The sequence below is a fragment of the Rosa chinensis genome, chromosome 6 (assembly GCF_002994745.2).
Source record: "Rosa chinensis cultivar Old Blush chromosome 6, RchiOBHm-V2, whole genome shotgun sequence".
NCBI classification, from domain to species: domain Eukaryota; kingdom Viridiplantae; phylum Streptophyta; class Magnoliopsida; order Rosales; family Rosaceae; genus Rosa; species Rosa chinensis.
Genome location: NC_037093.1, coordinates 23,167,984 through 23,312,162, shown reverse-complemented (window position 1 = coordinate 23,312,162; position 144,179 = coordinate 23,167,984). Strand labels below are relative to the sequence as shown.

At 37.3% G+C, this 144,179-nt stretch overlaps 5 protein-coding genes, 4 long non-coding RNA genes, 1 other non-coding gene and 2 pseudogenes across 51 annotated transcripts; 6 read left to right on the top strand and 6 right to left on the bottom strand.

Moving 5' to 3' along the window:
• Window positions 1–6,110: 6,110 nt before the first annotated feature.
• Window positions 6,111–13,047, top strand: LOC112171080. The gene is made up of 5 exons (XM_024308316.1): window positions 6,111–6,151; window positions 6,854–7,013; window positions 7,162–7,405; window positions 11,316–11,756; window positions 11,987–13,047. The coding sequence occupies exons 1-5, from the start codon at window positions 6,111–6,113 to the stop codon at window positions 13,045–13,047; spliced, it is 1,947 nt and encodes a 648-aa protein (XP_024164084.1).
• Window positions 13,048–15,004: 1,957 nt separating this feature from the next.
• Window positions 15,005–23,834, top strand: LOC112173854. Of its 5 annotated transcripts, none has more exons than XR_005801210.1 (12): window positions 15,005–15,498; window positions 15,642–15,689; window positions 15,770–15,861; window positions 16,720–16,769; window positions 17,986–18,234; window positions 18,362–18,486; window positions 19,078–19,119; window positions 19,229–19,302; window positions 20,631–20,684; window positions 20,894–20,948; window positions 22,718–22,777; window positions 23,553–23,834. It is a non-coding gene; the product is annotated as an uncharacterized LOC112173854 (long non-coding RNA). The 5 variants fall into 5 exon arrangements; XR_002925741.2 differs by having other exon boundaries at window positions 17,986–18,271; XR_002925742.2 differs by having other exon boundaries at window positions 15,637–15,689; window positions 17,986–18,271.
• A 9,306-nt stretch (window positions 23,835–33,140) lies between these two features.
• Window positions 33,141–38,558, bottom strand: LOC112171079 (annotated as a pseudogene).
• A 429-nt stretch (window positions 38,559–38,987) lies between these two features.
• LOC112170010 lies at window positions 38,988–39,736 on the top strand. The gene is made up of 2 exons (XR_002924972.2): window positions 38,988–39,303; window positions 39,701–39,736. It is a non-coding gene; the product is annotated as an uncharacterized LOC112170010 (long non-coding RNA).
• Window positions 39,737–40,506: 770 nt separating this feature from the next.
• Window positions 40,507–40,579, bottom strand: TRNAE-CUC. The gene has a single exon. It is a non-coding gene; the product is annotated as a tRNA-Glu (tRNA).
• Window positions 40,580–57,167: 16,588 nt separating this feature from the next.
• Window positions 57,168–57,999, top strand: LOC121049753. Its single transcript, XR_005801231.1, has 2 exons — window positions 57,168–57,284; window positions 57,469–57,999. It is a non-coding gene; the product is annotated as an uncharacterized LOC121049753 (long non-coding RNA).
• An 8,340-nt stretch (window positions 58,000–66,339) lies between these two features.
• Window positions 66,340–71,457, top strand: LOC112170011 (annotated as a pseudogene).
• A 694-nt stretch (window positions 71,458–72,151) lies between these two features.
• On the bottom strand, window positions 72,152–77,761 carry LOC112171077 (disease resistance protein RPS6). 22 transcript variants are annotated; one of them, XM_040508878.1, is made up of 10 exons: window positions 76,813–77,761; window positions 75,374–76,719; window positions 74,562–74,639; window positions 74,446–74,479; window positions 74,266–74,363; window positions 73,813–73,917; window positions 73,639–73,717; window positions 73,363–73,552; window positions 73,075–73,275; window positions 72,152–72,921 (listed from the first exon to the last, which is right to left on the bottom strand). In XM_040508878.1, exons 1-3 carry the CDS (start codon window positions 77,089–77,091, stop codon window positions 74,636–74,638), a joined length of 1,629 nt encoding a protein of 542 aa, XP_040364812.1. In that variant the 5' UTR covers window positions 77,092–77,761; the 3' UTR covers window positions 72,152–72,921; window positions 73,075–73,275; window positions 73,363–73,552; window positions 73,639–73,717; window positions 73,813–73,917; window positions 74,266–74,363; window positions 74,446–74,479; window positions 74,562–74,635. The 22 variants fall into 22 exon arrangements, 21 of the variants coding, with proteins under 21 accessions (XP_040364812.1, XP_040364798.1, XP_040364802.1 ...); XM_040508864.1 differs by having other exon boundaries at window positions 73,813–74,183; window positions 74,266–74,479; XM_040508868.1 differs by having other exon boundaries at window positions 73,813–73,933; window positions 74,266–74,479.
• A 6,450-nt stretch (window positions 77,762–84,211) lies between these two features.
• Window positions 84,212–104,339, bottom strand: LOC112170009 (disease resistance protein RUN1-like). 2 transcript variants are annotated; one of them, XM_024307155.2, is made up of 5 exons: window positions 103,631–104,339; window positions 97,104–98,202; window positions 96,685–96,957; window positions 92,541–92,640; window positions 85,712–85,938 (listed from the first exon to the last, which is right to left on the bottom strand). In XM_024307155.2, the coding sequence occupies exons 1-5, from the start codon at window positions 104,131–104,133 to the stop codon at window positions 85,844–85,846; spliced, it is 2,070 nt and encodes a 689-aa protein (XP_024162923.1). In that variant the 5' UTR covers window positions 104,134–104,339; the 3' UTR covers window positions 85,712–85,843. The 2 variants fall into 2 exon arrangements, with proteins under 2 accessions (XP_024162922.1, XP_024162923.1); XM_024307154.2 differs by lacking the exon at window positions 92,541–92,640 and having other exon boundaries at window positions 84,212–85,938.
• Window positions 104,340–111,364: 7,025 nt separating this feature from the next.
• Window positions 111,365–118,645, top strand: LOC121050175. 15 transcript variants are annotated; one of them, XR_005802256.1, is made up of 7 exons: window positions 111,365–111,645; window positions 111,810–111,905; window positions 112,009–112,101; window positions 113,293–113,346; window positions 117,035–117,371; window positions 117,735–117,878; window positions 118,405–118,645. XR_005802256.1 is itself a non-coding variant. In XM_040509505.1 (6 exons), exons 1-5 carry the CDS (start codon window positions 111,521–111,523, stop codon window positions 117,776–117,778), a joined length of 315 nt encoding a protein of 104 aa, XP_040365439.1. In that variant the 5' UTR covers window positions 111,365–111,520; the 3' UTR covers window positions 117,779–117,878; window positions 118,405–118,645. The 15 variants fall into 15 exon arrangements, 4 of the variants coding, with proteins under 4 accessions (XP_040365439.1, XP_040365438.1, XP_040365436.1 ...); XR_005802253.1 differs by lacking the exon at window positions 112,009–112,101; XR_005802254.1 differs by lacking the exon at window positions 117,035–117,371.
• LOC121049860 lies at window positions 113,907–115,841 on the bottom strand. Of its 2 annotated transcripts, none has more exons than XR_005801460.1 (4): window positions 115,352–115,841; window positions 115,050–115,195; window positions 114,171–114,925; window positions 113,907–114,040 (listed from the first exon to the last, which is right to left on the bottom strand). It is a non-coding gene; the product is annotated as an uncharacterized LOC121049860 (long non-coding RNA). The 2 variants fall into 2 exon arrangements; XR_005801461.1 differs by having other exon boundaries at window positions 115,399–115,841.
• Window positions 118,646–128,162: 9,517 nt separating the features above from the next.
• On the bottom strand, window positions 128,163–130,602 carry LOC112171688 (cysteine protease RD19A). The gene is made up of 4 exons (XM_024308833.2): window positions 130,088–130,602; window positions 129,874–129,993; window positions 128,819–129,065; window positions 128,163–128,679 (listed from the first exon to the last, which is right to left on the bottom strand). Exons 1-4 carry the CDS (start codon window positions 130,574–130,576, stop codon window positions 128,411–128,413), a joined length of 1,125 nt encoding a protein of 374 aa, XP_024164601.1. The 5' UTR covers window positions 130,577–130,602; the 3' UTR covers window positions 128,163–128,410.
• Between the last annotated feature and the right edge of the window lie 13,577 nt (window positions 130,603–144,179).

Genomic DNA, 144,179 nt, shown 5'->3' with positions numbered 1-144,179 from the left:
AAAAATTGCTCCTTTTTTAGCTGGTTGCTTATCTATGCATAGTGGTTCCTTCGTGGTCATTTTTTATAATAGCTACGGTTATCAATGTGTAACTGTTATGCTTTTGAGGTCATCTAGCTGGATCAGGTATGGTTTTAAATATCTCAGTTTTTTTTATTAGGAATGAGTTTCAATATTTGAATTCCAGAAAATTTGGACTTGATGAGGTAGAGTATTGCACACATCACGGAAAAAACAAGCGTTCACTTAAACAACCTGATGATTTATTTGAAGGAGAAACTATTTGAGAATTGGGCGCGCGACCTTTGGAGATTCATGGACGTTAGACTCGGACATCAATGGAGATGCATTTGACTATTTGGACACCAATGAATGACCATGACAATGAGCTAGAAGGTGGCTTTCCGATCAAAATATATCAGTCTCAATGCTTATGGAGATATACATGCATATTCGCCATAATAACACAATTCTATATCCAAGCTTCCATTTATAGGTACAATATTGCAAATTAAAAGGAGGCCGGGATTTTTTATTAATTTTATTGCTTGTTGTTGTACGTCAAATTACTCCGCGTTGTTGGTTTCTATTTTGATGCATGTGATGTTACATATTGTTGGCTTTACCCTGTAGGATTAGCAGTGGATGGCGTGGTCATAAGTATAGTATGCCTAATTTTCATGAACATATATAGCAAGAGCAACATGTTGTCAACCACTTCTTTAATTTGCCTTGCGTACTCAATTGCCAAGTTTTTCTCTCTTTTAATTCAAATATTGAATGAGTCTATATCGTTTATGGTTCACAAGACCTACTTACAATATCTGATAGTTAAGTAACCTCGTCTGAAGGATGCCAGTTTATCATTAAAAATCTATGACAAGGTCGTAGGGAGGTGTTCGCAAATCCTTGATGACAATATTGCAATGTGATAAAAGATTTTTGTTTCTCAATCATTTGATGTGGACAACCACGAGCCAATTAAAGAAATGCATGTATCCATCTTTCTTTAAATCGAATCTTGCAAAAATAACTGGCCTGGCTATAGTTTGTTTTCATTGTACTTCAAATAAACATATATTGCATTCGGTTCATGATGAGCTTATCAAGCATATATGGTGCAGCAGTTATGTCAACTTTGGAGCTCCCAGCTCTTATAGTTAATCCAACGTAGGTCTTCCTGATGAAGTGTTGACCGGACGGTTATGTGGATGTGATTAAATACACATTTTTCGGCCTTGAAATATATGGACTTGGCTAATATGTCTGCGCACATGAATAACTTCAGTACCTAGAATCTCTATGGAGTGGTTTTAACTTCAAATGCAACAAAATGTTGTCGCTGGGAGGAGATACATGTGCAGAGAATGGAATTGTGGACTCTCTATATGTAGTCCTCTTAGCTTTATGCAAGTTTATGTGATACCCTCTTTGAAAACATTGTGCTGGCTAGTTGGGAATTAAAAACTAAATGGGTGTGGCTATTTCCACCCTACTATTTTCTTTGTTCATCCTACATTTTAATTTCAAATATTAAATTTACTTATGTAACCCATTTCTATTTCCTAGAATATCCTTATATGACATATCTAATTAAAAAATAAAATTTTTTTTTTTTATGAAAATCTCACATTTACCATTTTCTTTGTTCACCCTACTTATTCATTACACCCTACATTTTAATTTCAATTATTAAATTTACTTATGTAACCCATTTCTATTTACTAGAATATCCTTACATGACATATCCAATTAAAAGAGATTTTTTTTAATGAAAATCTCACATTTAATTTATACCAATAAAAAAATATAATATATTAAAGTTTCCTAACAAAATCATAATCTAATTTACTTCCATTTTTTTTAATTTTTTCTTTATGCTTCAATGTTCATCTATTTCAATCTATGTCAAAATATTAGTTAGTTAACAACTATGAGCAATGAAGAAGATATTGAGATTTTTCTTGCGTGTTTTAAATTTTTACTTTCAATGTTCACAAAAGGTATATTGCAAAGATTTTGATGTAGTTAACACTAATGATTTTGTGAATTAAATAACGAATTCATGATGAAGAGGTAATAAAAAGACAAAAAAAAAAAAGTAATAAATGCAAATTTGGGTGGAGAAGATGAAGATTAATGTTATCTAATGAGAAATTAAGTAATCTTTCTATTTAATTCATTGGTTATTTATTTATTTTTCCTTACAAATTTGAATTTTAGAAAATTAATGTACTTAGTAGTCATTTTACACTTGAGTAATGCCCTCTCTCTCTCTCTCTCTCTCTCTCTCTCTCTCTCTCTCCGGTGAGGTTGGACGGGCGAGGCGTCATTGCCGAGAGCGACCGTCTGGACGCATTAGACTTCCTCACCTTGACGTGGAGCTTGCCGTCGTCGCCGATCTCGGCATCGGTTTTGAGGAAGTCGCGGCCGTTGAGGGACATGACGTCGGAGTCGACCTTGAAGGAGACGATGGAGGCGGCGGTCTCTGGGAACTGCTCCATTACCGGCCAGCAGCTTGGCGCCGCGGTACTCGAAGAGGAAGAGTAACAGAGTGTACCAAATGATGCACTGGAGCACGACAACCTCGACCATCAGGCTGCCGGACTTCAGGATTCGGTGGCCGTACATGGCGATCAGCAGCAGGATTCCCATGACCAGAGTATTGAGAAAATCGTGATCATCCACTCGAGGAGTTGTCAAGGGTGGCCGTGTCGATTCTCGGGTTGTTTCAGATCTAGTGGCGGAGTGGGGATGGCATTAGGGTGAGAATTAGAGGAGAGGGGAAGGGCAAAAGTGGTAGAGGAGGGAAAAACCGTTAGATAACGAATTGGGAGAGAAGATGCAGATATGTATATATACGTACTCTCTCTCCTAGAGTTGCTAGCTGCTCTGTTTCTGAGTGTCTCTACTGGCTGTGATATGGGTGATGTGAGAGAGAGAAAAGCAAAACACAGAGAGAGTTTGAGTTTGAGTCCAAGTCCGGGTCCTTTTTTATTTATTTTTGGTAAATTTGGCAGAAGGCTTTGTAAGGAAAGAAGAAAGAAGAATAAAAAAAACAAGTTTTTGAGTGGTTATACATGTCTATTGCGGGCAATAATATAATTATTAGGAGGTAATAATATTATGAGTATTGGGGGGCAATAATATGCATATAAATTGATCAATTGTGCCTGTAGTGTATTCATTTTTGTTTTGAGTGTTTATGCAATTAACTAAGAGGGCAATAATATGATTATTGAGGTGCAATAATATGGTTACTGGGTATTATTAGGGGGCAATAAATTCAGACGCCGGAATCCGGTCACCAGTTCGGTAGCCGGATTCCTGTGACCGGTCGCCGGATTCTGGTAATCGATTGCCGGATTCTGGTCACCGGTCGCCGGAGTCGGGTCACCAGACGCCGGAGTTCGCCAACGAAGTAAAGCAAGGTCTCCAATGACTTCTTTCTCTAAGTGACAAAGAAGAAAAGGGTAAAATTGTCCCAAAAATAAATAAATACTTAATTGGGTATTAGGGAAATAATCTCTTAAAGTGTTTGGGCAAGTGGGCAATCTCTTAGAGTGTTTGGATAAGTGGGCAATTTTTAAGCTAAAATTGGGTAAATGATCATTTCCCCTTTTTTTTTTTGAGTAAAAAGAAATAAGTGAACTAAATGTCAAAAGCTTTAACTTGTTCACCTCTTTTACTTGTTTGTTTTCTGATTTTCTCTTACATATATTTTCTATGGTTTTTTGATTAAAAAGAAATAAAAGAACTAAATGTGAAAGCTTTAACCATTTTATGTACCTACGGTTGCTTCTCAAAAAAAAAAAAGGGTACCTACGGTTGCTTTTTTTTAGAATTCTTTTATTTAAAATATTTGATTCTTATGTTATAGCTAGCTGCGTGATGTTTCTATTTAAGGAAAATATCAAGTGGCTGTAGAGGCGTACTATCAGACCAAAAAAAAAAAAAGAGGGAAAATATCACAAATGGTCACTGAGTTATGACCCATTCGATACTTAACTCACTATATTTTCAACAATATCACTTAACTCACTCACTTTTACATCTGTCTTTCACTTAACTCACTGCCGTTTATTCTACTATTAGAAGCCATTAAAATTGAGGGTATATTTGTCAAAACACTTAAAAAATGCATTTCTAACTTTAAAAATTGAGGGTATATATTTTTTTTTCAAATTATATTTAAATTAAAATAAAATCTTTTTTTATTAGAAATTCCAAAAATTTAAAAAAATCTGATAAATTTAGATTTTTTTAAAGTTAAAAATGTATTTTTAAATGTTTTGACAAATATACCCTCAATTTTAACGGCTTCTAACAGTAGAATTAACAGCAGTGAGTTAAGTGAAAGACAGATGTAAAAGTGAGTGAGTTAGTTAAGTGATATTATTGAAAATACAGTGAGTTAAATGTCGAATAAGTCATAACTCAATGACTATTTGTGATTTTTTACCAAAAAAAAAAAAAAGTAGAGGCCGTAGTACTTTAGGTGGCACACTATGTCAGGACAGGAGTACGGGAATAGATGCATTATTTGAAATATTGTCTTTTGATCATAAGAAAAAAAAAAAGGAAAAAGGATTATTATGACCAGTTCTGCTTGCTGTCCCTGTCCTATAATCTCATTTCATGTCATGTAACCTCATCTCTCTCTTAACACTCACTGTAGGTGTCATGGCAAACGGCGAGATCGAAAGCATTATACCTTACCATTATTATTATATGCACATGTATTGGAGCGTATGTGATTTGGGAGAAAATTAAATTTTATGTGATGGTACTGATCAGTGGCGGAGCTAGAAATTAAACTCAAGTGGGGCACCCAGAAATCTTTAAAAAAAAAATTTGCATATATCAAGTAATCAAACTCTAATAAAAATTAATAAATTATAATAAAGTTACAAAAATATCAATATTTTTTAATCAAATTTATAGTTTTCTTTATGATGGTTATATATTTTATCTTTGATTTTTAAAATGATAAGAAATAATAGTGTTAAGTTTAAAAAAAAAAAAAAAAAAAACTAGTCTAATGCTGCAAAAGGACTCAAACCTTGGTCCTGCAACTATATTAGTAGCTAGAAAGTTGGAGCTACCACTAAACCAACTTAACATTTAGTTACCACGGGAAACTCTATACTACTTATTCTCGAAAAATCTCAGTGGGGCACGGGACCCACTAGACCCCAAGGTGGCTCCGCCCCTGGTACTAATCAATCTCGTAATCATAGCTGTCCTTTTTATAGTTTTGCTGGTCATTAGGCAGCTAAGTTTTTCCGCCAAGTGTTGATCCGGTTAGGTTGAATAATGTCTAGTAAGAATTTCCCTATTTACATTAAAACTCTCATTGAGCTAGGTTCTCAAGAGAGCTCCTGTGGGTCTCTGCGTATGTCTATTTGTAACTGAGCCCCAGGGTTTTAATTACTAGGACTTTCCTAGTTTGCAACTGATTAATTGTTGGATCCATCTTAGATATGATCAGTGCAAACATGTACAAATCTATCTAAAGAAGGCAACCTTACTAGTGCTTGTTCTTGTTGTTGTTTAATTTCTTTTCCACTTCTTATTCTTCGTCCATTAATTTAGTTAGGGTGCGTCTATTGCCACTCTATCATTTTCTTAGTTCACTCTACAAATATTTAAAGGGAAAATGATCATTTACCCAATTTTGGGGTTAATTAACCCCACTTACCCAAACACTCTAAGAGATTGCCCACTTAAATAATAATTTTCATTTTTAAACCCCAATTACCCAACAGTTTCAAAACGGGCTTGTTTTATCCAAATTTTTTGACTGTTTTGCCCTTCTATAACTGAAACGCTTTCAAATTGTAATAGAAACAGGATTTAGGGAGAGAATCTCTCTGATTTTAGAGAGAGAGAGGATCGGCTGGATTTGTAGAGAGAGAAACTCCCTGATTTTTTAGAGTGGAGCTCTGCTATTTTAGAGAGAGAGAGAGGAGCTGTGCGATTTCTAGAGATAGTAGAGAGGAGCCGTGCTATTTCAGTGTGTGAAGCTCTGTGATTTGTAGTTAGAGCTAGTGATAGAAGACCTGCGATTCCTAGAATCCTAGAGAGAGAAGATCTGCTGCGATTTTCACATGGAGCGAGATGGAGATACTCTTTGTGTTCCTCCATTGCGGTTTGCTTATTTTCTTAATCGATTTGTTACTGTTTGACTTTAGCTCGATTTAATTTGTTTGATTTTAGGTCTTTTTGTGTACGAATTGTTGTGTTAACTTCGAACTGATTTTTCTAAATCAGAGCTTTGGGTTATGTTTGATATGGTTTTGAATTGTTTTTGCAGTTCTATTTTGAATTTCCAGGTCTTTTTGAGTGTATTGTGTTATTTTTGAATTTATGTGTTAACTTCGTGCTGTTTTTGGTGAATTCATGCTTCGTGTTAGTCTTGAGCTGGTTCTGAAGTGTTTTGGTAGTTCTGATTATATTATTAGGAGGCAATAATGTTTCTACTAGGGACCAATAATGTGTTTTAATTGTTATTTAGACTCTATAATTGTTGTTTAATGATCTTTTTATTTGTTTGAATAGCAATTTATTACATTTTTTCGAAGTGTTTTTGTAGTTTTGACTATATTATTGGGGACCAATAATCTGTGTATTGGCGGGCAGTAATGTTTATTAGGTGTTATTAAGTCGTTGTAATTGTTGTCCAGTTATCCTTTTCGTTATTTTAAAAATAATTTGGTACTACTTCTGATGTGTTTTGGTAGTTTTGATTAAATCATTGGGGGTCAATAATCTGTTTATTGGGGATCAATAATATGACTATTTGGGGTCAATAATAGATTTGTTCTCTTGTTTTTTTTGTTTTTTTTTCCAGGATTATGGCTGATCCTTTGGTTGCTAGGTGCATTTACTCTGGCAAAGGTTATATGATTCCTTTGAATCAATGTATGGACTATTCTGACTTGTATGAAAACATTTTCCGTACATTCCAGTTTTTACCAAGTGATGTTATTGAGCTTCAGTATTCAGTTATCGTGATTTCCAGATGATGTTCTGCACTACTAGAATACATAAGTTAGATTGTGTTGAGATTTCTATTTTAAAGATTGGTGGAAGTTGCAGCAGAACTTGTTCAATGGATAGTTGTTCGGTAGTTATTGATGAAGACGATTATTTTGGGAGGCATTTAAGACTGAAGTTCACAAGACGTATTTGTCTGATAAGTGGAGTTCTTATATTCATCATGTCGGGGAGAAGTTTCATGGTGCAGCTGAGCTCCGTGAGAAGCTCAGGAAGTATGCAATTGCAGTGGGTTTTGAGTTTGTATTTTTGAGAAATGATTTGGACCGTATTCATGCAGTCTGTACAAATGTTGGAACCGAAGGTTATGATTGGCATCTTCGCGCTCTTTCATCATCTGCCAATGGTTGCCTTTATATAACAGAGTTGAATAATATTCACACTTGCAAGGGTGTACACTACAACAAATTTTGGCATATGCAACGGGTTGTAATACAAGGAGTCAAAATTCCTTGCATTTGATGGCATTATCCAAAGAATACTGCAGGTCCTTGCTTTTGCCTCTTAGCATTTACAAAGAATGTAACAAGTCCTTGTATTTAATATTTTGAAATCCAAAAACTGGTAAGGTCGTTGTATATTCCTTTATAATCGTTGCATTGGAAATCTAAATGCAAAGACTTCCGAGTTAATTCCTTGCTCGACCCTTCACTATTCACACATCGGGTCTATCACTCTGCTATTGGAGAAAACTAACAAAAATCTCTCTCTTACTCCAGGTTGAAGAAGATCCCTATATCCCTGAATACCTCAACCACACATATCTACCTTCTTTATGAGGATCTGGTACTACACATGAATACCCATTCCCAAATTGAAGTTAAGCTAGTTTCTCAATTTCAAGCGTCGCTGTCATCATCGCCACCTTCACTTGGTCTCTTGCTGCCGAACTTTTAAGGTCTCTCTTCTCATGGATTTAAATTTTCTTCCAAGAGTTTTTTGTCGGTTTAATTTCTGAGATTGACCTTTCAATTTCACTTCTGGGTTTAATTTCTGAATAGCTAATGGTAAAACTCTTTCATTTTCTTTTATAGCTTTATCTGGAAAAATCTAGTGACTGAGTAAAATCCACATCATATCTCTAGTCATTTTTGAGTTCTTCTCTGATTACTTTAACATATTCAAAGTCTTTGTGCAATGGTAATAGGTCCAAAACTCATTCTGACTTGGTGGCCATTCAATTAATATATCTTTAATTTGATTCACTAAAATTCTTTTTGTTTTGCAGAGACGATGAAGAAGAACACAATACACAAGATGACTTTACTTTTTCACTCCCATTTCTTTGTTTTTTGGGTTTCAAAGTTCAATTCTTTACATTACTTTACTTGGGGTTGAAAATTTCTTTGATTTCACATGTTTGTTGGACTAAGCACTTGCCGGGAAACTAAGATTTTGAGGAATTTCACCTTTGTTACTGGTACGTGCTTCTAGTCTTAGTTTTTTACAATCTGAAAGTTCAAATCATTGTGGGTCTTCCTAAAACAAAAACTTCAATCCATACCTGGTGTTGGGTATACTTTGTTTTTCCCATTTCTTCTATCCAAATTGTAATCAATTTGCTGTTTGTCCCTCCACAGTTTCAATGTCTATGGATATATGCATAGTTATTTATTTTAGTTTGATTTCCTATAGACATGAAGTGGGTCTGGTTTGTTCTTCAACAATGGTTCTTTTACTTGTTTAATTTGTTTGCACTTCAACCACTTCATGAAACTTTGCTCTCTAAGGAAATAATACTTAGCCTAGCTAGTTTCTTTGGATTTAAATGTTTCCGAGCATGCACAATCAGATGCTTTTTTGGGTAGGCATTTGAACCTTATGTCCCTTCAATATGGGTTGTGAAATTGAAAAATAGCAAAGCAATGAAGTTGTAAACTTTTGACATATTTGAACTGAGTTTCATTTGATCGCTTGGCAAAGCCACAGTAATGCTGTATATCATAATTCATCATGTATTATTTTCTTGTTCTTAAGTGCTGTCTATTTTGTTGCTTTCTGTTTTTAATTTTCATGAGGTTGAATCTAATTGTGATTGTCATATCAGGTTCATCATGTATATATCATGCTATTTGCGTTTGGTGGATCTTGCTTGTATGGGAGTAAAAATTTGACGATCTTGATTCACTATAGTGGAGATGATAGCAAACAGGTAGCTATATTCATGAAGTTGGAAATACCAAGAATAATACCTGCCTTTTGAATCTTATAGTAATTGTGTATAATTGATTTATTCCAACTTAAGTGGCTTGTTTAGGAGAAGTTCCCCAATGATATTTCAGAGCGTCTTGTCCTGCTTCTATTCCCTGTACTTACTACTGCTTTCATTTCCTATATTGTTGGTTGCCCATATTTGTAGTTGCACAAATATTTGAGTGGTAGGACGGTAACCTAATATGTTTATGTTTCTTATGCAGTTCCATTCTTGGAGAATGTCCTAAGACATAGGAAGTTGGCATCCTATACTAGTAGATTCATTGTCAAGTTGTTTATATTTAAGTCATATGTCAAGTTTAGAATGGTATATAGAATTTGCATGGTTAACTAAAACATTCAATAGAAAATAATTTAAATTGAATTCATGTCATTTACATAAGCATTTTGCTACTAACTTTTAATTGAATTCATGGCTGCCAAGCCATTGCTTTCAAAGAATGAGCACATACTAGTCAAGCAAATACATAGTGTGTAAAGTGTTGGATTAATTAATTTATGTCAACTATAGGACTAACTATAAAATGGACAACATTTTGGAAGTAATCAGCACACTTTCAGCAAAATGTCTACAAAGTAACTTGCTGGATTTTGATTTTGGAGCAATGATTGAAGATTGAGTTTATTTTATTGGGTTTGAGTTAGTTTTTGTTCATGACAGATACCAAACATATGTGGTAGAAATATTGGGTTGCAAATCCCAATTTGAGATTGACCTTTAAACATCTCATTCTTGCCATCCTGCTTTGCCTTGTATTGGAAATGTATCTTTTTTTCTTTTTTTTTATGATTCAGTTTCTTTGTGACACTAAATATGTGCGTGCTGGACTATATTGTCTGATGTAGTTAGGTGAGAAATCAAACTTTAGTTTTACACACACACACACAAGCCTTAATTGAAATTTAGAAAATTGATAGAACTTATTATTGGATAATATATAGATTAACTTGGTTCTCTACTTCACATCAGTTTGTAGTTGTTATTGCTGCACTTTTACATTCATTGTTATGAAATTAGTTGTTCTATTGTAATTGACTGAGTTTGTTATGGTATGGGTTGGTTCCTTAAGTTGTATGCCAAGGTACTCTGGCTGCGCCTAAATGAAACATTATAATTGTACTTCATATTTTGGCTTAAATATATATGTAAAGTACCGAAATAGGTGTTCCTTCATGAAGCCACTTAATTTTATTTACATGATTGGATTTTAGTGTGATGATTTGTTAGTTGATATGCAATTGACTCTTTTCACGTGACTAAGCATCTTTCTTAATTAGATTATATGATCATCAAGTTGGAGTTTTCTTTATGGCTTGAATTGTTTAATACAGTTAACAATTCTAAGTTACATAAGCGCTGAACTCTAATGACTGGCTTTCTTCCAATATTCTCATAATGGAGCAAGAAAATGGCCACTTGAAGGCTCAAACAGAAAGTTTTTGAGGGGATCTCGGGAGTACATGAGTATGGACAACTCTCTCCACACCAAAATACACTCACCCGAAGCTTCAGTGATTTGCATTTTTGCTAATTTTTGCTCTGGTGTCTCTACTTGTGTACATGTATCTTGATTTTGCTAATCTTGTTATAGCTTAGTAGCATCAATTTTTTTTTTTTTTTTTGAAAGGGTAGCATCAGTTTGTTATGCACACTTCTTTTTTTTGTTTGTATGTACACTTGAACTAATTGTATTTAATTGAAGGAATAAAAAAAATTCAGAATGACATTTGTGGTAATTTCTTTTATTCATTTTTATTTTTTTTATAATTTTTTTAATACCAAATGCAAGGAATGATATGCAAGGAATTGTCCTTGTATATCAGTTAACCATAGTTAACCTCAGGCGCTAAATTTCTTGCATTTGAGGAGATGACAATTCCTTGCATTTGTGAACTCAAATGCAAGGAATTTTCAAGTCGTTGTATTTGCTCTTTTGCAAGGGCCTCTTTGCAAGGAATATTTCTTGCATTTGGGTTAATGCAAGGAATTTCCAGTTTTTTACAAGGAAAAAATTCCTTGTAAAAGGCCATTTTTCTTGTAGTGGTAGTTGGGACTCAAAAGCACAAGCTTTTGGGATCTAAGGTTGACAAAACTTGCATTGCTGCCGATGTTAGCTATAATCTTTCATTGAAGCCAAGGGAGATTATGAGTAAGTTCAAATCAACATATGGGTTTGATATTTCCTACAAGGTTGCCTTGAAAGCAAAGCATAGGGCTAAGGAAGTGATTTATGGTTTCAATGCAGATTCGTTCAAGAAGTTATCTTGGTATAAGGAAACTGTTTTGCAGAGTAACCCGGGCTCTTCTTTTGTGTTGGAAGTTGACACATCTACTAATTGTTTTCAGAGGCTTTTCGTAGCTTACGGAGGTTGTGTTGAAGGCTTCCAATTGTGTTTGCCTGTGTTGTATGTTGATGGAACATTCGGTAAAAGCATTTACAAGGGTCAGATTCTTTCTGCTACTGGACGGAATGGAAATCAAGGTAGCTGTATACTTTATTGTCCCCCCCATAATTTTATTATTGGCCCCCAGTAATATTTGTTTTTGTTTTAGTTTCTTCAATTATGTCTTTAATATTTCTTGTTTTAGTTCTTTTATTGTTATTGATATCATTTTTGCGGTGCAGCGCCACACTGCAATAGTTTACTGCCATGCAATAAAAACATTATTGGCCCCCAGTAGATTGATTTTTTTGTGTTCTGGTTTATGCAGGTTTCTACCCTCTAGTCATATGTTTTTGTGATTTTGAGACAGATGCAAATTTGACATTCTTTTTTAAGCATTTGAAGAGTTTGCTTGAACCTCAAGGAAGAGCCATCACATTTATTAGTGATCGGGGTACTAGACTGTTGAGTGCTTTCGATAAGGTATTTGTTGGTCATCCTCACCTATTTTGTTACAAGCATTTGGTGGCAAATCTTGCTGGTAAATATAGGGGTAAAGGTGATTCTGTCTTGATAAAAGATGTTAAGAAGAAGTTTGCTAAGGTTGCATATTCCTCTACTAAGAAGGAATACCGTTTTAATTTGTGGTTGCTTAGAGAAGTTGGTGGTGCCGAGATTATTGACCCTTTTCTTGCTGAAATCCCTGTGGAAAATTGGTGCCGCACATTTTATACTAGCTGCCGATATGGAATTATGGCTAATGGGATTGCTAAATCATTTAACTCTTGGATTGCAATTGAGCGTTTGATGCCGGTCTATTGTATGTTGGATCATACTAGAATAAAACAAATGGAGCAGATGGGTGAGAGGAGGGATGAGGCACACCGTTGGACCACAGAACTAACTCCCAAAATGGAGGAAAGGTTGAAGGTGCAGATAAAGAAATCTCGTCGTTTTAGTGTCCATTATTCTAGCCTTGGAGTTTACGAGGTTCGATCTGACTTTTCTTATGTAGTTAACATTTTTGATCATTCATGTTCATGTGTGAAATGGCAGATCAATTGTTTTCCTTGTCCTCACGGCCTTGCTGCAATACAAGCTGCCTTTGAAAATGTCTATGATTATATTGATAAGTACTTTCATGTTGATATGTTCAAGAAGAGCTACAGTTTTCCTATCCGGTTGATAACCAATGTCAATATGTCTTCTTCTGAATCTGCTACTGACTATATATTACCTCCCCTTGCGAAGAGGCCACCTGGGAGGCCTAGGGTGAAGCGGTTCAAGTCTGTTGGAGAGGTTGAAAAGAAGCTGATTCATTGTGGCCGTTGCGGCAAAATGGGCACTCATAACAAGTTGAGCTGCACAGAACCTCTTGTCCAGCAGTAGTGTATGTGTCTGTAAAGGATTGATAGGTTTTCCATTTTTCTATTGGGGGGTAGTAATAGGTTTATTGGGGGGCCATAATTGTTTATATTTAGGCTCAAACAACCATTATTCTTTTCAGGTTGACAGATTTTTACTTTTGGTTTGATTTTAATTGCTTTTAGATAAATGAAGTTAAATTTTCAACAGATTTGAGTTCCAATGATTGCTTACAGGTGGTTTCTTGGGGGGCAATAAAAACATTATTGCGTTTCTATTGCCCCCCAATAATGTCTGACTATTCAAGGACATTAGATCTTCATGTGATTTGAAACTCAACTGAACTATTGCCAACAAATTTAAATACCTACTGAGATATTTCTGCCCATCTTCAGGGAAAATTTTAGGAACAGTGCACGAAGTTTGGCCCACTATTAATTTTCGTACACGAAGTTACAAATTATGAACTTTGGTACATGAACTTATAAACCCGACCAACTTTTTATACACGACGTCAATAACCCCGTCAGTGGGTATGTCATTATCCATATAATGAAGGGTAGAATAGGGTTTTCACTGCAAACCCATCTCTCTTCTCCTTCGCACAACCCTTCTCTATAATCTCTCCTCTTTCTTCTTCTTCCTACACCCTCCTCCTCTCTCAGCCCTCCGATCATCCCTCTCTCCCCACCACCGTCCCTAATGACGTTATCAACGTCAAGGCATCGATGCTGATTTGAATCGCAGTTGGAATCGTCGCCATGGATGGGGAAATTTACGGTGGTATGATATCGGATTAGGAGGCGATGGCGGTGAGAGAGAGAGAGAGAGAGAGAGAGAGAGAGAGAGAGAGAGAGAGAGAGAGAGAGAGAGAGAGAGAGAGAGAGAGAGAGAGAGAGAGAGAGATGGCATACGCCGGAAAGAAGAGATGGAAAGGTTTGGTGGTAGGAGTCTTAGATCTGGTTCTGCTTTCTATGCTCGTGCCTCTTCTCTTCCTTCTCGGTATTCACAATGGCTTTCAAGGTGAGTGAAGCCTCTACTCCGTTCACACTCACTTAGATTTGTTTCTTCTGTTTGTATTAGATCTGATTTGAAATCGATTTCGTGACTCTAGTTCTGGATCTCTCTCTCTCTCTCTCTCTCTCTCTCTCTCTCTCTCTCTCATCTGTGTTACCTCTTGTTTTTTGTGTTTGCAATGTGCAGGATATGGTTCGGAGCAGCCGAATTCGCCTACAGTAAGGTCTTAGTTTCTAGTTTGTTTTGGTTAGGTGGAGATTTTGTGCAAGAATTTCCTAGAAAACGTTTTATAAGAGTTTTGAGAGAGATGAATCTGTGGAAATTGATACTGTGGAAATGGGAGGTGCTGATTTTGGTTTCGATTTGTGGGAGGCTGGTTTCAGGTTGGATTAGGATTATGGTGTTCTTTGTGGAGAGGAACTCATCCTGAGGAAGGGACTGTTATATTTTGTTTATGGGATCAGGAAGGCTATTTAGAACCATATTTGGCTTGGCCTTATTTGATGGGTTGGCATTTCGGGTTGATCAAGAAGGGTGAGAAGGAAACAAATGGTAGAATCCAAATGAAGAAGAAGAACAATTTGTATTGAGGTATGAAGAAGAAGAAAAAAAAATCTGATATTGCAGAGAGAGGGGAGAGAGGTTTGGAGAGGATGAACAGTGAAAGGACATATTTACTCCTCAAAAATTGCCACATTGCGCACCTTCTAATGGCGTCATTAACGTCGTGTACAAGTTTTTAGTCGGGAACAAATGTTCGTGTATCAAAATTCATAATTTGTAACTTCGTGTACGAAAATTAATAGTGGGCCAAACTTCGTGCACTGTTCTTAAAATTTTCCCTAAATATTATTGGGCCACAATACTCTTCTGTCCAATATTACTGCCATCATTTGAATTTTTTTTACGGCTTTGCCATTGCCTATTGAACGTTGAAAGACTGTTCATAAGCACTGTTTATTGTGCTGGAATTGAATGATGGTTTTGCCGTTCATTGTTTTGTCTCAATTAAAGTTTGCCATTCTTCTATAATGTTCTTATCCCCTGCCACCTGTACGTTTGCTGAGCCTTCACCTATGCTCTATCGACACAGACAGAGAGAGAGAGAGCGGGGAGGGCCTCGATCATCGTTTTTGTTTTGGTGATTGCTGATTGCTACTTCTGAGAGCTTCTATTTGCTTTGGTGGAGAGAGAGAGAGAGAGAGAGAGAGGTAGAGGCTGTGAAAGGAAAAAAAGGAGTGATCGATCTGGATTTGTTTGAGAAGAGGTATAGAGATAGAGAGACACTGTGAAAGGAGAGATATTGTCGGAGAAGAGGTTCCGAACGTAGAGGACAGGACATCGGTTGATAGCCTGTAATTTTGAAAGAAGAAGAAGAAGAAGAGTCTGGGTTGCTCCGGGGAATTTGAAGTTCAGTGATCGTGTTGGAAGGGAGTGTGAATTGTGAAGGGAGAAGAGGTAATCGTTTATAGTGATTGACTGGGATGCATAAAATTCTTCTTCCTTCTTAATCTGCTGTTCGAATAATGATTCTGTGTTTTGTTGTCTTATCTTTGCTGCTCTGTGTTTTTTTTCTTTATTTTATTGAATTGCAAGTTTAGTGATCGTGTTGGAACTTGGAAGAAGAACCGGATAATAACTGTTGAAAGGTTGACTTTTTAAGCTGCGTCTCATTTATCATTGGTGTCAGTTATTAATGTCTGTCTAATCCAATTATTTGTATTTGTAGGTGGTTGTTTTGAGCAAGAAGCTTGGTTTTCTGTTGTGACTAAACGTTGAGAACTGCTTTGCTTATTTTCATCCTGCAGCACTCAGAGCTTTGTGAGTTAATTTCTCCTACCCTTCATACAATTGTGATTTGATTTCAATGTTTTCATAGTGTGATCATGTGACATTTAGGCCATTCTTTTATTCAGAGTGTATAATGTGCAGTGTGAATTTAGCTTGGGCTTGGCAGATTCAGAGTTTTTTTTTCTTCACATTATTTGATTGAAGATGTATACTGTATGCATTAGATTCATAGTAAATCCATGGATATATAGGTTAGACATTCACAAAAATTATTAGAAAAAAGAGCCTGTTATAAATATCATGGATTGGTGAAATGTATTACATCATGTATTCTAGCCAGACTCAAATGGGTGTACTGATTTATATTTTTTCATTGCTGAGACTCAAATTTGCATTTCTTCCAATTGGATTTAGAACATTCAGTTCTTCCTCTACATTGTATTTTAAATAGAGTTTAAATTGTATTTCTTCAAATTGGATTTAAAACATTCAGTTCCTTCTGTACATGTATTTTCAAGTTTTTACCGTCAATAGACATACCAATGTTAGCGAGAAAAGTTATAGCATCAAAATAGGCTAAAGAAGAAAAATGAAAAAAAAAAAGAGCTATTAAAAAAAAGAGGTATTTCATTTATCTTCTATTAATTATTTTGTCTATGATTTTGGTTTACTTCTTAATGTCATACTCAAGGGTCAATTATAGTACTAAGCTATTAAAATCTAATTTGAATATATCCTAGGCTACAGTACATAGTAGAAAAGGAAAACAAAAGGAGCTAATATATAACTTGCATTAAGATTTCACTCTAGGGATTTTGAATGTTGTTGACTTTCTTGCTCATGTGATTGAATGCATTGTCATACTTTTCAATTATTATTTGATTTCAGGCAGAATAAACTTGACCAAGAGTGCCACAAGATCGAACGCCAAATTTGAGGTAATCTCTTTTTCTGCATTACCCAATTCGTAATTCCATCTAAAGTTTTACTCTTTTTCATGAAAAATAGAAGCTTTGCATCATTTCTAAGATGGTTCTGATTTATGGGTGCTGGAATTAATGTTAGTTGGTTGTTACCCTTTTTTTTTTTGAATCATTAAAGAAGCTCCAGTTGGAAATGAAAGGAAGTGAAAATATTTAATAGTTTTCTGTTGTATTATTTTTGCATTTGGGAGCCAAGTCTCTATGTGAAAGTTACAGAGGTGAACTTGAACATCTGCTATATAATTTAAGACCTAAAATGGAAATCACACTCTAGAGTTTATGCAGGATATGATCCATGGTTTGGACCTAATAAATGAAATCTGCAGTAAGTGTCTGCATATTTGGAGACTGAGTTTGATTATTTGCATTTTCAGTGATTTTCTGTTTTATCTTCTTCTTCATGACCAAAGTTTCAATGCTCGACAACATATAACTGATGCCAAGATTGATTGTGGTTATTTGCTTGAATAATCCATTGTGTACTACTTATCATTTTTCATTTTAAAATATGATTGACTACATTTGATGTAGCAAGATCAATGATATTTGAAAAAAGGTTACAAAGAAATCAAACTGTAGAAAATGATTCTTCATTTCTAAAACTTTTTTTTTTCCACCGTACTCATAATACCTGAATTAAAATCAAATAAACTGATCAAATTGTATTTAATAAATCTATTATAAAATGTTGAATACAACAAATCATAACATCAATATGATCGACATCTAGCATTATTAGGAGCTGAAGTCATATATGTAAATTTAGCTTCATTTAGTACTTTTTGTACCTTGCACATAGTACCATTCAGTAAATTGATGAATTTTCTTGAAGCACATTATGTGTCGAGTAAACTCTTTTAATGTCATCGGTGAACTAAGTTACCTTCCAGCAATTCACCATTGTCGTGTTTGAAATCTGTTTCACAGTGTATGCGTACTTTACTGAATCATTGATCTAATCTTTAATGCTCTTTTTGTGGGTCAGCTGAAAACTTATTACATACATTCCGATGTTAGCCTTAAACTATGACAATCTATTTTTGAACGCTACCACAACATCTATATTGGTGGTAATGCATATTGTACTTTGTGCAGTGATCATATCAACTACATTCTCTATTCCTCTTAACTTTAGTTCTTAACTACATTCTCTATCCTTATAAACTTTCAGATTCCGTTTCAAAATCTGCAGCAACGTGCGGCACAAATTCTAGTTTATAATCTTCTAATTCTCAGTTAACTGTTCATCGGCTTATGAACAGTACGGCTCGATCCGCTCTGACATAGTAAAATGATGATTTTACCCTTTGTCTGTTGGCTTAATTGCGGTTTGCTGTTTGACTTTGGTATAAAACTTGCTGAGCTGACGAACGCGATCCTGTTTCTCTCTCTTCGTTTGAGCTCTGTGTCTCTGTTGTTGGTAGGGTGAAAGAGAGCGAGAGAATTGTAGAGAATAGGTTCTGCATGTCCTGATCCTGTTTGTTTTCCTTCGATTTGGGTTTTGTTTGCTGCTTGCATATAACTGATTTGAGGTTTCGGTGATGCAGGAGTTTACGGTTGTGAAATTGCGTTTGTCAGAGGCTTGGGTGTATGTGATTAGTGAAACTGTTGCTTAGTGGTACTTCACCAAAGGAGACTCGACTCCAAAGCGGGTTATCAGAAGTTCTTTAAGGTGAGTTATCTATTGCTGTATTCTTCCTTTTTTATTTATTTATTTATTTATTTTTGATTTTGGAGATGGTTTCTGTGGTGTTATGAATTGGGTTTGCGGGCTTTTAGTTTCATAATCGCAATTCTCCCATTTTCCTTTTGAGTATTTGGGTTTCCTATGTTTGCATGTCTTTTGGCATCATTGAGTTTTTTGAGTTTTTGGGTTTTCTGTGTTTGCATGTTTCTGGGATCATTCATTGTAGATGATAGCAAGGCTTTTTCTGCACCTGATCGATATTTGCTAATTTGAATCTTGATTTGAATGTTGGTTTCTGTTTTGGGATGAATGGTGTTGATGGTGTCATGGGTATGTGTGGAAAACACGTTAGAGGGTATAGAGAAGCATTATACTATTTTTAACTAATCGAAGAAAATAATTGCAATTGTTTTCTGAAATATACATTTGGTAAGAATAATTTGAGAACTTTGGCTTTCAGGTTTTTGGAAATTTTTTTTTTTGGGTGTTTTTATTTGCATGTACCAATTTTTTTTTTTCCCGGCATTGCTTTATGTTTGATTCCAAAAGCAACATTTTGTTGTTTCTTCCCTGCAGTGATATATATTTTCACACAACAGCTGGCCTTTAAAAGATTAGGTAATCAAGATACTCTTTTTCGTTTTTATGAACTAAAGTTTAGCTTCCTATATATGATGTAATAAACTCAAAGTTGTTTTTGGCATTTCAATTTTGCGATTTCTGTCAGGTACTTCCAGTAAGATAACACCATTGCAGCTGGAAGGCTCGCTGACCGAAGGGAGCACATTAAGACTTTGGTTGGTAAGTGTCTCCCTTGATATATTTAATGAATGACATGATCAGGTTGAATTTTGTGCTGCATATTCACCTTCTTGCTTTTGGAATAGTTTACATTATTCTTTGGCTATATAAAATACCGTACTTGATGTACAGTAATAATCCCCAGAATCTCCTGCACTGCTTTAATTTTTCAGGGAAAATGTTGCATTTGGAATCAATCATACAACAATGCCAAAAAAAAATTAAAAAAATTGATACCTGCAAAAAAAAAAAAACACCCTTATATTGAGTGCATGGTACCTGCAGTGGTCATAGCTGTTTTGTTTTGATTCTGTAGGTTTAAAGGTTTAAACACACACACACACACACACACACAGAGGTTGAGGCAAGTGGAGTGTTACTATGTTCTTCATTGACGAACAGATTTTCATTGCGTGTGTCTAACTCTAGAGGAAGCTAGACAAAAGAAAAAATTGGGTGTTGTTGGGTTACATTGAAAATGTGTTATTTTTGCAAGTGGAGTATTACTATGTTCTTCACTGACGAACAAATTTTCATTGTGTTTGTCTAACTCTAGAGGAAGCTAGACAAAAGAAAAAATTGGGTATTGTTGGGTTGCATTGAAAATGTGTTCTTTTTGCTTTTGGAGAGTTATAGAAATTCTTTGAATTAAGAACAGTCAATTGTAGTGCGCATGGGATAGAGGAGTTTGTATGTTTAGTAAACCACTAGAATTTCTATGTGAGTTGGTGATTTTTTGAGTGACTGAAAAATTATGCAAAGCTTTAGTCTATCGGTTGCACCTATGATGTCAAAATGTTGTAGCTAGCTATTCACCAATTTAAGCTATTTGGTGCACTGATTTGTTGATTATCAAGCCTTAACATGATTTGTCATTGATTTCATCTTCATTGTTATTTGAAATCGAAAACTGATCTGCGGCCATATGAAATTGACATAGGAAAGGCTTGGTGAGGTTTCGATTTCATATGATGATTACATTCATCTTTATACATAGATTAACCAATTTTTCAATGTTTATGATTCACATGACTGAAAGTTTTCTTATTTGTCTGTTTTCTTAACCAAAACAAATTCAATTCAATTGTTTTTGTCCAGAATGTTATTCTCTATCATAATCTTTGTTTTTTACTTTTGAACTGCTCCGAAACTCGGATTGTATTACTAATCTCAGAATACAAAGTTGTACTGAAAACAAATAGAACAGGTTTGATTTCTAAAGAAAACCTGTTTTTACTATTGTTCTCCCAATTTTTATGTGTTGCAATTTTTATTGAATTATTTATTGTTCTTAGGTTTCAACTAATATTAATTTTTATCTTCTGCAGATTTTGTGGGTTCTACAGTTTGAGATCTGGGTAACTCACTGCAAGAGCTTCAAGGTATGGTTTTTATATTTCATAATTCGAAATCATTCATTAATTTGTATATGAATCTAATTGTAAATGATACGAATACAAGTTTAATTTTTTTCACATACTATGATATGACAAATTCTATTTGAAACTATATATAACAAAACTGTTGACATTGTTTCAAAACTCATAAAAGTATTAACTTTGTTTCTGAGCATTTGTTTTTGTGCAAACAGATATTCATCAGGGAATTGCAACTTTAATCACTCTGTTGGAAGAAAAAACAACCAGGTAATCACTCTTTACATACATCTATTTCATTATATACACTGACACACAAGAACCCCTCTACCTGCTATGTGTACGTTTACGTTAATGTAAATATGCTTGCTTATTTTTTATACTTAATTTGATTTGTTATTGATTTCATCTTCATTGTTAAACCATTCCGTCTAATATGTATCCACTTTTCTGGATAACAATCTTAGTGTATATATTTATCTGTATGTGTACATATATAAAAACTATGGAGTAATTGATAACTTATGTACAAATGATCAATGTTGTGTGATTGAGTGATCAAAATTGGGAATTCATTTGGACAAATTGGTTTTCTGTCAGAGTTTCATTGAAGTTACAATTTCTAGCAATTGCAGGAAGTGAAATTGAGAAAAATCGCAAGACTTGGAAACAAAGTGGCTCATCGTTTAGCCAAAGAAGGCATACACATTAGGGACTCAGCCTTTTAGAAGGAAAGTAACCTTCCATTGGTTGAAAATCTTATCAGAGAAGATATATCCAGTTGATGTAGAGAAGGAATAACCTATTTAAGCATTTTGTTTTGACCAAGAGTTGTCAGTTGTGCTTCAGTTTTCATTCTAATGAAAGCAATTCCATTTTAATCAAAAACAAAAAAACAAACAAAAAGTGCCTTTTTTTTCAAAACAACAAAAGAATGTGTTAAGAGTAACATGGTTATGAGTTTTGTATATTTCATTTGTTTTGTTTAGAATTGTTGTTTCTGTTTCTTTTAACTTTATTTTTCTTTAGCTATCGAAAATTTCATTTGTTGTTTTTTCTGTAGTTGGAGCTCAAAAGTTACATATATTCAAGAAATTGTGAAGACCAGCTTTTTTAAACTCACAGACATTTATCACTATAATCTATATGTTACTGCACTATCATATTGAATCTGGACATTAATAGTCTATAGTGATCAACATGACCATTGAATCTGGGTTTTCTTTCTTCTTAGATCCTTCTTAGGTGTGTGATGTACAGTTTCTTTTTCATTTTGGGGATTCATTTGACTGTACTGTCTACAATTGGAACAAAATTTTCTTTTCAATTTCAATTCAATTCTCTTTTCCTGACTTCATTTCTTGGAAATTTCAATTCTATTTTATATACTTCTTCTGCTTAATGAGCAGCAACATGGTTGGCGAACAATACAAATCATTAAGTGAAACGCTTAGAAGTAATATGTCCTTTCAAATTAAAGCTTTTTAGTGCTTTAAACCTTTTGAGTTCTCTTAAGTCAGAAGTTACTTAAAATGTTATAAGTAAGCATTTGAATTATTAGTTGAAATTGTGCAGCAAGTTTTCTGTCCTAAACTTTCAGATAAAAGTAAAAGAATACTAGAGTTGTGTATAGTAGGTTGTGAAACTTTGTATTTGTCATTTAGTGGAGGAATTTTTGTACCTGTTTGGTTTCTCTTTGATTTGTGCAGTTTGGCTTGCTTGGTTGGATTAATATTTGATTGTATCTTTATCTGTGTAGTATAAGTTAATTAGTGGCTTGATGTTTCAATTAATTGAGAGTTACTCAATTTTATGTACAACCGACTTGATTACTGAATATATAAAAAGTCATTGTTCATTCTTCATATTCTCTTGAAGAGTACTATAATTAAAAGAAGACTGCAATAAAATCATAGACAGGTCTGTTCTGTTTTCCCATTAATAAGAAATAGCTAGGTCTGAATCTGTATAACCGTATGATTTCTTCTTTGACTATACATGTTTTCAGTGAAGATTGTATGGTGTTTTCGGTGGTGCAGGAGTTTACGATTTTCAAGGCAAGTTTTGGAATTGTGTTGAGGAAAGTAGGAGAGCTGCAGGTTAGATATTCTTTCCTAGATTATCTTTTCCCTATTTTGATTTCTGAAATTGGTTCAATTTGCATATGAGTTAGAACTTGCTTAGAGTCTTTAAGAAATACTGCAAACAGAAGTGGCAAATGGTTTAGAATGTTTTCATTTTGCATGGAACACAGTAAGCAAATGTACTCATGAATTGGAATACATTTACTATATTTTCAATGAACAATGATAGATGAGTGCTGTGACAGAGCTGTGAAGAAAATATATAGAGGCATTTTTTTTTTGAACTAGGATACTCTGTTCTGTAATGTTGTTCTAGATGTACTCAATGTGTGCATTGCTTGGTCTAGGATATTCTATTCTGTAATGTTGTTCAAACATGTTTGCATGTTGCTCTTTGTTCTTTTCTGTTTGAAATATAATACAGTTATTGGTATCATTCCAAAAAATCAGTCTTGCATTGGTTGGTCTTCTACACTGACTAAAAGAGAATCAGCAGCTTTCATTTAATAATACTATTCCGGTAGCCGAGTGTTTTTAGATACTACAGAACAATGTGGGAATCTCATCCACTAGAAACTCAGTTCAGTTTCTGGATTAAGAACATTTTGCACTGACCAAGGTGATTGTAGACCTTTAATTAAGTGAGGTCAATATAGAAAAATTTGTGTTCTGCCTCTCATCTTCAATCTAAAAATCTTTCAGTTTCCAAAATATCAGTATTAATAAGCTATTTCTGCATAACATCTGATCACTAAATACACTTCGTGATCTCTCACTTCTTCAATGACAGGGAAGGCAGCATTGAATCAGCAGGATCATCCATGAAGTCCTTCAACAACAAGGAGAAAACAGACTGGAGTATGATGACACTTTTTGTGTAAAAAGAACTGGAGGAAGCAACTTTTTGGACAACCTCCATAACACTCCCTCACTAGGCTAATAGACATCACCACCTACTTTTGGCAAGCAGATCCGTTAGCTTGTAACTAGAATAACCTATTTTTTGGAAGCTGCCCCAGCAGCAACTGTAACTATGTTAACTTTAAACTATGAAAGCCAATTTTTTTGAACACAACATCTACATTAGTGGTAATGTTATTAGGACATTATATACATCTTTTGTTATAAAATTTACTTCTCAACTACATTCTTGATCCTATTAAACTTTCAGATTTTATTCTAAAACCCGCGGCAACGCGCGGGACCGAATTTTAGCCAACTCCAGAAGATATAATGAAATTTCAATGGACGGTTGTTTTAGGGAATTGAAAAAAAAAAAATTGCTGCCGAAACAAGAATACCTATGGTATTGCACTATTTGCTTACTGCAAACTTTTGTTAGGTTGAAATTTCACATCAGGTGGCTCCTTTATTGTTTGCTCTCCAATGCAGGTAGTGAATGATGGTTACACACAACTCAGCACCTGAGTGAAATAAATGTATATATTATGGTAACCAGCATATTCTTTCATCATCTAGATTCTATATATACACGCGATCTCAAGTGTTCCTCCCCAAGCATCAACACTTTCTTCGTTACCTAGTACTATTCGAATGTTATAAAAGACAAGGGTTTTCCGGTTGCCTGGAATTGTCGAGTCTTACCAGATTCCTATCTACTTCAAAGAGCTTAGATATCACAGAAGGCTTCTTCTTTAATTGCAGTCTGTTACAAATGGTAACTTTTGAGACCATCCAAGCAGAAATTTAGATTCCATTTTAAATTCAAAGACGGTGAAGCGCTGTCTTTTATCTCTATGTAGACTTTTTTTCTTTTTTCTTTATCTTGAAATAACAAAACATGTTACAATTAAATCTCCAACCGTAGAGACTTCGAGCGAAAGAGACCTTTATTCAAATTAAAGCTCATCTTGCAGCTAATAAACAGAACTTAGAATCCATTCAGAGGCGGATCTAGGATTCTAAAATAGGAAGGGCTACATATTTATGTGTCCCTTTGGGCGAAGCCCAAAATTTTTTTTTTAGTACAATTATGCACAGTGTGCCAATGCAAGAGTGGGGAGATGAAAACCTGAGAGTTCAAGTGTTCAAAGATTGAATTTAGTCTGTAATTTAGGCCTTTTTGTGAAGAAGAAGAACAAGAAGAATGAGAATTTATGATGGACAAAGAGAATGGGAGAGCCAGAGAGGAGTTTGACTTCGATAATTTGAGAATTCGAGTGAGCTTCATGAAACAAACATACATATAAACAAAAAATATACATCATATATATAGTTTTTTTTTTTCAACCCAAAAGTTTGTTATGAATATAAAGCCCTGGATATGACGAAATAGCTAGCAAATAAACCCAAGCCCAATCTGCAAAGTTAACTCTATAAACTTGAACTGACTACTTTGCATTCGAATGAGGCTAAGCTCCTGGCCGAGATACTGAGATAGCACAACAATTGATAAAATGATAAGTATTGAAATCAATTAGACCCACAACAATTGCACAGCAGAAAGAAGACCCATTGATCTACCTTGATAAGTTTTGAAATCAATTAAACCCACTTACCCACATCAATTAAACATCAATTAAAGTATGCATCTAATTTTTTTTTTACGCCTAAAAATCTCGGACGGGCTCCAGCCCGCCCAAGCCGCTACTTAGATCCGCCCATGAATCCATTCAATTATCCAATATTTCAGTAAAATTAGAATTATAGAAAAGCAATTTGCTGCTCAGATTTCGAAATTAAAAGAAATGACATGTACGTTTACCCTGCAACCCTATGTTCTTTTCTTTTTTGGTCTGGCTCTGCAACCCTATACTCAATATAAGGCTTTTCAAAACAAGTCAGTTATCACAAGAAAAAGAAGAAAATGAAATACAACTTGAAGGGTAAGAAATTGAGATTTAATTGATATAACAACAAAAGTCCTTTGAATTTTCATTGAATTAACATAAAATTTACAAACAACCCTGCACACAGCAGTACATTTACAAATTAAACTCTCATGAATCTCTCATTCTCTGATTTAGCCTATATGACACCTATGATCAGTAGTCTGTTGGAGAGGAAAGATCCCACATTGGAAAAGTGACAAATAAAACCTAACTTATAAGTGGGTGGATCTCACCCAATTGTACCGAGGCCTTTTATGTTTAAAACCCAACACCTATCGGGTGGTTAAGTTGGGACAATATCAGTACAATGGTGGGCCACGGGCCACGCTTGTCGCTGTTTAACATGGTATCAGAGCGGGTCTCTCTCCAATTCGTCGTCATCATGGACCCGGATATGGGTTCATTCATTAATTGATTCACTAATCTCCTCTCCAATCATGGACCTAGTTTGGGTTCATTAAATTGGCCATCGGAAGTTTCCGATTGGATTATTGCCAAGTGTCTGATGTGGGCCTTGGATTGTTATGTGATTGGTCAAGTCTCTAATGTGGGACTTGTGACCTGATTTTCAATGTGGATTCGGGTTTGTCAATTAATTCCACGTGCATACCTAGAGCTAGGTTGCACGTGAGGGGGCGTGTTAGAGAGGAAAGATCCCACATTGGAAGGGTCACTGGCTACGCTTGTCGCTGTTTAACATAGTCTACCATGTTAAGTCATTGCAGTCCAAGTATTGATCACTGGATACAAAGCTGCAGTTGTTGTCTGCGCCTAACTGTTGTTGAAATTCAGCGGATAGGAAACTCATGAAGCTATTGTCTTCATATGAATGATCCTGAAATTGATCATTAGTGCTGACATATGATTGATCCTGAGACTGAGACTCATTCGACTCCAAGTGTGGAAGAGGATCCGGAACATTTAGAGGACTTGGTGCAAGAAGTTCCTCCATAGAAAACAGAGGCCCATTATCAGGATATAACTCAGGATAGAGATAATCTTCATCAATAACTTGCAACAACTGATGATCTCGACTCTCGGAATTTTCTCGGTTGATTATCAACAATCCTCTTCCTCTTCTTACCATTGGTCTGAGCACTACTAGCTTTTCTTGGGTTCTTCTTCAAGGTGCACAACACCAAGACATCAGTGGCACACAGCTCGTACTCATGCATCAACCAAGAGTTGTTTTGTTTAGGATCACAGCTACCCTCGTACCTAAATTTCCTCCTCATCCCGGTAATACGACATCTGGTGTCTCTATCCTCGGCCACAACCTTTCTCGAAAACTGCCTGCTCTACTTTCCCGAGCCTACTTTGCGATCAAACCGCTGCACGTTATCACCCAGCTAGAGGTCTTCTAGTTCAAGTTTCGCAGACCACGGTCCAGCTTTTATTAGATCCTGTTACATTTAATAAGTCAGTTCGATGAAATAATGAGATATGTAACAGGATAAAATGTTATCGTGTTTTTCTTACCACGGCCAAGTTCTCATTCCTATATAGCTGCTCCAGGTTAAATATTTCCTTTATTGACGATCGGATGAATCTTGGAGTTTCCTGCCGCTTTCCAGGTATACAGGTCTTCGCCTGGTCTTCTCAAGGAACCAGTAATAGATGAGAAGAAGGCATCCATTCATTATCGATGGACTGTTTCTCCTATACTTTTGTAGCCTTGCCATCAAGAAGTCCAGAATCAGCTTTGGCCAGTTGTACATGTTTATGGTCCCAATGCGTTCACATACAGCGACCATATCCCATGTAATCTAAGTTTCGGTTCTGCTGAAGAAGAATGTGCTGAATAGATACGTGATCATCAGCACGGCTATCTTTCGAGCGTCTTTCTGTTTTGCCGGCTTTGTCAACTCAGTTACCAGCTTCAATCGCACCTTTGTTCTGAGGACAGCCTGCTTCTTCAAAGGGCTGCCAAATATTGGGGAGTCTTCCATCTCTTCCCTCACCACCCTCTTGTTCACGTTGAATACCTCTCCCTCAGCTGGAAGTGAAACAAGGCCTTGATGTCCTCCTCCGTTATTTCCATAGCAACATCACCAAATTTCCACTTGTTGTCTATACGGTCAAAGTGCCTCATGATTATCTCCAGGTCCGCTTCATGCTTGTGGATTTGGATCTCGGTTATCTTTTCCTGCCAGAATGATTTGATCATTTCACCAAAATCCGTGCTCCTCAATATTTCCTTTGATTCTTCCGGTATTCTATCCTTGTGTGCATCTACCACTCTCCAGAAGGAACTGAGTGTGCACTTCTGCTGCTTCCACTCAATCTTTGCTTTTTGGACCCCTTTCTTTTGCACTTCCTTCTTATTTGTCCCTTTTCTTGGCTTCTTTGCTTTACTCATCTTCAATTTAACATTTCTCCTCTTTTTTGTTTCTTGTTCTTCTGAATCCTCTTCTTCTTGAACTGTTTTCCTTTCCGGCTGTTGTCTGGTTTTGATTACAAATCTCTTCGTTGTCTGTTCGCCTTCTGATTTTGAATCTTCTTCAATCGATTCTTCTGAATCTTCATTGACGTCTTCTTCTGCAGATTCTTCAAATGAAATCTCATCTCCCTATCGCCGCTTCCTCTTTCTGATTTCATCTAATTTTTTTTGCAGCGGTTGGTCGAATGTGGTCTCAGTTCCTTGATTGGAACTCTTTGAACTACGAACAACATCTTTAGAGTCACTCATCAGGGTGAATTTCGGTCTAGCCATTCTGTGTAGTAAAAACCAAAATGATCATTTTCAAATCAACAAGAGAAGTTTTTTGACCCTTACTGAAGACATTATTGGGAGGCAATAATGTGTCTACCACCCCCCAATATACCATCAAAAATTGCACCACTTTCTAGGATTCACAGAGTATTGCACTTTATCAGAAACAAAACCAAAATGATCATTTTATAATCAACAAGAAAAGATTACTGACCCCTAATAAAGACATTATTGGGTGGCAATAATGTGTCTACTGCCCCCTAATAGACCATAAAAAATTGCACCACTTCCTAGGATTCACAGAGTATTGCACTTCTCAATATTACACACAAAACAACATATATCTTCTCATATTCCTACATTGTTGGGGGGCAATAATGTGTCTATTGATCCCCCCCCCCCCCGCCAGACCAACAAAAACCACACGTGTGATGCCCCGGAAATTCATAATTATTTTCCAGAATCTAAATTATGGTTATTGGACGGTTTCGTGGCTCGTGGATAGAGCGGATGTGTTTCGGACAAATTTCTATTCGGAAAGTATGATGTTAGAAGGTGGTTCAAGGTTGACTTTTTATACGTTGGGATTCTCCAAAAACTTCCTTCACGAAAGTTGTAGAGCACGTCGATATGAATTCGTAGACATGTGGAACGTGGAAATCGGAGTTCAGATGAGAAAGTTATGGCTAGCGGAAGAAGTTTCCATTTTAGTATAAATAGAGAAAATCAGAAAATGAAATCATAATTCCATATTTCCATTTCCGGAAATATTTTTTCTGTCTTCTCTCTCGACTGCACCTTCAGAATCAAAGTTTTCCGTCTGACCCGACCCGGATCTGGACGATCCGACCCGGCCAAAACTCGCAGCTCTGGTGATCTCTGGCCGTGAAATTTGGACAGCTGGTTCGTCTCTTCCGTATGGTCGTCCCTGTGGTGTCCTCTAGCGGCGATATCCACCGTGTGCGGTGCAACAAGGCGGAGTAGTTTGGTGTTTTTAGACCCGACTGGAAAACGTAGCTCCGGCGACGGTACGACTTCAAGTTTCCTTTCTTGGCTTTGTGGGGGCCGTCTGAGTCGATCTATGGTGTTTGTTTGGATCAATTTACGTGGAAATCGGTTTTTCTTTTACTTAAACCGCGAAACCCGATCCGACCGGTATGTATTAAATATAATAGGAAAAAAATTTAAATTTATATACATAATATATATATATATATATATATTTATTTATTTATTTGTGGGTAGTCTTTTATAAGTAAGTTATAAATCTCCAATTATAATTTGATTCTCAAAATTATATACTACCATATTGAAATGTAGACCCAAAAGGCTTAAAACCTAAATAAGTGAATCATTTTGAAACTATTTTGGATTTTGATTATTAAATTTTTATAATTGAGATTGAGTTTTAGTATTTTTACTAGGAATATTTCGTAAACAAAACGTCAATGCTATATAGGTTAAAACCGCCTTACCGACCGAACCAAACCATCTTTTAAATGGATTGGATTGGATCGGATCGGATTAAGTTTATTTTCTTCGATGACTGGTTGTCTAAAATGTCTAAACCGCTTACTTTGGAATAGAGACGGTTTGTAATCAAAACTGATCCAATCCAATCTGCGTGCAGCCTTAGGTTCAACTCAGATTGAGCAAAAATTCAAGGCTTGTGAGGTAGTTTTTGACCCTTTATGCTTGTTTTCTTTCTTCGAGCTAGTTATGAAAATTCACAAGCATGCTTAGATGAAGATCTTTGATGTTGGGAGTTTTGTGAAATATTGAGTTTTGCCCGGCGGGCCTGTGGCGGCTTTCTAGCGGTGTTCCGGCCATGTAAGGGACTGTTTCTGGTATTATATATCTTCTACTCGTCGATACGAGCGTTTCGATATATAATATGCAATTTGTGGAGTTTGTATGAAATTGTTATGATTTTTACGGTTTCATACCGGGCGATTTATTTGATCCTTGAGGATTTGAGCATTCGATCGACTTGTGGTTTTGGCATATCGATGGTGGAAGTATTCCGGAGACTTTGGGAGGTCTCAGATGTGGTTTCGCCTTGATTGGCGTCACTTTGAGAATTTTGGTTCGCTTTAGGGTTTCGAACGTTATTCCTTGTGTTTCATTGACTGAATCAAGGCTGTACTTTCCTTAGGTACTTGACGAAGTATTCTTGGATGGGTAGTTGGTGGTCAGGCTGTTTTGTTTTGTATTGAAGATGCAGTGGGAGTTTCGAGGTGAGTAATCTCACAAGGTTCATTAATGAACGGAATACCTTATCGTTTTGAGAGTTATTTATTAACTGTAAACTATAGTTGGTATTAGTGGGCATTCCTGAGCGGATGACTAAGTATATATATATTTACGTGAAATATATATGTTTTGGTGATTTGTGTGAGTTGTTTCTTGATTGAAACGTGAATCGTGTGAGTTTATCTCGTGCTTTGTTTCTTAATTGAAACGTGATTTGTTTATTGATTTAAACGTGATTTGTGTGATTTGTTTATTGATTTAAATGTGATTTGTGTGAGTTTATCTCGTGCTTTGTTTCTTAATTGAAACGTGATTTGTTTATTGATTTAAACATGATTTGTGTGATTTTTTATTGATTTAAACGTGATTCATGTGAGTTTATCTCGTGCTTTGTTTCTTAATTGAAACGTGATTTGTTTATTGATTTAAACGTGATTTGTGTGATTATCAACAATCCTCTTCCTCTTCTTACCATTGGTCTGAGCACTACTAGCTTTTCTTGGGTTCTTCTTCAAGGTGCACAACACCAAGACATCAGTGGCGCGCACACAACTCGTACTCATGCATCAACCAAGAGTTGTTTTGTTCAGGATCACAGCCACCCTCGTAACTAAATTCCCTCCTCATCCTGGTAATACGACATCCGGTGTCTCTATCCTAGACCACAACCTCTCTCGAAAACTGCCCGCTCCAAGTTCCCGAGCCTACTTTGCGATCAAACCGCTTGCCATTGGGGTTCAACTTCTTGCGTTTGGTGAAGAAAAAGAGAGGCTCTCCATCATCCACGCTGGAACCACCGTTCTTGTCCCAAACAACCCAGGGTTCTTCTTGGCCGTAAAACTCCGAATAATCGGAGACCTCATTCGAGTGGAACTGATTGCCCATCCTGGCCCTTTGCTGGAGAAAGTAACCCACAAGTTCTTCATCTATGGGATGAAACCTGAACCCGATCGGACAACCCATCCCAATGCCCTAGAGAGGAGGAATTTCGGAAAGGAAATTCGGAGAGAAGCCCCAGAGAGGAGGAATTTCGGAAAGGAAATTTAGAGAGAAGCCCTCGAGAGGAGGAATTTCAGAAATTTCGGAAAGAATTGGGTGAGGAAATTAGCACTTCTGGTCTCTCCTATTTATATATGTTGGGTGAATCCTAATGGGTTAGGGATTGCTCGGGAAACCGAATTGTTTTTTATTCTCATTATGTTTTATATTTATTGGCTTAGTCGGTTTCGTTTTGAACAAAAAAAAAAGAAAAGGGCTTCTAATGGGTTAGGGATTGCTCGGGAAACCCGAATTGTTTTTTTATTCTCATTATGTTTTATATTTATTGGCTTAGTCGGTTTCGTTTTGAACAAAAAAAAAAAAAAAGGCTTAGTCGGTTTAGTTTCTTTTTTATATTATTTTTTATGTCTTGGTTTCCTAATCAACAAGGGATATCCCGTTGGTAATTGCCAGGAGATTAATTTTGGGCTTTTTAATTGTACCCTTTCTCTTTTTTTAATCTAGTTCCGGATAGTTTAAACGCTGTCTAGATTTAAATGTTATTGTTGCAGATTTCATTGTGGATAGACGCTGGAATCCTAATAGAATTCATCGCATTCTACCTGATCAGGTTATTGATCATATTTCTGCTATACCTCTCTCCCATTTTAACTTTAAAGATCATTTTGCCTGGGGACCTACTGATCATGAAAAGTTTCCTATTAAGTCAGCCTCTAATTTGCTTGCGAGCAACTATCCTACTCATTCAAGATCGACACTGCTAACTAGGATGTGGAAACTCCCTCTACCCCCTAAAATCAAGGTTTTTGCTTGGCAGATTATTCATGGTCGTCTTAAAACGAGAGACTATATCTTCACAAATATCTATATTGATCGATCTTACACATAGTAAATAAAAAAGTAATAAATAAAAATGGATTATAGTGGGTTCCATCGTTTCTATGGTTACTTCTTAAACGGCGAGGTCCTCTCTATACACCGGAACCCTTCCTTCATTTAATCAATGTTATTGTTAACTTGTCTTTTTGTTCTACTGATTTAGAATTAATCAATCATCTTTTCTAGAGATATTTGGCGTTTACCTAATTGGCATTTTAATCCTTCTGACTGGCATCACTCTTTCCTAAATTGAATATTGCTTCTCATAACTCTTTCTCCTTCAACTGACTTATTCTCCAAGGCCCTTTTTATTTGTTATCATATTTGGCTTTTCAGAAACAATCTAATCCTTAGAAATGTTCATAAAGAGGCCATGCAAGTGGCCTTTGCTGCTGCTAATATGTCCCTTGCTTACTCTAACAATGCTCCTGCTGCTAATCACTCTCATTCTCCAAATAATAAAAATATTAAGTGGCTACATGGGTAATTTGCTAAAACAATTTAAACCTACATGAAGAAATTCCAAATAAAATTTCGTGACTCTTACCATTGTTGCTGTAAAGTAATATTCTCTGTTGAAGCTCTCTGCCATCAACTATTTTACACTTAAAGCAATAAAACGATGCAACTGCACATCTTGTTCCCAAAACTGTTACGAGTTATAAGTTATTGTAGACAAAAGTTTATCTCAAAACTTTGATCACTTGATATCATTTAATAAATTGGTGAAAGGATACAAACAATGATACAAATGTCGCTATATCTCCTTTATCTTACTGATACAGTTAACAATCAATACATGGGACTTTGTAGTAATGAACAAATTTTGTGCAAAAAAATGAGAGAATTAAGCAAAGAGCCTGCAAAGGCGTGTATGAATTGAAACTTGTATCTCTGTATATGTCTGTTTTAACCTGCCTTTGATCTCTTCCATACAATAACCGTACCATAGAAATCAGATGATGCTAATAAATTCTCTCCATGGTTCCAAGCAACCCCAATAACAGGAAATCGATGACCCTGCAGTCACATATTTCGGTCATTTGGGCCAAATATGAGAGAATAGGAAACCATTCCAATCTTGTATCTAAAGAAGACAAACCTGTAGCTTGTTTACACATGTATGCTTTGGCCGAGTTAAGTCGTAGAAGTTTACAGTTGAATCTTCACTTCCGGCAACTAGGTATCATAACAGCATGACAATGTTAGCAAGCTGAAATCTTGCCACTAATGTAGTTGGTCGTATATTCAGGAGAAAATAAGATTGCCCAAAATAACAAAAGTCAGGAGAAAATAAAGTTGATTGCTAACTGAAATCTTGCCACTAATGTTCATCAATTGTATACCATATCATGTAGCTCTGAAAATTTAACATCTGCAACATAACCTATTTCTAGTAGTTACAAACAATTTTAAACTCCTAATTTACTAAGTCAGATTTTGCTTGCACGTGCTTGATAAATTAATATAAGCACTTAAATGCAATCATCCAAAGCGCATATAAAAACTGTAATCGAAGAAGCTCTTGTTTATAGTTAGTCTAACAACTTTCAATAGCTCAGTTGGCATTTATATCCAATAAAGTAGGGAGTTATATAACATGTCACAAAACAAACAAACATCCCTTCCTCAAGAAAAAGAGATTGCAAGTCAGGGAGATGTGTACAGATTCACCGTGCACTTTAGAAATTAAAGAGAACTTGAAGAAAAACTTTTACTTATGATACAGTGCAGGTACCAGTTAAAAGGCCACAATCTAGAAAGAGCCTTAAAAAGTGCGCAGAGAAAAAAAATTGCTTTTTGTTATATATTAGACACAGAGATAGATATACAAACCTATATATTCTCCTTTTTCAAGGGAAAGCATAGGACAAAAGGAAGCCCGGATATTGTATATTCGTGGAGTTAATTTGAGTGAGCAACGAAGAGTCAAATAACCTTGTATTTCCGGTGCAACACTACGACAAACCAATCATCTTGTCAGTATTTTTTTTTTGAAAAAAAAAAACAATGGAAGTAAAATAACTCTAAAAAAAAAAAAAAAGAGAGAGAGTCGAGTTCTGCAACCGAACCGGAAGAAAGACAAACTTCCATCCTGAGTACATGTCAGCAACACGGCCCGAGCCAACAGAAAAAAACTTCGGTACTCCACATTTGTGACTGGAGATTTCTGCCTGCTGCTACGTACTTCGATGCCGATGAGAACGGGATAATACTCCTGTGAGAGAATTCATACTGACAGAATATATACACCCTGCAACAAATTATCCAATAGTCTACATCAGAAAAGGTTATGCAAGTTCATAAAAAAATAAAAAATAAATAAAAAAACTGCAAATGAATATAGGCCATAACACACCGTCCCATCTCCACAGAAAATGATCTGTCCAGTGTGAGCATGGTCCATAGCAGTAACTTGACTGTTAAATGATGTTTCATGAATGGTCCTCCCAGTACTGAAATTGAAAACCTGATATATCATTGCAGAAATACCACCAATCAAATCTAATCTATTAAATTACATATATCCAGGAAAGACCAACACTATAGGGAAATGAAAAATGGAGTTTTCATATGCTTCGGATAACGAAAAATGAAAAATAGAAAATCAAGACAGCCATATCATTTTTTTGTTAGGGCTTTTGAATGCAATGCCAACTATGATTGTATTGCATTGCATACCAATACATGAGATTGTATTCAGTCAATCAACATCAATAAACTCTGTAGTTTAAAGCATTACAAATCCAGTTCCATATTAGTTTGAGATCCTGGATAATAAGTTAATAACAATACATATAATACCACCACAACATCATAATGTTAAGAATTTTGATCAATTAAGGTCAGATGACTAACAGAATATATATCTATTTTGTACTTGAAAAAACATCTATGTAGTTCTCATAAGTTCATAACTATATTACTTGTAGTTTCCAAAAACAATCTCCAGGTACTCTTGATCGTGCCAGTTCCATTCATGTTTTAGGTTATCCTTTCAAACAGTCGAGCAAAAGTGAAAACATGTAATCATCTAACTGCTGTGATTAAACAATTATAATTCTTTCACAAAAAAAAAGGAAAAAGAAAAAGAAAAAAGAACGACATTGAAAATATTATGGTAGTAACAAATGGCTTACTGATTTTAGATTTGCTTGATTATTACAAGTATGTTTTTTGAAACAAAATCAAAAAGTTTGGATATGGTAGCACTCTGTAGTGGGCCTAAAGGGGTAGTTAGCTTCATAATAAGAAGCTAATTGCTTCCCTCTAGAGCATTCCTCAGGAAATAAGATAGCAAAACTATATCCATCTCATCCACTTTACCTCATTGTAAAAGTTCCTTTGTTTGAAGCAAAAGTAGAAAAGGTGTTTCAGGCTTTCAGCACACACATACAGAAACTCCAATATTAACAAATTTTCTAGTCCATTAAAAAAACAAAAAGGGTCATAAAGCAGCTATACCTAAGTCCATAAAAAAGTATTAAACATTAAAGTATGAGCTGCAATATCAAAGAAAATATGAGGCCATACAAAATTAGGAAGACCCAGTAAATATGAGGCCATACAAAATTAGGAAGACCCATTAAACCAAAAATCACATGTTCTCCTTTCTGAAGAAACAACAAGCATAGGTATGCAACCCTTACCGTAATTTCTTTGTCTACATTGCCAACTGATCGAAAGGAAGTTGTTATTTACCTGCATTAGAAAGATAAAGCAAAAAATAGACCTTAAAATTGCAGTATGGCACATCATGATTAAAATATACATAAAAAATGGTAAACAAACTTCATTATAATCATCCAATGAAAGTCAAGGGGAAAAGGCATTATTGTAAATACTAAAAACAGCACTTGATTGAAAACATGGTGGATTCAAGTCTAATGGGGGGGGGGGGGGGGGGGGGGGGGGGGGCAGTATTCATTAATAACTTGGCTAAATAAACAAATTGCATAAATGATGATGAAACACAAAACACTTAAGCATGTATATTTAATAAGTTATTAATCATAGAAAAGGATTGCAGCCGTTCGAAGGGCTAGATATTCTTAATGTCCGTGTACACTTACCGGGTGAAAACGAATACACAGTTGTGGAGAAACTCCATATATTACTCTTATGCATAGGCCTTTTGAAATCTCCCATACTCTCACAGTTTTATCCAACGATGAGGATGCAATGTACTGATTGTTTGACGAGAAATCAAAGTCTGAAAATAAACAAGACATGGTGTTTAGAACAAAGACCTATGCAAGGAAAAATGGAAAGATTAAGACTTCAATTAATGCATTTTCTAACATAATTACACGTCTAAATTTATACTAGAATAAGGAATCATTTCTCATCATTATAGGTTGCAATGCCACTCAGAATCCCAATTGATAAACTCAGGGATTATCTAGAATCTACAGGGAAAATAGCGTTGGTCCCATAACCAAGTGGAGATGATGATGCAGGAAGCAAAATCTTACCAAAGAAATATGCATCCACTACAGAATAATGGACTTAGAGCAACTCCAAGAGATTCCCCATATTTTAATTTTTCTCTACTTTAGGGAAAAATAAGCCTCTTTTGCTCCAACAGATTCCCTATAACTATCTCTATTTTAGGGAAAGTGAGGAGAGAGAAAACCAAATTCCCTATATTTACAGCAAACTCCAAAATTTTAAAGAAGCATATGGAGATTTTATAGATTACTGTAAACTAGGGAATCTGTTGGAGTTGGAGAAGAAAAATAGGCTAAAGGTTTGACTTTTGCTTCTCTATAATACAAAAATTATAGGGAAGCTGTTGGAGTTGCTTAATGTTTAATCATTTGAAGCACTGTGAACACTTGTAATGTTTTCAGTTGACTTATTATTAATTTACTGCCACAAGTTGATAGGTTTAACCAAAAATGAGAAGAAGAAAAAAAATATATCGTAGCCATTCTAGAGTGTTCAGTTGTAGCAAACTGCTAAGGCCTAATTTCTTATCCATGTCTCATTGAATATCACAACTAAATTTTTGCCCATACCAATATACTTATCAGTGGAGGCCAGAAACTTAGAAACAGATATATCAATGCAAAAACAAGAGAAAAAATAATGGTAACAATACCAGTCAATCCAACCTGTAACATCTTTGGAGTGACCATTCAGATGCTTGAGAATTGGAGGAGGATCAGAGACAGTGCATACTGTCAAGGTTCCATCTGATGCTCCATACGCAAGCAGATCTGAGCTCATGTGCCCAAACTTCAAAACAGTAACTGTGCACAGCAACTAATGAGGTTCTTCCTTTGGAAAAATAAAATACATCTTCACTTATCTTCTTAACACAAAAGATTACCCGAGGCTCTGCACTGATCAAAGATGCAATGCATTCCTACAAAAGAGTATGCAGGCTGTTCACCCCGTTGACACAGGCGGTCGTCATTATCACTAGTACTCGAGCCAAAACTTGTACGAGATGAAGGTTGACTGCCACTATGCACATCCTGCAACAAGCAAAACAGTTAACAAAGTAAACTTCAAACTTGCATTACTAGTTCTCTCATTTCATCCTGGGAATCAAAAACACCGAATCTCCACATTCAAGTGATTTACGAAGATTAAAGAAACTTGAAAACCGAAATCGAGGCTGCATTGCACATACCCTGCCAGGAGTCCAGCTCTCGACGTCACACAAAAGTGAGAGTGGACTCGGAGGTTGAATCCATCGCCCACTAATGCATCAAACAGCCTGATGTCAGCATACGAATTTAACAATTCAAAGCACTGACTAATCGAAAACGTGGATCAACCAGCAAAAGATTGAGATATGAAACAAGAATACCCCTATGGTATTGCACTATTTGCTTACGTGCAAACTTTTGCTTGGTTGAAATTTCACATCAGGTGGCTTCTGCCTGCTGCTACTTTGATGCCGATGAGAGCGGGATAATACTCCTGTGTGAGAATTCATACTGACAGAATATATACACCCCTGCAACAAATTATCCAATAGACTACATCAGTAAAAGTTATGCAAGTTCATAAAAAAAAAATGCAAATGAATATAGGCCATAACACACCGTCCCTTCTCCACAGAAAATGATCTGTCCAGTGTGAGCATGGTCCATAGTGGTAACTTGACTGTCAAATGATGTTTTATGAATGGTCCTCCCAGTACTGAAATTGAAAACCTGATATAATCAAATCTAATCTATTAAATTACATATATCCAGGAAAGACCAACACTATAGGGAAATGAAAAGTGGAGTTTTCATATGCTTCGGATTAAGAAAAACGAAAAATAGAAAATCAAGACAGCCATATCATTTTTTTGTTAGGGCTTTTGAATGCAATGGCAACTATGATTGTATTGCATTGCATACCAATACATGAGATTGTTTTCAGTCAATCAACATCAATAAACTCTGTACTAAAGCATTACAAAACGCATGGCCTTATGCATTCCCCTTCTACAGCTTTGGTCTTTATGTGATGTCTGTTTTGTCTGAAATTCCCTTTGTTGACATTGATTGAACAGAAGGTTTCTTGCTAAGTGTGTATGTTTATGGTGATGAATTGATAGAGATAGTAAAAGAAGATTACAGGAGGAATGATTGAATATATATTCTTTTTCTTAACAGATATGCATTTCTTTATTTTCACGTGTAATTTTTCCTTCATTCCAGTACCACATTACCAATGCAGCTACTTTACTATATTTGATTCAGGTTTTTCATCCTGCTTGTATAGACATGAGTGCAGAGGAAGCTGAAAGACTTGACCACTTTTTTTGTGAAGGTTGTTCTCCCGAGGGACAAAAGAAGTTGGAGAATTCGCATACTGTCTCCAGACAGTTGGATACAAAGGTATACTTTTAAATGAAGTGCTTGATGAATTGATCTAGGTTCGTCATTGCATATCTAGAACTTTGGATCTTCTTATCTATCTAGCAATTAGAATTATTAACTTCTGTGATATTCTGTTTGCTCCTCATTGTATCGAGTGATTTCAAGAAAGGCTTTTGCGAAGCATATATACTTTCAGTTTTGAAAATCAGCATTTTTAATTCCCCCAGAAAACCAAAACAGGAGATTAAAAATTTATATGAAGAGCTCATTATACACTGCCACAACAATCGCATTTTGTGCACCATGATTAATAGATATAATAGCATAGTCAATGAGAAAATGTATGTTTTGAATATTAACTTACCTTCCTTGGTTATACCAGTATTACTAGACTTCCATTCATAATGTGCTTCAGGTGGAGACAAAACGTCGCCGGAGGTGATATTGTAAATAAAGTTGACAAGTTAGAGTTACAATGGAGGAATCGGAGGTTCTCTCGGTCTTGTGCAACACAGAGTCATAACTGCTTCACAAATGGTGTATTTCTGAGTCAGTGAGAAGACAGAAACCTATGAAAAAGAAAAAAGAAAAAAAAAACTTTATGCTGTCTATGTGGTTTGAGATAACTCCCTGGTACCTTCAAGGATGTTTGGTTGTGCGTAGTTATGTATGTAGATTTTCCCTTTTTCCTCTATTTCCCCTAGGGTTGTGAATATTCCCAAAGTATTTATTTGCTTGCCAAAGTAGCAAACGGACGTTTTATAAATGTCTGTTCCAGCACTTTGCTATATATATATATATATATATATATATATATATATATATATATATATATATATATATATATATTGTTTGTGTTCTCTACTCCCAGATGTAGTATCAAGTGATTTAGACACAATTGCAGTTGGTTGCAGAAATTATCTGACTTATCTTTTTAGTTGTGTCGTACCAACAATGATTCTTGAGATTGTTTAGCGGCCTGTAGTTCAATGGTTAACGAGGTTCTAATTTCGAATCAATCCCCCCCAACTCCTTCCAGTTGGTTTTTATGAGCGTTGAGTGGATATCTGCCATCCTGTTATAGGGACAAAAAAAGAGAGAGAAGGAAGTATGAGGAGGAACTACAATAAACCAGAAATTTTCTGGTTTTTTGGGGGCAAGAAGGAAAAAAAAAGATTCAACACACCACTGAGAAAGGTGTAGACTGTGAAATAGAAAAAGTTCCGTTGCCGGGACTTGAACCCGGGTCTCTCGGGTGAGAGCCGAGTATCCTGACCAACTAGACTACAACGGATATGTTAACAACTTGTTCAGCTTTATATAGATAGCTCGGCAGAAGGAAAAAAAGTTTGATATCTACATGCAATCATAAACCCCGACAATGATGCGTGTGTTACTCATTCTGACTTATAGCCTTGCTACATTAACATAAAAACCCATCCTTTCTCGGAAATCAAGTATGACTATTATGGGAGCAGCTTATTTCGATAGTCTTTCGAACTGTTTGTGAAAAACCTCAGAATCTTCTGGTTAGTGCAACCAGTCTATACATTACTACACATATGATTTTTCTCGAGTGACCTCTGGATCTTAGCTATCACCCGGGATTCTCATCTTAGTCAAGTTCACAGCATGTATGAACTTCCTGATGTGCTTTACCTGTTTTTTGGCAGCTATAAAAGTTTAGTTCTTCAAAAGCATGCTAAACAGTATGAAAAACATAAACAAGCACTGTGAAATGATTACATGCCACTCTTGCTGCATTCAGGTGGTACTTCTCCTCATTGGTTAATTCATCGATTGCTGGCCTCATTGAATTCATATGAGTGAAGCTCCTTTTTTCATTGTTGATTACCAGCAAAGTGTAGTGCATGCTTGTACTGTGGTGAATTGATACTAGCACCTTTTTGAAACGAAAGTTTGACCACAGAGGTTCATACAACATTGTCTCGACACCACACTCATACTGTCTAGTATTCACATCCTTTTCATTGTTTTGCTCATACTTTGTAGCATAGTACTATATAGACAACATAACCAAGTTAATTCAAGTTAAAACTGAAAACTATGGGGTAATAAGCCATTACTGACTCCAAAAAATCACATTACTGGGGGGCAATAATATGTCTACTGCCCCCCAATAGACCAACATAGTACACTTCATTTTCACTGAATAAACACAAACAAATGTAACAGCTATCAAAGACATAATTTCAACGAATAATAACTTACAGTCAATACATTATTGGGGGGAAATAATCTGTCTATTGACAACCAGTAAACCAACCAAAAGCCCTCCCTTTTCACCCCTTTTACACACTACTGCTCTTTAATAAACAGAAAACTCAATATGCTTGGTTTAGATTACTTACCCCTGCGTCTATAGTGAGAAATCCCACTCGCGCATTTTGCTTTGCGGCATCAAATTTCAACAAGTTAATATAAACACTGATCACCTGCAATTGTGTCATTTGATTTTCCATAAGAACTGTATAAGTGAACAAGATTAAAGTAAATTTCCCTAAATAACCATATTACAGGGGGCAATAATCTGTCTATTGCCCCCTAATAATACATTAAATGAGCCCCTTCATTGAAAGACTTACATCAGTTTCAACATCCCCCTCTTGGATGATTACTCTGAGGTCGTCCTTGGTGATCCGGCGTAGAAATCGATGCTGATTCAGTACTCGGTTATGTTCAAACAGAAACATTTTATTTCAATTGGTTTGTAAACATTTTCTATTCACCCGATCTTTAATATACACCAACGCCTCTTTCTTTGACCTACCCTAAACTGTAGGTAATCCTAAGTAAATCCCCGGGTTATCCACTTCACCAAAACCAAGGAGCTCACAAATTAATCTGGACATTTGCTGGGAGGTGTTTGGGGTAAAGAAAATACTGGATTTTTCAGTATTTATCATCTATCCTAAGGCTATGCAATACTCATTGAGTATTATCTTGAGATTCCAGCAATTCAACAAAGTAGCCTTAAGAAAGAAAAGAGCATCGTCTGCAAAGAATAGGTGAGAAAAAAAGGGGCAGCCTCTGCAAAGCTTAATGCCTAAGAGAGACTTGTCACTAACAGCCTTTGTTAACCGCAAGGAGAGGACTTCACTGACAATGAGAAACAGGTAAGGGGAGAGGGGATCTCCTTGTCGGAGCCCCCTACTTGGGAGGAAAAAGTTTCCCAGGTTGCCATTTAAGACAATGGAGAAAGAAACCGTCGTGACACAAGCCATAATAAGATTTACCCAGTCTATAGCAAAGCCAAACCCCAATAATGCAGCCTCCGAAAAATCTCATTCAACCCGATCATTTGCCTTGTTCAAATCTAACTTTAGGCCCATTTCATTGTTCTCACCTTCACGTTTCAGCCTTAGATAATGATATGATTCATGTGCTAACAATATGTTATCCTGTATCTGCCTTTCCGGAACAAAGGTGTTCTGGTTTGTGGAGATTAAATCAGGAAGGAATTGCTTCAGCCGATTTGCGAGTAACTTTGAGAGAATCTTGTAGGAGTTGTTGCACAAGCTTATTGGCCGAAATTGAGTTGTTTTTTCCGGGTTTGGAACCTTTGGAATAAGAACAATGTGTGTCTTATTTAGTTCCTTGAGCCTCTCACACCCATTACGGAAGTCCTTAGAAGCTTACCAAACCACTTCCTTAACTATCCTCCAATACTTGTGGTAAAAGAGCCCAGGAAAGCCGTCTGGTCCTGGGGCTTTTAGAGCCCCAAGTTGATAGGTAGCATTTTTAACTTCCTCTAAGGTGAACTGTGCTAATAGAGCAGCATTCACATCATTCTAAACACTGGCAGAAGTGCCATCAAAAGTTTTCCCCATGTCCTGGATCCGGAGCTGGTAAAAACCTTTTTAAACTGAGCTTCAAATCCACCCCTAATGAGCCTCTCACCAACGATCCACTCCTCCGCTTCATTTTGAATTTTTAGAATACGGTTCCTTTGCCTTCTCTGTATGGTGGACAAGTAGAAGAACTTGGAATTAGTATCCCCCGTTTTCAGCCAATTAACTCTCAATCGTTGGTGCCAAAACTTATCTTCCCGAAGCCACAAATTCCTCAATTTATTGGACAGTTCCAATTGTTGTTTTGAGGTGTCAAAAGGGTGCTGCAGTTGGAGCACCTCCAGATCCTCAAGACATCTTCTAATCTCATCTTTATTGCATATGGGAAATTTGTTATTGCTCCAGATGTGAAGACAAGTCTTGCATCTGTCTAGATTTGAAGTCCAATTCTTGACACTTGTATAAGACGAGTTGACAACCCAACTCTCCTCAATTATAGGGCCCACCTCCTCTTCATCTGCCCAAAAAGATTCAAACTCGAAACCCGCCTTGTGTTTCAGCTTAGTGGGATTGGTGCACATTAGAATTGGATTATGATCTGATCTAATTCGTGTTAGATGTGTAAGACAGGTTTCCCAGTTTAATAACCATTCTTCATCCACCAAACAACGGTCAAGACGTTCTTGTAAAACAATGGAGTCTCCTTCAGTTAGGGCCCAAGTGAACCGCTGACCCTTAAAGCCAATATCCACTAGAGAGTTTGTGTTAAAAAACGTGTTGAGATACCGCTTCCTGTTTGGACCCCAAAGGGGTGCCCCCTTCCATCTCATACTAAAATAACATCTCATTTAAATCACCTAATTTGCTATTCTTGCTTTGCTTGTTGGAAGCTAGATTTCAGGTTCTGACAACAAAGAGTGAATCACACCATCTGGATCAAGCTCTCTCTATTTAGATACTTTCTGGTACGTAATGGGTCGTCTTTTTCACATTTATTACGTAAATGCCACCATTCAAGATGTAATGAGGAGATAAGATGATATTGTTTAAAGGAGCCAATAACGTCCGGCCAAAATAGAAAAAAGAAAAAAAAGTTTATAGGGTTAATATCCTATTTTATGAGGCCGGAGTTTTGCACTAATATTGGGGTAAAAATAGTTCCGGTGATTATATGTATGCAACAAGGTATTATTTCATGCGGGTACATTAATTAGATTTTGACCCATGGCTATACCACCATATCCCAGAATATTTGTTCCAGTGGGTGTAAACCAATAACAGCATGAAAATGTCTTTATCAAATATCTTGAACTCGTATAGATATGACCATAATAGTAACAGAGCAAGTTCCCCTATTTCTGACGATGTCTTAATCATGGTTATTGGTTACTGTCAATCTTCTTCTGGTAATAAGAGAAAAGGGTCTTGATGTACGTGTGTAGATCCACGTTTGTTTCATAATAAATTTTTTCCCTTATCTTGAGAATCAGTAAAAACAAAATGACTGTTTAAGGATATCTCTATTTTGTGTTTAATCCAAACTCTAGGTTACTTGACCTAGTGGTAATAGGGTTCAATTAGAAGAATCTAGAGATTCTCTTTCCTTGTATGATTCTAACTCTATGCATTGTAATCCTCTATATAAAGAGGCCCCTATTATCAATGAGAATACACAGCAAATTTCTCTCAATTTCTGATTCTCTAAAACACGTTATCAGCACGAGCCCTAACCCTGAAACCCTAAATTCATAACCTTCGAATATCAGAAACCACCGCCACCTACCTTGAAGCTCTCAATCCCAGGAACCGAGAACCGGCGGCACCACCCCCAAAACAGGCTGGAATCAACCTGAACCGGGCACCGGAAGTGTTCAAACCGGCCTCCCAAGAAAAATCCAAAGATTTCTTGTGCAGTTCGCCATCTTCCCGTCCACTCTTCACTGCCACCTTTTGTCAGTAGCTGCACCTCGTCCCCAGAATCCGGAATCTGAAAAATCACCACCAGAACCGGCCAAAATTCAACCGAACCGGCCACCGGAGTTCACTTGCAGCAGAACCGGCAGAAAGGAAAAAAAAAAAAAAAAAGGAAACCTGTGCAGCCCAAGCCCAACTGCTGAAGCCCACAGTCGAGCCCACTTGCAGCAGGCCCCAGCGGAGCCCACGTGAATCAGCCGAGCCTCCAAGTCGCCAAGCCTCAGAACATCCCTGCCACGTCAGCATACACGCAGGTGTCCAGTCAGCTGCCACGTCATCATCCAGACTGCCACGTCAACACCCCCGGTCAACGCCGGTCAACACTTTTCAGGCGACATTTTTCCGGCCAACTTTCCGATCAAGTTTTCCGGCCACTTTTTAAGGTATTTTTTTCTAAAAGTTCCCGTTTTTGAATTTTTTTTTAATTTAGTCTTCTTTTCTCGGGGACTTCCAACATCCCTTCTTCTACCCCCCTTTCTTCTTTATAGGGGAGACCAAAAGCCGAACTGTGGGGGTTCGTGCTCACTCCAAGCTTGGAGCTTGTAAAGTCCTCCAAACTTAGAGTTTGTTGAGAAGAAAACGATCGACCACATACATCGTTGTTTCGATCTAATCCAAAACCCCTCTTGGAATCGGATTTTCTTAGAAGCGACTACGCTAAGAAAATCCATAATTTCTTGGAAGCGACTACGCTCAGAAATTTAATAGCTTTTCGTGGTAGCCCTTTTTCGCTCCGAAACTAACCCTAATCTTGTGTTGTTTTTCAGGATGAGTTACCTGAACAAGTTGAACTTTATTCCACTAGAGACAACTGGCGTAGGATACCATAGGTAGGTCCGAGATGTGCGCCAACATCTTAAGGCTGATGGACTTCTGGAAGCCATCCAAGAGCCTAGTCAGAACGTGCTCTCCATTGAGCAAGCTACTGCTTTTGAAGCAAATCAAGCTAAAGCCATCATTCTCATGACAAGGCACATGAATGACATGCTCCAAAGTGAATACCTCAATGAGGAAGACCCAAGAAAGCTATGGGTTGAACTTGAGCAGCGATTTGGCAATGTTCGTGACTCCCTGCTTCCTGATTTAGAAGTGCGATGGCATAGCCTCCGCTTCTGTGATTTCAAGTCTGTGCTTGATTATAACTTGGAAGCTCTTCGTATCAAGTCTCTGATGGAGTTTTGTGGCCAAGCCATAACTGATACGATGTTGATTGAGAAGACTCTCTCTACCTTCCCCGTCTCTGCCCTGATGATTTCAAAGAATTATCGGATTGATGTGAAATCAGGACATATCACGAGGTTTCATGAGCTTATTGGCGCCATGAATGTAGCTGAAAAGCACGACAACATACTTGTGAAGAACTATAATGCTAGACCCGTGGGAACTAAGTCTATTCCGGAGTCTAACTATAGTCGTGCCCCCAAAGGAGGACACAAGGAGCGAACCCTAAGAGTAGGGACAATTCTGGACGCTCTGGTCCATATTCTCACCCTAAAGAGGAAGGAAATTGCCAAGAGAGGCGTGCACGGAACCGTGGAGGTCAACGTGTGAAGAGAGAGAGAGGCGGAGCCTCAGGCTATGGTGGTGACGCCACCAAGAATAATAGTCGTCTAACACATGCACCAAAAGCATCTCGATCAAGGGAGCAAAGATGTTTGTCTTCGATGTGGATCAAGTAGACATTGGGCAAGGAAGTGTACTGCATCCCAGAACGTTGCCAACACATACAAGATGTATCGTGAAGCAAGGGAGGCAAATTACATGGAACAAGAAGATCAAGATGGAGATCTCGATCTAAGGGTGGAAGACTACAAGGATCAAGACCCAGAAACTGGCGATTTTGATTAAGTCTTTTTATTTTCCAAGAGATGTAGGCAATTGCCATATTACTTTTGTAGTAGATGCCAATGATATTAGTCTTTCTTCAAAGTAGGCGTACTCAATGTAAAAGTGATGTCTAGAAAGGTTTTGAGATAAGTGGTACTTAAGCGAGCTTTGCTCCACCTACATCTCTCTACTTACCTTGTCACATTTGCATTGGAATTACCGAAAGGAGTTAGACGACTTCCATTGTTTTGCATTGACTAGTTTATTGGATTAGATTTTCTTTGGTTAAGAGAAACGATGATGTAATTCCGTTTGGCTTATTAATAAAAGTTGAGTTCTTTTCTTTATGACTCCTTTTAATTACGAGCTTTTCTTTTAGGAATGGATGAACTTCAATGTCTTGCGGATAGTGCGACTACGCACACCATTCTACGACATAGGCAATTATTCTTAGAGATGTTGCCTACATATTCATCTGTGACTACGATGGCTAGGCCATCAAGTTTAGTTCAAGGACATGGAATGGCCTAATTCCTTTTGCCCAATGGCACCTTGATTAAAGTCACTGAAGCTCTCTATGCTCCTAACGCAAATCGAACCTTATTAAGCTTTAAAGATATTAGAGCCAACGGATTCCATGCGGAAACTCATAATGAGAACGGAATAGAATTCCTTTGCATTACCTCTAATGATTGCGGACGGAAGCGCATCTTAGAGAAGCTTATGTGTCAATCTAGTGGATTTTATGTCACTACAATTCGACCAATTGAATCCAATAATGTCATAAGAGAAGATCTCTTGGATTCAGACACATATTGACTTTGGCATGACCGACTAGGACATCCTGGTCGTGATATGATGCTCCGTATACTTAAGACTTCACACGGGCATCCCTTTTTCAGAGTGAGAAGAAGCAAGAATCAAAAATTGATTCCAGGACTTAGCAAGACCGCGAAAATTGCAGCTTCTGGCGCTGCTGCTATCTTGGGCAGCCAAAAGGCCGCCCCTGTCCCTAGTGATGACACCATAAATGGCGCCAACCATGCGCATGACGCCATGGTTGCTCCTTCTGGTGGCCATGACGCCACACAAACCAATTTCCATGGCTCTAACGCCATAATGGGAGATGTAGTCACACACTTTGCTTCTAATAGCGCTACAGACGCTCAGGCCCAACCAAAATCCTCATTGGTTGCTTCTAAGGCCCCTCGCTCATTTTACAAAGCCTGTTCCTTCAGGAAATTAGGACGGAGACCGTCCTACGCAAAGGATCCAAAAATACTCATTCCGTTCTTACAGAGAATCCAAGGGGATATCTGTGGACCAATTCAACCATCATGCAGACTTTTTAAATACTTTATGGTATTGGTTGATGCGTCGACACGCTGGTCACATGTCGCGCTATTGTCCACTCGAAATGCTGCGTATGCTAAACTCCTCGCCGAGATTATCCGTCTACGGGCTCACTACCCTGACCATCGTATTAACTCGATTCGACTTGATAATGCTGGAGAGTTTACATCGAAAACGTTCGATGACTATTGCATGTCACTGGGGATTGATGTAGAACATCCTGTTCCCCATGTTCATACCCAAAATGGTCTCGCAGAAGCCGCTATCAAATGACTACAAATGATAGTGCGGACATTGGTTATGCGCACCAATCTCCCTGTTTCTGCTTGGGGATATGCATGCATGCAGCGACACTCATTCATCTACGACCCACTGCAACCCAATCTTACTCTGCGTTACAGCTAGTGACTGGATACGAGCCTGATATCTCGCATTTACGCATTTTTGGGTGTACCATCTATGTGCCTATTACGCCCCCACAGCGTACTAAGATGGGTCCACAACGACGAATGGGCATCTATGTTGGCTTTGAATCTCTAACTATTGTCCGCTATCTTGAACCCTTGACTGGCGATCTCTTTACCGCTAGATTTGTGGATTGTCACTTTGATAAGACAGACTTCCCATCGTTAGGGGGAGATAAGAACACAGATGTTCAACAGGAACGATAGGAATTGTCGTGGTCTGTCCCCACTATGTCTCATCTCGATCCCCGTACCGCACAGTCCGAACTTGAAGTGCGAAGAATAATCGAGCTCCAGAATGTAGCAGACACTCTACCTGATGCGTTTTATGATGTTGCCAAAGTGACGAGATCACACATACCTGCTGCAAACGTGCCTGCAAGGATCGATGTCTCAAATACTGGACATCACGCCACTCCTGTGACATCAGGGGATGGCGCCATTGCCCAACATGGCAATGATGTGGCATCTATGGCCGCAGGTCCCGCAAGGAAGCGCGGTAGACCAATTGGTTCGAAGGATACTCACCCTAGAAAGAAAGCAAATGAGGCATAGATAAATCCTTTGATCATCGATACTCAAAATTCGTCCCATGAGAATGTTCCGGATTACGGTTATGTCCAAGAGACATCATTAGGGGACGCCTCGATGTCAAAACCTATCCATGAGAACGTAGAGATCTCTGTAAATTACACTAGTGTACATGGGACGTGGGAAAGAAACTCCATCATCATTGATGATGTATTCGCGTATTCAGTGGCGCGTGAGATTATTGAGACCGATGACATCGAACCACGCTCCGTTGATGAATGCCAACGTAGAGCTGATTGGCCAAAATGGAAAGATGCGATCTAGGCAAAACTTGATTCTCTAGCGAAAAGAAAGGTATTTGGCAAAATTGTACCAATACTGCCTAACACCAAACCAGTTAATCACAAATGGGTATTCGTTAGAAAGTGTAATGAGAAAAACGAGATTGTAAGATATAAAGCTCGCCTTGTGGCTCAAGGCTTCTCACAACGCCCTGGAATCGACTACGAGGAGACCTATTCTCCTGTAATGGACGTCATTACGTTCCACTACCTTGTCAGTTTGGTAGTTTCTGAAAAACTGAACATGCAGCTTATGGATGTGGTTACTGCGTATCTATATGGGGATCTAGATATAGAAATATACATGGAGATTCCAAATGGAATTCAGTTACCCAAATCAAGTGGCTCTAGACCACGGAGCGCGTCTGCGATTAGATTGAAACGCTCACTATATGGATTGAAACAATCCGGACGGATGTGGTATAACCTTCTAAGTGACTACTTGATTGGGAAGGGATATGTCAACAATGAACTATGCCCATGTGTGTTCATAAAAAGGGCAAGTTCCGGATTTGCAATAGTAGCGGTTTATGTTGATGGCATGAACATAATTGGCACCCTTAAAGAGTTAAGGGAAACCGCTTAACACTCGAAATCCGAGTTTGAGATGAAAGATCTTGGGAAAACACGGTTTTGCCTCGGTTTAGAACTCGAGCACCGTAGAGATGGTATCCTGATTCATCAATCAGCTTATACCCAAAAGATGCTTAGGCGTTTCAACACTGATAAGATTAAGCCTTCAAGCACCCCAATGGTCGTCCATAGTCTTGATCCAAAGAATGATCCATTCCGTCCAAAAGATGACGACGAAGAAGTACTAGAGGCAGAAGTACCCTATCTAAGTGCAATAGGCGCATTTTTGTACTTAGCACAATGCACAAGACCTGATATCTCATTCACAGTGAACTTGCTAGCTAGATATAGCTCTGCACCAACACGACGCCATTGGACTGGTGTTAAAAATATCTTTCGATACCTAAGTGGTACGATTGATATGGGCTTGTTCTATCCCTATAGAGAGATGATGGATTCGGACCCATCAAGTGCCAGGGACGCTACACATGGTGGACTGCGTTCCCTCTCCCCAACCCAAAATGATATAAGTGTTTTGGAAGGTTTTGCTGATGCTGGGTATCTCTCTGACCCACACAAAGGTCGCTCCCAAACTGGTTATGTTTTCACCATGGGAAAGACCGCGATATCTTGGAGGTCTACAAAGCAGACCTTAGTCGCTACCTCTTCGAATCATGCAGAGATTATTGCTCTTCACGAAGCAGTTCGTGAATGTATATGGCTTCGATCCATAGTTACGCATGTTCGAAGCAATTGTGGTTTGAAGTCTACCACAGATGAGCCAACGAGCATTTATGAGGATAATGCTACTTGCATTGAACAAATGAAGCAATGCTACATCAAAGGCGACAACACCAAGCATATATCGCCCAAATTCTTTTACAATCAGCAACAACAGAAGTACCTCAAGATCAAAGTAAACCAGGTTAGATATGAGGACAATGCGGCAGACTTGTTTACTAAGTCATTGCCCAAATCCACGTTCAAGAAACATGTGGCAAGAATTGGCTTGAGGAAATTATCTGAACTCCCATGATCGTAGTCATCAGGGGGAGGCACAGACATTAGGGGGAGATGTCTACATGTTCGTCTCGAATCGTGAAGGGTGTGTTGTGCTCTTTTTCCCCTTCGATCGAGGTTATTTTTGTCCCACTGGGTTTTTGTTACTCGGCAAGGTTTTTAACGAGGCAACGAGAGAAGCACCGCATTTGGACAACACAAGGGGGAGTGTTTAAGGATATCTCTATTTTGTGTTTAATCCAAACTCTAGGTTACTTGACCTAGTGGTAATAGGGTTCAATTAGAAGAATCTAGAGATTCTCTTTCCTTGTGTGATTCTAACCCTATGCATTGTAATCCTCTATATAAAGAGGGCCCCTTTTATCAATGAGAATACACAGCAAATTTCTCTCAATTTCTGATTCCCTAAAACAATGACAAGATTAATGCAAAACAAAATATGTGACTTTGGGGATTCCGTGTGAGGGGTGTAATGTTGATTTAAATCCTAACCCTAACTCTAGTTAAATACAGAGTAAGATAACAATTGTCTTGGTTGGGCCAGGAATAATAATTGTCCAGAGTTTGAGCGAATTTCCGTGAGGGGTTTAATAGTAATATACAAATCCTAACCCTAACCCTAGTTAAACGCAGAGTGAGCTGGGAACTTCCAAATTAGGGCATAAGAGGGGCAGTTGCGGTTGATCGGTCCCCTCTCTCTTGTGTTGACAATTACTGGAATCCTTTGTAAGTTCCCATTATGGGTGTTTTTCAATGGGAAAATGAAAAATCCAGGTTCATGCCAAAGAAGTGTGCTTCAAACAAAAACACAAATCTGGGGTGATATGAAATTCTTAGATTCACATCTAATCTTTCTTTTTAGGCAAAATAGTCAAATTACCCCTTGACTTTTCCCATGGCTGCCGATTTACCCCCTGACATTTCAATTTTGATTATCTACACCCTCACTTTTCTAATTGTTGCTGATTTACACCCTATCGTTATTTTTAGACTTTCCATCCAATTTTTCGTTAATTTGGTTAGCACGTGAGGGGCTTTTTTGTCTTTTCAACTATCACCCAAAAAAAATATTAAACAAACCAACACTTCGTCAAAGAAATAAAAAAAAATGTACAAAACTGTTCTTCGTTAAAAAAGGGAAAAAAAAATTTGCCCCTTTGTCGCTTCTTCCTTGTCCAACTCGATCTTCTTCTTCTTCTTCACTCCCTTTATTTTAAAATTGGTCGTTACCTTGCAGCTGATCGCTTAATTAATATTTGCTAGTCATATCAAATGATTAGATGATCATATCACTGAAGAAGAAACGGTCTTTGATCATTTAGGTTTCTGGTTTTCTTTTTCTTTCAAGGCCGGACTGGTCATTAATATTTCAAACATTCATATGAGAATTTGATCTTCCATGTTTCCAGTTAGAGGGGTTTGTATTGTGTATAAGATTGAGAAGCCATCGAACAAACTAAAATATTTATATGTATGGAATATGAAAATTAAAATTACAGCAAGCATGTGAAGGTCATCTTGATTGATTCAAGTTGGGATTGTGTTATATTGATCTCGATAAAAGGAACATAGAGGAAGAGGTCATGCTGAGAAGAAGATAATTGAGAGATAGATAGAGAAGAAGATGAGAGGAAAAAATAACAATTGTGGGAGACAAATAGCAGTATTTTATTTTGTATTTTTTAACAAAGTAATTTTGTAATTTTTTCTTGATTTTTTTTTGGGTGACAATTGCAGAGACAAAAAGGCCCCTCACATGCTAACCAAATTAATGGAGAAATTGGATGGAAAGTCTAAAATTTAACTATAAGGTGTAAATTTACAACATTTAGAAAAGTGAGGGTGTAAATAATCAAAATTGAAATGTTAGGGGGTAAATCGGCAGTCATGAGAAAAGTTATGGGGTAATTTTGATTTTTTGCCTTCTTTTTAAACAACCAAATCAATGTTCTTAATTGAATGCCTTTTAACTAGTGGGCAATCCAATCGATGGAGTTAATACCTCTGCAGTGAGATTCTGGACCTGATGAGCAAAAACCCTAATTCCTTGCTTTTAGAATATATAGGAATGAAACAAATACTATGATTCGTAATGAACTACATCCATATCTAAACTCTTCTTTTCCCTTTCTTCAAGAAGAATGGTCTTGGGTAGCTTTTTTTTTTTTTTGGGGTAAAAAGATGTGGATTTTTAATTTGATATGACCTCATATTTGGTATTTTTATTTGAAGAGCTGGTGTTTTTATTTGAAGGTGTGAATTCATGAGATAAGAGAGAAAGATAGATATTCAAAGACTTACTGTAGGGAGGTGGTCCAGATTTCCTAAAAACCCTCAACATCTTCGTCTCCTCCATGATCCTCTACAGTCGGAGATTCAGGAATCTCGTCCGTATCTTGCTATGATCAGATTGTAAAAGCTAATAGATTCCCTTCTTTCGAATTTTCGAAAAATCAAGATTTGACCTTTTTTGGGAGGGTTTCGGCATGGCTTTAATTAGGTTTAGGGAGATAATGGACATAGAATGGAGGGAAATCGAGGTTTAATTTCAATTACGGCTTCATATAGATAAAATGTCATTTTTGCCCTTTTTTTTGGCCACGTGCTTGACATGTCTTCATTTAGACGGAGCCATCACGAAATTTGAACGGAGGGATCACGTAAATATCAAATTAGAACTTTAGGTATCACATTGTTACACTTGTGAGTGTGAGTATCACATTGGCATTGGCAATTAAGTTCAGGCATTGATGGTGAATTTTTCTCGTATGATAAAGAAGAGGTGAGTGCGAGTAGACAAGAAGAGGGAGGAAGAAGAAAAGATTAGAGAAGAGCGAGAGTGACAAAAATCTGAAAAGGGTATCATTGTAAAATTAGTAACTCAAGATTTTGCACCATTGAATGCAATATTAGCCATGTGTCACCATCTCCTTCAAATCTTAGATGCTCAGCTAAATAACTAGCTCATTATATCCAAACATCTACATTTAATATGTAACCTCCGTTAATTTTTGGAAAACTTATAATTCCACCTGTCTTGACCTACAGAAATTGAAGGGCCGAAGGAAAAAAAAAAAAAAAAAACTGATTTCTACATCGTCATCTTGTCATCTTCTCCCTGCTCTCAGTTATTCTCTCTTTTCCACTCATGCACAAATTGATCAGTTTTCCTCAAAAATGCATCAATCCTATACTTAGATGTATTACTGAACAAAGAAAGTAAAAAGATAGAATTAAAAGATTATTTGTTCTAGATTTCTGGTCCTCCGGGCGTTGTTCTTTTCCCTCGTCTTCATTGTACACACTCTCATAATCATCGTCGTATCTCTCATCGTTGCTCTTTTCCTGCCACAAAACCTCCTCGAGTACCCATTTGCGTAGGCCTCAGACTAGATGAGAAAATTAGCATGAAATTATATTTTCAATTGACTTCGAATTGAGATGATGGAAAGAGCTAGAAGGGTAAGAGAAAAGCTACAGAGAGAGATGGAAATTCGGCTCACAGAGTCAGTCAGTCAGTTAGTCAGAGGTGATGTACTGTCAAGAGTTGTAAAAAAAAAAAAAAAAGCCTAAGGAGGGGCAAAAGTGGAAGTTTAATGAGAGTCTACATGCATGATATGAAGAGATGAATAAACCTACCCTTTAAAAAAAGGTTTTTTGCACCAACAGTGTCTGAAAACTTGGGTCACTTACAAAGTTATCAAAGTGATACCCAGACTCAATTTTTCTTATCTCCGTCATACCTGCGGTCATTTTCCGTCACGTTTCCGTTAATTTGACCACGTGCAATGCATGTGACTGATTAAATGAGGCCAAAAAGACTGATTTGCCCTCAAATTTTTTTTTTTTAGGAGAACACTCAATTCATTAAATTTTGTTTCTCTTATCTATAACCAGTTATCCATCATTGTTCTTCGGTTCTTCCATCAAATTCAACCTCTTGCAATTTGATTTCCCATTCAAATCCACCACCAATCCCATATCAGTGATAGCAATCAAGATAAGTATTTGAATCTAGCAAGTCTTCATGTTCATCTTCTTAAACCCAGCAAAAAAAAAAAACTAAGAAATCCCAGCATAAGAACATGAGCAAGAACACATTCATATTCATCTTCTCAAACCCAGCAAACCCATTTGAGCTTTCGAGAGAAGAGAGATTGGTGATGGCGAGATCACTCGATCCCAGCCTCACCTCTGCCAACCCGTCGCAACAGAACATCGGAAGAAGGTCCCGTGCAGCCCCAAATTCGAACTCCGTTCGAAATCCGACTTTGAGCCCCCTGCCACCGCCGCCCATCATGGTCGCTTGCTTTGCCTCTAACTGTAGTGATTTTTCTTCTATGCTAGCCACTAAAGCATTTGCCTCAGCCAACTTCGAATCAGCAGTAAACTTAATTTCTGCAATCTCTTTCCCCTCCTCGCCGGAGTTCAACTTCAGAAGTTGCAATCAAATGGGCTGCCCGAGTTCTTCCTGCCTAGAAGTCCACTCCTTTTTCTCAATCAGGAGTAGCCCCATATTGTATTGGTATTCATAAAGCTAGTTTTCGAGCTCCAAAAGTCGAAGCCGGCGTTCTGGGTTCAAACAAGACAACCCTTTTCCCCTCCTCGTCTGAGTTCAACTTCGATTTGCTAGAATTCATGTTCGCCTGATCCCAGTTCCGGTCTTCTCAGCCCGGGTTTTGGGCGTCCAAGACCAACCCGACCACCTCTGCAGCGTTAACATCAACAACCTCTCCCCAGATTTAGAGATCCCAACTTCATAAAGAATCACACACTCAGCAAGTTGACAAAAAAAACCCAAAAATCCCCCCACCCCAAAAAGGAACCGACTTTCCACCACCGCACAACCCTAATCGAAAACCCTTGATCGGAATTGACACAATTCCCCGGTGAATCGAACATCCCAAAAATTCGCTGGCTCGAAAACGAAAGCTTCTCACTTCACACACACACACAGACTCTCTCTCTCTCTCTCTCTCTCTCTCTCTCTCTCTCAACAGAAAACCCTGGTCCGGACGTGACCCACTTCCCAGATTCCGGCGAATGAGATTTCAAGTCCTGTGAACTCCCTCTCCACCGATTGAGATTTTTGGTTAATAGAACAAAGTAATAAAATTTATTCAGTTTTTATTTTCAATATAATAATTTAGAGTTTGATATAGTGGAAAAGTCTATTTTGCCCTCATTTTGCGACTCATGTGCCTCACACGTGGTCGAGATTGACGGCACCGTAACGGAAAATCACCGCAAGTATGACGGAGATACGAAAAATTGAGTCTGGGTGTCACTTTGATAACTTTGTAAGTTCGGGTATCATATTGTCAGTCACCCAAGTCTCCAGACACTGTTGGTGCAAAAAACCCCTTTATAAAATTAAGAGTTATTATCACAAATGGTACTGAACTTATCCTCTATTTTATCAATGGTACTTGAACTTCAATTTTGATCACAGCCAGTACCCGAACTTTTCGATTTCATTTTAAATGGTACCTAGAGCCACTTTCAGTCACTATTCCGGTCAAAAAAGTCAAATCCAACAAAAGATTAAAAAAATAAAAATAAAAGTTCAAGGAAAGCCTATTACCAAAAAGATCATCGCTATGATCGCAATCCTTGAAATCACCAAAGATCGTCATTATGATTGCCTCACATGCCACTTTTAGTCGGAATAGTGACCGAAGGTGGTTCTAGGTACCATTTAAAATGAAATCGAAAAGTTCGGGTACTAGTTGTGATCAAAATTGAAGTTCAGGTACCATCGATAAAATTGAGGTATAGTTCAGGTACTATTTGTGATTTTTACCCAAAAAATAACTACAGCTCTCAAAAGCATAAAAAAAGGGGAAAGAAATATACAAATTATCACAGAAATATCTGTAGCATCTAATGGAAGATTAACCCCACCCAGTTAAAATCTCACACGTCAATTTTTTTTCTCTGGGAGAGAACAAAACCACTATGAGGTATTCACCAAAGAAATAGAAAAAAAAAAAACCACAATAATACCTCTAGTTAAGTTTGAGAGGCGACGAGGTCTGCGAATACCTCTAGTTAAGACTGAAACAAAGAACTTGTGCACTTTTCTGTCATTTCATCGCTCGCAGGTAAATCTACCATATCAGACCAGACCAAGGAAAACAGAAAAAGATTTCGATTTTGTATCTTTTTGTTTATAGGTTTGAATCTTAATTGTTTACAAATCGCAAGCATTTGCTTTGATTGTGAAATCTTGAAGCATGTTGTTCCTGGAACTGCTCTAAATGTTGACCTGTTTCTTCTGTGATACAGATCTGAAATTATGCTTCTCGGTTTTGGCTTTGGTTTTGTTTCGGTGTTTTGGAATGCATTTTGGACTTTGTTTCGTGGATTTGTGGCTGGACTGCTATTTTGCAATGCCATGGCTGTACTGAATGAGCACAGGTTTCTCGGTCGAATGGGGCTAACTCTGAAAGATGATGGAGCTGGGGATGAGAGGAAGAAGCTCATCACTTTCAAGTATTGGGTCACACGGATTTTACAGGCCGCCCGATGGTCGAGGCAAATCCTCATATTGGTGAACGGCATCATTATTTGCATTCTGTTGTTGCTTGGGTACTGGCTCTAGTTCTTCTTCAAGGCTCGGTCTCATGAATTTGGTAGGGTTTAGTTGAGTTCATCTTCATCTTCATCTTCTTACTTCTTAGGGTACTACTGGTGTCTCTGGTTTTTATTACTGGACCCTGTGTGTGGATCCTTGAGTACTACTGGATCGATATCAGATCAAACTATTATAGTATATGCTTTAATTCTGAATATCAGTTATGTTCTTGAAGAAGCTTATTTTGGCCTTAAACTCTATTTTTAATTATGTTTTCAGCTGCAGCAATCCATCGATCTTTTTTTTTTTTTTTTTTTCTTCTTGATCAAAATATATGCTGTTCGAATTTTTTCTGTTCAAAAAATAAATTCATAAAAGAAAAACTTTCATGGCTCACGAATCTTTTTTTTTTCATTGCAAACGAAAAAGTCGTTGTCATCTTAATTATCTTTAATTGCCTCCAGAGTCTAGTCTTCAGAATCTTGCACAAAATAGGAAAGATGACTACCCGCGCTAGGAAATACGAGTAGTGAAAGAAATCAACGTTTAGGGAAAATTTCAGCTTTACAGCTAAGCAATAATAATTACCAGTATTTCAAATTTTTTACCACACACCAAAAAGTCAAAAAAAAAATAAAAAACAAAGTACTGTTGTCTGTCTGTACTCGCAAGTTATGAAGAAAATTTATCCAACTGTTAAAAGGGAAATTCCTTGCCGTAAGATTTTTCGACTTTCCATTTTAAATATTATATATGAAATTATTGTTTCAAGAGAAAAATAAGTGCCCAGAGAAGATGGACCAAACTTTACGACATCTGCTATTATTGCACAGTAATACTTGGCCAATTTAGTTTTATCAAATTTAAATCAAGGGGTAATAAAATGAATCCTTGTGGGCCGACCTATAGTTTAACTTTTCTCATCTCGTAGTTTCAACAATTTTTGTTTTTTGGCCGAGTAAAAGGCACGATGTTCTCTAGTTTTCTCACATAGCTTTACGGCCTAGGGTTTTCGGTGGCGGCTTGATATTTTCGATATGAAATCCTCCAGTCCCTCCCTGCCTGGATGTTAATGAACGTGGTGAATCTCTTGGCATTGGGAGGCTTTGTTTCTATGTCCAAGTTTGATATTTATTGAAGAAAGAATTAAAATCTTAGATAATTTATTAAGCAAGGGACTCAACTATGAATCAGCAAACGGGGGATTCTCCTTCAAGTTTCCCCCGCGCCCCCGTTCCCCATCTGGGGATATTTTCAAATGGGGGATTCCCCGCCCCGCCCCCGCAGGGAACGGGTTCCCCACCCCTGTCCTCGCATTTGCCATTTTCTCTATATGAACTTTTTTTGTTTTCTATTTTGAAATTTTTTATTTTCTATCTTTTTAAAAAAAATTTCCTTTCTTTTTTTGACAAAAAATAATTCACAAATCACAATTATACGACAATCCAACGGTAGGATCCTCACAGATCACCTAGAGGATCATCTTTACCGATTTATATGATGATCTAATAGTCGGATCCTCACGGATTGCCCTTAGGTTCATCATCTCAAAATTATACGAATATCCAACGATCAGATCCTCCCGAATCACCTAAAGGATCATCTTTACCGATTTATACGATGATCCAACGGTCAGATCCTAACGGATCGCCCTTAGGTTCATCCTCTCAAAATTATGTGAAGATCCATCTTCCCGGATCGCCCTTATAATCATCCTCACAAAATTATATGAAAATCCAACGGTCGGATCCTCCCGGATCACCTTTTGAATCATCTTTTCACAATTATACGAAGATCCAACGGTCAGATCCTCACGGATCACCCTAAGGATCATCCTCTCAAAATTATGTAAAGATCCAACGGTTGGATCGTCCCAGATCACCTTTAGAATCATCCTCACAAAATTATACGATGATCCAACGGTCGAATCCTCACGGATCTTCTTTTGAATCATCTTTTCACAATTATATAAAGATCCAACTATCGGATCCTCATGAGGAATAAGAAAAATTATAAAAATGCCCAAGTTGAACAAAAAAACAATATGGAGAACCCGCATGGGTAATGGGAAACCCCACCCCTGCGGGGGAAATAAGTGCCCCCACCCCCGCACATGTGATGGGGAACCCCGCCCCCGCCCCTGCTTGATAAATGCGGGGAAAACCAGCGGATACCCCGCCCCCGTTTGCTCATTCCTAGACTCAACAGAAGAAAACATACTCATTTTATAGAATAAATACTAGGGATGGCAATGGGGAGGGTAGGGTAAGGGGATTATTACCATTCCCATACCCGACTTCATTCTCCATCTTCTTACCCGCCCCAATCCTTGTAATAAGATACTGGGGATTTCCCATCCCCGTCTCCATTGGGGATTACGTTCCCGTACCCGCTCCAATTCCCGTTAACAATATTACTAATTTATTATATAAAAATTTATATAAATAATTATGGATTGTAAAATATGAAGTTAAAATCAAACATCAAAATAAAATAAATTTCTTATTTCAATCAAGGAAAATTGACATGTTGATAACGATCTTTTATTAAAAGAATGTACCTTTTCTTAAACATATTTATTAACAGAATAATATCAAAAATACATATATGATAAATAATATAGGCAAAATAGCCAAATTACCCCTGACTTATACCATGATTGTTGATTTACCCCTGATATTTTAATTTTAATTATTTACACCCTCGCTTTACTAATTGTTGCCGATTAACCCCTACTGTTAACTTTTAGACATTTCATCCAATTTCTCTGTTAACTTAGTTAGCATGTGAGGAGCATTTTCATCTTTTCAAGTGTCTATCGAAAAAAAAATTAAACAAACCAACAATCAATGTCAGATCTTTTTTTTTGAATAAAGGGCTGGTGCGGCTGCCCTCAAGCCTTGATTAATAAAACTGTCGAATACAAGGAGGGGGGGGGGGAGGGACATTTAGCCTAAACCCCTGATTACAATAAGCATATGGAGAACATCCTGAAATACTATCATGAGTCTCTACTAAATAATTGTATTCAACTAGGCACCAACTAGCAAAAAGCGCTCTACTGGCGACTCTATTTGCTTTGACATAGCGGTGACATTACGGAAATATAACTTGATATGTAACCCGATTATACCATAGTACAATTACCATACGCACAACTTTCCTACTATGTTGCCGCCGGAGGATAAATCCGACGACACTTAGTCTCACCCTGCCACTAGGCGGTAGCGACCACTTGACGAAGCAAAGAACTCGCCGCCTATCTAGAGCAAACAAGGCACCCGAGTGCACACACAGGCCCATACCCCGACTAGCTATACACAACATATGTAGGGACTTATTGCTCGCAAAACACGCAACCAAACTAAACAACAGAAATAAGTAAATACTTTAAATAAAATAAAACATAGGGCAAGGCCCACAAAGGGAGCCCAAAACCAATCTCCAGCCCAGCTAGGGCCCATAGGTAGTATCCACGCCCATGAACCCAGATTAGCAAGGGCACTGTATCCCACCCTCCAGGCCCATGTTAGCAGCTGCACCACGCCGCCGCCGCCGCTGCACTACCCCCACCAACAATCCTTCGTTAATATGTGAGAGCTTTATTGATCTTTTTTCTTGAGTTAATATGTGCCCAAATTGTGTTTTTGACAAAGAGTAAATATTATCCTCCATTGACGAGAGAAATGAACCTAGAAAGCCCACAAGGCTTCAAGTGCGATGGAAATATGATGCATATTAGACCAGAAACACAATTTCTCAAACCATTGTTCACATGCAACTAAGTGAGAGTAGCGGGTAAGATCTAATTCGATTTCTACTCAACCATAAGAATAGTTGAGACTAATTATGGAGTCAGAGATATGAGCAAACGACACCTAGTCTATAAAATGGATTATTTGTTCCAATCCTTTTCCAGATTTTAACTTAAACAACTAAGCAAAGATCACACCCACATACATAATTCTGGCTTTGCCAAATTCATTGGCTCCAACAAGTCCCACATCGAAGAGAACTTAAGCGTCGAGAAGAGAAAAGAGCAGAGAGGATTAAAAAAAAAAGTAAAAATGGACCACTGCCATTAGGTCTTCTGTACTCTATCCTTGTACTTTTGGTCTGGCAAATCTCTCTCTTTGACATAGTCTCTCTTGCCAGATCCAAATGCTAGAATGCTCATGTATTGTATTGACTGCGCCCTTTCATCATTGGGTTCATCGATCGGTGGCATATGTCTCTCTCCAGATCCCTCTCTCCTAAAATCTGACATTAATTGTTGGTTTGATTATTCTTTGTTCGATAGACAATTGGAAAGACGAAAATACTCCTCACATGCTAACCAAGCTAACGGATAAATTAGATGAAAAGTCCAAAAATTAATGGTAGGGGGTAAATTGGCAACAGTTGAAAAAGTGGGGGTGTAAATAATCAAAATTAAAATGTCAGGGGGTAAATCGACAATCATGGGATAAATCAAGGGGTAATTTGACTATTTTGCCAATAATATATATATATATATATATTTGTATATTTCAGATAATTCTTTTTGGGTGGGTATGGGAATGAGAATCAAAATACCATCCCCACCTCGTATCCGATTTCATAATTCGAATACTGGGGATCCCCATCCCCGTTACCTGATTTCCCCCAAATTTCTCCCAGTTAGGGTCGAATACCCGATGAGGATTTTTGCCATCTCTAATAAATACAATGAAACTTACTCAAGAATTGATATACAATTAATTTAAGAAAATTCTATATAGGTATATTTCAATTCTCTTTTTTCGAATTTACTCTTGTAATTAATTGGGGGAGCATTATAAGAAATCAATGGGTTATTTTAGTTGTTTATATTATGCATTTTTCAATGATTGTATAAGGTATTTGCAAAAAAAAAAAAAAAATTGGTGGGGGGGGGGGTTCATTTTTCTGTTCGTACATCCATATTCTCAGTTTTGTACGTTTCGTATATATATTTTCACAAGTAATGCTACAAATCACAAATATTTTCTGTTCGTACATCCATATTCTCATTTATATATTTTCACAAGTAATGCTACATATCACAAATACTTTTACCAAATATGAATACCAAGTTATGTGGCTATGCCACGTCAATACTTTTGCTTTCCACTACTACTGACATGGATTTTTTTCGGTTAAGAAAAACAATTCTTTTTAACTTTTTTTTTTAAAAATAAAAAAATGGAATTGAAACCTTAGTTGACAAACGTTACTTACATGAAGTGATGAAACGTAGATACCAGACTGGAACTGAAATTGCCACAACGCAAGAAACTTCATAAAACCTATGTTTTGCAAAAACCATCTCAAATTTTTGCGAACTCCAATTTGGAAAAGCCAGTCAATGGATTCCTGTTTTGAGATCAAAGCTTTTGCTTTGCATCTAGCTTGATGGATTTTTTTTTGTTTCTGATTTTTGTCTCTGGAACTTGGATTTTATTCCATAGTTACATTCACTTCTTTTGGCACAATGAAATTCTCTTATCCCTTAGTTAAGTGTCAAATCAAATTACACATCGTTGATGATGAAACTGATACCACAATAGCAGATGAATGCTATTGAGATCATGAAAGCAATCAACGTTGCGATTAGGGATGGCAATGGGGCGGGTTGGGGATGGAGATCACAATACCATCCCTATCCCCGAGGTCATTCTCTACCCCCATCCCCGCCCCAATCCTCAATAAAATTATATTGGGGATTTCCCATCCCCATCCCCACTGGGGACTAAACCTCCAAACCCGCCCCAAATCCCCAATAAGAATTTAATAAATAAAATAATTTTTTCTCATATTGCCTTTTTTAAAATCAAAATCTATAACAAATAAATTTAAAACATAATTAAATTCATAAATCATAATTAATTGGGTGCAAAAGTCAAAACACCATTAAAGTAAAAGTGTAGCCATTAAAATAAATTAGTAAATGTATATATTTATGATTTATATTATAAAAAATAAATTAAAATATATATAGTTAAATATATATATATATATATATATATATATTATTGGGGCGGGTTTGGGGATGGGGATCACAACACCATCCCCGCCCTATCCCCAATCTTAGATAGCGGGGATTGGGGATCCACATCCTCATTCCCCATTTGTCCCCGAATTCTCCCCCCATTAGGGGCGGGTATCCAATGGAGCTCTGCCCCACTGGGGATTTTTGCCATCCCTAGTTGCGATGTTAATTATTTATTTTTGGCCTGCTTATCTGCCATAATACGTTATAAAAAAAGATAATTGTTGATGGCTTCTTTTTTTGTTTGCAAAATCCAATCTATATGAAGCATATATGAAGTTGTTAAGGTACAGCACAATTTCATAAGAAAAGAACTGTTTGATGGGTTTTTTTATCTATCATTGGGGATTTTTAATCTGGTTAAAAAAAAAATGTGCAGATATATATTGCCACTCTACTATTTTTTTTGTTCATCATACTTGCTTATTACACCCTACATCTTAATCTCAATTATTAAATTTACTTATCTAACTCATTTCTCTTTCCACAAATATCCTTACATGACATACCAAATTAAATTTTTTTTTTTAAAGAAGATCTCTCATTTAATTTATACACGCTCACAATCAGACCCCTGTGATGGGGCTCTGATACCACTTGTTGGAATATCAAACCTTAAAACAATAGCTCTCAAGTTCTGGTGAATGATACTTCATTATTGAAAGGGAAATAACTTGGCTTAAATACATTCTTTACAAGAATTCGAGTTCTGGACAGACAAGGTGGGCGAGGTTCGATTCGTTTCGGGTTTTCATGGAGACGGTGACTCGGAAATGCGGTGGAAATCCTAATATTAAGTATGGTTGGTTCGGCAGATCTAAGAATGAGATTGTTGAGAAATTGAGGGGGGGGAGAGAGAGAGAGAGAGAGAGAGAGAGAGAGAGAGAGAGAGAGAGAGAGAGAGAGAGAGAGAGAGAGAGAGAGAGAGAGAATAAATTTTGTTATTTTTTTTGAAATTTTATTTTAGAATTTTGCCTAACATATGGGCCTCACTAGTGCCAAGTTGGCATGCCACATCAGCTACTTAATAGCCACATTTAAGTGATTTAACGGAATCATGACGGAGGGATCAATTGGATGAGAAATGATAGTGTGAAGGTGTTTTTGATGAAATTGAAAGTTCAGAGGCTGAATTGATTTTGGACCCAAACCACAGGGTACTAAACAGTATTTAGCCCTTCTTATAATCATTATTGAGCTTAACCTATTGCTTGACATATTTTATACTGAATACATGTAATGTGATGCTAATGTGTGAAAGGTGTACTTCAGTCACTATCTGCAAATGCTTTTAGATCTCTGTGTAAAATGGAATTGCTAAACCTATTCATCATTGTGGATTAGCAGTCAATAGAAATCGTGAATGAGAACACTGGTGGAAAGAGTAGTGGTGACCCGGAAGTATAAGAAGGCTAAACGAAAGGGTGAACACTACAGATATCTGACTTCAATTAATCTCTCTCTCTGTTTTTTTTTTTTTGGAGAATGATTCATCTCTTATGCTAAAGTAAAGTAAAAATACGAAAAAGTGAATCTGTATTGTTGGGTTGAATTTACTTTTCTGATACGAGCTAACTTGTCTCATGATCGTTTAAAACTCAAGTCACATTTTTGGTTGATCGTTTAGAATATCTGTACTTCATTGGCTTAGAATTAAGCTTGTGTAGGGAGTTCGTTAGGGTGGTGGTTGAACTATCTTCCATTGTATTGTAAAAGAAGACTTGGCAACGAATGATATGAAAGATGGACAACCACATGCTACAATAGGGGTTCAACTCCCTTCCATTTTAATGTAAAAAAAGACTTGGCAACGAATGATATGAGAGATCGGCAATCAAAAGCTAAAATTGGAGTTAGTTAGAGTGGGGGTTGACTCCCTTCCAATGTAATGTAACAAACCCCAAACAAGACTACGCAACAAATGATAGGAAAGACAGGCAATCACACGTATTTTGGTAACTTTTTTCACAAATTTAATTTTAGTTCTAATGTTTGAAATATCGGTCGGCACAACTTTCATAATTAGCATTCGTATCATAAATGGAATGTTGATCCAAATGGAACTCTGGGGACATAGTAAGGGGTAAACAGAAAAACCATATAGAATTATTTTGAGATCTATGAGCCAATGAAGTTTGATGATCCGCGACGAAATTTGTCTCTCTATAAATATGCCGAAACACAATGAAATTAAATTGATGAGCCAATCGCCTTATATCCTGCATGAGAACCTGAATTCTCCATGAAACCTCACATCTTCCGTGAATACAGTCAATTAGCAACTTAGAATCACCTTCAACCAACACAGTATCGTATTGATGAAGTAATGCAGTATGTATAAACCATCCCTTAATGCAGTTGCTTTTGCAAAACCAAACTCTACTTGATAATGCTTGATTTAGTCCGCCTAAGCAATTCAAGTGTCCAGCTCCCAATTGAAAGAGTAATTAAATAATGTCAACTGTTGTGGAATTACACTTCATCCCAACACGGTTGTGAAACCTTACAGACTCCTAAACCCTCAGACCCTTAAACCCCAAAATCTCAGACCCATTTTCCTCACAACCCAATCTCTCTCTTCCCTCACCCGACCAGACACTCTCTCCTCAACTCCATCCAAACTTGTCAGTGGCATTTCATCGAACACCTTCCGCCCAACCTCCCCTCCTCTCTAATCTCCCAAACCCTCTTCCATCTCCACCAAAGCCCTCACCTCGTCCATCAATTCACATCCCACATCGACTTTCCCCGCCTCGAAATCCAAACCCAATGCCCCGCCGTCGCCATTCTCCAAAGCCCTCCCTGGAGCTCCTGAAGCAACTCCTCGGCAGCGGCATTGCTCCGATTCGGAACATTTTCGACTCGCTGGCTCGAGCCTGAGTGCGTTTGGGTGCCCAAAGCGGCGTCGTTTGGGACTTGCTGGTAAGTGGTTGCTGTGAAATGAAGAGGGGCTGATGAGGCTTTTGAGTGTTTTAAATTGATGACGAGTGGAAATGTGATGCCCAAGACTAGGACTTGTAATGAATTGTTGAGTTTGTTTTCGAAATTGAATCGGACCGAGAGGGCTTGGGTTTTGTATGCTGGGATGTTTAGGTTGAAGATCGAGTCCAGTGTTTGTACTTTTAACATAATGATTAATGTGTTATGTAAAGAAGGGAAGTTGAAGATGGCAAAGGAGTTTCTTGGGTTTATGGAGATTTTGGGGATTAAGCCCACTGTTGTTACTTGTAATACTATCATTCATGGGTTTTGTTTGAGAGGCAGAGTTGGACAGGCTCAGATGATCTTTAGTGCCATGAAAGGGAGAGGAGTTCAGCTGGATTCTTACACGTATGGATTGCTTATTAGTGGGATGTGTAAGGAGAGAAGGTTTGATGAAGCGTCTGGTCTTTTTGATAAAATGCTGAAAACTGGGCTGCTTCCGAGTGCTGTTACTTATAACACATTGATTGACCGTTATTGCAATAACGGTGATCTAAACAGGGCTTTCGGATATAGAGATGAGATGGTAATGAAGGGTATAATGCCGACGGTGTCAACTTACAATTTGTTGATTCATGAATTGTTCATGTTCATGGAAGGTAGGGTGAGTGAAGCTGATTGTATGGTTTGAGAAATGGAAGAGAAGGGAATGGTTCCTGAGGCCATTACATATAATATCCTGATTAATGGCTATTGCAGGTCTGAGAATGCAAAGAAAGCATTTATCCTTCGCGATGAAATGTTGATTAAAGGGATAGAGCCCACTAAGGAAACTTATACATCACGTATTTATGTTTTGAGTAAAAGGAAGAGAATGAATGAGGCAGATGACTTGTTTGAGAGGATATTGTGTGAGGGTGTTCTGCCAGATCTTGTGATGTTCAATGCATTGATTGATGGTCATTGTGCTAATGGGAATATGGAGCGTGCACTTTCACTTTTGAGGGAGATGGATAAAATGAAGGTTCATCCAGATGAAGTGACTTACAATACCCTAATGCAAGGGCTCTGCAGGGAAGGGAAAGTTGAGGAAGCTCGGGAACTTCTGGATGAGATGAAGAGAAGGGGAATTAAGCCTGATTACATTAGTTACAACACCCTCATTAGTGGACATAGTAAACGAGGTGACATGAATGATGCCTTCAAAGTTCGAGAGGAGATGTTGAGTAGAGGTTTCAATCCTACACTTCTAACATACAATGCTCTTATAAAAGGTCTATGCAAAAACCAAGAAGGTGACCTTGCTCAAGAGCTCCTTAGAGAAATGGTGAGCAGAGGGATTACTCCCGATGACAGCACATATTACTCTCTGATTGAGGGAATTGAGAATGTTGATGAATTTCTCAGAAAGGGCGATTCATGACTCCGTGTATTTTACTTCTGATGATAGTGGTGTTCTCGAACCCAAATTCTGGTTCTGGAAGATTCTTTTGGTTACTTCTTGAAGATGACCTGACAAGCTCAGCTCAGGTATCTATCGCATTCAATAGCATTGTTGAACTTGATTCAGAATAAACTGATTGGGTTTCAGAAGAACATCTTACTGTAAGATTATGTAACCTCTTCTGTGTAGTTCTTTATTTGTTTGTTGGCACTGAGCTACACCATGCACACACATTATACTTGAGTTTTGATATGATTGGAATTGATTAAAAGAAGGCAATCTCCATGGAGACAGTAATGTTGCCAAGTTAATTACAGCCGGAGAATCTGCCATTTTCTGCAGTAAATGTGTTTTTGCTATTTAATTGTAGTTCAATAACTTGATCTTAATAGTTCAATAACTTTTATAGATCTTAATACGTGCTTTAGAGCAGGCATATCCAGTCACTTGTTTCCTTTCAGTACTAAATATTTTTTTTTTTTTTTTGGAAAGGGTTTGGAACCCAGCCTAGCTGGGAGGCTCAGCCCCACGCCCGGTTCCTTCAGTACTAAATCTAATAACACATAATTACTTCAAAAAGAAGATAAACTGGATTAATTGCGATGAGTATATGAGTCTTGTCAGACTACTTTAAATTGACTGAATCAAGTTATAACTTGAAACAGATTAAATTATTTCAATGATAATCATGATTTCTAATTACCTGTAGATTGTTACCTGGTAAAAACTGGGGAATCCTAACATTTCTAACAATAAAAAGAACTAAGATAGAGGATGTATGCAAGCATTAACATTATTAAAAATGAACTCAATAATGTTATTTGAGTTCTGCTTTCTTAATTGTCCTGACTTTTTCAACGATAATGCTCTCAATCTTTAAACTTTTTTGTTTTTTCAGGTGCTAAGAAGTTTAGTTTTTTGTGATTTGGACTTAGAAATCAATCATCTTTGGTACACTCATTTCGTGGCAAGGTAATGTACCAGGAATCTTACGACTTTTACCATCACTATATTATTGTTTTGTTGAATAAGTCCACAAGATAATGAAATTTCTTGAACAAGTGGGAACATCTTTTACCACACTCATATATTGAAACCAGTTCACTCTCCACTACTTGCACTCCTATAGTCCTTACACTGTTGAAGATTCAGGTCCTTTAATTCCTAAATACCAAGGATAGTCTACATGCTTCAAAAGAAAACCATGTTATAATAAGAAACAAATTAAATTAATCAGCCTGGAATATCCAAACAACTCCATTCAATGGCCTTGACCGTTGAAAGTAACAGTAACACCATTAATCTTCTTCATCAGGGGACACTTCCGTTTAGGATATCCATTGTTTGGAGTGTCACTCATAGCTGAGTGTCGTCTTGTGCAATTCCATTTAGTGTTTTCCATTTGCTGATCATTTTATGATACTCATGGTCTTGCAGTGGCTAATTCTATGGTGAGTAGAGAAATTCATACTAGGGACTGTGGCGCCTGTTGCTAATGGAAATGGTCCAGTTGACAACTATAGCTATGCAGAGCAACGATTCCAGCAGGTTGTCGAATCTAAGTATATCATGGAGGATCCTTCTGCAGAACCGGTTCATTTGAAAGTGCAATGAATGTTATACAAGAACACCTGCCTTCATCTGTTGAGGCGATTTTGCCCCCTATTTTTTTTTTTAAATTACCCATTGCCATTCCCCTAGGTATAAGAGGCGATCATGCGCCCCATTTTTTCCCTTCCCTTTCGCTTTCCTTCCCTCAGTTCTACCAGAGTTTCATAATTCTCTCTTGCTTTGAAAACCGGAGCTAAGATGCCTTCTTTGGGCTTAGGAACCTGGCAGTCCAGCCTGACTTGCTCAGTGACGCCACCGTGGCCGCCGCCATCAAGGTTTTCCTCTTCCCCTTTTACTCAATCTTCTCAGAGATTGAAGAAAATAACCTTAGGATTGTTGAATTTTGTACCCGATTGAGATCAAATTTCAGTCTTTTTGTGATTCTTCTAATTGCAGGCAGGATATCGGCAATTCGGCATATTGATTGTGCTCCACTCTATGGCAATGAGAAGGAGGTAAGTTTAGTTTCTTTTAGTTGCAAAACCCGATCATGCCTGATTTCAAGGGCCAAAATGGTTCAAAGAGAACGAATATGCATTGCATGTTGATAGGATTTGGTGTTATTTGGAACTATATATTCATACACTGGACAGCTGGTACTAGATATTGACAAAAAGTTTTGCTCAATAATTGGATAGGTTGAGTTCATTTGGAATTTGATTACTGAAAATGAAGTAAAGGTGGAACCTTTTTGTTTTGTTTATTGATGTTTATGTGTTGGTTTTGAAGGTAGCAATTGGAATTGTGTAAGAAAGCTTTGGAGGAGAACTCAATTGTGTATCTGGAAACTGGTTGTGGAAAGATCCACATAGCCGTGTTGCTTATGTACGAACCAGTTGATACTCAAACCTCAGTAGAACATATGTGTGTTCTAAGTCCTGCAAGTCACGTCCCCAGTTACTGACATTTGTAAACGAAAGGAAAAATATTGGATTTTTATATGTTTCAAATGCTTGCAGGGTTATTGTTGTGGTATATATGGATCAAATTGCTCCCAATGGATTATTGCAGTGGTGGTAATAATAATACTGTATTTCTTCTTTCATATTTGAACATATTATTAAATAACTGAAACTGAATAATTGGGGCTGAATCTTACTGGAAAAACTGTGGCTTTTTACTCTTATGCTTATGTTTTGATGTTTGCAGTACTAGAAAGAATGTGGTTATCACACTGAATAATTTTATGCTTATGATTTCTGAACTATCTTAAAAGGGACCTCTTATAAACTTCATGAAAGTATGATAAATGCCCCAGTACATCAAATAGTTATTACTAGCTGCGTGATTGGCTGAGACCTTCTAAAGCTGTGTTCTTTCAGATTTTGAAGCCCTGACATGTTTCTAAAGAAGATGGAGAGAGAGGTTAGAAGAAGAGGAAGAGGAAGAGGTTTGTTTTCCATTGTCTGTCGTAGCTTCAACTTGGTTGAATCAATTATAAAATGCATAATTTCCTCAGTGGTTGATGCTTTGCTTTTGTTGAAGGAGATTCAGTACCATATTATGAGAGTTGCTAGGACTGAAGACCACTAAATGCTGAAGAATGGAGTGGATTTATGTTATTATGTATATATATGGTCAAGTAGTGTTTAAATGTAATGTTATGAACGTCGTCAGATAGCACTGGTAGTAGTATATATATCAAGTTCACCGATTTAGTTTCCTTTTGAGACATTGGACTGTAAGAGTTTGTATGACATATTAGAATCTGCTTCTTCTTGGCCCCGTGGCTGGTAATCTTAAATAGATTCAGCCATGTATGCTTGAGCTGTTAGTTGATTTTCTGCTTCTGATATTAAACCCTTTGGTTAACGCTTCTTAGATTATGAATTTATGATTGTTACTATATTATGTATACAATTCAGGAAAATAACAAATCCGCAGCATCGCGCCGGGCTGACTTGCTAGTACTTCTGAAATTAGACGGGGATATTTTGAAGGGATTGTGATAATACTTTATATGTATATCTTTGTGAGCTTTTGGTACAAAAAAGCAGAGCCACTATGGTCAGTTTTCAAGAGTGATCTTTCTTTTTTGTCTCGCTGTAACCACAAGAAACTTCTAAAACCGCAGGAAGCAAATGATATTACAAATATATGCATCTGATACGGTTTGAGGTAATTCTTTTCAGCTGGCAGTTTTAGCTTCAACTTCAGAGGTTCAGTAAGAAGATGGTAATATTTTTTTTGGATACTGGACTTGACAAAGAGCAAGCCCAAGAAGAGGGAATAACTGAGCGCAAACTTACAGGAAAGGAAAGATAGCTGCCAACCTTTCAACATCGATCAGGGAAAAAGGAGACTACCCTCAGAACAGGAAAAAAAAAAAAAAAAAACAAGTGCAGCAATAAAAACACAGATGGAAGCGGAGAGGGAAGACCATCATTTCGTAGGATTATCTATACCTCGTTTATCTAATCTATCTCTAGCATTCTCAACATTTTCCCCAAATATACAACAAAAATTGCTACAACCAAAAATTTGGAAGAAAGGGAAAGGAATCAGTTTCCCATATCAAAAAAAGTTCATGCGGCACACAAAGGCACAAGTATCTGAATTCAACAGCATAGGGTGCATTTCCCATTCTTTTCTTTCTTTTTGAAGTCTGGCACCCAAGCGCGAAAGAAACTAGCATTGCATTTGCAAAATTGCATAACCCCAGTCTTTACAAATCCATAAGACTTCTTTAGCCAAAAGTGCCAAATCAATGGCCAAGGATGATCAAGCATGGTAAGTTCTCTGCTGTTTCTTTTAAGTTCCTTGTAGCTAGACATGAGTCACTGAGATGTCCCAGCTAGCGTCACAGAATAGGCTCTTTGCAGATTAACCATGCTCGAATAAGAAGACCCCTGAATAAACCCCCGACTTCAGCTTTCATGATTGTACCAAGAGCAAGGCTTACAGAAAAACCTTTGATTCAGTCGCTAAACTCCTTCGTAATATTCTCCTGTACCAATTCTTCCAGAGACAGAGCTGCAACACTCTGTCAATGTTAACCTTGCACCACTTGGGACAATTTGTGTTGGAGGTTTGGGGGCACATTGAGTATTTAAAGTAGTCATGTAGGTTTCGTATTCCTACTGCAGAGGTAGGATCATGGTCTCTCTAAGACACGAGCTGTAAAATCAAACTGATTGCCTACACAATGAGGTAGACAGCAAAAATCAACGATTGCCAAAAGGACTGGACAACTTTGCTGAACATATATTACTATCAAAGACCTACAGTAATTGTGGAAGAAAGAATTGCAATGACAAACTGCAACAGAACAAAGAAAAACAGTGTACTCACATTGGTATCCATGTACGATGCAGAATGCATGTTGGCATTTCCAGACTGCTGCTGGTATTCTGGTAATGCTGAGAATTGACTGGAAAAGTATGGATGTAATACACCATGCAAGGCTGCTACCAAGAATCCAAAATCTTCTTGAAAGCACTTTACAATGCATTCTACATAGATCATTGCGCGCATGTACTTAGGAGACAACACCTTCAAAAATTCAAATCCCATAAGACCAACCTTTAATACATACTGCAAAGATTGTCTGCACTAGTAGCTCCTAGAAAAAGAAGATACCTAAACTCAGTGACTCATTATTGTTTCGACCAGATCTCTAGATTCATCTTAGTTTGCCTTAAGACTACAACTTTGCTGATTTTCACCTTGTCAAATATCGAGAATCGCAAAGATGAGTGTAGAGTAGAACCCGGTACTGAACTAATTAAATCTCGATCAGTTTGGCATCTCACCGATTAGATCAATCTGTCTACAAAATAAACAAAGAAGGAAGTTTAACAGTAGTCAAATGAGACCGTCTCCACTAAAAGCTCCAATGGAAGCAGAAATCTGTACCACAGTTGAACAGAAAAACTCCTTCCTCAAGTTGAGCATAGCATCCCACACTTGCTGGTCCCTTAAAAATCTGTACCAGCTTAGATAAAGATAAGAATTTAGTCATAATTAATCAGATGATAGCAACTCATTAACCATCTCTAATTGTTAATTCAAAGGAAATATATAGTTCACCTCAGCATCTTATATGTGTTGATCGATCACCATGTTGTTCCAATATAAGCTCTTGGTGAAATGCTTCCACCCGCCTGCAACTCCTGTATCAGTGTCCTCCTGAATCTGGGCAGGCATTACTCTACCCATTTGAACTTTTTTTTATCAAGGATGACTCAAACTTACAACAGGCATGTATTGTCTTATTCTTAAGAGGCCCAAATGCTGTTTTCTCACATCTTAATCAGATTATTCATCAAGAACTTCACAGTAACAAAGGTAAATTAACTCACAAACATTACTTCTATACTAAAAGAAAATGAAAACAGGCAAAAAGCGTGCTGAACTAATTTCAGGTAGACATGCATCAGAACCCAGAAGATCTGGAAAACCTGGTTGAACAAAGGCTGCCCTTAGTTGGCAAATTTTTCAACTTTTAAAGATAAACAGAACAAAGACCAACTGTGCACTCACTTTGGAAGTAAACTTGTGAAACAGAATCCATTACACTCGCGAATGGGATAGTGACAATTGACTAGAGAAGAGGACCGGAATTCACTATGCTACCAAAGCTGCAAAGAGACCAAACCCTCTTGAGGTGTGTCTGACTATGCATGGAAAAACTGAATGAAATCCAAGGTATATATGCCCAACCTTGCTTGCTAATGAAGTACATAATCCACTTACTCTGAATACACACAAAAGTTCCATTGTTAATAAAATCCATTATTAGCAACTAGCTAACTAATTCACCCAAAAAAAGCAATTACCTATTGTATCAGCCATATCTGGAGCATCGAGTTCCTTCGCAACTCAACTTAATACAGACATTGCATAAGGATTTTTACCTACAAAGAAAGAAACAATCAAAAATCAAAGGCTACAAACATGAGTGCAGAGTAGGTCCAATTACTGAATACAATCTCAAGCAATTTGTAAGCAGCCCACTTATTGGATGTTACTAGCAGATCTAAATTAAGCCGGGCTGAAATGTGATTTCAACCAAAAGATCAGTTTAAGTGAAATGCGTAGCTCTCCTTTTATTTCTGGAATATTGATCTATGTGTGCGTCTTTAGTGCTCTGGAACAGACAAGGAATTCAGACATAAAGACCCTCAGGGTAGGTCTTATCAACTCCATTGATCATGCTCTAGAGGTTTGATTCTAAAGAATCACTCAATCATTTCCTCTAAATTGAACTCCTGAACGAAATAAGTCCAGGGAATTCAGAAAAGTTTTAGTGTTTAACCTAGACTAGTTCTGCTACACATGGCAAGTTCAGAACTAGAGACAATATATGAGATATACACCATATGTATGTGCCATTATCTCAAAGACAGGGAATAAGTACCTAACATTGTATGATGATGATCGAGCATCATGTTATTAAAGGAGTAGTTCTTCCGAGGTAAATGTTTTGTAACTTGGGTGTGTCAATGTCATTCTCAGTGGCAGCAGAATCAGTATATACTTGGACAACAGAATGCGTTTCTAATTCAAATATGATTTTAAGTTCTGAGAATGATAGAAGGCTATAAAAGAAGCCTCAAAACACACAAAAAGAAAAAGATAATGAACCTACTGGAAGTCAGCTGGACTATCATCGGCTTTTCCTTCCAAATCTTCGATCAGGTGGACTCCCCAGCTTACCTTCATTGTGATAGCACTATCAGTGACGTTCTCTTCAAAACGAAACATAACTCGAAACATATCAGGTGGCGGCATCCCATTTTCACTCAACCTCCTTATTACTGTAACCAATGGAATATAATGCACCCACACGTTACCCCAAAGCACGTCTTTCTTATCAAACTTTATTCCATTGATGTAAACAAAACAAGTGAGGTGAGCCGAACACAATTGAACACAGAAAGCCAACCCTCTGTTGTCCCAATTGGAGTTTTGAGGAATTTCAATGCAAAGCTCATGCTCTTTATGTATCACTTCACTATACACTTCCCCCCAATACATTTCCCAATTCACATCCGAATCCACATCCCAATTCACATCCTGACGGCAGGTGAACCAGCTTGGAATCGGAGCACTTGTGGGAAACTGTACTTGGAATTCTTCAGATTTCGGACAAGAGAAAAAAAGAGTCAACAGAGCCGTCAATTTCTCTGCCTCTCCAATCAATTCTTCGGATGTCATCTTCAATCCATTCTTGGCCACATGAACCTCTGATCCTACTCCACGAGCCAGATTGTCGCACAGTGTCTGGCAGTCAGCCAATTCCAACGAACTGAACATTTTTGAATCTTTGCCCTCCAAAATTTTTGACAACTTTGAAATTCTTTCCAATGACTCACAGCGCTCCACATCTAAGCCATCTATTTCTCGTGGAAATTCTGAAATTTCTTCAAGCCCATAGCAACCGTACAGATAAACTTGTAATCTCGTCAGGTTAGTTGAAAAGTTCGGTGGAGGAAGTGATTCTGATTTTGTTGGAAATGTAACAAGCTCATAGCAGTAACCTAGACCAACATACTCCAGACATTGCAATGCATAGAAAATGCTCGATGGTACATTTGTAAGATGATGACAGTCAGTTAGAGACAAGGATTTAAGGCCAGTGAGATTTCCAACCGAGCAAGGTAACTCTTTGATGTGAGTCTCACTTAGCTCCAGGTGATTCAAAGACTTCATGTCCCCCTCAATTTCAGGGAAGAACTTAAGCGGGCAACCAGAGAGATCCAGAGTTTCCAAGGATTTCAAGTTGATACCCTTTAGAAACATCTGCAGCTTGAAACAACGGGTGAGTCTCAAAATGAGGAGCTTATTGAGACGGCCAACCGAAGGATCAACTTCAACTAAATCTCTAAAGTAACACAGCTCCAAATACTCTAAGCTTGTTAATCCAGACAAGTCAGGAATTCTTGTTATACCATGACAGTCCGACATTTTGATAGAGTTCAAATATCGCATATTCTGTTTGGGAGAAAGAGAACCAAAAAATAAAGTTCAGTAATCGAATTAAAATGTAGCAATATGTGTAAAAAGTAATCGAATTCTTCCAAATACCTTCAATCCCTCGGCTAGTGGAGTCGTGCAGGGCCCATGCATTTGCAGCATACCAAGTTTCCTCGGATTAAAATTCGCTGGCAACGATCGTAATGAACATTCCCTCCAGTCAAGGACCCTCAACTGGTTGGGGAGATAATCCACGCTCTCTCCGCCAAGCGTCCATATATCGACTATAAAAATTTGTAGCTTTTTCAAGTTTGTGAAGCTTCCGTCGTTCAACCATATCTTTTGTGAATTGTCACCTCTTCTCAACCTGATGCCAATTATATTGAACATACGTACCCTTCATCCGAGATGGCCCACCCAGACAAAGTTGCTGCTTGTGTAAGAGCTGCCTTCCAACTCTCCACCTTCTCTAAGTTATCCTTGTGTTTGCTAAGGTGAGCAATTGCATCACCAACCTGGGCATTTTGGTATCGTATCTCCGACGCATTTATCTTGTAGAAAATTGGGTAAACGATTTGTTGCTTGGATTCTCTACATTGAATGATCTTGACAAGTTCATCCAAGCACCACTTTGATGATGCATAGTTGGCAGAAAATACAACGACCGAAATATTTGATCTCTCAATTACTTCGAGAAGCTCTTGTGATATATCTTCTCCTTTCGGAAGTCCATCATCTATGAAGGTGTTAATTCCCTCCTGAACCAAATTGCGGTATAAATGGCCAGTGAAGTTGTTGCGCGTATCCGCACCTCTGAAGCTCAGAAAGACATCGTGTGTGAACGAATGGGTGGAAGAAGAAGAGGAAGAGGCTCCGAATTGATGTTTGCTCAGATCCATGTTTGATTGGAGGAGGCTGAATCGAAAGAATTTGGGATGGTATTTTCACTGTCAAGGACTATATCTTTTGTTATATATACAAGGCCTCTCGGTTTGGCAACGTGCAAAGCAGTTTCCTGGCACCGTCATCGCAATCAATTGAGTTGTAACTCACGGTGTTTGGTATTAAAAATCTTTAGAACGACCACTATCCGTTTAATATAATTCGTTAGTGCGTTGGTTCGGCATCCAATGAGTCACGGAGTGGTCATTAGTTTGTCAAATATGGCTAACCATCCATTGTTAAATATAATATTTGGCCTACTGCCAGTAGGCTACTGGTTTCGCATCGAATAAATCACGGAGTGGTCATTAGAAATACTGAAATAGCACTACAACAAAAGTGGGAGACACACAGACACGTGATTGACGGCTTCAGAACCCAAGGGCAATGATAATATGATATCTTAAAAAATCTCAGACTCCCAAATGGCCAAAAGTGACGCTTTATAGCTACTAGAAAAACATTGACTACTGGAATTGTTGGTGATCGACTATTTATATTCAACTGACGGGGGGAAAAACCTCGGTGTGAATACATATGCGCGTTCAGCTATGTTGATATGGCTATTTGGATTTGTTAATATGGTTGCCTGCCTGCTTGGATATGTTCTAATCAGTGTTTTGGTGTAAGGGTGGAGATCGGAGAAGAGAAGAAGATAAGAACGAAATACAAGAAACGTGGTCTGCTGAAGAAAATAGGAAAGATGCAAAAAAAGGGAAGAAGGTGAGAGAGAAACAGAGGAGGGAGAAAGAGAAGAAAAATAAAATGTGAATTTTTTTCTTATAAAATATTATGAAAAACCTATTTGGAGTATAAATTTGTCAAAATAATAATTAATACGTCGACTTTCAAATTCGAATTTGACACAAGTATTTTGACATCTCCATTGGAGATGCTCTTAGCACTTAGTTATAGAATGGTTGCAAACCTTTTTTTTTTTGCAATTCTCGCGGACTATCTTGAACAAAAGTGTCTACCAGAGGCCACCTCTGCCTTACTTTTCTTATAGTCGATTGTTGATTTATATTAACACTTATGTTTTTTGTTTTCTGTGAAGTGAAGTTGTATAATACCAGTAATTAGCTAGCTTAATTGTTTGTTAGATTCTGTGATAGTGTTGGCTTAATTACATAGTTCAAACTGGTTTTCTCAATTCAATAATTTGACAATATCACGTACACTGAGACGTTCTATGGGGTCTTAAATTGACCATATGTACTTCCATTGTTACGACCTTACTACTATTATTGATTTGAAAGTTAAGCAAAGAGAAAGATGAGAAGCAAAAAGAAAAAAGAAAAAAAAATGAAAAAACTACACATCTTCAGGAGCTAAACCAATCCACAAGCATGGAAACTGAGGCTTCAGACAAATAGTGTGTTAAAAGAGAGTTGACACGCACGACTCGGCTGAAAACAAGAGCTAACAAAGTTGACGAGCTCATTTCTCCTTTTGCTTGGTTGACCACAACATCAGTGCTTGATGAGGCCGAGGCATTCGCCGAAAGGGTTTGAATCGTTTGATCCTTCTGGCTCTGCTCCTTGGTCTCATTACTCCACATCTCCACCAGCGCAAACATGACTCGAAAATTTCAAGAATTGTGGATCAAAGATAGAAAATTCTTCAAGTACTTCTGAAATAGAGAGTGAGATATTGTTCTGAAACTTGGATTGTTTTGAAGATAGGAACTACAGGCACGCTTGAAGAAGAAATACCTATTGGCTTTGATAGAAACAAGCAGCCACATTTGTCGGTTTCGCGATGTGTCTAGTTTCTTGTTTCTTAACCAAAGAAAGTCTGAAACCACAGCAAGCTAGTGGTATTACCATTTTACGAATGAACGGATAGAAAACAGTGAGCTTTATGATTGAAATATCTGTGATTTCTCTGATATCGTCAAATATTCTTAATTTAATGATATATAAGACATTTAAGATATATTATGAGCAAATAAAGATATATCTATAAAATCTAATAAGAGAAAGAAAAGAAAAAATTAAAAAGTTACTAAATTATTTTCAGAGAAACATACATTATGGAATATAGAGGTTATGTGGGGTGTAAAATTTTAAGAACAGTTTCAAGTCAGGAAATGACCTAATAGAGAGGCAGCGCAACCTGCTTAATTGAGAAAAATTCCTCGAGATGAAACATCTCAAGATGAATTTGGGTGAGGAAAAATTCCCTCAAGGCGAATCTGGGTGAGGAGAAAACCGATCAAGGCGAATCTAGGTGAGAAGTCATTCCCTAAAAGTGAATCTCTATGAGGAGAAATCCCTTCAAGGTGGATATGAGTGAGGAGTAATCCACTCAAGGCGAATCTGAGTAAGAAGAAATCCACTTAAGGTGAATTTGAGTGAGGAGTAATCCCTTTAAGGCGAATTTGATAATAAAGATGGTGGAAGCGAAGCCTCACAAGTCAGATTCCGAAAAGATATACAAAATCCGTCAGAATCTGCCTTCCCGAACTAGGTTCACTTAAATCATCATAACTTGCTCCAGAAGAATGCGAATCCACTTCCGTAAAATTCCTCAGAAAGCTAACACTCGTATCTTTCCAATGGTATAAGGCTTGCCTGCTAATTCCTTGTGAGAATGTACAGTTTAATCCTCAAAGTTGACGCACAGCAGAGACAATTCTGGATGCTCAGGATAGCAAGCATCTTTTCAATCCTGTGTTTGACTTTAAGCTCCAAATCTTTCTTTTCTCCAATTTAACCTACAAAACACAAATAAAAACTAAATGACTAAAAAATAACGAGAACTAGGCATAGAATCTTACAATTAAGGTTATAAAAATGTATGAAATTTGAACCTATCACTCTCCATCATCATCGCCCCTTGGACATACTGCCAGTGGGGATTGGACTTCATCAGTAAGTTTCCCACAGCCCTGGGACAGTTGAAATTCGCCATCGTCGCAGTGGACTACAACACAAAATGGGTAGAAGCTGAGGCCCTCGCCTCCACCACAGTTGCCAAGGTCATCAATTTCCTGTGGAAAAACATTTTCTGTTGGTTTGGAATCCCTGAAACGATTATCACCAACAACGGTGCGTTGTTTGGTAATGACAAACTGAGAGAATTCGTGGGCTAGTACGGCACCAAGATCCGATACGCCTCACCTGCTCATCCCAACAAACATCCCAACAAACGGCCAAGTTGAAGCAGTCCACAAGATAATCAAGCAGAACTTTAAAAAGAGACTGGACGATGCCAAATGCCTTTGGGCTGAGAAATTACCTGAAGTCTTGTGGTCTATCAGGACAACACCCATTGAGGCCAACGGCGAGTCCTCCTTCTGCATGTCATTTTGCACCGAGGCGGTGATCCCTGTCAAACAAGAGGTAGAAAGAGAGTGAGTAGCTTGCTTTGACCAAGCAACCAACTGTGAGGGCCTCAACCTCAACCTTGACCTCCTGGAGGAGGGCCGAGAACTAGCATATCTGCCCAACATAAACAACAAATAGTGTATCACCCGATACTATAATGCCAGGGTAATGCCTCGTGCACTCTCCGTCAGTGACTGGATAATGAAGGAAACAATGCCACCCCCAACGGGGCTGAAAGCCATATAGGAAGGACCTTACGAAATCGTTGAGGCTGTCTGGCCGGCTACCTTCTATCTAATAAGAGGCAATAGCAATATACTACCACACCCATAGAATGCCCAACACCTCCGATACTACCCAAAATAAGACGACCACAAGCTCCGAGATCACCTTCCCGCCACCCAAGTTCCACACCAGCACCAACTACTCCCATCCAGGTCTTCGACTTATCTAATGTATTTTGTCCCTGCCTAAGCACAACATTCAATGAAAATCGTTTACTATCGTTACAATCTGCAATTATACATATCCGCATCATAATCGGCCACGCCAGCAATACATCATTTTGAAACCCCCCACCTATCGCCTCTAGGCAATGAGGTGGCCCAATAATAAACCAACACGCTAAGGATAAAGGCACGTTGTATAGCAATCCCAACTTGCTACCCATGCATTAAGCAATGCAAAGGTGAGATCGCTCGTGGCCGGTTCTGCTGACATAGTCAAAACTATCCCTCACAAACCCTTGTGTTGCCTATCGCGATCAACCAACACGGCGTATTGCCGAACGTCACAACAATGTTAATGATACGCTATCGCGAAAGATTCAATTCAAATCCCAACGATAAATACCCAATGTTAATGATATGCTATCATGAAAGTTCAAATGTAAATTCCAACAATAAATGCCCAACGTTAATGATATGCTATAGCAAAAGGTCAAATGTAAATTCCAGCAATAAAGGCCCAACTTTAACGATACGCTATCGCGCAAAATCAAATGCAAAATCCAGCATTAAATGCCCAATGTTAACGATATGCTATCGCGCAAGATCAAATGCAAAATCCAACGATAAATACCCAACGTTAATGATATTCTATAGCGAAAGATCCAATTTAAATCCCAACGATAAATGCCCCATGTTAACAATACACTATCGTGAAAGATTAAATGTAAATTTGGACAATAAATGCCCAATATTAACAATACCCTATCGTGAAAGATTAAATGTAAATTTGGACAATAAATGCCCAATATTAACAATACCCTATCGCCAACGCACCGCAACCACCAGCGATATGACAAACATAGCGATTAGTAATCCTAGATCCCAACTGCGCATGTCGCGAACCTACAATAGCAATCATCACAGCCAATCTTGCCAACTCAAACGATAAACGAGAGATGCTATCACAAATGATAAACGAAAGGCGTTATCGCCAATTCAATCGATAAAGAGGAAAAAAAAACGTGAACATTCGACATGCCACAACAAAAGAGGCAGGATCAAAATCAAGACTTCATTTACTACAAAGGGCTTTGCGGCCAATATCGATATATCAAAGTCTACTCGTTGTAAGAACACGAAACATAAGTCTATTCTAGGTGAAAGTCACTCCTCCGAAAAGCCTGATTCTTCAGAATTTGAGGAGCTCCGGAAGAAGATCACTGCCACCGGCGCCGACGGGCTGGTCAAATTCTAGTGGGAAAGACTAGGGGACATACTCACTCTCTGCCCCATCGCAGCCCGATCTCCATCATTGTAGCCGCGCCGCACCACCAGCAATCGGTGCCCTTGGGTTTCTCACTTGAACGGAGATTCAGTTCCCCAGGAGCATTGATTGCTCAAACCCCCAAGTTATGGAGAGGCTGAGCCCGCCTATAACCCAGGCATGAGATTAAACTATAAAGCCCAGAAATCTAGAAAGGAAAACTGACAATTCGAAGGAATGATTTCATAAGAAGAAGCAAAATGAAAAACAAGAAAGAAGCCATGTTGTGAATTGGCTCCACCCCAAACTCACCCCATCGAAGTAAATGTTCCCAACAAATGACTCCTTGTATTCCCCAAAAAAAAAAAAAAAAAAAGTAAATTCCAGAAACAAACCAACCGACCAATGTTCCCACAAAATTCAAAGCATTTACACATCAGCTAGCCTATCGCCAACAAACAAAAAAGAAAGATACTGAAGGTAAACTACGTCTCGCCCTCCGCACTGCGTGTCCCCTCGACCACTCCATCTCGCCCCCCAACGTTCTTGCCTTCGGTATCCACCACTGGCGCTTCACTATGATCATCAACATAAGCGTCCCCAACTTCTTGACCCCCGGCCCTGGCTCGCGCCACGCTCCGAAGCAACCGGTGGTTCCCGGATCACAATGCCCCCTCCACGGCCACCACTCGCAGCACTGGCCTGCGACCTGGCCGCTTTCTACGCCTACATATCACAAACCATTTTATCCTGGTCAATCCGTCCTCCAGCGATACCATCACGAATTGAATGCAAGGCCCCATCTGAGAATGCTTTGTTCACTGTCTCCTTGAAGTTGGACGATAGAAGGTAGTGATCGACAGCGCGGAACGCACCATCCCTTTTCGCCTTTTTGAGCTTGTCCATATGTGTCGCCGCTTCCGCACGCAAACGAATACAACCCTCAACTTTCTTTTTTATTGCTACCTGCAGATTTTTTTTTTTTTTTTTTTGGTAGAAGCCAATCAATCGGTGTATATCTACACGTACTGTAAATCAATTAATTTCTTATCTATCAATGAAACCAAATTGGCAATGGTTTTTCTCTATTTAGCTGTTAAGCATGATCTTATAGGTAGTAGTGACTAGTGTACACATGTACAGATGTACTATAACTCTCTTAAAGGTTTTCAAAGCGTCTGCAAAAATTGGATCATACTTAACTTGATAATAAACTGAAAGAAGGATTTCTGGCCAATTCATCTTGCTTTTATTTCCAGATTTCCGTAGATAAATTTTTACTCTATAGTTCACATTATTTCCATTGCTTAACAAGGAAACCCATATATAGTAGTCCATTCAAGGTCTTAAATCCTTTTTCTTCATCTATTCACAATACACAAATGAAGGGGAGCCTAATTTCAGTAATGAGGACATTGTTCATGTTATGTGTTCCAAAATATCGAGAGCATCACTACTTCCCGCTTCATTCTTGATCTTATTTGTATGTTCCCTGATTTGGCTGTGGTTTTTCATTCTGGCGCTGCTGAACATTCTTTAATGATCAACTGGCTTGCCCACTGCTTTGAGGTATTATCTAAGGAGAATGTTGCCATGCACAGAGGAAGGAGATTGCATTTGGTTGGGAAATTTCATTGAATACATTCCGGGGCATAATGAATTGGGCTGTGTCGTTGATTAAAGGTGAAGATGACTAGTGCGCGCGATCCGGGTTTCTCATAGCTAGCTAGCTAGAGACTGCAATTAAGTAAGATTTCATTTGTAGCCATAGACTAAAATCTAAGAAACCAACGTCCTTTAAGTTACAGCCATTATAATCATATAGTCGGCATGTTGAATCAACCTAAAAATAATAACTCTAAATTAACTCTATACGCGTAGAATATACAATCGCGTTGCATTGTGAACACAGTGAAAAGAATTCTGTAACACATGAGCACCTCAATGGAGAGATTGGAACACAAAATTATTGACAAGAATTTGGTTCAACCCAGTTGACCTTCCTCTTTCGAGGATTCATTGCTTTCTGGTGATGATGGTCATCATTTTGAGACAAGTACGCATTTCTCAAGTCTTCATCTTCTGGGATCAATTCCTCGTCTTCAAAGTCTTCATCACTGAAGCTGGAGTGCTCATCATCAACTTCATGGACCAATAGCTCCATAGACACATCTTCATGTTGTGGCATTACTACATGAACCCCACAGCTTCCCACCACATCATAATATTCAAATTCGAACCTGATTCGACACATATATGGTGGCGGTGACCCACTCTCACTAAGCCTCCTTATTATTGTAAGGAATGTGATGTAGTACACCCACACATGAGCCGACATCTGAAGAAGAACTGGGCCGTCTTCTGAATTAGGATTGCGGTAAATCAATTTTTCATTGATGTGGATTGCACGTATGATTCTAGTTACATCTAAAGATGTTTCAGCAGCAATACAAAGTGCCAATCCTTTGTTTTCCCATTTGAAATTTTGAGGGAGTTCAATACAAAACTTACAGGTGAAGGTGTAGTCTGGATTACTGAAATCCTTACGGCAGCTGAACCACTTTGGAACTTGACTTCCAGAAAGTACAACCTGGAATTCAGACTTCTGACAAGAGAGACAGAGAGACAACAGAGTCGATACCTGGTCATCATCCTTCACTAGATTCGTTTTCATCTTTGCCATGTCACGAGCCACATTATACCACAGTCTCTGACAATTATACAAGTTCATTGATTTGGTTGAAGTCAAGGAAGGAAGTGATTCAGACTTGCTTGGAAATGTAACCAATTTTTGGCAATACTGGAGATCAAGACACTGTAGATGTTGCAACTCGTATATGATGCATGGTACATTTGTAAGATTTCCACATGCTCTTAAGTTTAGCCTTTCGAGATTAATGAGATATCGGATTGATGATGGCAATGCTTTGATGGCAGTCTCCGCTAGATCAAGACATTTTAAGGACTTCATCTCTCCCAAGATTTCAGGAAAGTTCTCAAGCCTATGGCAATACCGCAGGCTAAGAGTTTCCAAAGATTTCAAATTGATTCTTCCTGGGAGAACAGTAAGGAATTGGCATCCCTCCAGGTCCAACTTAACCAGCTTATCAAGAAATCCAACCGAAGGATGAACTTCAACTAACTTTAAACACCATTTAAGAATCAAGTCCACTAAGTTTGGAAGTCCAGATAAGTTGGGAATTTTTGTGAGACCACACCATGACAAATCCATAGATAGTAAATTTTGCATCTGTGGGAAAAATAAATAAATAAATAAATAAACTTTGTTAGACCATAATCCCAAAAACTGAATTTTAAGTTATTTATTTATTTTTTATTTACGATACAAGCAATATTATCTAACTTTTTATATTTAATTAAAAATATAACTCAAATTTATATTAATTAATTAATAATTTTAAAAAGTTTGCCTAACGTCAGAGAGAGAGAGAGAGAGCGTTGTTCGTACTGGGTCTGCATGATCCATCGGCGGCGCGTCACAAAGACGTTGTCGTCAAACGGGAAAGGTGCGTTAGAGTGCCAGCCGATGGAAGCCTTTAGTATAGTTGCGGTTGGGTTAGAAGGAGTGGCCAGGTCAACAGGTCGTGGTGTTGAAGTTAATGCTTTTCTGCTTCAATTAGGAAAGCTCAATACCACTTGCTGCTACTGTTTTCTCCACTCAAATTTAACCAGATATTTTGGTTATGTAAAGTAACTTTGTATATATTGTAGTTAATTAGACTCTTATCTCAGCCACAAGATGGTTAGGTAGGTTTAAGCTCATTGCAGTATATAAGCTAAAGTTTGTTGTTGTAAAGAAGAGTGAACTAGATCTGAAATTCAAGCACACAAGATTGCTGAGTTTTTTGTTCTTCAGTTCATGCTTCAAACTGCTACCACAACTTTCAATCAAACATCCATGTTTTGTTATTGATTGTGGTTTGTTTATTACAAATTGAAGCTCAAATAGTAATATGGTGTTGGAGCTTTAGTTGATCATACATCAACTGGGGCGTACCATCTGTTGAATAAAAAAAAAATCAAACACAAGTTCTTTAAGTTATTGATCTGGATAAATGGCCGGTTCAAGCAACACACCAAAAATTAGAGTTCCAATCTTTAGTAGGGAGAACTTTGACTTCTAGATGATTAAGATGAGAACCATGTTCATCTCACATGAACTATGGAACTATGTGGAAGTAGGCTACACAGTTGTAGCAGCTGCAGATCTGTCAGAAGCTTAAAAAGTGGAGCTAAAGACAAACATCAAGAAAGATGTGAAAGTACTTGGTATATTTCAAAACTCAGTCTCAAATGAGATCTTTCCAAAAATCTCATATGAAGAAACAACCAAAATAGCTTGAGATGTTCTGCTGCTTGAGTTCAAAGGCTCTGAAAAGGTTATAGTTATTAAATTTCAATCCTTGAGAAGAGATTTTTGAGTATACTAGAATGAATAAAGCTGAGTACGTTGTTAAATGATTACTGCACTAGATTAATTGATATAGTCAATCAGATGAAAACTCTTGGTGAACCCATGTTTGAAAAGTGAGTAGTACAAAAGATCCTTATGAGTCCAAACAAAAAGTATGATGCTAAAATTTCTATTATACAAGAGACTAAGGATATGAAAATTCTTGGTGTGCAAGATCTTATGAGTACACTTAAGGCTTTTAATCAGAGGTGGATGAGTCATGATGAAAATCCAACTGAAAAAACTTTTCGAACATTGAAACGTTTGAGTTCAAACCAGAAAAACTATGAGCCATCTAGTTCTAATTCAAATCAAGGAAACCGAAAACAGAAAAAGAGTTGAAAAATAAAGACAAGAAGTGGGAAGGCAAGTCAGATCAGTGAGTTAAGAGAAATAATGAAAGAGACAGTAGTAGCTCAACTTATTCTAAGTGTTCAATTTGTTCAAAGCTTCATTCTAGTGAATGTTGATTTAAGAGAAAGCCAAAATGTGCTAATTGCAACAGGTTTGGTAAGAAGGATTTCAACTACAAGGCAATCATCAAGCTAACTTGTGATGACATGGATTTTTGTTATATAATTCTTGCAATTACTAATTGACCAGTTGTATGAATTATTGTTCTTATGCTTTGTTCGTATGTTATTTGTGGTTTAGAATTATTTTTGGTCGAATAATTATTTGGAACGCATCGTTTTAGGGAGTCCGAAGGTTGACTTTTTATTCGTTGAGTTTCTCCCAAAACTTCCTTCACGAAAGTCGTAGAGAGCGTCGATATGAGTTTGTGTACATACAGCACACGTAAGTCGAAGATCATATGAGAAACTTATGGTCAGCGGAAAAACTTGTCATCTTGGGAAACTTCCTATAAATTTGGAAATTTCTAAAAAATGAGAAAGTTTCCATTTCAGTGAGTGCCAGATTTTTTCAGAACTTTCTCTCTCACTGAAACCCTAGATCCAACCCATACCCCATTTTTTAAACCCGACTTTTCCGGCGACTACCGGCAACGGCACCGACCCAGATTTGATCGCCTCCTTCTTGTGGTCCTCCCTGTGGTGGTGGCTTGCTCCGATTTACACTCACAGCAGCAGATCGACGCCAGAAAGATTGATGGCAGCGGACCTGGCTGGAAACCCTTATTCCGGCGACATCTCGGCTTGAAACCGGTCAAGTTTTGTAGCCCACAGTGTCCTTGTTCGATCCTAGTGGTTTTGTAGCTCGATTCAACGTGTGGTGGCCGAAATATCGAGTGGAAGCCAAAACCCTATCTAAACCAGCTTTCGGCGGCGAACTGGCCCAAGTCTAAGGTACTAAAGTTGATCATCGTGTTGTGCTCTACATTTTGGACGGTTGGATCTTGCTGGTTTGGAGGTTGAAGTGGCGGCATGTGGGGCTCATGCGCAGCCGCTTGTGGCGGCGCGTCCGTCAGTGTTTGGAGCAGTTTCTTGCTCCATTATCATCTACTCATCAATACAAGTATTTTGATATATGGTTGTCTTTTGGAGATCGTTTGAACATGTTAGGTTTTTCATAGTTTTGATTTGTTCGGTTTTCGATCCGTGAAGATTCGACCGTTAGATCAACTTGTCGTTTTGATATATTCATCCCAAAAGTGTTCCGGAGACTTTGGGTGGTCTCGAATGAAGTTTTGTCTCGATTGACATAACTTTTGGGTTTTAGTTCAAATGGGGGATTCGAATTTTAATCACTTTGAGATTCGTGTACTGAGTTGAGACCATATGTTCCTTAGGTAGTTGACAGAGGGTGTTCTGTAGGTTATCTCATTTTGTGTGAAGATGCAGCGGGATCTTGAGCTGAGCAAATCTCACCATGTTCATTTACGAACAAAGTTATCTTATCGGCTTGGAGTTATTTATTTAACTGTGACTACAGTTGGTATTAATGGCATTCCCGAGCGAATGACTACGTATATACATATTTATGTGAAATATATATGTCATATATACATATTTATGTGAAATATACATATACGTATATACATATTAGTGTGAGTTGTTTTGGTTGTTGTATTTCGAGTTTACTCATACAATCTTTCAAAAGCTGACTGGGTTTGTTGTTGCAACCCGGTGCACTATTCGATGGTGTAGGGGTTAATCCTGCAGGTCAGAATAGTTGCAGCTTAAGCTGAAATACTGCATTTACAGCTGTACGGGTAGGAAGCTAATTTTGTGGCTTGACATTGTTAAGACTTCTGCTATGTAGTAAGTTTTGAGGAGCACTTACGTTTTATTTTTTTGTTGCAACTTAATTCGTAAACATATATAATGTAAGATATGACTCTGCGGAGCGAGTCTGTATTGACATTGTGTGTTCAAGGCATCAGTATGTACTTGGTTTAAAATAAAAAATAAAAAATTCAGATATTCTATATTGATGGCTGAACCACCACGTTTGATATAATTGTGAGATTATCTTGATTTTAATTACATTTAAAAATCGGGGAGTGATATAACTGCATAGAGGAACAATGTGATACTAGCATGTTGTGTGTTAGCCATGCTGCTATAACACTAGTAATTGAGAATGTGTGGCTTGTTGATAATGCTTGCAGTAATCACATGACTGCAAATGTCAACCTTCTATATGATCACATTGACTACTATAGTGTTACCAATGTGAAAATGGGAAATGGAATGTTAGTCAATACAAAAGGAAAAGGGAGCATTGTTGTGGAAACTAGAAATGGAAAGGTGTTTATCATAGTTGTCATGTTGGTTCCATAATTTGATCAAAATTTGCTAAGTGTTGGTCAACTCATTGAGCATAGTTATCATGTACACTTTCGTGACAACACTTGTAAAAAATTTTAGGGAGGGAGCAACAAGAAACTAATGGTGGAAGGTGGAATGAAAAGGAATAGAAGTTTTCCTTTAACTCTCAAGTATGTCGCTGAGAATGCAAGAAAAATGGAGCTGCGAGATGATCCTTTGCTCTGGCATCAAAGACTTTGACATTTGAACTTTCGAAGTCTCAAGCAGTTGTATTAGAAAGAGATGGTGTATAGTTTGCCAAAGTTAAATGATATTTCAGAAGTGTGTGAAAGCTATACATTTTGAAAGCAGCATGTTATCTCATTTCAAAAAGAGAAAACATGGAGAGCTAAAGCTCCACATGAATTAGTTAATCCTGATGTGTGTGGTCTAATGAAAACCATAACGATAGCTGGAAACAGATATTTTTTTACATTCATTGATGATTATTCAAGAATGACTTGGGTTTATTTCTTGAGGCTAAAGTCTAATGTGTTCTTTGTGTTCAAGAAGTTTCAAGCAATGATTGAGAGAAGTCTGGTCTGGAAATCAAAGTGTTAAGATTAGATAAAGGAGCAGATTATACTTCAACTGAGTTTGGAAATTTCTATTCTGATATTAGCTTGGAAAGGCAGCTGACAGTGAGCTACAAACCACAACAAAATGGGGTTACTGAAAGGAGAAATAGAATAATAGTTTAAATGACCATTGAGCAAGACAAGCATATGCCACAAGAATTCTGGGTAGAAGCTGTGAATACTGCACTGTACTTAATGAATAGGCATCCAACAACAACTGTTCAAGGGATGACACCATTTGAAGCTTGAAGTAGAAGAAAACCAAGTGTTAATCACTTGAGGGTTTTTGTTTCAGTATGCTATGCTCATATTCCAAAGGAACTGAGGCAGAAACTTGATGAATCAAGTTAGAAAGGTTCATGGGATATAGTTCACATAACAAGGGCTACAGACTATTATTTGAAGAAAAAGAAAATGACAATATGTAAATTAAGATGTTATCTTCAGTGAGAGATCATCTTAGGATTGAAGCAAGGTTCAATCCTTAGCAACTTGTGCAAGACACATTCAAGATGAACAAGAAGTTCCAGAACAACTGGAACTTGATCCACCCCAAATGTCACCAACTCACAGTCCTAAACAGCCTCACCAGCATTTTCAAATGCACAATCATCACCAAATTCACCACCTATAAGGATGAGAACCTTAACTAATTTGTATGAAAGCTGCAATTCAGTTTGTTTGAGTGCTTGAGCTTTTTGAATAAGCTATGTAAGAAGATGAATGGAGGACTGCAATACAAGAAGAGATCACTATGATTGTGAAAAACAACACATGGGAGCTAGTTGACAAACCAGATAACAAGGATGTTATTGGTGTGAAGTGAATTTACAAAACCAAGCTGAATGCATATTGTTCTGTCCAAAGAAACAAAGCAAGATTGGTGGTAAAAGGGTATTCACAGATACCTGGATTTAATTTCAGCGAAATTTTTGCACCAGTAGTAAGGCATGAGACCACAAGACGTCGAATTTCCATTGTTGCACAAAAAGGCTGGTTTTTGCTCTAGCTTGATGTAAAATCTGCATTTCTAAATGGAGTGCTAAAAGAAGAAGTATTTGTGGAGCAGCCACAAGGTAAAGAGCAAAAAGTTTACAAACTAAAGAAGGCTCTTTATGGTTTGAAAAAAGCCCTAAGAGCTTGGTATGGTGACATCGACTCCTATTTCACAGATAGAGTGTTTCAAAGGAGTGAAAATGAGCATGCCCTCCACACCAAAACTGAAGGTAAAACAAGTATTCTGATTGTCTACTTATATGTTGTTGATTTGGTGTTTACAAGAAATTGTGAAAAAAATGATTTCAAACTTTAAATCTGATATGATAATGAAGTATGAAATGAGTGATTTAGGAATTTTGCATTATTTTCTGGGAATAGAGATAGTTCAATCAGTTGAGGGAATTTTCATTACTCAGAAAAAAAAATGCAAAGGCAATCTTAGAGAAGTTTAAAATGTTTGGTTGCAAAACTGTTGGGCAATCAATGAAAAATTTCAAAAGGAAGATGGAAGTGGTTGTGCAAATGAAAGCATTTCTAGAAGTTCAGTGGGAAGTTTAATTCACTTGACAGCAACTAGACCTAATATCATGTATGCTGCAAGTTTGTTGTCCAGATTCATGCACAAGCCCACCAAAATTCATTATGGAGCTGCAAGCAGAATTTTGAGATACCTTCAAGGTACCATTGATTTGGTATAATGTATGAGAGAAATGTTAAACCAAAACTCTTTGGTTTCTTTGATAGTGATTGGGGAGGCAATATGAATTGAAAAATATATCTAGTTATACTTTCACGCTTGAAACTGGTGTGTTTTTATGGGCCTCAAAGAAGCAAAAATCAGTGGCTCTATCTACCGCTAAAGCTGAATATTTTTTGCATCAATTGCCACTTCACAAGCTATTTGCCTCAAAAGAGTCATTGAATATTTTGGTGAGAAATAAAGTATTGCAACATCCATTCTTTGTGATAACAAGTCTGCATTTTCCATGAGCAAGAACTTTGTGTATCACAGTAGGGCAAAACACATTACCTTGAAGTTTCACTACATTAGGGATGCAGTTGAAGAAAATGAAGTGGATCTGGTCTACTGCAATAATGAAGATCATGTCGTTGATATCTTCACCAAGACACTGCCAAGAAAGAGAATTGAGTATCTAAGAGGTCTATTGGGGATGAAAAAGCAAACCATTAAGAGGGAGTGTTGAAGTTAATGCTTTTCTGCTTCAATTAGGATAGCTCAATGCCAATTGCTGCTAGTGTTTTCTCCACTCAAGTTTAACTAGATATTTTGGTTATATAAAAGTACTTTTCATTATAGTTAATTAGACTCTTATCCTAGCCACAAGATGGTTAGGTAGGTTTAAGCTTGTTGCACTATATAAGCTAAAGTTTGTTGTTGTAAAGAATAGTGAACTAGATCTGACGTTCAAGCACATAAGATTGCTGAGTTTATTGTTCATTCGTTCATGCTTCAAACTGCTACTGCAGTTTTCAATCAAACATCCATGTTGTGTTATTGATTGTGGTTTGTTTACATATTGAAACTCAAATTCTAACACATGGGTCCCTAGATCGGATGACTGTTGTCGCCTTTAGCAGTAGAGAGGACGTGCGGGCTTGTGGATAGACATGGAGAACCTGATAGGGATCTTAAATTAGGGGATTCAGATTTGGTCGAAAACGCAACCTCTGATGTGTAACGGTGGTGGTGTTGTTGCTGTGGTCTGCTGGTGATGGTAGGATGGCAATGTTGGTGGTGCAGCGAGGATGGTGTGGTAGTGGTGGTGGTTGGGATATAGAGACATGATTGTGTGTAGTGAACTCGTGTTTTTCTACCCTCATCTCTAAATTTGGCTATAGGGGCCAAAATTGAGAGGATTTACGATCGGTGGATTTGTGAGTGCAAACTGTGATCCCTTTGGACTAGTTGCACAAGCTTGTTACGATCGGTGGATCAAAAAGTGTTGTTCATGATCGTTGTGGTGCCGGTCATCGAGATGGTAAGAGGGTTTGAAAGTTGCAAACCATCAACAAAGTGCTACGACCATGTGATAATACCTCTGAATTAGTATATGGTGGTTGCCAGACTATGGAGGTCTCCTTTCCGATTTTAGTTTTTTGTTTGAGTTTGTTAGTTATTTCTAGTTTTTGGGTCTGTGCTCAAATCTTGAATAAGTCCATGCTCTTTCGAGTTAAGGTTGTCGTCATGGATTCCGGTAGGTGTCAAGATTTATGCAATTGGTTAGTTGTCCATAGATACTAGTTCCTTGTCGGCTTAAAGTCGTGCGTGTCAATACCAGCCTGTTCTGATGTGATTGGGAGATCCAGGGATGACACACCCAATAGTTTACTATTGAGGCCAGCTGTCCAAGTTATTGCTATATTTGGTCAATTTGGCTCAATAAATTGCCCAATCTCTTCCCTCTCATTGAATCCATTGACTTATCAGTCTCTCCTCTTACAAGTGAGGATGCATGAGTAGTTATAGTTTATTAATGTTTGTCATAGTGGTAGTTTATTGATGTTTGTTGTAGCGGATGTATTCCCTGTGGGTGATGTGATTGCAAACAGTTAGTAGTTACAGTTTATTGAATGAAATTTAGTTTGATAAAAAAAATTATTTAAAGTTTAGTTAAAATTGAAATAATATTTAATTTTAATTGGCTAATCATAACAAAATTATTAAATGTCACATAAAAGAAAGTAATTGATTATTTTTTGGTTAAAACAGGAGTCGGGAATTGATTTATATATCACAATTATATTGATTATTGTCATTATTTATATTCTCTTTTTTCGGTATAGGAATAGCCGAATAGGTGATGTAAACATGAAATTTAGGGATATGATAGGGGCAATGTCGGAGTTGGTATTTGAGGAAAAAAAAAACCTTACATTTTTAGTAAATTATAGGTTAGAGGATCTGTTGGAGATGCTCTAAAAAAATAATTGAATACTTTTAGATCGAGTCAATCGTTAATTTGAAAAAAAAGGTCAACCATAGGATTATTAATTTTTAGGTGCAAGAGTTCTATTTTGATGTGAACCCTAGCCGCAACACAACTATTTCCCAACTTTCTTCTCCTTTTCTTTTTTCCAACACCACCTCCTCACGATCAACCCTAAACTCTGGTCAATATGTAGAAAGTGGTCAAGAGATGACTAGCAGAGTGTGGATCTGGATGAGGTGGTGCGAGTGTGGGTTGTGAGGGATCTTGACAAACCTTTCACTTGGAAAGAAAGGTATTAACTTTCACTCTCTTTCTGCAAGGATCTAGGTTATGTGTATTTGCATATCCTTGATTTTTAGTGTGATTTTTTATAGCTTGGCATGACACTGTTAGTTGCCAGGGTCCTTCTCCACCAATGGTGGCAATTATTTTAGTGGTCTTATTGGTTGAGAGGCCAGCTGCAACAACTACTTTGTGCACGCCTGCTTCTGTAATAGTTGTCAAAGAATTTGGATCCGCAATCACGACAATTAATCTCGCCATGAATACGAGAATGATTTCAACCATGAAAACAGTGGTTTTTACGATCGTATATGCAGCAATGATGACAGTCATAATGCGTAGTAATGATTGCAATTTGCAGACATAAGTGCGGACTGTGCAGTAGTCATTATGGGCCATAAGTACGGCAATGATGACTGTCATAAAGTGCGTTAATGATTGCAGCCGTAAGTGCGGTAATCATTACGGATTATAAATGCGGCAATAATGACAGCCATAAAGTGTGGTTGTAACTGCAGGTATAAGTACAATAGTAATTACTACTTGTTGCCCAAATTGCCTCACACCTATAAATAGGGTGCACGACGACCATGTAAAACAGCTCATTCCAACTTGTTTTACTACACTCGACTAAGAAATATATTGACTTAGGCATCGGAGGGTTTTCTGCAGGGACCCCTCTTCTCTTCGAGCCGACAGTCAAACAGCAGTCAATAAGTAAAAGAAGCTTCTCGATTGTTCCTGATCAGCTGCCACTCCAGTCTGTATTTATTAGTGAGTCAAAATCCTAAACAGAATTTTTTGTCACTAACAGCTTCTTAACTTGAACTGTTGGATTCTGCTAGTGTTGTTGCTAGTGTAGGGACCCCTATGGGTTGCAGCTTTGTATCTTAAGTACCTGCGGCTAAGTCACAGCCACTGCCATTAATGACTCTACAGGCACCAGTTTCTTCGTCCGCCAATATTTGACGATTTGGGTCTGCTAATCGGTTGGCTCTCCTATGCTTATTGCTCCTGCTTTAGGTAAGAGTCCAGGTTCATACCATTTGGCCTCTCCTCAGAAACTAGGGAGGTTGGGTGGGGTTGATGCTCACTCACGCTCAGTGGTAGGTGATACGGTTATATGGATTAGAGGGTATTTTTGTGGGTGAGATTACTCTTGTTATTGGCATATGTGTCGGATTTCGTTAAATTTTCAGCCATGAAGAAAAGGTAGAATTGTTTTGTTGGTGGTACTTTTATGGCTAAGAACGCTTCAAACTGTAGGCTGAGACTCAAGCTTCTCATGTGCGGAAGAAATCATCCCTTATAAGGAAGAAATCATCCCCTGCTGGCAAAAAATTAACTACTAGCTCTGTAGCAAATAATCCATTAATCCCAACCCATTTATTCACCACCGATAGGGTCACTATTGTCCTTAAACAAGTCCCATGCTCTATGTACTATTCATAATACCCACTGATCGGCAATGATAGTCACTATTCTCATTAAACTAATAATATGTTACGTGCACTGTTCATACTACCCACCGATTGTCAGTGAGAGGAAAAAAATAGCCACCAATTTTTCAGATCAGTGTATCACTGTTCACTTTTGGCACTGATTGGTCTGTGGTGACCAATAAAGGGGGGCTATTGGGGAAATTTCTAGTAGTGATAGGGTGATGACTATTGCTCTGTAGAAGGCTCTACTTAGTGACAGGACGGATGAGGAAACTCATTCAGAGGTTTTGATGTAGCTATGATAACCACGAAGTTAGATTTGAGCAGGTACCTTATTTTCTTATACCCTACTAATTTCTCTGTGCTTATGAGATGCCAAGCATACGTAACTACGTAAGTACTGTAGTACTATGTACGTGCGGGAAAGTTATTTTGACGGATTTTTCTGTAATGTTACCACATAAGTTAACTTAATTCTCTACTAAAAAAAAAAAATTACCTTGAGTCCCTCCCCGAGTGATGTGTGACTCCAATCCATCTTAAGCAAAACAAGTTTCTTTGGATCAATAGATGGGAAAGACCGTAAGGGACACTTTTTCCACTCAAAGAACCTCAACTCCTTGGAAATATAATCCACATGATCTCCGCGAAAAATGTCTTCATAGATCATCAACAGTTGAAGATTTTTCAACTTTGAGAAGCTTTCACCTCTCAAGCATATATGTTCCGATCCACAATTTTTCACCATAATGCCTTTAACTTTATTTGTTCCCTAGTATGAAAGAGCAAATGTATTAGCAAAGCTAGCTAGTTCTACCAAATAATAATTATAATTTTCTAGATCTTTATAAGAAAATGGCTATTGAATCAATAAAAAAAAAAAATCACTTATAGTCCAAAAAAATATATTTTACTTACTGTATTTTCCTCAAAAACATGGTAAATATCTTCATAAGACCACAATCTGCTACGTTTTCCAGGCTCAGTTGGTGATTCTTGACGAACTATTTCTTTACCCATTTCTTCTAGCCGATCATGCATCCATATATCATTTGCTTCAGTAATAGATATGAAGGCCTTCTCTATGAGTACCTCTATACCATATTTAGGACAGAGATCACAACTTTCTAGTATTGCTATCACATCATTTTTATTTCTACCTTTAAAGAAACAAGCAATGTGAAGGAAAATTTCTTTAGTTAAATCTCCCAGTGCATCATAACTTATTTTGAGAATTTCTTGAATCTCTTGATTAGGAACAGTACTTATGTAACTATTTAATGGCTCTTGCCAATGATCTTTACTGATACTAGACAGATGTGAACCCAACACGACCAAAGCTAAAGGAAGCCCTCTAGCATAGAGTGTTATCTTATCTGCAAGTTTGCTGCACTGTTCCACACGTCTATCTCCTCTGAAGGCATGAAAATTGAAGAGCTCTAAACCTTCTTCATAATTTAATTCCTTGACTTGATATATTAGATGACCTGATAGGAAATGCTTGTCTCTTGTTGTTATGATAATTCTACTATGTGAACCAAACCAACTAGACTCCCCAGCTAATGCGTTCAATTGGTCTATATGATTCACATCATCAAGAATTAAAAGAACTCTTTTCTGGCTAAATCTTTTCTTAATTACACTAATTCCTCTATCAGTATTGGTCACACTAATCAATCCGTTAGCCCCAGGAATCTTAGAAAGAAGAATATTTTGTAGGTTTACTAGACCTTTGTATGATAATGATCGTTCTCTGACATTTGTTAAAAGACAGCTAACTTCGAACTTATGGGCAATTAAATTGTAAACAGCTTTAGCAATAGTTGTCTTGCCTATTCCACCAATTCCCCATATCCCTACCATGCGAACATTACTTTCTTGAACATCTAGTAGTCTGAGCACATCTTCTACGCGAGACTCTATCCCAACAGGGTATTTTGCCACATTTAAATCGGTATGTTTTAATACTTGAGCCGAAATATCATCAACAATTTTATGAATAAATTTTGCTTCATACCTGCAAATGTAATACAAAAAAATAAATGAAATGAAACTTTAATTGCTATGAATGTTCCTTTTATTATGATATCTCAAACAGAGAAAAAACCTTAGTGAAAATGTAACCTAACATCTCCCAGCTTTAGAAGTAAAGAACATAAATAACTTTTCTTTTTTGATTTTTTTACCATAGAGTTTTTGGGTTTTCTTGTCTTTAGTTGGTGACTTGGTGTTTTGTTCAGTCAATATGGTCCCTACTCTCTTGAAGTCTTGAGTTCGGGTTCGGGTAATTTGGTGTTGATCCGATGTCACTGGCTCACTGCTATGGTGTTATTCTCGATGACTACTTGTTTTATTGATCCGTCAACATAATGAAGAACCACCCCTGAACGTACTATGGTGGTTTTCGACAACGGTGCAAAATGGGGCAAAAATCTTCTTGAGGTTAGCGTTGGCCTTTGGGGACGTATCAGAACTTTTGGCCTGTTGGGAGTGGTGGATCATTGGTGTTTACTGACCCGGTGACTCATTGGCAGGTCACTGAAAAAATGTGCGTTGAAGTTGGTTTGGGGAAGTGACAAATCGATCTGTAACCGAAGTTTGTATAAGGGATGTGAGTTGTGGGATTAATGTCCACAACTGGTTTATCCATTATTTGCAATATTCTTTTAGTGTTTCTTTGTTTTTTTTTTTTTAATAATTTTGTTTTGTAATATTTTACAACTTGACAAATGAGTCATTTTGACAACTTATTTGGCAGTTACCACATCAGACTCAACCTGAAAATAGTATTTACATGTATGTCATATGTGAGTTTTCTAGAACGTAATTTACATAACGATCGCCCTTCATTCATTTTAGACAAAATTTACTCTAAGTCAAAAAATTGAATTCGATATTGGTTGTAGTCCAAGTTAATATTTTTTGTTAATTGCCAGCTAATGACTCAATTACCACATCAGATTTATTTCCTTTTCTATTTTGTTTAATTAATTTTCCATTTTTACATTCCTAATATTCCCTTTATTAAATATATTTTGCAGAAAAAAATGTCAAGAATTATTAGCAAATTACCCATAAGTATCTTTTTGGAACTTATATTAACAATTAAGCCAACATATGTTTTTCTCCCTCATAAAGCCACCAAAATATACGAAATATCAATATTTATAACGAAGGTAGTGACTTTTCTTATGAATGACAATAACTTTTCTAAAAATTGACAATAGTTTTTCAGTGTGTCAATAGTAGATTTTTGGGCATTCGACAATAGCTTTTTATTCGTCGGAAGTATTTTTTTTATTTGTTTGTTCGAAGTAGTTTTTTTGTTCGTTGGCAACACATCACCGTGATACATAGGCTAGATCATTCATTCGACATGTTATGCTCACTTATTCTAGTGAGCCTATTTACTATGAAAACAAAGCATTAGTAATAGGCAAAATAAAGCAAAAGCTACATCTTTTCATTGCCCTTCAAGTTAGGGCTAGCAGGCTTTCCTGAGTGCAGATAGGAAAGCACATCTTCAGCAAAGACTTGATTCTTCGACTTAGAAGCATTCTTGTTTTTGGACCTAATGGCTTCCTCTTTTCTTCTTTATAGTGGAATCATTTGGAACAACTTCTCGAGACAGCATCACTTCTACAGGAACAAGCATTCCTCCCGGTGTTTCTACTAGTCCCAATGATTTGGCAGAAAGCCTGATTGAGGCTGCAGGCATTTTCACTTTCTTTGACGATGCAGGTGAACCATTGCTGCTCACTGCAAGATCCCCTAGCATGAGCTTTAGTTTCTTTGGAGAGGCAAAAGGAGAACTACTCGTCCTCACTTCAAAGGAGACTGTTCTGCATTCAGTACCAATGCAAGCTGCTTGTCGGCTTCCTCTGATGCCTGCAGATTTGCACTACGAATAACCATTAGTTTTTGCATCTTGGAGGAGGAACCAGAGCCAAACAAATTCCTTGCAGGATGGGTGTTTGAATGCCTTGACAATGAAATGCACCTCCAGTGAAGTTGCATTGAGCAAAGCGTGCAAAAGAACAAAGCAGCTCCACCCTATTTTCCACCATTTTGGGATCAGAGTTTGGTTCAGCATTTCTACCTGCATAAGGGCACACGCCCTTCTCATGAAAAATGAGACTGCAATCCCGGCATAGACCCAACAGATTCTCAAAGAAAAAAGAGATTTCTTCAATGACCCCCGGCACTAGCTTTAGGGTTTTTGTCAGGAAGAACGGTTTGGCAATATCATGCGCCACATGAACCTTAATGTCTCCCGTTGCTTTGAACATTTTGTCATCCATCTCCAGAAACTTTCCTGCAATCGAAGCAACATTGATAATTGTATTCTTTACCTCCAAGGTCGGAGGTATGTTGAGTAGCTTTACCTAAAAGAACAATTCATCCATATGAATTGTGGGGGATTTCAAGCCATCATATTCATGAATGATGATCGGTGCTCGCTGAAAATACCACTGTCCTCCTCGCAATACCTTGTTCCGGTCCTTGCGCAGGTCGAACGAGATAACAAAGCGCTTTTGCGCTCTTTCCTGGACCTTGAATGTAGCATTGAGGACCTAGACACGCTTGACATGTCACTGCAGATCCGGCGCCATAAACAACTTCGAAGTGAGAGGCCGTGCGAGGAGGTATGCCTGAGAACCTTGCCGAGTATCTGTTCCTGGCAGCTTGGAGATGTCCACCACATCATCGCCAAGGAGAGCCAGCGATGATGCAAAGCTTGCTGTAACGTCATCATTCGTGGCCATGATGAGGGTGTTTGAGAAGCAAAAGTAGTGTTTAGGGTTTTAGGGCGTCAGAACGGCACCTAGGGTCGAATATTAATGATAGTAGTTGTTTTGACTCAGTGGTATTTTTATAAATATTGATATTTTTTATATTTGTGTGCCTTTATGGAGAAAAAAATTTGGTGGCCTAGAGAGTAATAAAGTTATTAAGAGTGGCTTTATTTGTCATTGGCCCTCAAGAAGTATTAAAACAGAGGGCCCGTGACCACTTATGCAATTTTAGCCTAAAAATTGCCCACTTACTCCACTAGGAGTTTTTTAACCCCATTTACCAAATCCAACAGTGTTTGACAGTATTTCCCTCATACTCTCTCTCTCTCTCTCTCTCTCTCTCTCTCTCTCTCTCTCTCTCTCTCTCTCTCTCTCTCTCTCTCTCTCTCTCTCTCTCTCCAGCCGCACGACCAGATACCGATCGACAAGACCTTCTTCTCCGAGATCGGCGCCGGCAAACACATCCCAGGTGCAATCTTCGTCGACCTTGAGCCCACCGTCAAAGCCCACCATCCCAGTCGCTGCTGCTCGCGGTAGTATCGGCCAACAACCCCTCGTTCTGGAAGCTCCCGGAGACGCTGGTCCCTACGTGGGAATTCAGGTGGGATAGGAACCCATAGATGATGATGACGATGTGGGAACCCGTAGATGTGGGAATTCGGGTCAGAGACGACGACGTAGATGGTATCGTAAATGGGAGCAAGGAGTCGTCTCTGTCTCCACCTCCGAGCGCCACCGTCACCCAAACCACTGATCCAACAATCCAAGGCTCATTGCCACAACTCAGCCCCAATGCCGATCCGACTTCGATCCCAGCCCGATTGGACTCCACTCCCCCTACACAACCACGCCCCGACCACTCCTGCACCAGCCTCACACTCCGGTGCGTGCCCATAGCACTTTTTTTTTTTTTGGTATACTGTGAGCTCCGGTAATGGGGAAGGAAAAAAAAGAAAAAGAAAAAGTGAATCAATTGTGTCTGTAGTGTAATCATTTTGGTTTTGGGTGTTTATGCAAGTCACTTGAGGGCAATAATATGATATATTATTGGAGGGTAATAATATGATTATTGGGAGGCAATAATATGGTTACTGGATATTATTAGGGGACAATAAATTCATACGCCGGAATCCGGTCACCAGTCCGGTAGCTGGATTCAGGATTTCGATGACCGGTCACCGGATTCCGGTCATCGGTTGCCGGATTCTTGTGACCGGTCGCCGGAGTCGGGTCACCAATCGCCGGATTCCGCCACAGAGTCCCCGGCCGGCCATTGGTCACCGGAGTCTGGCAAGGTCTCCAATGACTTCTCTCACTAAGTGACAAAGAAGGAGAGAGCAAAATTGTCCCAAAAATAAATAAAAAAGAATAAAAAAAATACTTAATTGGGTATTAGGGAAATAATCTCTTAGAGTGTTTGGGTAAATGGACAATTTTTAAGCTAAAATTGGGTAAATGATCATTTCCCCTTAGAAACATATGATTACCAATTTTTTATCATTAATTTTGAAATTTTCTAAAAATGTTATCATTTATAGACATCAAATTAGGAAGTTTGTTGGACGCATTATGGTTCAATATTTATCAACTTATTGTGATTTAAAAGATAGTTTTGACTTCTTCATTTTCCTCTTTTAATATTTTTTCTCATTGCATCTTCTAAAAATCTCCATAATCGAGATTAATTGCAATTTGCAATGGTGGAAGTATTGTTTCATTATTTTCACACTCTATTGTATAGGTACATACGTACTTGAATTTTTTTTTTTTCATATGTTTTCAGTTTTCACACCCTGCCATTTGATTAACGTGTTATGTTTATAGGTATAATCATGAATCACATGATCTTGCTAAAATTGTATAAATTGTGTTTACTTCATGAATTATTAAATGACATATATAACCTACTATAAAATGACTGTTAAAGACAATAATTATAACAAAAATTTATTACATTTATTTTCTGTAGACTTTCCATTTCAATAATATTATATTTCATTATTTATTATTTTTCTGATCTATTTTCATTTTTCAATTTCACTACATACTCTTATAAAAAGTTATATATATTAAATAAGAATTAAAATTATGATTAAGATCATGTGACATAAAAATATATGATATACATGTTGAGCACATATTGATCAGGGAGAATGAAAGAAATCCTATTATTATTACCTAAACCTAAAGTCTTTCCATTATATTTGCTAAACAAAAAAACAGAGCTAGTAGTTAACAGAAAAAATAAAATAAACAACTATTGAAATAATTAATCATGAGGTACAAAAAGTATAAAAATAATTATTCAAAAAAAAAAAGTAGAAAAAATAAATAAACTTCATAAAAAATGATTACTCTTCATTTTTTTTTTCAACAGCTAAAAGAGAAAAAAAAACCACATAATAGTTCATGTTAAAACATTTTCTTGTTGATTAGAAATAGATAAATAAATTTGGAGATTCCAATAGAAAAACTCATTAATGAATTATATATATACAATAATGATCCTTTAATTTTCGATCTGAAGAGGATTCAACAAAAAAAAAAAGAATGATTGTAATGTTTTGATTGAGTTTTATTTAATAAAGATCTGACCATTTCTCTCAAAAAAAAATTTAAAAAAAAAAAAAAACTTAAAGTAAATATTACCCGTCCAGAAAAGTCCACCCTGACAAATTTGCTGCTTGTGAAAGAGCTACCCTCCATCTCGCTATTCTTTCCCTGTTACCTTTAAAATTGCTTTCATGATTGGCAAGTGCATCACCAAAACTACCTCTTTGGTTTCTTACGTTTGAGGGATCCACTCTGTAAAAAATTGGCCGAACCATTTGTTTCTTTGATATTCTACATTCAAGAATATGAACCAGTTCATCCAAACACCACTTTGAGGCTGCATAATTTGCAGAGAATACAATGATAGAAATCCTCGACTCCTCAATTGCTTTGAGAAGTGCTGGTGATATTTCTTCTCCTCTGGTGATCTCGTCATCTATAAAGGTTTTAATTCCCTTCTGAACCAAATTGCTATGCAAGTGGTCTGTAAAATTGTAGCGTGTATCCTTCCCTCTAAAGCTCAAAAACACATCATATGTCCACGAATGGGTGGAAGAAGAAGAGGAGGAGGCTCCAAATTGAGAGGCCAATGAATTCATATTAGAATAATTTAGCAGGCTGAAGGAGTTGGAACTAATATGGTGGAGACTCTAACCTCTTTTATAGATATATTGTTCTGGCATGCAACACATGAATGTGAGCAGGTTGTCCTGACAATCTGACATCACATCCTCTTTGTGTTTAGTAGTCGACGAATATTGTCCAGCTACGTAGCTTCCACTAGAATGTGATGTCAGGACAACCATGTATGATGGATCGAGGAAGCTACCTAATAGTCATACATGCTCCTATATATTAAGAATGATTGATCCTAGATGGATCGAGATACTCTCAAGTTAATTGGTTGTCAAGTTTCGTGAATTTAATATGATTTGCTGCCCAATTAGCTTCATGCGACTCTTAAGAGGACCTAAGAGACATGAAAATGCTCCGAATAGCTAGGTGACTCCATGATCAGGGCAGGCATTTAGTATGATTTGCTGCCCAATTAGCTTCATGCGACTCTTAAGAGGACCTAAGACACATGAGAATGCTCCGAATAGGTGACTCCATGATCAGGGCAGGCATTTAATATGATTTGCTGCAGCACTAGCTTCATGTGACTCTCAACTCTTAAGAAGACCCAAGAGACATGAGAATGCTCAGAATAGGCGACTCCATGATCAGGGCAGGGGCATCTGCAACCATGTTGGACACTACGACTCCCTATGAACATGTCTAAGACTATAAACACATTATATTGTTGATAACAGAGACATGAACATGCACCAACATAAATATAAACGACATATACCATCACGAGAAAGTAGTACTTCACCAAAACAAAAAACAAAAAAAGACAGAGAGAAAAGTGATGCATTGTGATTGTACTATATGAGTAAGACTACAATGAGAGATATATTAACAGTGTTAGTCAAATTAATTAGTTTCAGCTAATTAGGGTTAATTAGTTTTTCGCTTAATTAGCATAGTTAGATACCTTAGTCTCTCAGTTTGGCTTACTTCATTGTAATTGTGTGATGCCAGGCTGTTATAGAGTTTGTTAGCTCTGCATAGATGACTGACACGTGGTCATCATCTGTGCATTCATTCCTTGTATAAATAGGGGCTGCTCCCTCATTCTGAAACAATGAAGCAATACGATCATGTTCTCAGAAATATCTCTCTCAACTTTTTCTTCTTCCTTTAAGCAAATACTCAAAGCTATCATGGTATCAAGAGCCAGGTTCGATCAAGGATCACAATAGGTTGGAGATTCAAGCAAGGATTGACGATTCTATACACTCATCTTAGCTCATCATCAATTTTCAGCAGCAACAGATATGTACTTCGTTTTCAATCAGATCTAGTAGATCTTTCTTTGAGATTTGTTGAGATTTACTGCCATTTTTACATCATCGAAGCTCAGATCCATTATAATCAATACTTGATTTCATTGTGAGAAGCTTGAATTTACTATAAAGTTCATAAGTTCATTTTAGCTCAAGATTCACTGAAAATCGTTGAGGTTTTTGTACTCCTTTCCATCTTCGAAGCTTAGATTCATCATAATCAGTGCTCGCTCTTGTTCTAGTGTTGTTTACTGCTATAAACCCCGAAAGTTGAAGATTCTGTTGAAACCCTAGCTTGTTTGCTAAATTTTTTTTGGTACTATTTCATACTAGAGCTACAGATCTGTCATATTCAGTTCTTGATTTCACTACTAGCAGCCTTCTCTTTGTCTCAAGCTCAGAAAGTCACATTATCAGTTAAAACCCCTAGCCTTCTTGCTAAGTTTGATAAGATTGAAGTCATGCCTATCACTCAGACTACACAGACCACGGTTTACCTACCTAATATTCTCTTGGATGAGACAAACTACCCTACATGGTTGTTTAGACTTGAGTCTTTTCTCAAAGGCCAGAATCTCTATGGCTTTGTGGATGGAACTATTCGTTGTCCACCACAATTTGTTCTTGACTCTGATGGAGTTACAAATGTGATCAACAATGAGTTTGTTGCCTGGAAGACTCAAGATCAGAGTATTGTGAACATGCTTGGACAAACACTTAGTCCAGTTGCCATGTCCTGTGCCGTTGGCAGTAAGTCTGCTGCTGAAATGTGGGCTAATCTTAAGCTCAAGTTTGCTGCTCCTAATCGTCAAAACATCCTTCAGTTGAAGTCTAATCTTCAGGGGTTAAAGAAAGGATCTGATAATATAGAAACCTACTTGGATAAGGTCAAGTCAGCCAGGGATGCATTAGAAACCGTTGGTGTATTTCTTGATGATGAAGATATTATGGTTGTTGTTTTGCGTGGTTTGCCCTCTGAGTATGCTGCAATTAAGACAGTAATCCGAGCTCAATTTGTGACATGTTCAATGGGAGAACTAAAGACACTTTTAAAAGCTGCTGAAGTAGATATTGAAAATGAGATGCAGCCCAGCTCCTCAATGACACTCACTGCCATGCTAGCTCAAAATCATGCATCAACCTCAACTGTACTTGATTCATCTCCTGTATCTGTCCATACTGCAAGTACATCCAGCTCACCTGCCATTTCAACTCAGTCCACAAAAGTACCTCCTGGTTTCAGTCAGCTACCACCACGGCCTGCTGTCCAGTCACATTCTCCTCCAGCTCCACAGTCTCCATACATTCCTATACCTGCTCTTCCTTATGGATTCTCTCCATATACACCATTCAGCCTCTTTGATACTTCATTCCCCATGGCTGGCCTTTATGCAGGGAGAGGTAGAAACAACAATTTCACTGCAGGAAGAGGCAATTTTGGTGGTGCTGGCAGAGGCTCATTTTTCAATAGACACAACAATGGTGTCTATTGAAAAATGGCATTAATAGGAACTACAACAATGCTGGTAGTTTCAACAGGAATAACAACATCACTGGTGGAGCACATGTCACTTGCCAACTTTGTGGCAAAGTAGGCCATGGTGCAAGAACTTGCAGGTCCCTCAACAACTACAATGCTGGAGGTGCATCAAGCTCTAATGTTGAATGCCAATACTGTGGAAGAGACAATCACACTGCTGATAGATGTTATTATATCATCGGTTTTCCTGGCCAGCAACAGCAACAACCACATACTGAAGAGATTCAAGCAATGCTTGCTGCAGCCACTCCAAATCCTCAATTTTGGCTTGCAGATTCTGGTGCCACAAATCATATGACCAGTGAAGTTCAACTCCTCAATAATGTTGCACCCTACAATGTCACTGATTCTGTTCAAGTTGGTAATGGTAACTTTCTAAAAATCACACACACTGGTGATGCAATGCTTGGAAACCTTAAACTCAACCATATATTGCTTATTCCTGAACTTGCTGCTCATTTACTCTCTATATATCAGTTATGCAAACAGAATAATTGCTCTGTTTGGTTTGATGAGTTTATGTGTGTTATACAGGACAAGGTGTTGGGCAAAATACTTTACCAAGGACTGAGTAAACAAGGCCTGTACCCTATACCATTTGACTTACCAGCTAAGCTACAGAAGTTCTCTAAGGCAGCTACTTTAACTCCAGTTACTCAACACTCATCTACAGCTTTTCTTGGCAAGGTTGTTAAGCATTCCCTTTGGCACAGAAGATTTGGTCACCCTTCTAATGAAGTTGTGAGTCAAATGTTGAATAAAAGCAGTATAGTTAGTAAATCAGATAATGGCTCTATCTGTGAAGCTTGTCTTCTAGGAAAATTTCATAAACTTCCCTTTTCTAGTTCACAGACTAAGGCTCTAAAACCATTTGAGATTGTTCATTCAGATGTTTGGGGACCATCACCTCATGTTTCAATTGATGGTTTCAAGTACTTTGTTCTGTTTATAGATGACTGTACTAGGTATACTTGGATTTTTCCTATGAAAAATAAAAATGAAGTGTTGCAATACTTTTAGTCCCTTTGTGCTTTTGCCAAAAATCATTTTTCTGCTTCCATCAAAACCTTGAGATCAGATGGTGGAGGAGAATACATTAGTACTGCTTTCAAACACTTCCTTAGTCAAAATGGTATTCTTCATCAATTTTCTTGTCCATATACCCCAGAACAAAATGGAATATCAGAGAGGAAAAACCGGCATGTGAGAGAAACTGCAGTAACTTTAATGCAAACTGCCTCCTTGCCTTCAGTCTTTTGGTTTCATGCATGTGCCTTGGCCACTTATCTCATTAACCGAATGCCTACACCAACAAATAATATGGAGTCTCCTTTTTACACACTATATAATACACAGCCTTCTCTAGATATCCTAAGGGTTTTTGGTTGTGCTTGCTATCCACTCATGACACCATATAGGACTGATAAGCTACAAGCCAAAACTGCCAAATGTATTTTCTTGGGGTTTGCAGCTGGGTATAAGGGTTACATATGTTATCATTTGGGCACCAAGAAGTGTATTATATCTAGGCATGTATTTTTTGATGAAGAGACGTTTCCATATGCTCAATTGCAGCACAAGTTATCATGCCAGCAACCTACAGAGCCATCACCTCCAAAGTCAATGGTTCAATCTCAACACTCAAGGGTACAGCCTTACTTTACTCATACTCAGTCCACTCCTCCACATGTTTTGCCCACACCTGTCCCAAATTCTACAGTAGCTGCTCCCACAGGTTCACTTTCAAACTCTGACACTATTTTTTCTTCACACAATGACTCTGTCAACAATATTGTCTCTACTGGTGCTACACCTAATCTGATCTCTTTGCCATTGAGTAATACAGTATGTGATCTTGGTTCTCTTCCCAATATCACACCTCATGCTTCTTTATCAGAGACTGATACTACTGACTATTCATTGTCACCTTTTAGTCCCAATGTTCACACATCAATACAGTTTGAAGAGCAAAATGGTAATATCAGTGTCAACACTCAGCCTGGTATTGGTATTGAGGTGATTTTGGATCGTGCCAATAAGAACGTGCTTTCCAATAGTAATTTGTCAGAATCAAATATCTTGCATCCTGTAGATGGATTGACTAATGCTATAGTCAATGATCATAGTATGCTTACAAGAGGCAAAAGAGGAATTGTGCAGAAGAAAAGCTTTTTATCTGTCCTCACTGAACCTAGTTGTGATCCTACTGATTTTGAACCTTCTCACTATAAGGCAGCCTTAAAAATCCCTGCTTGGAAACAGGCTATGCAAGAGGAATATGATGCTCTTATGAATCAAAACACTTGGACTCTTGTCCCATTACCACCTGACAAAAATTTAGTCCCCTGCAAATGGATTTTCAAAATAAAGAGAAACTCAGATGGTTCAATTGCTAGACATAAGGCAAGATTGGTTGCTCGGGGCTTCAGTCAAGAGTATGGGGTAGATTTTGAGGAAACTTTTTCACCTGTTGTCCGGCATACCACAGTTCGATTAATTCTTGGTTTAGCTGCAAGTTCAGGTTGGAAACTTCATCAAATGGATGTCAAAAATGCTTTTCTTCATGGAATCCTAAACGAAGAGGTGTACATGACTCAGCCAAGTGGTTTTGAGAATCCTTCATATCCTTCATTTGTATGTAAGCTACAAAAATCGCTTTATGGACTGAAGCAAGCACCTAGGGCATGGAATGAACGATTTACCAGTTTTTTGCCTTCTATTGGTTTTAAATTTTCTTATGCAAATCCCTCTCTATTTGTCAAAGTTTCTGGCTCTTCTAGGGTCTATCTTTTGTTGTATGTTGATGACATTATCATCACTGGGGATAGTGAAGATCTTATCTCAGAAGTCAAGGCTGCTCTCCAAGCTGAATTTGATATGAAAGACTTGGGGGATCTTCATTTCTTTCTTGGCCTAGAAATTAAGTATATCAAGGATGGCATTTTCCTATCCCAACACAAATATACCAAGGATCTCATTCATAAAGCTGGTATGGATGCTTGTCACACTCATATCACTCCATGTTAATCTGGTGTCAAACTTTTAAAGGACTCTGGTACTCCTCTTACTCATTCTGATATTACACATTTTAGAAGCCTAGTTGGTTGTCTACAATATTTGACTTTTACCAGGCCTGATATAGCCTTCAGTGTTAACTCTATTTGTCAATTCTTGCATTCTCCAACTGAGGAACATCTATATGCTGCAAAGCGTATTTTAAGATACTTAAAAGGCACCATGGATTATGGCATTGTTTTCAGGAGGGGTCTTTTTGACTCCAAACATCATAGTGTTCAAGCTGATTTGCAGGCATATTGTGATGCTGATTGGGCTGGGGATCCTAATGATCGAAAGTCTACCACAGGGTTTGTGATTCTTCTTAACAATTCCCCAATTTCTTGGTGTAGTAAAAAGCAAAATGCTGTTTCCAGATCTTCTACAGAGGCTGAGTATAGAAGTATGGCAGACACTACCTCAGAACTTCAATGGCTTATCAATCTGCTTACAGACCTTCATGTTGATCTTGCTCACATTCCTGTTCTTCATTGTGACAACATCTCTGCTCTAGCCCTGGCTTCAAATCCTGTGCAACACTCCAAGCTCAAGCATGTCGAAGTCGATGTTCATTTTACACGAGAAAAAGTCAAGGCTGGTTTTGTTCGAATTCAGTTTGTCTCTTCTCATGATCAACTAGCCGATATCTTCACAAAGGGGCTGTGTTCCCCTCAACACAACTATCTTTGCAACAGCTTGTTGAGTGCTCTACCCTCTTCAAGCTGAGGAGGGGTATTAACAGTGTTAGTCAAATTAATTAGTTTCAGCTAATTAGGGTTAATTAGTTTTTCGCTTAATTAGCATAGTTAGATACCTTAGTCTCTCAGTTTGGCTTACTTCATTGTAATTGTGTGATGCCAGGCTGTTATAGAGTTTGTTAGCTCTGCATAGATGACTGACACGTGGTCATCATCTGTGCATTCATTCCTTGTATAAATAGGGGCTGCTCCCTCATTCTGAAACAATGAAGCAATACGATCATGTTCTCAGAAATATCTCTCTCAACTTTTTCTTCTTCCTTTAAGCAAATACTCAAAGCTATCAAACTTTTGTAATGTCAAATGAAACAATGAATGAGTAGAACTACAACCTGCTGTGTAATTGTTGAATTTGAATGTTGGTATTTTTTATATCGATCACACTAAAACATGTACAAGATACAGACTATATAAAGAGAAAGACATGGTTTGATGACCAACGGGTCAAGGACTGCATGTGCATCATTAATAACTCTCAACTATGAGTTATAAAACTAGGAACTATATGGCTTTACTGCCGAAAAGTATGGTGTGCCATACACCTGCGTTTTGACCGTTGACTGGTGGGCCATGGAGGGCCCCGCTGGTTTGTCCGTCACAAAGCCGTGAAGCTTCCGTTTGTTGTAAAATTTAAATGCAGAAGAAACGGAATTGAGTTTAGGGTTGGGTAAATACTGATCCAATCCGGGTAGCCCTTCTCGGAACCCGATTGTTGCTGATGAACAACGGGGTGTCTGGATAAATGGTGGGAGGCCTCCACACCCAGGACCACCATTTGGCCATGAAGTTATGCAGATCTGATCCTGGTGACTAAGCTATTCATCAAGTAGTGTCCTGCATAGTTTGGTGTTAACACAATTTCCACCGGTATTCTTATTAGAAAGTTTTTGGTTTCATACATCTTTGAATATATCAGCAAGTTCATGCATCTCATAAGGATGCTTTCATTAATTTCTTAGTGGTTCTGGCAATGGTCTGTTCTAATTTCATGCATTTACCTAAGTGTCTCTTCTGATATGCTGCTGTAGCAGGTTTTTTTGGGCCACTAGTTGAGAGGCCACCAGCAAATAATATGAGTTTTCAACGTCCTGCTCCTAATAATGTACCCTCTGGAGCTCCAATATCAGGTGATTTGACATGTTCTACATGGAAAGTTTATTTGTTTTGTTTGCAAGTGTCCTTCCATTAAGTCATAAATAACTTCCTAACTGTATTTTGTCCCGGTCATAGTGCTACTCAGATCTTGCCGTGTAGGCCTGATATTTCTGCTGTTAATTGTTAGAGACCAGCTTAATGTTCACTTTGCCCTGATGAAATATTCTTGTAAGTTTTCGCATATATGATTTGTGGCTCATGTCCTTGTGCTACTTCTTTGTTGAGTTCTGAAAGTTTCTTTTGCGAGGAATTGTTATTATGTCTAGATGTGTACCGCATCTAGGCTGATTAGTAGGAACCTAAATCAATAGTCATGGCATGGCACGAGTGCCAACATGACATGCCATAAGTATTAAATCATGTAATTAAAAACCTTTATTTCTTGAAATTTTCCGTGTCATAACCCAAGTTGGTGCTGTACTCGGTGGCAGAGAGGTGCATCATAAGTATTAAATCATGTATAACAAATTTTGAATTGCCTGCTTTAATTCAATACCAAAATAAAGTTAAAGCGTCCAACCCAATTTGGCAATGCGTGCAGAGCCCATGATGTTATATAGTGTTATGGTAGGCTTAAAGTAGTTAAACGACCTATATGGGCCTCAGTTTGTGTTGATTTAAAAGAGTGCTCTCTAATCTAATATGCTGGATTTGCTAGCTTTTGTGAAGGGAAACTAGCTTCTTCAGATTTGAGTATTTGATTTAGAGCTTTTGGCCTTTAGTCTATTTGCGAGAACTCTCGGCTTTTATTGCTTGCCCTTGGTCGCGGATTTGTTATCAAGCATTTCTACATAGTGCTATTGTTCATATAATAGGCTGGACTTAGCCAAATTACTATATATGTGAGATTATTCCTTGGTGGCTACTTGGAGGCCATCATCCGGGGACACCATGCAGGTCTTCTCACCGCCGCTGATTACAACAATCTCTGCCAGTGCGAGACCCTTGACGACATTAAGATGCACCTCTCTGCCACCGAGTACAGCCCCTACCTCCAAAACTGTCTGCTTTGGAACTATATCTCTCTTTGTTATCGTGGATTTGTGTTCTAATTTGTTCGTATCTTATGCTTTGATTTGATGTATTTTTCTGCTGAAATGCTGCTTATTAATCTGGATGTTTAGTTTTTGCTAAGTAATGATTTGACTTCTTAATGGGTTTTGTAACTCATCATGCAGAATAGATGAGTATTTTCACTATTTTGAATGGGTTTGTTGATTCATCATGGATCATTTTTATTGCTGCGATGCTATTAACAATAGATTCTATAATTAAATGTCATTGTGACATGGATTTCTGTTTCATATTGTATAACTGAAATAGGCTACTCTAATGAGATTGTAATTTAATATGAAACAGCTTCGATTGCTTTAATTTGGGTCCGAGATTGTATTAAAGCTTCAGTCTTTGCAGGTTTGATCCAATAGCTTCTCGATTTTGCTTTATTTGGTTATCTTTGGAGAAAGTAAAAGTTCTAACTATGTTTTTATTTCACTTTTCCTCTCTGTTTGATATTCATATTTCTGTTACTTGTATTGTGTTTTTAGAGTAGTTAGTAGCCAGTAACTTAGTGATCAAGAGGCTTTGAAGAAATTGGTAGAAGTATATGAGTTATTGATAATGTACCTTATCATAACTGGATTTCACTGTGCGATTATATTATTATTCATTTACTGAATTGGCTGCCAAATTATCTCAGCATTGAGAATTTCTTCTTTACTGGAGCACGTGTATTTTTTTGGTTTTTGGTTGCTGCAATATTTTTGCTTTTCGAGTGTTACATATCCCATCAGAAAGTCTGGTTTTTCCAATGATTTCTACTCATGACAGGCTTACATTAGGAAGTGAATGATCGGTATGATTATTGGCATATAATACATGAGCTTTTGAAGACCTATGCATGCATATGATTTATATCGTGGTATTGGTCTCTAAATTGATCGGGTGCAACATATATGTTTACCTATAGATCATAGTTGGATATTCATTTTATGTTTAATGCGAGGCCTGCAATCATTTTCATTATTTCCTATCTGCATATCCATCACCGACAACTTGAGTTTATTCTCTTTTTCTTTTGTCAAACCCTGCAAGCCTGGTTTTGTTGCTGCAATTGATATAAAAAATAACATTGCATGATTAGTATTTCTATATCATGCAATATAGCAGCTCACATGGTCATTTTGGTTAGAATAAAAAGGTTAAAAATGACAAATAATTTAAGCAAACTACATTACCTTTGCATCAGTTGCAGTGGGTATAACCCAGTCTCTAGGCCAAGCAATGCATGTACCAATTGCATCGCGGACAAATAGAATCTCATCTTTAATAGGAATTGGTATCAAAGCTTTAGCAACAATAGATTTGGTGATCGACACTAGGACATTTTCCTCAGCCAATGGAACACCATGGATAGTTTGCTTGCTGGACTCAACATCCACTTGAATGATCGTTCCTTCAGTCACTATGTTGTCCAATTAATCTAGGGAGGTGAAATTTGCACACCCCTATTTGCAAACTACACACCCCTTCACTTTTTTAATAATATTTCAACTCAACATTTTTGGCACTTCCTCAAATACCCTCAATGTCAGATTTTTCTTTTTAGATCCTGTCTCTGTCTCTCTCTCTCTCTGACCCTTCGTTCTTAGTTAGGTCGTGCTTCCATTATCATCAATCTCAATCTCTTTATTCATTTCTGAAATGGGTTCGAGCACTAGTCGACTGGGTTCGCGCCCATCTCAGCCCGAACCAACCTCACCGCCAATCGATCCCTACTCTCCTCTCTCGTCTGCGGAGGCTCTTCCTCACCCCTTTCCTGATCAACACCAAGTGAAACAGTAACTATATGATCATTCTGCCATAGGCCACCAACAAGCATGTCATCCACTCCACCTGATCCAGGACATGTCAATGTTTAATTCACCTTCCCATTACCATCCTCACATATATCCCATACTTTCGCCGACTTGTCAGCGGACACAGTCAAAATCTATCATTCAAATAAGAACTAATCAGCATAATTCAACACGAAGCAAGCGTGAACACATTTCGTTACACAACCAGTAATGCAAAAGAACAAAATCTATTGCCAGAAGAAACCAATCCAATGTTACCTGTTTGCCATCAGGACTCCAGCTAAGAGCATAAATGCTGCCTTTGTGGCCATCTTTCGATGAAAGCTCTCCGATCTTCTCCGCAGTCTTCCCATCAAAAATAAGACCCTTCTTATCTGAGCTTACAGTGATAAACTTACTCCCATCTGGAGATTACACAATTCACAAAATTCGAGTGATCCCCGACATCCAAAAACCACAAACAAAAATATAACACTTCCGAATGAGCTCAGTAACACATACATACATATAATGTGATCAATTAAGGGCTCAAAATCATCACAATGATCAAAGAACAAAACCTGTGAGACTGCTTGAATTTGAAAGGAGGCCCTTCATAGAAATTTACCAGGAAATCCTCACCGCATGTGACAATGCGAAAGGGTCTTGTTGGCTTAAAACAACAGCTCAAAACCCGTTTCGAATGCCCATCAAAGTCCCCGACAGTCGACCCAGAATCCCACCTATTCAAAAGTCCACACCAAATTATTAACAACCCACCCAAATCAAAATCAACCTATATTACCAAGATCGCAAAGCGACGTCCCTCAGAAATGGAGTTGTAGATGCTTCGTCGGATTCCAGTGAGTATGCTTCCAAGTCCGACACCCAATAGACCGTCCTGCATCATCAAATTTATTTAATAGCATTTGGTATTTGGGATTTTGAATTGAGTTGATGAGAGAGAGAGAGAGAGAGAGAGAGGAATAAGGGTTTGATCGAACAGATGGTTCATTAGCCCAAAAAAAACTGGTAAGAGTTTTGTCGTGGTTTTGGAGGAGAGAGAGGACCAAAAAGAAAAAAAACTGAAAATCTGATTTTGAGGGTATTTGAGGAAGTGTAAAAAATGTTGAGTTGAAATATTATTAAAAAAGTGAAGGGGTGTGTAGTTTGTAAATAGGGGTGTGCAAATTTCATCCCCCTTAATCTATTGCAAGTTTACACCATGACTGGACAATGTTGGTGGACTGAACCTGCTAATTCAAACCAAAAAATATGTAAGTATTAGTCACATTTGAGGCAGCAATGTCATCAATATGGTTGATCAAATGTAATTGTAAAGAAAAAGAAAAGAAAACTAATTGTAAGAAAAAAGAAAGTAAAGCTAGGGTAGCGATTAATTATCGGCACTTGCACTTGCTCCACAACTATATTTTTTTTAGGAGTTAAATCATTCCTAACCTCCTCCTCAATAATCGAGGTTAGTTTGATGTTCAGCTCCCCATCCACAAAGACTTCATTCTCCTCAACTACTTTCTGTTGGTCCTCCCTTAAATCTAACTTCTTCTTGGCAGTTTTGGCGGCTTCAATTTCAATAGCTTTCAAACCAGACTTGTCAAGTTGCCTTGAACAGCTGCCCTGGCCAGAGCCTAAATCATTCAGTTGTGTCACAGTAGAGGTGGCAAACGGGCCGGCCAGGCCCGACCCGGCCCATTTTAAGCGGGCCTAGTTGTGCCGTGCTTGGGCCGGCCCATTTATTATCGTGCCGGGCTCGTGCCGACCCATTTACTTAAACATTAAGCCCAGTCCGGCCCATAGCCCGAGCCCATATCATGTTGGGCCGTGCTCATGCCGGGCCAATAAACAGGCCGTGCTCGTGCCTACCCACTATAAAGCACGATTTTTAATTTTTAATTTTTAATTTGAATAAATAAAAATTAATTTTGTTTAACTATTTAGAAAATTAAAGGGATATTTCCCATTTGCCCCAGTACGAGCGAAAGTTGCCCGGTTACACAACTCTTTGCTGTGAAAAGACATCGATGTCCTTATCTTTTTGAGGAATTCCTTGCTTGTCTCAAGCTGAATGTTATTTTGGCTTTTTCTTGCCTCTTGCCTCTTGGATGGCTGCTTCGTTTCTTCTTGCCAGTTGCTGAGAAAACTATGTTGAGCTGTTCATCTTGATCTTCTTGCTTGAGAAATGAACTTCTTGAAAAGTGTAAAGCTATATCTTCATGCTTGAATCTTATCTTCTATTGATGCAGTGAGATGATCGTCAAGCTTCCATCATGTTTTCAATGTTGTGGAGTTCTTCATCATCGAGATTATCCCAATAATCAGCATCACTTTCTCTCACTTGTTGGCTCTCCTGCTCTTCTTTATACAATAAATCATACACTTCTTTAGTGGTTGTGCTCATATCAACAGTGTACAGCTCTCCTGGTCGTGGTACTCCATCCAGGTGTTCTCTGGTGTAGATATTTAAAGCATTGGCTTGGTAGATTAATTGCAGATTTGTATCATCAAAGAAATCATCTACTACAAGCTGGGCTGCACGAAATTTGTGAATATCCTCCACTGTTGGTGCCACATCAATTGTTGGTAAAGGAGGTGGCTCTATATAATTACGAAGTGATATGATGACTAGGTGTCTGGCTTTATCATGATATAGACTGGTTCTACGGGGATATGAAGGAATGCTAATTATTTCTAATCGGATAGTACTATAACCTAATCCTATACTTCCCCATTGCTTAAGATAATGAGATATGGCATACTTAGGGTGATAGGAGAATGACTCTATATGATGTTCATTTTGGACATAAAGACTTTTTAACACTCCATGTTCCATTAGAAAACCTGGAGTAACTCTAACTCTACGATTATCATGCTCAATGTACATTTCACCAAAGTCTCTCATATTAATAGTAGCTAATAGAATATAAAATCGTGCTTTTTCTTCAGGGTGAGAAAATGTATCATGACAAATGACTCCTATACCAGGTTGAGGATGAGATATAAGATTAAAGAGAAAATTCTGGATAGCTACTTGAAGGGAAAGATGCTTATCATGCTGTAACTTGAAGATTTTATCTTTACAATCATGAGGTAAATACGAAAACCGTTCTTTTGCTAGGGCTTGTAAAAAGTAGGGATTTTTTGTTTCTCTTTCTAACAGAGATGCAGGCCAACTACTTTCTTCTTCTTGCTTAATAAACTCAACTGTTTTCTGATAATTTATATTCAGTGTACGAAAATGATCAACTACTGTATCATGCTCATTTTGCAAATTATAATACAATGCATTCAGATTATCATGCTGTGCTTTAAGGTGATTATATTGTGTCTGAAGTCTAGCATATTGTGCTCTTGACTTAGGATACTCTTCTTGATATCTAGCAAGATCACAATTATTGGCTGAAAATTCCTGCTCAAGTGCCCTAATTAATTTTTCTTGACCTCTTCTCATGTCCATAGCATTTATTCTAATATTCCAAAAATTATCTAATAGAACTTGTTGTCTAATCGATAATGATGCTGTACTTTTATATCTAAAGAGTGGATTTCTAATTTCTTGCACAGTGTAGCCATTAAAGTTGTAACTAATATTTGCTGATCTTGCTGTCATGCTTAGTGTATTACCACTTTGAGGTGGCACACCACTTTCTGCTCTTTGAGTACTAGAAGATGAAGGCCTGAAAAAGTCCATACCTGTCAAAGAAGAAGCCGAGATAAGATATCTGCAAGTGTATTATCAGCTCCTTTTATATGCTCAAATTGTGGCCTAAATCCATTTCCTGTAATACAATCTATAAAATTGACCCATCTTCTGGCTGCTTGTTTATTAGTAGTGATTTTATTATAATGAGAAACAATATTTTGACAATCAGTTCTAATTGTAAATATTTCATTATGTAAGAATAAAGAAAATGCTTCTAAAGAATTAATTATGCCTAATATTTCTAAATCTGTGGCTGGTAATCGAGATTGTATATCACTAAATTTACCTGATGCATATCTACAAATTTGCTCATCAGACTTTGGTAATTCTTTAAACTTTTTCTGATATAAAATTCCTGCCCAACCTAATGCTGATGCATCTGTTTCTACTATTTTGTAACTACTATCTAATGGTAGTGCTAAAGGTTTAAGTTGTGTAATTTCTTGTTTAATTTGTTGAACTAACTTAATATCTTCTGTATTAAAGTATTTCTGACCTGTTTTGCTAGTCTTACTATGTAAAACTGCTATTTTTCTTCCTAAATCTGGGATGAAACTTCTAGCATAATTTAATAATCCTAAAAATGCTTGTAACTGCTTTTTATCCTCTAATCGATCTGGAAATTCTGTAACCTTCTTAGCTATATGTTCCTGCAATTGAATAGTTCCTGACTTAATATATATTCCTAAAAACTCTATATCTTGTTTTTCTAAGTCTATTTTATTTTTACTAATAATGATACCATTATCTATAAACTCTTGCAAGATTATTTCTAAGTGTTTTCTATGTTCATTTCTATTTTTGCTGTGTATAAGTATATCATCTACATATACACTACAAAAACTATCATACTTCTTCAAAAGTTGATCCATTTTTCTTTGAAAAATAGAAGGTGCATTTTTCAATCCAAATGGCATGACTAACCATTCAAAGTGTCCTTCTGGACAAGTGAAGGCTGTCCATTCTATTGATTCTTCAGCTAATCTAATTTGCCAAAAACCTGATTTACAATCAAATTTACTAAAGTATTTACTCTCTTGAATCTTATTTATTAACTCATCTTTATTAGGTAATTTATAACTATCTTCATAAGTATTGTCATTGAGTCTCCTATAATTATAAACTATTCTAGCTTTACCTCTTTTTAGTTCGGAATGCTTTCGAACTACAAAGGCTGCTGACCTATGTCTAGATTTAGAAGGTCTAATTACTTTAAGGTTTAATAACTCTTTTATTTGCTGCTCAAATTCTTGTTTATCCAATAAATTACAAGGCATATCTGCTGTTTTAATAGTTAAATCTGGGTTAATTATATCTAATTTTGCTAAAATCTTATTTTTATTCCAATGTAGTTGGGGATCTTCTCCTATGATTCGAGTATGTTCTGCTAATTGTAATAATTCTTCTAATGTTTTAGGTCTACCTATTTGTTTTAGTTCTACTAGAGCTACTTCTCCTATTTTTGGATACTCAAGTTCAAAGATTGATTCATCATATTCTATACTATTCTGCTCATCGACATTGTTATCTAGATTTTCTTCTTCTCTAAAGCTATTTTCTCTTGACTCTTCTATGCTAATGCTATTATAAGCTTCTATCAAATTACTTTGATCAGTTGTAGTTATACCTTTCTTAAAGAAAGTTATATCTGGAGGTATATACAAAAATCCTTGTAAGCTTTTAAGAAAGTTTAATCCTAAGATAAATTGATAAGATCCTACAGGTGATATAAATGTTAAAGGTAAGGTAAATAATTGTCTTTCTATCTTTATAGGTATATTAGTCATACAATGTGTTAAGTATACAGTTCTAGTATCGAATTGTGATACTCTAACTGGTTTAACTAGTTTTTGCCTAAATTGTGTTGGTACTAACTCTTCCTTTATGACACTCTTAGTGCTACCTGTATCTATCATACCTACTGTTTGAATCTTATGTTCTTTAGATAGTTCTAACTCACAATTAATAGTTATTAGAGAACTAGTTTTCTGATTTTCTCCAATGTTTTGCATATTAATTTCTTCGTCCTCTATTGAATTTAGCTCTAATGTTTCATTAGTATAACAAGGTTTACAAAATATTATCTTGCTTGTATAATATTTTTCAGCTACTACTTTCTTACATTTACTACATTCTTGAGGCCAACCTAAATTAACATATTGAAATTCTTCTTGTTCTTCCTCAAACATACATATATTTTCATCTAGTTCACTATCTGAATTACTAGAGTAATCTGACTCTAATTCTGATTCGGATAACATATCTATGCTATTTATGCTATAAATGCTTGCACTATCACTTAAGTTGTCTAAGCTATATATTGACTCTAAGTCTTCATCTTCTTCTAATTTAAATTGCTCAATTAATTGTACTTTTTCTCTAGGTTGTTTTCCTAACTTAGGACATTTAGGTCTAATGTGTCCTACCTCACCACAAAAATAACATTTACAAGTACTCTTATCTTTTGGTGCTTTGTATTTTCTAATCCAAGGTTTATTGGTTCTTTTCCTAAAGTGCTTAGGAATGTATTTTCTCTTCCTAAAGGTTCTTGAAGGTTGTATGTCAAAGGTCTTATGTTGCTTATATGATCTATACTTCTTCCTATAGCTCTTTCTATATGGTCTAATTTTCTTATTATACTTATCTTTCCTATGACAACCATATTGCTTAGGTAAATCTATGTTCTTACAGCTCATGTAAAATTGTTTTCTAATTTGTCTCTTTGCTTTTAATTGTCTACATTCTTCTCTTAATATATCATACACATGTTGTGTTCTAGGTCCTATTGCTATATCATCTTTTCTAGGGTGGTTTTGCCATTCTCTCCATATTTTTTCTCCTATTGGTCCTTTAATTTTAGTCATATATGTATTTAATAAATTTATGTCATTAATCCTACCTGTTCTTCCTAAATATTTAAAGAAATCTGTAGTATATTCTCCTATGTATTGCAAATCACAAATTTGTAATTGCTCTAAATTTCTTATTGCTCTAATTTGTTCTTGTTCGTTTCTACCATCTAACCTATTATGATCTAGAAACTCATACTTAATAAGTTTAACAAAAGTATCTATATTAAAAGTTTCTTTTGCTGCTTGATGTTGTTGTGGATTTTTTACTTTCCATGCTTGAAAGAAATCAAATACCATTCCATCTAAAGTATGTTCAAAATAATCTAACATATCAGTTGTATTACTAAAATCTAACATGATTGCCGCATGTACACATCCTTTCTCCCATCGTTCTATTGTTTTTTCCCAATCTTGTGGGTCTACATGATCTATGTTTAATATATTTCCTGCTAAGTTTACATGTTCTATTCCTGAATAAGGTATTCTATTTCTTCTAGGTCTAGTTTCTTCATAATCATAAGTTCTACTATTTTCTGCATAATGTTCTCTAGTTGGTCTTATATTTTGTTGATCGGTTCTACCTACTCTTGGTTCAGTATGGATTCCTGAAGTTCCTGTTGAACTAGTTTCTTCTACAGGCATACATTCTACTTCTATCAACATATTGTTATATTCTTTTTCTCCTAAAATATGTTCTAATCCTATTTTTAATATTAATTGCTTCAGTTCCTCATCATTTAGTCTATGTAATCCTAATTCATAAGTTTTATATTTTTCTAAGTATTGTTCTTCACTCAAATTATCTATGTCGTCTATTAATTTATCTACTATGTTATCAAAATTATGTTCAATCATATTGATTTCTAAATTATCAAAAGCCATATTAATTTCTGCTTCACTTTCTAAGTCGTCTACATTTTCTATTTGTCTATAATTGCTAAACCTTACTGATGCTTCTCCTAAGTGATTTTCAAAAATTTGTGCTTTATCAGGTTGTTTATTTTTTGATCCATGTAAATTAGGTAATAACCATTGAGTTCCTTCTAAAAAACTAACACTTAAGTTTTTAAAATCGCCTTTCATATTATAATTTTTTGTTCTAATGCTTACCTTAATATATTTACTAAATTCTTTAATATTCATTACATAATTTGGAATGCAACCTATAATTGCTAAGTTTGTGCTAAGGTCTACTTCAGCTGTTGCTATGGCTGCTACTTCAGCTGTTGCTATGGCTGCTTGTTGGTGATTATCCCATCTATCATCATATATGTATACTAATGCTTTAGTTCCTACTTGTGCTCTAGTTAATCCTGCTATTCCGATTAATATAGTTCCTATATGAATTTGTGAATAGTTTGATTTTCTAAGTTGTTCTATTGCCGAATTACTAAGTAAATTTAGTATAACTTCTTTATCTATGCAACTTATTTCATATTGACTTATGCTACTTACTATGCTATTTCTATTTTCAAATCTTCCTAATTGATATAAATTATGTCTATTTCTTTGTGATCTTAAAAATCCATTTCTAAGAAAGTCTTGTGCTTCCTCTTCACTAGGATATATATCTTCGGTTCTTACTATTTCTTTTCCTTTTCTTCTAAAGAGTTCCATTTGCTATTATCAAAAGGGTTTATTTTTCTTTTTCTTATATTGCTTGTGCCTAATGTTAAATTTTCTAATTTAGTAACTAATGATGGTAGTAATGATGCTGATGTGCTATTTAAAAGTTGATTAATTTCTGCTATTTGTTCTTCTATGTGATCTATTTTTTCTGCTAAATTTATTATCAATTGGATAATAATATTATTTTGCCTTATGGGAATATTATTACTAGGAACACTTGTTGTAAAGTCTGAAAATCCTATTGGTTCTTCTTCTAACTCACTAACTTCTTTTAATGCTTTGATGTAATTATTATTATTTCTAGAATCATTCATTAAACTAATAATCTATCTATTTTACTATGCAATTTGTCTACTTGCTCTGTTAATTCTTTTTGTACTAATTTAATTTTCTGTACTTCTATTTTCAGCTGTTCTACAATTTCTAAGGACTGCAATTCTACTTGCTTCGGCTTACTGTCAATGATGTCTACAAGCTCTTTTATTTCTTTTCTACTAGGAAACCTTTGTATATTTCTATTATTATCTTCTAGTTGTGATTGTATAAAACTTAAATTTTGTCTAATTATTTGTAGGGAATTTTTCTGAAAATAATCTAATACTTGCTGTAATTTCTGATTATACTGACTATGTTCTAATTTTATACTTTCTGCTTGGCTAATTATAAGGTCTATGACACTATTAATTAGTGGATGTTCTTCACTATGCAAAATATGCTTATTATTCTTCTGTGGAAAATAACAAACTAAAGTATTCTGATCTAGAGTAATTTTACGTTTTTGATGCTCTGTAATCTCTAAATTAAGATAATCTATCATAAAACAACAACAGATTTAAATATATGTAACAAACAGTTTAGATTTCAAGATAACGGAATCGTCTATTGGCCTCCAATAGTCGTCTATTGCCCCCCAATACAGGGTCGGATTGTACTGACTCCTAATTATAGGTTCAAATTTTTCTTGTTTTCTTACTAGGTGTGTTTATGACTTCTGTCCTCAAGGTACTTTACTGATATAACTATACTATTATAATGCTAAACTAGGCTCTGATACCAAATTTTAGGAGGTCTGTCCTAACTACACATATGCCAAAACATCTATTAAAGATTGAGTCTTGAACATGGACAAGAGCTTAAAACTGCATACAAAGCCAACCTATTGGGCCAAACAAGAGCAGAAACAGAGGTTCTTAGACTCAGAGGTTCCCTGACGAATTTTATTAGTTATCTTGGCATGCATGTTAATTAAAACAGGAATCCTTAAAGATAATATGATCGTCCGTTTAGCAATATAATAGCATAATTATCTCAGTGTTTCCCTATTTTGGACTAGAAGTCTACTAAGAAAACCGGAAAATAAAAAGTAAGATGAACCTACTTGAACGTGCTAGTACAAACTGTACAGTCTTCTATGGAGTTGCAATAGAAAACACTGGTTGAATGCTAGTTTGCTTCACACGAACATGAATAAAGTGTCACCACAGCTACTGCTAATCATGAACAGCTACTGCTCCATATTACAGCTACAGATTATTGTTGTGGGTTATGTATGGATGAATGTGGTGTTAATAAGTAGAAAGTATATGAACAGATGATATTATGAACAAAGGGCTTTATTGATACTGAAAGTGTTTACAAAGGAAAGCAATGGGTACTGAGATTTTTTCTTCTCCAACGTACTCCATCTGCTATCTATTCTTCCTTCTTATACCAGCTCTAGCTGGCTTTGTACAAGATTACGGTGGTGATTGCAAAAACAGGTGGAAGAAGCATGCATAACTATACAAAACAGCATGCAGAAATAAACAAAAGCCCATGCAAAAAGGGACAATAGCTCTTACGCAAAGAGCTTGCTGACAAAACTACAAATAAAAGCTATAAAACTATATTTTATTCTTTCTAGGCTTGCAGGCTGACCCACGGGTTTTCAAACATGAAGGAGACAAACTCCATGTGATGGTAAGGACAAGTGATGGTGCAGATCCTGCTATGCTCCTCCTGTACCCCTTTTCGGTATTTTGAAAATACTTTGGGTGACTGGGAATTACCCTCCTAGAAAATGTGTAAGTGGGAATTTCCCCAAAATTAAAATAAATTAAGTTCTACAATATTTTTCTTAATCTTAGCTTTTTAAGATTAGTTTTCTAATATTTTTTATATTCCACTACAAGAAAGAAAGAAAGAAAGAAAGAAAATAAGTCAAAGTATATTGCTTGTAGTATATTATTGTGAGATTAATCTTTATTAATATAATGAAGATATAATATCATATTATTCTTTCCTTCATTCTATAGTTGTATTATTATGAGATTAAAAAAAATATTTTATGTCAAAACAAGGATATAATGTTTTATTTCACTATTTTGACAATATAAAGAAATAGCATTGGTGGAAATGTCATGAGATTTTAAATAAATAGGTCTAATATTCAAATCTTATCGTTGTGGTTTTTAAATATTTTTAAAAACAAAATGAAATTTTGTGTTTATAACGGGCCGACCCATAATATGTCGTGCTCGGGCCGTGCCGGGCCGGGCCAATGGGCCAATATTCCTAGGCCCAACCCGGCCCGTTATTCTAACATGCTCGGGTAGTGTCGGGCTACTAACGGGCTTGGGCCGTGCCGGGCCTCTTTTAAGCGTGCCGTGCTCGTGCTTAGTGGCCCATTTGCCACCTCTATGTCACAGGTTTGGGTGAGTCAGCTGGCATCTCTTTCCCATTAACCATCGCTTCTAACTTCTGAAACCTTTCCTCCCAAGCGGCTCTTTCCCTAGCAATTTGTTGCTCTATCTCCATCTCTCATTTGGCTCTTTCCTGAGCAATGATATTTTCTTTCTCTTCTGCTAGTATCTTCTTAACACTTACTCTGACACTATCTTCTACATTTAGCATTTGGCGTTTAGGTAGATGAAAATATGTCTAAGGCTTGACGAAGCCACCAACACCACTTACCCTACCAAGATACTCAGGATTTCCCAACGCCAAAGTCAGAACATCATCTGTTCCTTCAGGGTTTCTCCTTCAAACACTTTCCTCTTCAAACGTTCCTGATATAGATATCAATCACAGCACACAAAAATTATCCAATTGGGATACAAAACCTGGAAAAAAAAAAAAAAAAAACAACAAGTAATAAACAATTACAAAAACTGAACTTACAATTTTTTCGACCTTCTTCTTCACTGCTGGCCCTTTGAAGTTGCCGCTCTTGTCTTGCCGGGCCTTTATCCACATCGTAGCACGATCCAATTCTTCAATCGGTATTTTTTCAGCCCATAAATATGAATAGATACGTGTGACATCATGATCAGTTTGGTGTAAACCGGTGGCCACGGCAAAAAATTCTTAGCCATCTTAAGTATTTCCTTCTACTTACTTGAGAGAAATTTTCCTATCCATGTTAACAGATTCCGGTTCAGATTTATCGTCCATCAACAGAAGTTTCTAGGAGTTCCTGCAAACAAATCAAGAAAGGGTATTCGAGAACGAGCAGTCCTCGCTATTATCTATGTTTCATTGAAGGTGATGAAGAAGACAAGAAATCCGATTCAGACGAACCTCGTGTTGTTGTTCAAAAGGATACAGAAAGTTCCATACTATACCAGAAGGCCTATCTTGAATATTACTTTGACAAGTCTGTACAGGTAAGTTGATAATGGTTATCGTGTAGAAACTTTTGTCTCAATGATGTTGTGGAATGTCTGTCTGTAAGTCAGTTTATCACATTGCTTTGGAAGGTAACCGGAGATGTGCGTGTCATATTTTATCAAAAGACGAATGGAGGGCGTCTCTTCTATGCTTGCATCAACACCGCTTTCATTAAGAACCAGCTTGCTACAGGTATTGCCTTCTTTCCTGAAAACACCAGGAAACAAGAAGGTTCATAAAATGTACATAAAAAAGTCACAGGTTTTTTATTTAAGGTTGCTTAATTACAGCTCACTGTTCGGGATTTGGATAAAATTGGGAAGAAAGGAAGATCAATATGTGGCCCTAACTTCTGCTGGGAGTTGCTATTCAGTCCTGCCAATGCGAAACACTCACCCTCAACTCCACATGACAGTCATGATGTGTTATGAAGTCTTAGAATGGATGTGTTCCAAGGAGATTAGTCATTAGTCTAGTGCTGGTTTTATGACTCTCGTTAAAAATTTCACCTCTGTAATTTTCTCAAGAATTGATCCACTTCGCTTGACAAAAAGCTGAAAACCCTGCAGTGTTACAACTTAACCGTATTTCTCTATATAAAGCGAGGAGGAGTTTTCTGTTCATCTTGGTCAAATTTTCAAACTTCCGAAATTAACAACGGAAATTACAGAAAGCACGGACCGAGACGAATATCTGGATTCTGCTGAGTGTTGACCTAGAGTCCGAGACGAAATAAAAGAGGGAGAAGAGAACAGGGGAAGAAGAATGAAGAGGAAGAGGAAGAGCCTTCGGGATTCGAAATTCCAGGTTATGCGACATAGTAAGTTATGAAGATTCCAAGAGAGAGGTGCAAAATTTTTACATTGAAGCTGCTTAGAACCCATTAATTCTTTCTATTCATCAAACTCATTTTCAATCGTTGCATGTCACTGATTTTGGGTTTGGGTGATGCAGGCGCTGTCGAGATTGTTATTCATTTGGAATGGAAGCTTATGGAATTTCAGGGGAATGGAAGCTTATGGAATTTCAGGGAGGATGAGCACAGTATCGAAACAAATTGACTGAGGAATGTACATGCAATAGTTCCCCTTAATCTGTTTCAGTTGTGTTAAATTCTGGAATCTCTATTGTTTTCTGAATTCTAACTCACTCATCATCAATTTCATTTCTATAACAACCCTTATTTCATTGATTTGTTACATGATCTTTGTTCCTCTGGATCGAGTTATCTTCTATCTAAGCTTGCTCCCCCAAAAATATTTGATTTGAATAGCCGCCGTAACACAGTGAATTTTGTGATTGGATCTTATTAATCCCATATGCTTTAGCCTGTGCTTAAATAATATATAAGATATAAGTTACGTGTTCCTGATATGAGTGCATGTAATTTTGGAGCAGGGGCGGAGCCGATTGTAAGTATTGTATGTGCCCTCGCGCTAAATTTGGAAGGGATGCAAGAGTACATAAGATACATGATTACATCGTATAAAAGTAGTCTGTAGGCAAGGCAAGAAAGTCGAGAAACATAGGAATGTAAATATATAATGATCTACGCACTTGTAGTGTATATCCATAGCTTAACATATAAAAGTTCCAAATGAAAGTTGGAAGAACTAACATTACAAACACATGCCACATAAAAAGGACATTTAGGCTGTTTGGACAACCCAAAGAATAGATACACAAGATTATTTGGAAGTAGCCTATGGAGTTGCCCAGTAAATGTCATATAATCCTTGTATATACAAAATACAAACAGGACTGCAATAATCATAACTTATGATTGACACCTATAGCTCAACTGCAGCAACAGTTGAAACCATGGAGTCCACGCCACAGATATTACGGCCCCTGCAGATTTTGTAGAATCCCTTCTCTCCCCAGTTCTCGCCCCATGAGTTCTTTATGATCCAGTATGGCTTCTCCTTCATTCTGACGGGTGCGTAGGCAGACGCACCATAACCAACTAACAAAACTCCATGGTCCAACCTCTTTGAGCAAATGTAGGGGCATGACACTCCACCAACATATGTTTGCATGAACACAGCATTAATAGCCACTGCATTTAAACAATTCAAGAGTTAATAACAGCCTCTGATATCTATTCTTGGAAATATTCCTGTATCATAGAATGTGAGAAATATTTTTTTTTGAAAGAGATGGGAAGAGGACAAAAAACACAAATCTTAATAAATTACCAGCAAGAGGGCCATTCTTAACAAGATTGGCAGCAATTTGATCTTCATCAAGGGAGACAACACTGAAGTTGGAAACTTTGGCTGCAATTTTGGTCTTGTCAAACTTGCAGGTTCCACGATCAGTACCAGTGTATGGATAATCTTTTTCCTTCATAAGTCCACCAGCTTTGAGTGTGTACTCAAAGGCACTGTTCATGAGCCCACCATTGCAACCAGCGTCGCATGAACCTGCCTCCTCTGGATCGCACTGCCAAAATTAATACACATGAGGAACCTTCCCTTTTCTAGGTCACATCCTATCCAAAGTTCAAATCCACATTTCCAAGGCAAACAAGCAACAAATACAGAATGATATGCAAAACTTGAACCCACATTTGTAATTTGTACACTCAAGTCCAATTTAAGGACTTGATGTTAAATGTTAGCCAGTATTACTGCATACAAAATCAAGTACCGACTTCCAAAGTGTATTAACTTGATGTAGGTCAATAAATTTTAAAAAATTTGCATGCCAATAGAAGCAGGATATTTGTACACTAGTTGGACCATTAGGCTTTGTTGTTCTTGTTATTCTTGTTTCTATTTGGCTTATGCCTGTAGGAATTCAACATTCAAAAAGATTAAATGAAGCAAGCTAGAGCCTAGACTGCATTTGACTTGATAAACAAAGAAAACAAAAGGCAAGGTATATGCATCTCTCTGGTAATGAACTTCCAATCCTAACAGTCTATTGTGAGGGATGGCACCTAGCTTAGTTTGTCATTTACTAATCAAAAGCAATAACCACTGTCAAAAGTGTCCACTAGCCATACCAGTAAGCATCTCCCATATCTCATTCCATGTGGGAATCACATGGATCCCAGTCAATTACCTTGATGGTACTAAACAACACTAATTCATATAAATTCTGGGTAAAAAGGGATTATTCGCTAATAAAATCCAAACAATCAACTTTTGTTTTGCTACTTACCAAAAGATCAACCAGACTATTCAAGCTCAAAGATTTATTCTCATACTTGCAAACTATAATTGAAAAAAAAAAAAAAAAGTCAAACCTCGTGATCGCAATCCACAAGCTGCTGCTCGCTGAGGCTCACAAGCTCCCCAGTCGCAAGGAAGTGGGCACCTTCCAAAGCTCCTGTGGTGCTGAAACTCCAGCACGACCCGCACGAACCCTAATTTCCCAAAAACACAAAATTCCCAAATTAATTAAGTCATTATCTAAATAACGTATTTAACCTGAACCCTAATTAAAGTTGAATTAAAGACCTGATTTTTGACTTCAGTAACAGCTCCATGCTCTCTCCAATCAAAATCCTCAGGCAGATTCTCGGTAGGCAGAATCGGAGCGGTGTTGGCATCGGCCGGCAGCCTCAGCCCTCGGAGCCCCAAATGGCTTCTCCTGAACTCGGCCGGAGTCAAATCGGAGAACCGAGTGACGCCGTGTTGGGCCGTGGGGTCCATTCGCTGGTGCCTCTTGGCCCTCCTCATGTTGGTCTTGAACACCTCGAACCTGTAGTCGTGCTCCTCCTGGCTCGCGTACGACTTGCCGAATTTGCGCTTGAACAGCGAGAAGTGGTGCTCGGCTCCGAGCATCTGTTCGCCGTCGTGATCGTGGTGGTGGTGATGGTGGCGAGGGGCTTCATCATCGCCGCCGTCCACGACTTGACGGATCAACGGATCGCCACCGTCCACGTCAGCGCGAGCGAGGAAGAAGAGGAGAGAAGAGAAGAGGAAGAGAGAGAGAATTCGATCCATTCTGGAATGGTAGCTATGCCGGACTCTCTGTTGGGCTTGTGTTTATAAAGTAGGCGATGACCTCGGGGGTGTGAGATCAGCTGCGGTTTGGTTTGGGCAGTTGGGAGATGTGGACCGTTGACTTTGAGTCAGAAGAGAGATTCTCTGTTATTGACGGTTGGGATTGAAAGGAGGATGCAGATTTTTAGGGGGTGAGGTAGGAGATTGTTGCAGGTTAATTGCTTACAGGAGTGGGTAATGATGGACCAATGGGAGGGAGACGCGTGGTGGATGTGGAGTGCGGGGGTTGAATGGTGGTTAGGTGATGCTTCTGTTTGTTCGTTCTGATTGGGTCGGCGATTGTTTTTTTGTTGTTTTTTTTTTTTTTCCTGCGATGGAGACTGTTTTTTGTTGTCTAGTCTGAGAAAAAAATAAACATAAAATAATGGTCGGTGTGAAAAATTGCAGAGATTGCTGGGAGTATCGATCGGTTGAATTTATAATGAAACTTCTGTATAACAACAATATGCATTCACATACGCACAAAACACAAATTAATAATCGATCAAAATTAGAATTTACAATGACAATCGGATTAGGTTTTCATATACAAAAACATTATATATTTTCACAACTAGTCATTTACAGGTCCTCTTGTTTTTCTTGTTAGTTAGTTTTTTTTTTTTTTTAATAATCATCTTGAAGATTTAGCAAGAATAACATATAGTTTTAAGATTCTGTATTCAGATCCTGAATTTATCATTCTCAATTGCATTTTGTAAGCATGATGAGGTCATTAACAGTTGGGCTGCCATGGATAGTATATTGTTTGGAGTTGCGGGCATGCAAACGACATATACATTACTTGCAAACTAACTGGTTTCTTGCGTGGAAGTAACCAATCAAGTGTGCTCAAATTTCCTTTTTATCTTTTTAATGAAGAAAATAAATTTAAAAAAAAAAAAAAACAAACCCACGAACACAATTCTCACCCAACTAATCTAAATGGGACGGGTGAGACACTGAAAAATGTAAGCAGTTGACTCAAACTGAGATATTGTGAACATTATGACCTAAGTAAGCGGCTGTTATCAGCCATAAAATTAGTTTCTTTTTAGATTTGTATAGATCTAATAAACTCAAAGTACGATGGCAAAGTTTGAATTGTCATGCTGTTGCAGACTCCTATGAAAAACTTGAGGCATATTTACTAGGGAGTATAATATGGTTGCTAATTCTTTAGCTAAGAATAGCATCAATCATGAGTATGGATGAGTATGGTCAGGTGGTTTTTGACCTTCTTCCTCCCGTTGAACCAATAGATTAGTTGTTTTTATTTTTGTTTTTTTTTTTTTTTTCTAGGCCTATTTAGGCTCAATTGTAACCAAGAAAAAAAAAAATAAAAAAGAATGTTATGTAGCAAAGATATAACTCTAAGATTAGTCATATTCTTGATGATTGTACAGCTTATTTGCAAGCCTTTGATTTTGATAGAACTCGACATATTTTTTGTGAAGCAAATAGTGTAGTACATGGATTAGCTTACTTTGTGAGTTTAGATCATACTATTGATTTGTCTTTAGATGAGGTCCTTGGTTTCTTATAGGATGTTCTATATGATTAAAATTGCAATGCTTCTATGAACGCTTAGGGTATATGTATTACGTCCTCCCCTGATACGTCAAAATATAATAAATAATAATATAGGCGTGGAGCTGAGTCTCCTAGCTTGATTGAGTTCCATACCTCATTATTTTAAGGGAAAACATCATCAATGGTCACTGAGCTATGACTTATTCGACACTTAACTCACTATATTTTCAACAATATCACTTAACTCACTCAGTTTTACATCCGTCTTTCACTTAACTCACTGTCGTTAATTCTGCCATTAAAAGCTATTAAAATTGAGGGTATATTTGTCTAAACACTAAAAAAAAGCATTTCTAACCCTTTTTTTTTTCAAATTATATTTAAGTTAAAAAAATCATTTTTTATTAGAAATCTCAGAAATTTAAAAAATTGAAAAAAGTCTAATAAATATAAATTGAGGGTATATTTGTCTAAACACTAAAAAAATGCATTTCTAACTTCTTCTTTTTTTTAAAAAAAAAGACAATTTTTTTTCAAATTATATTTAAGTTAAAAAAATCATTTTTTATTAGAAATCTCAGAAATTTAAAAAATTGAAAAAAGTCTAATAAATATAAATTGAGGGTATATTTGTCTAAACACTAAAAAAATGCATTTCTAACTTCTTCTTTTTTTTAAAAAAAAAGACAATTTTTTTTCAAATTATATTTAAGTTAAAAAAATCATTTTTTATTAGAAATTTCAGAAATTTAAACAAAAATTGAAAAAAAGTCTAATAAATGTAGTTTTTTTTAGGTTAAAAATGATTTTTAGTATTTTGACAAATATACCCTCAATTTTAACGGCTTCTAACGGTAGAATTAACGGCAGTGAGTTAAGTGAAAGACGGATGTAAAACTGAGTGAGTTAAGTGATATTGTTGAAAATACAGTGAGTTAAGTGTCGAATAAGTCATAACTTAGTGACCATTGATGATATTTCCCCTTATTTTAAAAAAAAAATGACCCTCCAAATAGTGTTATGATTATCCTAAAGCTTTGTGGTCAAGAGCTTTCGTCGACATCAGCGAACTTTATGCATTTAACCTAAGGTAAGTAGAGTGTCACTGTGTCACCCAAATTTTAATTGTGATTAATAGTTAGCTTCATGTTTGAACTCTTAAATGGTGTTGCAGTTTGAATGAAAAAAATTGGTCAAGAATAGATTAATTACAATTATGAGTAAAGGATGAAATTGGATACGAATGATTTGTGAATAATGAATCATAAAGGTAATTATTTGGTCAGTGGATGGAATGACAATAATGGATACAGAGAATATGATGGATTAGTTTAGAAAATGGGTAATAAAGCTACTGGACGAATTTGTGTTTAAATTGGTCGATCAAGCAATTCAATTGAGTGACCAAGTTACAAGTAAGGAAGGCTGAAATCTGCCAAGTTAAATCATCGATCAATGCTAATTGTTACTCTAATGACATGTTTACTTATCTGGAATGGAAAAAATCATGAATCGGAGACAACTAAAATGGGAGAAGAAAGTAATTGATCGGTATGAGAATATTCATTTCCATTAAGCTGTTTACAAACTGTCAGGGCACTTTTGATCGGAGTTGTACGACAGTGATATCGTCGGGAGTAGAGCCCAAAATATAGTCCCCTAGGCCTAGCAACCTTCGAGGGACTGAAATTCCAAGTAAGCTTGCTGTTATGTTCCTCCTGGCAGCCCATTACTTATTCACGATAGTGAATTGATTGCATTCAAGCTTTCAATAAAGGGCTTGGCCAGATGCATGCAGTGTGGGAGCTAGAAAAAGCGTGATTTGTAGTGAAGGTGAGAGATTTATAGCAACCATGAAAGCTTGGATTCATATTGTGGTTGATGAGTTTATGGATTGGAAATGGGTTTTTGGAATAGGTATTGGGGGAATTGCTTGGTTTTGTTTCTTGGTTTGCACATGTGTTTCTAGGTTGGATCTAGATGTCTTTCACAATAGTAAGAACTCTAGATTTATAGGGGGGTTGATGTGTGATGAAGCATTAAGCTTGCTGCCTTGCCTTAGGCATGTGGCTGTGGTTGTAATCTCGAAAATTCTGCTGCTGGGATTACCATCTGAGGATTCTTGTGGTTGAAATCTGCTACTGGGATTGCAATCCCAGAAATTGAGATTATGTTCCTACTGCTGGGCTCAAGATTTAGGACGCTGTATTTGACATTTAGTGTTTTGTTTGGTTCCAAATGATTAGATTTTGGCTTTTGGGCTCTCTTTCTTCTTCACTTACCCATGTTATGATTGGACTACTAGGCTTGAGTTTTGGTTCCCAAGTCCAAAATTTTTAGTGTCATTAAAACTAACAATGGTTCATACTTTTCTATAACCTTCCACACCACACTCATTCTTGTAAGCCCCAAGTGCGTGAATGTGGCTTGAGTCCACATGCATGGCATGATGGTTGTAGGTATAATTTGTTTATTGGCTTCAAATATGAATTGAGCCCGCTAGTTGAATTTTTGGGTGCTAACACTTATCATGTGGAATTAGAATAGCAATGCAACTTATTACAATTGATGTTGTTTATTAATGTTCATGAATCATAATTAAAACTAAATTGAATTAGTAAAATAACCCTACAAAAATATATGTTCATGAGAGAGGTATATATATATTTGAGGGTTATGGATAATTTGGGTTACTAAAAATACATAAGGATATTTTGGGTAAAAAAAAATGCATTCATGAGACTTTCATTCCTAAACCCATACCCGCCTTGGTTATCAAATTTTAGGTTATTCAGGAATATATTCCTGACAATGAGGTGGGATCGATATCCATTCCAGTAACTATATATGTTGGTAAACGCAGGAAAACTCATACATTGGAATCATTCCTATTATTTCCATTCCCATTTTAGGTAACTAAACGTGTTATAATCAAAAGAGTTTTTATCATGGGTAGGTTTTGTACTTTCATCAAGATTTTTTCTATTAAAACCTCCAAATTTACTCACTTGACCTCTTTGCTTTTTACACCTCCTATCAAATTTTCAAATATTAAATTTACTCAATAAACCTCACTCAAAGTTCCTGAAATGACCTCACTCATATAATTTGCAAACAAACTATTAATTACATATTCATTTCTTAACCAGATTACATAAATCTCCTATCCAATAATAAAAAAACTCAAACACAAGGTATTGGGCTTTAAAAATTAATTTCTAATAAAAAAGAATTTTTTTTTTTTGTCTCTTGAAGATGTGCAAAAAAAAAACTGAAGAGTAATTTTTCTTAATGTTTAATTATTTTCTGTACATCATGATTAATTATTTAATAGTTTTTTATGTTTTTTTTTTTCTGCTTGCTCTTTTTTTTTTTTTTGCAAATATAATGAATAGGCTGGGATTTAGGTCATAATATGATTTCTTTTGTTATCCCTCTAATATGTGTTCAACATATATGATGATAGGAATTTTTATGTCACATGCATGATCTTGATTATAGTTATAATTCTTATTAAATATATATATATATATATATAAATGCTTTAATGAATATGTAGTGAAATTAGAAAATGAAAATATATAAGGAAAATAATAAAGAATACAATATAATATTATTGAATTGGAAAGTCTAGATAAAATGATAAATTAAATATAATATTTTTTTGGGTATAATTATTATCCTTAATAGTCATTTTATAAGATGTTATATATGTCATTTAATAATTTATAATTGAGTGAGGTCAACTGAGCAGATTTGGAGGTCTCAATAGAAACCTAACATATATCGCAAGGGCAAACCTATTGAACGACGCCTAATTTTCAATCATCTAGAACGCGCCTCACGCGTTGCAACAAAAGAACCTTACTTTTTCTTTATTCCCCTCGTCCGGCTGCGCCTCAGTGCTGGCTCCGGTCTCTGGCCGAGCCGGCGGTTGATGGATGTGGCCGGACGGACGGGATAGTTGTTTTGTGAGTGTGTTGACTATATTCGTATATCGAAAACTGGATTTGGAGAGGGATTTAATGGTATTGGGTCCCTGCCGGATCGTAGTGATGTTTTACGGTGGTTGGAGGACGTGGCGGACTCGCTGGATAGAGGGATCAGATTGCTGGGTCGATGAATTGGTGAGAGAAAGCGGAGTGGAGGCTGATTTTCGCCGGATCAGAGTGTGGATGCATGGAGGTGGGCTGGGAGTCACGGTACATGTTCAGATCAGTGGATCTGGATGTTTATTTGGTGGTGGGTTGGTGGAAGTAGATCGTGCTGGCCGGATTGTCAGATTGGACTTTCGATATGGTTTCTGGCCACACGGGCTTAGGGTTGGGATGGGATTTGGGATCTTTCGCACAAGGTGGTGTGGGTCCGAAGTCGGGACTCATGCGACGGTGGCGTGGTGCAGTTGCTAACATGAGCCGAGAGGGTTTGGTGTGGCGGCCAGCAGCGTGGAAAGGGGGTTGGGCCGGGTTATGTGTGTTGGGCCCTTGTTGGTGGGCAGTTATTACTAGTTTTTAGAGCTTGGTCTTTTTTTTTTTTTTTTCGGTAATAAGTTTTAGTTGTTGGGTCAGTGCACTGCAACTTTTTGGCATAGACAATCTTCTATTCGGCGGTCTAGAGGGTCGTTCCTGTTCTGGAGTTGGGTCAGCAGAGGTGGCGAAAATGTCTGGCTGTGGCATACTAGCATAGACAATCATCCTTGGCCTTCTAGTGGGTCATTTCTTTTTGGTTTCGGGTCGGAGATGATGGTGATTTGGAGCGTTTGTGGATTGCCGGTGTTGACATTCAGGTGGCAATGGAGTTGGGTTTTGTTTAGTCTCAGGTCTGATGGTCCAACATTTCAATTTGGTCGGGTTCGAAGTCACAATGAGTGTAGAATTGGTCGATCAAAGGTAGGTCAGGAGAACTCTGGGTGGCGAGTTAGTGTTGACAAAGTTGTGAGTTAGGCATTCACTGCTCCTGCGCATGTTGTCTCTGCCTTTTAGTTGATGTGCAAGTTTTGAGTCTGTAGTTGAGTCGGGGTTTTTTTGACTCCATCAGTCAGTCATTATGGAGTTTTAGTATGAAGTCCAGTGGTAATTTCTGTGTAAGAAATGTTGCCCAAACTCATTGTAACCAGTTCATTATTAATGAAGTTTCTTCTTGATCAAAAAAATAGAAACACTCTTTCATCAACCAGACTCAATAGTACATGAACTTAAAAAGTGATCAAATAGGTACCTCAACTCGCAAAATGACACCAATTAGATACTTCCGTTAACTGTCCATCCAATATCTATTAAAAAAAGAACAAAACAGATACTTCAGGTTCTTTTTACATGAAAATGACTCAAATGGTCTTAGATTTATAAATTCTATCGCAATTGAAGTAGCTGTTGAATTCGACTAAGAAGAGGCTGGGTTAATGTGTTTTTGATGAAATTAATATCTGGGTTATGTTCTCCATTTGTCAGTTCCATTTGGATTTTCATCGTGTTCAAGAAAGCTTTCAACTTTGCTCGCTTCTCCCACCTAATCTTCTGGTATTTTCTTAATCTAGAGCCAGATTGTTTTGGTTGGTCTCGCCACCCATTATATTCTTCATTATTCATACCAAAAGCTACTGACTCTTTGCTTTCTTCTCACAATCAGACTACCACTCACTGTAGTCTCTATTTCCAGACAACTAAAAGCCATTAATTGATCCAATTCTCCAAAAGAAGAACCAGGTATTAAAAATTAAAACCATATTAAGAAACAATTAAAGAAGAGATGGAACAACACCCAAAAGGCCAAAACCCAGGAACACCACCACAGCAACCATTCAAAATGGTAAGAATTCTGCAAGCTAGAAGATAAAGACAATAATCGCATTCACCTGAGAATTACTCTCAACTCCTCATGTTCTTTTCATGAAGTCATGATGCTTCACGAACTTGTTCAACTCCTCAGGAATTGCTTAATAAAATGAAGCTTGGTACGGCCCTCAGTCAAAACAAAAAACTCACATACATAACATCCATAATTGGTAATTAAATCTCAAATAGATCAGATAGACAATGAGCCTTTGTTGGTTGTTCTTGCAATCAATCCAAGTATCAAACCAATGATTAATATCCCACTTTGGAGAATAGATAAGTTGAGCTGCGAGCAGGGGCGGAACCAGGATTTCACATCAGGGGGTGTCCAGACATATATAGTATATAATATTAAAATTTTGCAAAAAATTAATGTTTTGTATATTTCCCTTATAGAAGATGTTCATCTTCTTCTTTTTTGAATAAAGGGCTGGTGTGGCTGCCCTCAAGCCTTAATTAATGAAACCATCGAATACAAGGGGGGGACATTGAACCTAAACCCCTGATTACAATAAGCACCTAGAGTACATCCGGAAATAAAATCATGAGTCTCTACTAAACAATTGTATTCAAATACGCACCAACTAGCAAAGAACGCGCTCCAGACGGTTCTATTTGCTTCCCAGCGGTGACACAACGAAAAGATAACTCGGTCTACAACTCGAAGACAGCATAGCATAATATCCATTCTCACAGCTTTCCCACCATGTTCATCTTCAAATCAAGCAAGATTCTGTTTTATACATCTCCTAAACTCATATAAAGATTACAAATGTTCATGTGAAGAAAGTAATAACTTATTCATCAAATGTAAATTAATTACTTTCTATTTTTCAAATAAAACAAATCAATTACTTTACTTATTCAGACATAAAGACCAATCAATTTAATAATTATGTTTCTTAATATAATTGATTAATTATTCAAATTGATTGGTTATAGAAGTTTTTGGGGGGTGTAATACTTAAATTAATCCTATTTTTAATATTAATAAGGTAAATAAGTAACTAAAATTGAAGTATACCAAAAATTCTGGGGGGGTCCCGACCCCTTCGGGCCTATAAATAGGTCCGCCCCTGGCTGCGAGAAGGAAGAAGATGACACAAACGGTTACGAGCAAAAAATCATTTTTGCCCCTATCTATGCATGTCACGTGGTTAATTTAACGGAAATCAGATGAAAAGTTAATGGAAGTATAGAATTGATGTTATTTTGTGAGTTGAGGTACCTATTTGATCACTTTTTAAGTTCAGGTACCATTAAGTCTGGTTGATGAAAGTACAGACCCTACTCATGATAACAACTCTAATAAAAATGATCAGAAAATGGTTATTACTAATAGTCTGCTTGAGGGAATATTGCAGAAGAATTTAAATTCAACTTTGCGTTTCTATTAAGAACGTTCCGATGATTACTAAAGAGTAATTGGATTGTATATTTAGCACTCATTAAACTTTAATGCCAAGGACTTGAGCATGTGCACTTCAAATTGGATGATGAACTCAAGAAATAAAAATGGATCTTAATGAGAATGTGTACTCCATATCTTGGTAGGGTGAGCCGTCTCTACTGTGTTGGTTGCTTTTGTATGTGTATATGCTTATACCTATATGTTGCATGAAAAATTGTCTTTGTTTGCTATAGTCGATGCCTTGTTAAAATTTATTTGCTTTATATATATGAAATGTTGCATTATTTTTTGATAATTAAGGTCAAGGCTAGACGTGTGTTTTGATATGAGGGATCGCCTGGGAGTGAAAGGGGCATAACAACTATCTTGGGTTTGATCCCCTAATCACTGGTGGGAGGAGTGAGTTGGTGGTGTATGCATTTGCCAGTACCGCAATGGGCTCGCAATGAATCATGAAACCATGAGCTTGTTTATGGACAGTTCCATTGACCTATAACATGTAATGCGTCATGTCCCTCGGGGACTTTAAACGGGTCATCGGATTATTAAATCATGCATGCGAGTATTTATGACCTTAGTTGTGTTTTAGCATATTGCATTTGTTTTATGAAAATAAACAAATTTTTGATAGATGCATCTGTTTTAAATGTATTGTAACTTGTGCACAATATATCTAGTACATGTTTTCACTGTATTATTTTCAAACCTTGCATGATGGGTAGTCCATTATTGGGTATGCGAGGATAAAAGTTGACACTTACAACAGTGTGTAGGTATTGAGCATGTGGTCGATGGAGTAGTAAAAAGAGGCTCATGGCAGCTATGATAAGGTATGACCTCACATGTATCCTAAAATCTTGAGTCTTCAAATCCAAGTTTTACTTAAAATTTTTGCTTGTTAATTTTAAATGGGTGCGACTATTGCCACCTTATTATTTTCTTAGTTCACTCTACAAACATTTGAATTATTGAAAAACTATATTACACAAGTACAAAATGATTAATAAGTACACTAATTTTCTAAAATCTAAATATATAAGAAAAATATATAATTTATTCTAAAATAAATAAATATAAATACATAACAAACTAATTAAAGGGTTCTTGACCCAAAGCATCAAAATAAGCCAAAATTATTCCACTTACCCTAGTAACAAATTTTTATTCCCACCTACACAATTTAACAAGAAATGACCATTTTGCCTTTAACCTAATTAAGAAACTACAACATACCTCTCTCTCTCTCTCTCTCTCTCTCTCTCTCTCCATATCCGGCGCGGCGATGGCGGCGATGGCATCCACGCTGGAAGACGACAACGCAGCCTTCCCTCGACCTCACCGCCCACTCTCTCTAGCCACCAGTTTGACTACCGCGACCATGCCATCTCCCTTCTCTCTCTCTCTCTCTCTCTCTCTCTCTCTCTCTCTCTCTCTCTCTCTCTCTCTCCCCTCCGTGCTATCTGTCTGTCTATCTGTCTCTCTCCCCTCCGCAACGGCGATCTGGGCTTTGCGGTTTCGAGTTCATTTCCAGTCCCTTTGGGTCACCTCAATTAATGGCCACCTCATCTCCAACGCCGAGTCCCGCTCCATTCTCTGGAAAAACGCCATCGCTAGCGAGTTTATTATCAATCCTCTCTCTCTCTCTCTCCGGCGAGATTCTGAGGAGCATCGCAACCTGCTTAAGCTTCAGCTTGTACAATCAGTTTTCCGGTCAAGTTTCAGTGAGCTTCGGTGCTGGATCACAACCTCTTGGAGCTCATCCCCAAGGTGCACCAATGGGGTTGTCTGCATTATGGTACCGGTGAAGACATAGGTGCCTAGAGCATTTTCTGGGTGCCCAAATCATTTTTTTTAAGCAATGGGGCAGAAGGAAAGAATATAAAAGTTTTGAATGTCTATTGGGGGGCAATACACGTTTTGAATTGATGTAATCTCCTCATTTTTTTTTCTTTAATCAAAGTTTATTTGTCTAATTTTAAAAAGATTAGTTCTCATTTCGGTGACTGAAAGTTTTATTGGGGGCAATAGACGTCTATTATTTGGGGGCAATATATGTCTATTGGGGAGCAATAGATAGTCTATTGCCCTTATATTATGGGGCAATAGACTATTAGGGGTAATAGACGTCTATTACTCCCAATAGTCTATTGCCCCTTTATTGGGGGGTAATCGATGTCTATTGGGGGTAACAAACCATTCTGGCGACCTATGAGATCTCCAACGACCTCTTTAGGGACCTTCGGCGAGGTTTTCAGAAAAGTCCGGTTCCCCGAATTCTGGCAAAAATTGGCCTGCGACCGATGACCGGACTCTGGCAAAGTCTCTTATGGTTTCTCTCTCTCTCTCTCTCTCTAAGAAACAAAGGGGTGAGGGTAAAATAGTCTTAAAAAAAAAAAAAAAAAAAAAAACTTAATGGGGTATTAGGAAAGACTTCTTTAGAGTGTTTTGGGTAAGGAGGAATTAAAAAAACTTAATGGGGTAAATGGGAAAAAAATCCCTAGAATTGAGGTAAATGGACAAAAACCCATAATTAAATATAAAGACTACTAATTTCTCATTGGATAATATTAGTCTTCATTTTCTCCACCCAAATTTGAATTTTTTTTTTTTTTGTCTTTTTGTTGCCTCCCCATTGTTAATTCGTTATTTAATTCGCAAAATCATTAGTATTTTTGCACATTCCATTTCACATGTGGGCTCTGCGAAGCAAGTGGAATTGGTAGCTATTAGAGAAGGCCTTGATCTTGCAAGGCAACTGCAGCTATCCGAAGTGATTCTTAAAACAGACTGCCTTGTTGCAGTGCAGGATATTGCTCAAAATGCTAGCTCTGATTTGGTTAGTATTGTTGATGACATTCTGGAGGTTCAGAAACTAATATCGAAGGTTCAGATCACTTTTGTGCCTAGAACGTGCAACCGGCTTGCACATAGGTTGGCTAGTATAGGCTTTGAATCTAGTCTTAAGGAGGTTTGGTTTACACAAGCTCCAGATTGTATTACAAATCTGATACTTTCAGACTGTCCTGATTAAGCTGAGCTCTCTCTTAATAAAACTTCGTATTATTTCAAAAAATCATTGGTATTTTTGCAATACCCTTTGTGAACACCGAAAGAAAAAATTTAAAACACGAAAAAAAAATCAATCTTTTCTTCATGGCTCATTATTGTTAACTTACTAATCTTTTGACATGGATTGAAATAGACAAACATCGAAACTAAAAGAAAAAAAATTAAAAAAAAATGGAAGTAAATCATATTATGATTTTATTGGGAAACTTTAATAGATTTTTTTTTTAATGGTACAAATTAAATGATAGACAAACCTCTTTTAATTGGATGTGTCATATGAGGATATTCATGGAAATAAAAATGAGTTAGATAAGTAAATTTAATAATTGCAATTAAAATGTATGGTGTAATTTGCAAGTAGGGTGAACAAAGAAAATGGTAGGGTGACAATAGCTGCACCCTTTTAAATTTATTTCAACTCTGGAGACCCGTAAACCCAGGGGCGACTTTCGCCTTTACTATTGAGTTTGTACTGTATTTTCTAAGTTGGGCTTCTCTTTGTAAGTCTAAGGTCTATTATCGTTTCATTCTTGGTAAATGTATTTCTTTTAATTTTTTTTGTTATACACTATGGGTTGCTAAAAAATTTTCATTTCAATACCAAAAATTAGCTTATCTAAAACCTTGCAATTTTGAGTTGGCGGGTAATCAAGACACTTGAGTATCGTCTCGGTCTCTGATTAGCTAGAAATCAAGGCACTTGAGTATCGTCTCGGTCACTGGTTAGCTAGAAATCAAGGCATTGTGGGCCCCCTCTTCTCGGGGTGTCACAAAATAAGATATGCAAATGAGACTTATGGATAAAATGAAGTCTAGTCTACAGACCTATCTTAGTTTATGTTTTGCACTACCAAAGACTAACGCAGCATTCTAGAGAAGGTATACAAGTGCTCAAGGTTTCTAGAAACTAAATTATGCAGACTTTTAGTTCCTAGAGGTTTTATATAAAACAAGTGGAGTGATGGATTTTGTGAGATAAAGGTGAAACTTAATGTCATGCCCCGATTTTCAAGCACAAATAAAAAATAATTAAAAAAATAAAAATACACCAGGTGTGATGGTTTAGACATCAACACTAAATACCTGTAAAATTTTTCTTTAAAAACAAGTACTCAATGACATCCAGAACCCACAATGTCAATGTAGACTTGTTCTTTAGAGTCATATATTACATCACACATAGTTTACATATTAAGTTGCATTAACAAATTAATAAGTAAACGTCCCTTCAAAGCTCACTACAAAGTGGAAGTCTAACAACAGTAAAATAACCAAAAGTAGCTTCCTATACGTACCGCTGCAACCACAAGATCTCAACTTTGACTGCGATTATCCTGACCTGTAGGATTAAATAGTGCACTGGGTTGCAATGACAAACCTAATAAGCTTTTGGGTTATTATCACAAATGGTACCTGAACTATACCTCAACCTTATCGATGGTACTTGAACTTCAATTTTGATCACAACCAGTACCCGAACTTTTCGATTTCATTTTAAATGGTACCTAGAGCCACCTCCGATTACTATTCCGACTAAAAAGGGAATGGGAGGAGATCATAGTGATGATTTTTGATGATTTCGAGGGTTGCGATCATATATAGTGATGATTTTTTGGTAATAGACTTGCCTTGAACTTGTTTTTTTATTTTTCATTTTTTTAGATTTGGCTTCTTTGGCCGGAATAGTGATCGAAGGTGGCCTTAGGTACCATTTAAA

Coding starts and splice junctions, on each gene's coding strand:
- LOC121050175 (XM_040509502.1), top strand. CDS start 111,521: ATGGTGGGAGGCCTCCACACCCAGGACCACCATTTGGCCATGAAGTTA. Junction 111,585..111,806: donor GTTATGCAGATCTGATCCTG/GTGACTAAGCTA, acceptor ATGCTGCTGTAG/CAGGTTTTTTTGGGCCACTA. Junction 112,102..113,292: donor TGCCCTGATGAAATATTCTT/GTAAGTTTTCGC, acceptor AATATGAAACAG/CTTCGATTGCTTTAATTTGG.
- LOC112170009 (XM_024307154.2), bottom strand. CDS start 104,133: ATGAATTCATTGGCCTCTCAATTTGGAGCCTCCTCCTCTTCTTCTTCC. Junction 98,203..103,630: donor GGGTGGACTTTTCTGGACGG/GTAATATTTACT, acceptor TTACATTTGCAG/GTATGAAGCAAAATTTATTC. Junction 96,958..97,103: donor ATGTTTTTGAGGAAAATACA/GTAAGTAAAATA, acceptor CTTTCATACTAG/GGAACAAATAAAGTTAAAGG.
- LOC112171077 (XM_040508862.1), bottom strand. CDS start 77,091: ATGTTCAATATAATTGGCATCAGGTTGAGAAGAGGTGACAATTCACAA. Junction 76,720..76,812: donor CACTAGCCGAGGGATTGAAG/GTATTTGGAAGA, acceptor TCTCCCAAACAG/AATATGCGATATTTGAACTC.
- LOC112171080 (XM_024308316.1), top strand. CDS start 6,111: ATGGAGCGAGATGGAGATACTCTTTGTGTTCCTCCATTGCG. Junction 7,014..7,161: donor AGCTTCAGTATTCAGTTATC/GTGATTTCCAGA, acceptor TTATTTTGGGAG/GCATTTAAGACTGAAGTTCA. Junction 7,406..11,315: donor TCTTTCATCATCTGCCAATG/GTTGCCTTTATA, acceptor TTTTTCTTGTAG/TGGTAGTTGGGACTCAAAAG.
- LOC112171688 (XM_024308833.2), bottom strand. CDS start 130,576: ATGGATCGAATTCTCTCTCTCTTCCTCTTCTCTTCTCTCCTCTTCTTC. Junction 129,994..130,087: donor TTACTGAAGTCAAAAATCAG/GTCTTTAATTCA, acceptor TTGGGAAATTAG/GGTTCGTGCGGGTCGTGCTG. Junction 129,066..129,873: donor TTGTGGATTGCGATCACGAG/GTTTGACTTTTT, acceptor TAATTTTGGCAG/TGCGATCCAGAGGAGGCAGG.